This window comes from Phoenix dactylifera, chromosome 5 (genome assembly GCF_009389715.1).
Source record: "Phoenix dactylifera cultivar Barhee BC4 chromosome 5, palm_55x_up_171113_PBpolish2nd_filt_p, whole genome shotgun sequence".
NCBI classification, from domain to species: Eukaryota; Viridiplantae; Streptophyta; class Magnoliopsida; order Arecales; family Arecaceae; genus Phoenix; species Phoenix dactylifera.
This window is the reverse complement of record NC_052396.1, coordinates 1,031,887-1,155,900: the sequence shown is the minus strand read 5'-3', so window position 1 is coordinate 1,155,900 and position 124,014 is coordinate 1,031,887. Positions and strand designations below refer to the sequence as shown.

At 39.5% G+C, this 124,014-nt stretch overlaps 8 protein-coding genes and 1 pseudogene across 16 annotated transcripts; 4 read left to right on the top strand and 5 right to left on the bottom strand.

Annotated features, from left to right (window-relative positions):
- Window positions 1-15,296: 15,296 nt before the first annotated feature.
- On the bottom strand, window positions 15,297-19,568 carry LOC120110799. 2 transcript variants are annotated; one of them, XM_039126411.1, is made up of 4 exons: window positions 16,867-19,568; window positions 16,624-16,749; window positions 15,797-15,940; window positions 15,297-15,706 (listed from the first exon to the last, which is right to left on the bottom strand). In XM_039126411.1, exon 1 carries the CDS (start codon window positions 19,311-19,313, stop codon window positions 18,423-18,425), a length of 891 nt encoding a protein of 296 aa, XP_038982339.1. In that variant the 5' UTR covers window positions 19,314-19,568; the 3' UTR covers window positions 15,297-15,706; window positions 15,797-15,940; window positions 16,624-16,749; window positions 16,867-18,422. The 2 variants fall into 2 exon arrangements, with proteins under 2 accessions (XP_038982339.1, XP_038982337.1); XM_039126409.1 differs by having other exon boundaries at window positions 15,353-15,940.
- A 6,296-nt stretch (window positions 19,569-25,864) lies between these two features.
- LOC120110797 (pre-mRNA-processing factor 19-like) lies at window positions 25,865-37,663 on the top strand. Its single transcript, XM_039126406.1, has 18 exons — window positions 25,865-26,025; window positions 26,156-26,241; window positions 26,402-26,473; window positions 27,568-27,630; window positions 29,327-29,413; window positions 29,646-29,790; window positions 29,876-29,994; window positions 30,271-30,387; window positions 31,668-31,763; window positions 31,858-31,917; window positions 33,216-33,290; window positions 35,231-35,335; window positions 35,414-35,530; window positions 35,630-35,707; window positions 35,790-35,886; window positions 36,475-36,526; window positions 36,947-37,017; window positions 37,252-37,663. The coding sequence occupies exons 1-18, from the start codon at window positions 26,013-26,015 to the stop codon at window positions 37,377-37,379; spliced, it is 1,581 nt and encodes a 526-aa protein (XP_038982334.1). The 5' UTR covers window positions 25,865-26,012; the 3' UTR covers window positions 37,380-37,663.
- A 997-nt stretch (window positions 37,664-38,660) lies between these two features.
- Window positions 38,661-47,322, bottom strand: LOC120103700 (oxidation resistance protein 1-like). The gene is made up of 8 exons (XM_039126407.1): window positions 47,044-47,322; window positions 43,896-44,317; window positions 43,715-43,787; window positions 43,452-43,532; window positions 43,271-43,334; window positions 41,578-41,665; window positions 41,321-41,405; window positions 38,661-39,267 (listed from the first exon to the last, which is right to left on the bottom strand). The coding sequence occupies exons 1-8, from the start codon at window positions 47,155-47,157 to the stop codon at window positions 39,229-39,231; spliced, it is 966 nt and encodes a 321-aa protein (XP_038982335.1). The 5' UTR covers window positions 47,158-47,322; the 3' UTR covers window positions 38,661-39,228.
- Window positions 47,323-51,669: 4,347 nt separating this feature from the next.
- On the top strand, window positions 51,670-54,813 carry LOC120110798 (60S ribosomal protein L37-3-like). Its single transcript, XM_039126408.1, has 4 exons — window positions 51,670-51,793; window positions 51,886-52,021; window positions 54,004-54,105; window positions 54,461-54,813. Exons 1-4 carry the CDS (start codon window positions 51,791-51,793, stop codon window positions 54,508-54,510), a joined length of 291 nt encoding a protein of 96 aa, XP_038982336.1. The 5' UTR covers window positions 51,670-51,790; the 3' UTR covers window positions 54,511-54,813.
- A 9,813-nt stretch (window positions 54,814-64,626) lies between these two features.
- LOC120110796 (plasmodesmata-located protein 2-like) lies at window positions 64,627-66,499 on the bottom strand. Of its 2 annotated transcripts, none has more exons than XM_039126404.1 (3): window positions 65,471-66,499; window positions 65,177-65,279; window positions 64,627-65,044 (listed from the first exon to the last, which is right to left on the bottom strand). In XM_039126404.1, exons 1-3 carry the CDS (start codon window positions 66,240-66,242, stop codon window positions 65,017-65,019), a joined length of 903 nt encoding a protein of 300 aa, XP_038982332.1. In that variant the 5' UTR covers window positions 66,243-66,499; the 3' UTR covers window positions 64,627-65,016. The 2 variants fall into 2 exon arrangements, with proteins under 2 accessions (XP_038982332.1, XP_038982333.1); XM_039126405.1 differs by having other exon boundaries at window positions 65,177-65,284; window positions 65,471-66,495.
- Window positions 66,500-74,268: 7,769 nt separating this feature from the next.
- On the top strand, window positions 74,269-76,674 carry LOC103703891. Its single transcript, XM_008786931.4, has 3 exons — window positions 74,269-75,098; window positions 75,951-76,123; window positions 76,230-76,674. The coding sequence occupies exons 1-3, from the start codon at window positions 74,334-74,336 to the stop codon at window positions 76,372-76,374; spliced, it is 1,083 nt and encodes a 360-aa protein (XP_008785153.2). The 5' UTR covers window positions 74,269-74,333; the 3' UTR covers window positions 76,375-76,674.
- A 1,345-nt stretch (window positions 76,675-78,019) lies between these two features.
- Window positions 78,020-87,145, bottom strand: LOC120103688 (nuclear transport factor 2-like). 2 transcript variants are annotated; one of them, XM_039126402.1, is made up of 9 exons: window positions 86,867-87,145; window positions 86,634-86,768; window positions 85,441-85,750; window positions 82,092-82,354; window positions 81,833-82,016; window positions 81,241-81,362; window positions 81,078-81,143; window positions 80,044-80,122; window positions 78,020-78,707 (listed from the first exon to the last, which is right to left on the bottom strand). In XM_039126402.1, the coding sequence occupies exons 1-9, from the start codon at window positions 86,903-86,905 to the stop codon at window positions 78,487-78,489; spliced, it is 1,419 nt and encodes a 472-aa protein (XP_038982330.1). In that variant the 5' UTR covers window positions 86,906-87,145; the 3' UTR covers window positions 78,020-78,486. The 2 variants fall into 2 exon arrangements, with proteins under 2 accessions (XP_038982330.1, XP_038982331.1); XM_039126403.1 differs by having other exon boundaries at window positions 80,044-80,135; window positions 86,867-86,905.
- Window positions 87,146-90,269: 3,124 nt separating this feature from the next.
- Window positions 90,270-96,386, bottom strand: LOC103703889. Of its 6 annotated transcripts, none has more exons than XM_039126397.1 (8): window positions 96,199-96,386; window positions 95,972-96,113; window positions 95,813-95,856; window positions 93,455-93,565; window positions 92,935-93,027; window positions 92,694-92,836; window positions 91,745-91,857; window positions 90,270-90,681 (listed from the first exon to the last, which is right to left on the bottom strand). In XM_039126397.1, the coding sequence occupies exons 1-8, from the start codon at window positions 96,282-96,284 to the stop codon at window positions 90,595-90,597; spliced, it is 819 nt and encodes a 272-aa protein (XP_038982325.1). In that variant the 5' UTR covers window positions 96,285-96,386; the 3' UTR covers window positions 90,270-90,594. The 6 variants fall into 6 exon arrangements, with proteins under 6 accessions (XP_038982325.1, XP_038982326.1, XP_038982329.1 ...); XM_039126398.1 differs by having other exon boundaries at window positions 90,270-90,658; XM_039126401.1 differs by having other exon boundaries at window positions 90,270-90,636; window positions 96,199-96,383.
- A 14,320-nt stretch (window positions 96,387-110,706) lies between these two features.
- On the top strand, window positions 110,707-123,480 carry LOC120103865 (annotated as a pseudogene).
- The last annotated feature ends 534 nt before the right edge of the window (window positions 123,481-124,014 follow it).

Sequence of the window (124,014 nt, the reverse complement as noted above, 5' to 3'; positions counted from 1 at the left end):
CCACAGCGACTCGAACTTGGGACCATGAGGTTAGAATCCCCGCCCAGTACCACTAGGCTACCACCTTGGTGGCTTAATAAGATCTTTTCAAAATGAGAATTCAAACACTCACCATGCCTCTATTTTATTATATATAAAAAATATTGTATTTGTTTGGATATATTATTTTTGCCCTTTTCTTCTGACAGCGTACAGGAAGCTCCCTCTGCTATATGAACTTCGATGGTAGCGTGGCAATGGACGGAAGGTCCGGAGGTATCGGATTTGTGATCAGAGACCACTGCGGTAGACTGGTTGCAGTAGGGGGTCGTCGCACGCCGGAACTCACGGTGATCGGGGCAGAGCTTCGGGCGGCATGGAAGAGTATATCGTACGCGAGACGGGTGCTCGGTGCCGAGCGGATGCACATCTAGAGGGATTCCTCTATAGTGATTAATTGGATATGGGGGGCGGACAGGTATGGAGATGGCCATCCACTTATTCGGGAGACTCGTAGGTTGGTTATGGAGCTGGAGGAGTATCAGGCAGTACATATTTTTCGAAAGGCAAACATGATAGCAGACTGGGTCACCTCCTATGTTGCACGGCATTCTGGGAAGTTCATATGGATGTCCATAGTAGAGCTCCCGCCTCCATTATACTTTTTTACTTTCTTCGGACTTGGCAGAATGTACTCACGTTAGAGCTGTATGAATTGCTGCTTTTATCAAAAAAAAAAAAAAAAAAAAAAAAAAAAAAAAAAAAAAAAAAAAAAAAAAAAAAAAAAAAAAAAAAGAAGAAGAAGAAGAAGAAGAAAGAGGAGGAGAAAGAAAGAAGAGAGAATAAGAAGGAGAGGAGAAAGAAAGAAAGAGAAGAAAGAAAGAAAGAGAAGATTAGTTCAATTCATTGCACAAAGAACTGTGGGCATTATGCCACAGAAAAATGCACGGCCTGTACGGTCAACGTCCCATAAATATCGCAATTATCTATATGTAGACAAGTGCCCCGTGTCAATGTCCCAAAAACTTATCACGGTTGTCTATAGAGACTTCCACCATCGTACATAGACAAGCTTTGATTGAGGCTTGTTTGAGCGACGCGCCAGGCGGTGGGAATCAATCTAACTAGATGCATCCACTAATCAAAGCTCACCATTTTTCAAATCTTGCTGCTGAGCAAGTCCCGCCATTGATTAATCTAATTTTTTTCTAACAAATACATTATCCGATCCTAAAAAAATACAGAAGAGATTTATGGGATATGTTGTTTGTTGCCGTATCAACCAGTATATAACTCTAAACCATTTTTTGAAAGTAATGTATGCATTAGACATTAGAGAATTCTCCATCGGATTCGGATACATTCTGGTGAATGAACTTTTTTATTTTTCTCATTTCATGTCGGAGCCAGCATTGGAGCGCTGCCGAAAGCCATTTCTCCACCATCCAATATCGTCTCGTAGATACTCGATATCGAGATCGCTACCGATTAAGCTGAGCATCCAATGCCGTCTCGTAGATGCTCGATGTCGAGTTCACTACCGATCAAGTGCAACAACCACGAAAACATTGCTACAGAGGTATGTAGCAGCAACAAAGTTGAGACCTTCAATGATCCCCACTAATTTGGCATCTGCGTCAGGCCAGATCCCGGCAACACATCCAGAGTTAGGATATCGCCTGCTGCCGGTGCAGAGCTTCGTCAGTTCCTCCCACGTGCCTATTTTGCTGGATTCAGCACTTAATAACTCATTGTGCGTCCTTTCTCACTGTAGCTTGTAGTTTTGCGCCCACCGTCCACACCCCTATGGCCCTATGGTGCGTAAGATTTCTCCCGTAAGGCCGTAAATTCTAATTAGTGATGGGCCAAGAAAAATCAAAAAATAGAAAATAAGACAAGACTGCCGAAGGGGGCTGTTACGTTTCCTCAAGAACATCCTTGGAAAAGGTGTAAAAGATCCAAGATGTAATATGAGAGCATCAAGAATTAACCAGTATATTCACATACGCTGTTGCTGTTTGGCGGCCAGATTGGACATCAATCAATTAGATGCATGGTTGAAACTTGCTAATAATCTTCCAGTACGAATTCAATTAGGGCATTTTTGGGTACGTCAAAAACTCCATGATTTTATATATTTTAAAAATTATTGAATACAATTTGTGCAATATTACTATTTGGTATTTGATTGTGCAATAGAATTTAATGAAGTCTCCCTTCAAATCAGTTTTTTGGTCAACAAAATTTGCCGTATGCTGTTTAAAGAAACCGAAAAATTATCATTTGCTCAAGCTGCGTGATTTTTTTCAATTTTAGTTGTATAGATGCCATCGTCCGTAGAATGATGAAGCCTTTAAATCATGAACTTATTTTTTCATAAATATCAAAAAGTTCCCTTAAGAATAACCTATATAGAACAACACATGTTGCTCTAAACAAAAAAATAACCTATATGTTGTTCTATTAAGAAACACTAAAGCCAAAAGAATGGCCACTGCAGAGGGTACTTAGCATTAGAATCTCAGAGTCTGAGACTTTCTGGAATTTATAGAGGGAGAAAAAAAAGAAGATGGAAGAAGAACAGCATATATATATATACAGTAGCTAACAGCCTAAAACAGCCTTTGCCACCACATCATGAATGAAATGGCGAACCATGAGCTGATAAAAGACCGAGTGCTAATCGGGCTAAGCAAATCAAAGTCGCTCGCTTGAAAGGAACCGAGCGGGACGTAAAACAACATGATCCATGAAGTAGCCATCATCAAAGTTCTGAGAGTAGCTCTCAGGATCGTACCCAAACCGCACCGAACTCCTCCTCGACCTCAAGGCCAGCCTCCACCGTGACTTCAGCTTCCAAAACGCTTGTCTCATGGGCATTGGCCGCCGCACCTTCATAGGAGTAACTCCACTCTCTCCTTTGGCGGATCTCTTCGCCCAATTCACGGCATGAATCCTGTTCTTGCACCCGAGGATTAGGAGAATCATCTTTAGGCTCTCCTTGCCCCAACCCTCTCGTGAAGTTTTATAGGAGATCAGAAGTGATGAAGACAAAGGAAAACGCCATGGAGAACCTCGAGGACCACATCAAACCTGTATTCACCGGCAGAGAGGAGAAGGCATCCACAACAAATGGACAAGATGTGGCCTCCACTCAACATCACGCGAGTTGGGTGGGAGCACAGGGGAGGATATAATACTTTTTATGCAGTTGCGTTGGTGGTGGGGAGACGCATCTTTGAAATGGAGTTACGGAGCGGATGAGATTCTTTCCTCCACTGGTTATCAGACACTGGATTTGAAACCATTCTTTCTTTTTCTTACATCTATTTCTCTTCTCTTTTGACAATGTAACTCATTTCTGCTTCTCATCTCAGTTATAAATACGATTAATCTTCAATAAAAACTTAATGGCTCTTTTCTGCCTCCCCTTTACATCAAAAGAAAATGGAGTTAGAGTGTCGAATAAGATCAACTTTGTCAGCACAAAACTGAGTTGCAAGTGGTTGAAGTATCCCAGATATGGCTAGAGCCCAAGTCTCCTTCTTGGATTTGGGGTTGAATAAATTAGTTTCAAAGATTTGGGTAGAATTGAGATTTCCAATGTGAAGGTGCTCAACTGAATGAGATAAGAACCAAGCTCCCAACCCGACCCATTATGAACCCTCCTTTTGTCAGTGGTTTACGAGGTTTAATGCTTTGACCGCTCATATACCCTGCGGTTTTGCTACTTTCTTTCTTCGTAGATTTGCGTCATTTGCGCAAGCAAAAGGATAGATGGGAATCCACTGATATCCGGACAAGGACTCGTGAAGAACAAGGGCCTGACAAGGGTTGATTTTTTTCTTGTAGCAGTTTTAGCAGTTGCCAATGAACTATCCTCGAAGAATGTTGGGTACCAGTGGTAGAGATCGGATTGAATAGCCTTTGTAACCCTTACTTGGCTTTTAGTGATGAGTGGAGAGGCAAGAATGTGAACAAAGAATAGATTCACAATGTCATTAAATAGTCCAATCAAAAAGCAATTGTATAATATTTATTAGATATAAAGCTGGTAGAGAACATTCTACTAACTCAGCGCCTATTGAAGGTTGATTAAATGAAAGATTATTTTGTGATTAAAGCATCAATTCACTCTTTTTAAAAGTCAATGGTAGACAAAGGGACAAAACTGTCCTCCAACCTTTTTTTTTCTTATTTTTTTTTGTGTAAAAGGAAGCAAAAAAAAAGTCATCCGGCTTTTATTGAAGATTAATTGTATTTGCAACAGAGATGAGGAGTAGAGAGGAGTTACATTGTCCAGGAAGGAGAGAAACAAATATGAGAAAAAGAAGCTAAATAGCTCCAGATCAAGAGCCTGATAATTAGAACAGAAAATATTGATGCTCGTAAGAAAAAGTAATAGAAGAAAAAAATTTATTCAGACCAACAAGCAGGAATATCCATTGTCCGAAAATTTTTAAGCCAATATTTTCCTGTTATGTCGGATTTTTTTTTTTTTTTTGAACATAAAGAGCTCTATTTTGTTGGTCCAAAAATTTTCAGCATTTTTTTTTTCTTTTGATGCGAATTCCAGCACTCATCGTCCATGGCCGCCCTGCCCCTCCCTCGAGCTTCTCTGGATCTCCAAGCCTCACCCCAAGGCCCTCACCTGGGTCGCCGACGTCCTCCGGTCTCTCGCCCCTCGGGCCGCCCCTCCTCGTCCTCATCGACTGCCTCGCCGGCATCGATAGCAGGTTCACCATTGCCATCGCGACGACCCCCAGCATCACCTTCCTCGGCATCGGCCTTCTCGAGTCAACCGCATCTGGACATGGAAGATGATCCTCTCAACTGGGTTCGCACCGAACTCATAAGAGGATGTCGGTGCTCGACATGCAGGAAATGCTCGGCCTTGGCGCCGCTGAGGACGCTGAGGTGATTAAGAGCATGAAACGAGGGTATTCTCTTCTCCTCAACAAGCAACCCATTCGAGCAGGCCGCATCGAGGCTGGTGGAGCAGGAGTGGACACACAGAGAAGGCTTCTTTCACTTCTTTGGAGAATAAAAACTTCTACGGATTTCGTGATCCATTCGTTCGGAAGCACTGGATTTTGGTCCCAGGATGATCTCATGCGATCACGAGAGTCGTTCGGAGCATCAATGTATGGTTGGGAGGTACGACAGGGGCGCAGCCAATGACGTCGGCGGGGCAGCGGCGGTGGTGAGAGCAGCGGAGAGGAAGGAAGGTGGCGTCAAATCCTAGAGACAGAAAAAAGGCCTGTGTCTCCAATTAATTTAATCAGGTTCGTAATTCATTACGTTATCATCCAAATATATACGTTTCGTGACCAAGTAGGATGAACTCCGGCTCATCCGCATTTTACAACAAAAGTCAAAGGTAAAGCATTAACTAGATACAGCTACAGAATTCTGAAAATACATTCAAGAAATGTATTATTAGATTTACGGCTAATCTCAAACTCAGTATTTGCTTTTAGTTTTCAACTGTCGGGAACGTTTCCAGTTAATGTCGAGCAGAGTGCTGAAGCACCCATGCCCTTTACAAAATGCCAAAAGAGAATAAAGAGGATGTCGGACTAATAATAAGGAATAAGAACAGATTCCTCGTCTCAGATACGATAGAATGCAAAGCTTGCCGAAGCTTCTCCGAAGCTCAGATTCCTTTCGCCCTTACGAGTCCCAAATCTCAAAACCCAGAAGAACGGGGACAAAAAAGAGAAAAGAAGGGGCGAAATAAACAAAAAAAAAAAATTGAGAACAAAATAAAAGGGTCTCCCGACCTGCACAAGACAATGAGCAAAGATTAGAGAAAGAAATAGCTATATGAATACGGAAAAAGGAGAGACTAGTAGATGAAAGCTGAGTTTTTACCCCTGTTTATATGCTAAAGAGAGGAGAGAAGATTAGGATGGTGAAAAAGGGAGAGCTTTTTTGACGCGGCAGAGAGGATTTTCTCCCACTAGAGAAATGAAGAAGAAAACAGAGGAGAGGAAACGGGTATATATTGTTGAGAAAAAAAAAGATAAAAGAAGGCTGGTGGAGGAAAGACCACTTCTTTTCCCTGTATCTCCACTTCACGTAGAAAAGAAGTCCAAAACTAAGCGCATGAAAATGACATTGGTTCTTGGAAAACACGAGAAGGGAAGGAGACAAGAAAAAATAGGATATCGAGTAGAAGAAAGAGGCGCTCCTTTCTCCTGTTTCTCGACTATAGAGAGGAGACTCCAAAGTGGGATGCCAAAAAGGACTTCTTTTGGGAGAAAAAGGAAAGGGTTGTCCTCTAGAAGACACTCAAGTAAGAAGGAGACCCAGGAGAACAAACAGAGGAGGATAAGATGAACTGTAGAGTGGGGAGGAACAAACTGTAATCCTTTCAGCCACTATTACTCCCACCATTAACAACAGTAACCATGACTGTGGCGTTGTTGTGCACTAAAAATGTGTTGGTATGTATGATATGCACATTCAATCGGAACGAGCATTAAATTTGGAATATGGCGATTGTTTTTTTGCTACTTGCATTAATTCATGGAAGACCTGCCTGCAGAGGTTGTTCAAGAAATAATTAAATCGCATATTTTGTTTCCATGCAAACGACCATAGTGTAAATCATGCCTCGCTTGGAAATTGGAATTAATTTATTATCCTAAAGTTACACGATTGTATACTCCAAAGGGTCTCAAGCAATAAAATCTTTATCTTTTCCATCTTTACTGCTTGTCCTCTGGACTCCCGTATCCTAAGTTTTATGCCAAGGACATTTTATTGCTGCATCTAACTTCCTCATCATCCAGCCTTTCACGTGCCCGAGCCGGAGGAGTCTCTTGCATGGCTGTGCCGATAATTCAGATTCAGTGCGAAAGCATCAACTTACTTCATGCATGCAATTCAGCAGTTAATTCAAGATGTTGGCATCTTCAAACCAGAGAATGCTGCATGCATCCATTTGTGAATACCTCGACATAAATGAGAAACTCTGATTGTACTTTTTGTGACTTTAATGACTCATGGGATGAATCTTCAATTAAAATATATTATTATGTGATTTGCGCAACAAGACTAAAAGACATGGAGTTGGAATTAGCTTCGTTTGGAATGCTGCTCACCACCCCAAGTCTTTCATCTCTCCCCATTTGTAAGTGAGGGATTGGGTTAATTCCCATCCCTCCGGAATCGAAATGGGAGCAGGACTCCTCTTATCCAAATGACTGGAATATGAGTCACTTATTCAGTTTCCTATTCCAGAGTCTAACTGTCCCTAACTAAATATACTCTAAAGGTACTCTTGGAATGGAATACAATAACACCTAATTTTACCCATGGTGATCCGAGTTCCTTTGCTTCCCTTGGTTCTTAGATTTCATCTTCGAATAACTGGCCTTCCATTTGCTAGAAGTGACTTGTTTTCAATTTTCAATTTATGAGATACCCTGATCTTTTCTTTCTCCTTCCATTCTCTCAATAAAATAAGGATTGATGGGATCACTGTTACTCCTACAATCTAAAATGGTAGAGAGAGACAAAGGAGGAACACATGCCTAACAGAATGTCTTCTCTTCGGTTTTCAAAATTGGGCTTTTGGATGAGAACGAAGGTCCTGAAGCTGTGGTGTTAGAGGTTATTATTTGAGTTGTCCACTAAAACAGTAACTCATAGATTTCTAAGCTTGACACTTGACCTGTTCCATGAATCCGTTCCATTTTTAGGATCCACCAGCAGCACTCCAAGAACTATAGGCTACATTATATCATCGATTACTTAAACTCTTTGTTAGTCAAAGTCAAAACGATCAAACAGCCAATAAGAAGGCAAGAAAAATTATTAGTTGGATCGGGACTAGTCCAACCACAAACGAACATGGCCAAATATAGAGAAAGAAAAAAAAGGGACAAAAAAGCCGGGGTGCCTCTTCTCGATGTTGATTTATGGTTGGACAGATCCACCAGCTCAGTAGTAGGCAATAAACTGGAGATGACAGTTCTCTCTCTCTCTCTCTCTCTCTCTCTCTCTCTCTCTCTCTCTCTCTCTCTCTCTGTGCTTTTGTGGTCAATGGACTAAAGTCTAGCCTATGCATAAACCTGGTGGTAGTCTATTTTATAAACATTTTTAGTAGGTAACTTAAATGTATAGCTATTTAAATAAAAAATAAAGAACCATCACTTAAGACAATATATCTTCAAATTTCTGTTTAAAAGTACCCAACATTACTATAATCTTCCAGCATGCATGCATGACTGAATTGATGTAGAGGCAAATCTACCTCGGCTCAGGAAGTATGCATTCCTCTTCATCTAGGAGTCAGGAGAGGTCCGCCATTCAGACTCGGTGATGGCATCCTCTGATATTTTAACAAAGGGAAAAGATAAACTCATATCGACCATTTATTCAACCCACTTTGTTTAGAAGGTTGGCTTCTAAAAGCCCATGAAATATCCTTTGATCTTTTTCTACTAGTTGTTCGCTGTTTAATGAAGCATTCTAATCTTGTCTCCATAGAAAACTTTTCATTGCCTAATTAGAATACATTGTTATGGAGGTTGTAGCTATTAGTTTAATTATAAGCCTATAATCATATGTTATTTACGTTATCAAGAACAGAGAAAAAGTTCTATTGCTTGTGGAATTAATTTCTATATTTATTCAATATTTGTGCTCCATATAGTTTAATAAACAATTTCAAGTTGGCCGATATGATGATCCCATAGCATGAGTTAAATATATAGCATATAAAAATAATGTATACATAAAATTGGCACATATAAGAATATTTGCTATGCATATATTGAGTTCCTCAACTATCACAAAAATGATGCTTAATTGAAAATCCTTTAAATTTATTCATGCTTAAATTCTAAAATTATATAATAGACCATCAAATCCTTTATCATTGTATCGTGATAATGGCATATAATTGCATTTCCACTAAATTAGTTATCCCCTAGAATGCAAAACTGGCATAACATTGAGTAATTGTATTGAAATGACTACTAAAGTTAAGCGATAACATTTTTTACATTAATAATTATAGTTAAAAATATTTTCTGAACGCTGTGTTGTTTTATGCATTTTTTGAGGACTTACAATGGTTAGATAATATTTTAAGCATGTTACCAAGAAAACCCTATCTTGCTGAATCTATACCTTAGAACTAAAAAGAAAAATATTTTTAACTATCAAAAGTTATGTGTAAGTGTTAAACTAATTTGTCAAAATTATCTCTTATTAGCAAGATTTAAAAAATTCTTTAATTCATTTCTCCCCTTACTTTTATTTCTACAATTATCATATTACATTTTTAGCTAACTTCAAGTACATATGAACAAGCAATCCTAACTAGTAGTAAAATGAAATACACTAATATGGTGCACCAAATCAATTGTTTCTTTTAAGATAAAAACAACAAAAATGTAGTTAAAGGGAGAATATATTAATTGCACGATGCGATTTTTTTTTTTTTTTAAAAAAAAATCATCATCCTTGATCAAATAGAGTTGCAATTTTGGCCCCTACCCTTTTTCTTTTGAAAAATAATAAATTATGGCGTCCGTGCTTCTCTCACGCGTACCAATCGTGCGAAAAACTGGAGTCACGCCTTCATGGTCAGGAGGAGACAACCTAGGGAGCGGCTCCCGTGGCCGTTAATGGCACCCCGAGAAGGAAGAGAAGAACACCTCTCCTCCTTGTTCCCTCCGGTGCCGTCCTTCCAATTCCAAACCCTAGACACCCCTATCGCCACCTCTCTAGGGTTAGGGCTGGGGATTGGATTGGGGTTTCTCCTCTTCACCCGATCCCGATCCATCAAACCCCTCTCCACCGTCATCAAGGTCGCCGACAGCGCCATCAAGGGCGCCAAGGCCCTCCAGGATCTCCACTCCCCCTCCCCTAAAGCGATCCTCTTCGCCTCCAAGGCCTTGATCAAGGGCTACAAAGCTTCGAAGCGCTTCATTCCAGCCGGAACCAACCCCGAATTCCATCCCCTCACCGCCAAGAGGCTCAGAGCTTATTTGAGCGCCATCAATTTGGTCAGATTTGCAACCTCACCGCTTTACGCTGGTGGATTTCTGGGGTTGGACCTCCTGAAAGGTGGCTACAAGCTCTCCAAGAATTACTTAAAAGTTCTCGAAGGGTTTGTGGGCTTGCAATTGGATTCGGCTCTCAAGAATGGCGTCGATACCTTGGGTTTGCTGGTTAGGGTTGTGTTTGTTGCAAGAGAGCTCAAGCAATGGATTGGGATCGGATGGCCGAGAAGGAGGCGGCACGAGTGTGGCTTCGCGCGACGCATCAATACGAGGTATGGGGCTTGTTTGTGTTGTGAAAGAACGAATTTTGACAGTGATTGTAGATATGTGAGAGGTTTTCCTGTAGAGAATTCTCCTAAATTGGAGAGAGCAGTGATTAGTGAAATTCCTTCGGAGTTTTGTATTTCTGAACTGCTGTGCTTGTCTATTCCTATACATGAGGTGATTCCAATGAATTTACTGTAGTTATTGTAAAAATTCCTAGTTGTTTGCATGCATAGAAGCACAAAACTTATTGATGTTTGTAGTCTTATGGTCTAGTTTGTCAGTTGATTGTTGTATATAGCGAGGAAATGGCACTGTCAACGTTGTTGGTTGGGTTCATTATTTCCCATCACACCTAATCCTGAGTCATGCAATCGACATTGTTATTGAGCTCAGTAGAGGATGAAATTTATCAGCTCATCAACATAAGTATTTTTTAGGGTTCCAGGATATTGAATCTTTGTTACGGTCCAAATAGCTATAGGAGATCTTTAGTCATATCCACCAATTTGGAGAACTCATGCACTTCACCTTGTGATATGTAGTGGGCTCCAAGGTTTTAAATCCTATGAGATGAGAGTGTCCCAATTTCTCCATGGAATGGATTCCCCATTGTCCCGCCCTATCCCGACAGCAGTCCTGATCCGTCTCTCTCTCCTTCTTCTTTTCTTTTTTCCCCCCCTCACTTCCTTGATTTTTCTTCTACCTTCTTTCTTTCCTTTCCTTTTTCTTCTTTTTTCTCTTTCCTTTTTCCTTCCTTTTTGTCTCTTTCTTCTCCTCCTTTCTTTCTTTCGCTTTTCCTCTTCTTTTTTCCTTTCACCTTTTTTTTTTCTTCATCTTTGCTTTTGTTTTTTTTTTCCTTTCCTCTTTCTTCTTCTCTCCATGCATGGATGGGTTTCGGAGCCCTAATCCCATCCCGCGTTTTCTCGTAGGATGGGATGGGACGGCTAGGATGCCCCCCATCCCATTGAGACTTAAAATCTTGGTGGGCTCAAGTTTGATCATTTTTTTAAGATTAGCAAGTTAGCTAGTTTTCGAAGTTGAGTACTTAGATACTGAAAGAGATGTTGAGGATCATATACAAGCATCGTTGTTAGAATTGAGGTTGTTAAGGAGTATATTGTGGGAGGTATTTGCCTGAGGGAGAGACACATTGCATATGCATGCCAGAAGAAAGTAACTAGGTGAGTAGTATTCCTTCAATCAGAAGCTAACATTTTAAGGTCCAGATTATGCCAAAATCAATGCCAGAGGGAAAAAAAGAAAAATAAAATTGTTGTTATAAAAGTGTAATTGATCAAGCATTAGAAAGAAAGAGAGTAAAATTGAGGTCACATCATGTGACCAGGAAATATGATATTTTTTCACTAAAAGGATAAGAAAATTTTCATTAGAAGTGTGACTCTGCATGCCACCAGAATGAGGGAAAAAAATGAAACTGCTTTCATTATATTAGCATCGCTATTGCATCATCCATTCTTGTGGCTTTTGCTATCAGCAGTAGCATGTGCAGCATGGACATTGGAAATTGAGAAAAGGAGTAAGGGAGAAAAAAGTGTACGTATTTACTTTAAATTAGGTTAATTTTATGTCGGAAAATATGTTTGGGTGCTTATGCTACTTGCCTTTTTCTTTGTGAAAAAATATTAGAAGGGAATCACAAAGACTTGGGAATGGCCTTTAAAACTATTAGTCAGTAGATGCATAGGCATAGAATTTTGAGTGTATATATGGTCTAGGGAGAGGGACTTGCCCTGGTTCTCAACAGGTCTGGAATAATTGAGTTAACTAGATGTTGAAGTTTGATTTCTGCATATCTTACTCCAAGTATATTGGCAATTGGATCTAGATAAGGGTGGCAATAAGTTCAGTTGAGTTCGGGTCTTGTCAACTGTCAGCCAACTTTTGTCAGTATGTGTGAGGTTAACCTGAGTCGAACCTCAGTCATTTGCGAGTTGTTGGTGGTCTAATTTTTAACTGATAATAAGGGTGGCCCAGCATTGCTCAACTTGATCTGACCTAACTCATCTTACCAAGCAAAACAATTGTAACAACTTAGTTGTCTAATTCAATCCAATTTCCTTGAATTAAACCATAATTATTGAAGTTACTCTGTTTGAAATTTTATAAACCACCATTCAGATTAATTTTCAGAGATACACAATATTAAACAGAATCTAATCAGAGCTTTGAAATCAAGAAAAAAGCAAAAGATTATGAAAATACTGTAAAGTAGAGAAAGAAAAAGGGAGGATAGAATGGGAAAAGGGAGAGATTGGGACTTCTACTTTTAGGGTTTATATGTATAATCTATTTGGCGGTTCAATTTTTCATGATCCTATCTTGGCTATTTACTTGCAAGATAGGAAATCTAAAATCTCCTTGTAATGGGCCTTACTTCAAAACTTTTGTTTTTTAGGTTTAGCATGCTATATTACATCTACTTTGATTTATGACTGCCTGTCTAATTCTAACATAATAACCAAGGACAGGTTAAGACTTTGACCTGAAATGGACATGTTTCAGGAGGGCATGAACAAAGACCTAACCTAACTCAAATTTTCGGATGACCCACTTCTGACGGTCATCTAGTTAGGTTGATTCTTAGGTTGTGTTCAAAGTTGTCTCTCATGTCATGTTTGTCCAAGTCTTCTTTGAGATTTGAGGTCTCTCTCAAGAGTGGTGACTTCTCGATCTATTTTGCACCTTGCACCCTGCTTGTTTCAAGCATGAGGCTGGAAGAGGCTTGGAATGTGTCTTATTATTGCCAAATGGGTTTTGAAAACTGTAATGAGACGGAAAAGATGTCTCTAACAAAACTTGCTTATTCTTGGATAATACTTCTACGGACAGTTGGAATAAGACTTACTTGCATTTTAGCTGCCATCGTTGTTCCATAACCCTACCCTTGCTCTTTCTCCACCTCAGAGCCCTAGCCCTAACCGTAGCTCCTTCTATGCGTGACCCATTTAAAACTTCCTTGTGACAGTTATAGTTTTGATGTTCTTGATCTTGGCGGGAAATGTTAGATATACTCCACCTCCACCCTCCCTTCTGTCTTTATAAAAACTTTGGTTGAGGAAAAGTAATTAGTATGTCTCATCGGCTACTGGTTTCTATTCATAGAGGTGCTCTTTCATTTGCAAGTTCTTGGTTACAATTGCTAGAACCTTTCTTTATAAATTCTTTGGTTGAGGTGAAGATAATTTTTTTTAATCCAAGTGCCTGTTGATTTTTATACATAGGGGTGTTCTCTGATTTGTGATTTCTTGGTTACATTTTGTATAATGAGGAACAAAGAGGATTCTTTGAGGTATCAGATCATAATCCTTTCTACTGTAGCTGATGGTTCTTTGTTTGCATTATTATCAAATGAGACCAAGCAAAGAAGAAAAAAACTAGTAATATATAATGAAATCAAGCATGATTGGTGAACACTCTGTTGCTAACTCTGATGCTTCATGTTGATGAGAAAGTAAACATGTCATTTATCATATCTTACTTCAAGAATGTCTTATTCCAGCAATTCCGACCAAATAACACATTCGGTTAGTCTAACAAATGATTATTAGGGAGGAATTTCAGCCAAAGCAAAACAGGAACAGTTTGCAGGATAGCAATGCCAAAATCAATAATCCCTGTTCCTTCATTTTTATTCATTTATTTTCAAACCAAATGCAGCCTTACAGTGGTAACTGTTTTCTCTATAGTTTTCAGTAATTGGTCCATGCTTGATGCTTTCGCATTCTCTTTGTTACTCCTTCATGTCAAGAACTTATAGAATAAGATCGTGCTTTTATCCGAAAACAAGCCTTGCTTGAGAAAATGGGTTAATGTTTAGATTGAGAAGATGACCAGTGGGTCAAACTCATTTTGCTCAAATAATCAGCTAATTCTGATATCGGAGTAATGTAGAACTTTTTTCAAGTTATGATACCAAATTCAATGTGAAGGAAGAAAAGATAGGATTTAGAGAGGAAGAAAAACAGAGAGGGAAATAGGAGGAGGAGAAGGAAGTGGATATCCTCAAGTTCAAAATATGTTGAGCAAAAACTTAGCAAAAGCTAATATCTTCATTGCACTTGAACTCTATATTCCAGCCCTACCTTCAACAACCCGATACATGTCTACTAATATCAGAAAATTTGAACTCTAAAGGTGACAGATACTGTAGAGCTTTGCCCAGCTAGGTATCCACCCAGCGAGTATATTTGGCATCAGCTGTGCTACGTGACCTATCCTGTATAGCTTTGTCCATGGGTCAGCAGCACATTTCTAAGCCCATCAAGCTCATGAAGGCCATAATTTGACCCAAAGTTATTCTGATCTGTGTTGTAGGATTGATTCTCAACTTACATCAATTCAATTACTTCCAATATCTGAATTGGTTTCTGTGAATATGGCAAATGATCACACATAATGATCCTGCAGTTTTGAAGTCATCTTTTTCAGGATAACTACAATTATCCTGTGATCTTGCAGAAGGAATCTATTCATTTGGATTGTGGAGATTGACAAATGCCTAAAAATTGACAACTTTTCTTCTCAGGATCTGACCTGTTATGTATTTAAAATATCTTCAATATTGTCGGGTTTTTGCTATGCTATTTGCTAAATCTAATCCAACCTTCGTGCTTTGGCAAAATTTCGTGTCTATGGTTAAGGACAAGAATACAAACAGAAGTTTGCACCCATACCAAATCTTCATTATTCTGACTAAATCGTCACAAGGTCAAATATTCTTCCCATAACCACTGTATTGCATCCATCTTTCATTTCCTGACCTTTTCGTTTCATAAACTATAGATTGTTTGTGAAACACCTTCTGAATTTGCCGGCATATATTTGCCAAAATTTCAGAATCCTTCATCACTCATGATTACATGATCCATAATGAAGGATTTGGTTCTAAAACTTTCTCTTCTGGTTGATGGTACTATTGTTACTGTCAGTAATGTCCATGTGCTCTCAGGCAATAAAATGATGCTCCGGCACAACCTAAACAGGCCCTTGATCTGAGGTGGATAACAAGGTTTCTATTTAGGAGAAGGGGAATGACTCGAGCAGAACCACTGCATGAGTTAATGAAGCATTCCACAAAGCATAATTTATTTTATTGTGAAAAATAGTGCAAATAATAGGTGTTGTTCCCTCCCTGCATAAGAGCGACCAAAGAGGTCAACTTCATTGCTTACAATTAAGTCATTTATCAAGGTAACATTTACATATGTGCATGATAGTATACAATGTAAGCTAACATTTCATATACTGGACTTTTTTCTCTATAACTTCGGTCATTCTGACTGTTGTTATAGCTTTCTTTAGGGCATAAAGATTCCAGCTTTATTTTTTAGTGTGAAGTATGTATGGAATGCCCAGATACGGGTCTTCGACGTTGAAACAAGATAACAAGAGAATGGGAAGGAAATCTCTTCCTGTTTCTGCAATCATGCAAATTGTGTTATACAACACTACTGGAAAAAACAATCTCCATGCCATTCCTTTTATTTGAACGGGATGGCAGATTATACCCGCTGGTGAATGGCCACACATAGCAGTCATATGACTCATATCCAGGACTCCAGTGTGTAGTTGTATTTGAAGGAATTCACGCCACTGATGTGGGCAAGTATATCTGAGGAATCATGTATATCTTCTTCTTCCTTCGCCACCACCTGCAAATAGCACTAGCAATAATGTCATGAAAAAAGAAAAGAAAAACCTGTGCTTAATCCAAGGTAAAAAAAAAAAAAAGGTTTTCTTTCTTATTGAAATTAACAAAGATATTGAGATCCGCTGTAGCAAAGCATGTAGGTTTTATTGAGATCTGACAAGTAGCTCACTTCGATTTGGTGGTAGGAGTTTTAAATGGAGTTAAAAAAAGGATTAAAGCAAGAAGGAAAATATGTTAGTTTTACGTGTTTCTGACAAGTCAAGCTTAAAACTTAAAATCTTGGAAATGTAACCTATAGATGCTTTTACAGAATGGGTTTTTTAATAATCTGGTCTCAACAGGGTTATAATCTGGAGGCCTTTAATGTTTCATATTAGCGTTAGTTCTCATTTTTAAATATTTTGAACTGTTAACAATCAAATGAGGCAGGGTGGACCATTTCTGGCAACTGTGTTCCAATACTGATGAGGATTCAACGTAAGACAATTCAGAAAATGGATCGGTCCACCTTCGTACGATATCATAATTAAGTAATTTTTGAAATAAGTTAAGGTTGTGATATATTATGTTGTTCATAATCACCATTTCTTTTATATGCTTGCTAGTTTCTCCATTGCAAACTGCTGAGCTTTTCTGGACAATTAGCATGATGCATAGAAAAAATGAGATTACTATAAATCTTACTTCCTCCTCCTCATCAAATTCATGGTGGCTTGAGGTGGGTCTTGTTGCCTCTCCAAACTCATCGTTCTTTGCAAATCGCCCTCGGACACGGGGCCGGCTGTCTGCTAGAGTTTTCCTGCAGGCATACTGCATTTTTCCCCAATCAATTTGGACCATTAGCGAGCAGTAATATGCAAGAATACCAATCTCAAAATTAAAAGCTCATTATCTCAGATGGCCATGAGGCGAAAGTCTTCTGTCTACCTTGATCTTTTTGCTGAAGTTTCGTTCATTCCTCTTCTTCATGTATCTATGGATCTTCTCCTTCCTCTCTTCCGCAGAGAGGCGACCAACTTTGAAGGTGGACTCATCTAATGCTGAGATGTCTGATGCTGGTAATGGTGTTGGCCCTCCGCTGCACCCACCCATCAGATGCTGATTTCCTCCAATCACCTTAGAAAGGAACAAACTTGATGATGGTCAGTGCACCATTACAAAAATTTCATTTGTTGGTTGTAGGATGGTTAGCAAAGCCAGTCAACCATTCCAAAGAGTTCCTGGCCTATCGAGAGGTTTGATTCTTCATGCTGCCTTGTAGATGCACAATTATTGATGCACATGAAGGTCAAAAAGTTGTTGGCTTACTACATTCTGCAGTCAGATTGGATAGGGGTGGTTGTATGTTTCACGCGAAAGAATGATTCACCTTCTTTCGTGCGCATCATCATTAGATCGTGCAATAATTATTTTAAGATCTATGCAGACGGATGTCTCAAGGAGTTAAGAGTGTCTTGAGAGCTGTGCAAAGTGCCATCCAATGGTCGATGTCATGAAAAAAGATCAATCATTCTTTCATACAAGAGGTACAACCCGATTCCAGTCAGACTCAACAAAAAAGTGTGGTGCCCAACTCCATGATCTAGAGGAACTCAAGAAACTCTGGAAGTTGAGTGATATATCAACAATTCCAGGTGTCCAGGAACATTTCTCGCTGTTTGGAGCACTCTTGTTGGGCATGGCAGTGCAATTGGTGGGGCTGTAAGTTATATGTGTGGCTTGGCATATAAAACCCAAAGCCATCTAATCCATGACAAATGTCTGCGCAGCATCACCTTATGGAACGAGCTGTTGTTTAGTAGGTCTAGAGTGAACCAGATTCTTTCTGGTTGGCTTCCTATAATTAACTTCTAGATGAACCAGTGAATCGAGACAAAAAAAAAAACTTAGGTATGATTTGGATCTAGTAAGATTGGATCTTAATAGTACTATTTTCCCTACAACCAACCACTCTAAAAAGGTGTTCAAAGATTGAGATCTAACTTCTAGAATTCAGACAGGACCTAAACAGAGCTGATCAGTAGATGGAGTGAGTGAGTCTGGTATGGGTCCATATCTTAGACCAGTAGCCCTACAATTAAGTTAGGTTTAAAGTATGAAAGACAGGTCCCGACCCTTTTGCACGCTAATAAATGTATAGGTAGGCTTAAGATGCTGTTGTCTTGGTTAATTAGGCTAAAGATGCTGAACTAAGCCAATGTAAGCTGACCTTTATGCCATCAGATTACTCATTGTTTCAAAAGGATGACCAAGCTCCATTGTAGGAAAACCAAACAAAAACCTATGTTCAGAGTTCAGAGTCTTCGGATATGGCTCATCGAACACTCTGATCCAGCTAATTCTCCAGTTGAATCTAAGTAGATACTTATTTATATGAGAAGATGACCAGAGTCCTAGTCTATTTACTAGCCGTGTCGTCAAAATGTAACTGAAGCTTAACTTGATTTTTAATCAAACAAGTCGTTCATAAATTGAAATATTAATTAGTAAAAGAAGAAAAAGAGAATATAAGAGCAGAGACGTTCGAGTGCGAAGTTTGAAGTTGGCACCTGCTGCAGGTCGCCGGAGCTGTAGACCCGCTCCGGGCCGTAGATCCCCACGTTTCCCGCCCCCTCAACCAATGGCTGGTATTCCGCCACCTGCCCCCTGGGTCCCACCATCATCATCCCCGCATTAAAGAAGCCCTGCGGCCCTTCTCCTCCGACCATCCGCCCCTGATGGTACAACGCCCCGATGCCACCCCCATCCGGAAACGCGAACGACGGCGGCTGCACCGCCGCCTCCAACCCCACGAGCCCGCCCGCCATCGCCGCCAGGCACTCCTCCTCGTACGCCAACGCCTGCTGCTGCGCCGATGGGCCCCCTATGTGGATCGGCGCCACGGACTCGGGCGAGTAGGCGCCGTACCCGCCAACCGGGATCGGATCCGTTAGCCCGATCGGGGCGAAGGGGTCCATCATCTGGTGCTGGTGCTGGTCCCCGACGGACTGCGGTGGGACCGGGAACATCGAGGAGGGGTTGGTCGGGGACGGGTGATCGACCCCGGGGAGCGGCGGCCGCGGGGCGTCGAGGAGGGCGGAGAGGGTGGCGGCGTCGATGGAGAGGAAGGGGGAGCAGACGTTGGCGGCGGAGGGGCTAAAAGAGGCTTCGTTGGAGCAGCAGAGAGGTGCAGTGGTGGCTGAGACGGAGACGGAGGGGGCGGCATAGGAGGTGGAGACGTCGTCGGAGGAGCGGAGTAGTTGGGTATCGTAGTGGGGGAAGAGATCGCTGCCGTCGTCGTCGTAGAAGTCCAGGATCTGTGCCGCGATGGGGCTCTCCTGCACGCATGCGCTCACAATTTTTTCAAACCCAAGACGTGACCGATTGCACTCCATATGCGTCCACAAGGACGCGGCGTCAGCAATTAAACAAAACAGGTTCAAAACACAAAAAAAAATAAATCACAGATGCACCCAGAAGTGGAAACTGAAAGGGACCCAAGTTTATGGAAGTCCAGACTCGAGACGGACGATATATGTAAGGTGGTGACTAGTTCAATTACGGAGTCTCGATTTATATCCTTCTAGATGGTTCCTTTCTTTTCATAGCAATGAATGTATCCAACTTCGTCTAGATAAGGTCCACTCATGGACCGAAGGAGGTGACAGAAAAAGTCGATGTCTGGGTTGACCTAGCTGCCCACCAGAGGGGAGCGTAGGCCGGAAAGGTGCTTAACCAGCAATGATGGCACCATGTTCACTGTCCAATTATAGGAGTTTTAGAAGATAATGCATCTGTTTAAGAATTGATCTATACTTTGCAAATTTTTTTAGTTTTGCTACAGTAGATTTTTTTACTGTTTTCTAGGTTTATTTGGTTACAACTAACACATGCCGTAGGCTCTCTACTTTCTGTAACTCGTTTTTTCTGTAAATATCAATAAAGTTTTAGATAGCTTTTGCCTCTCTTAGTATAAAAAAAAAAGAGATATGGCCAAAGGGATAGAGTTGGAGTGTGGGAATGCAGTGATGGTTAGATGTGGCGATGGTTGCGATGGTTAGATGCACTTCAGATCCTAATATCAAATGTTTCTAAGTCAACTAACTCATTCTGTTCCTGCTTTGTGGGCCCTCACTACTTGACCCACATCATTGATGACACTTGGGTGCGATTATATGTTCAAGGTCATACTAATTAACAGCAAAATACATACAACCATTCTCTTGTTGTGCTACGTTAGCAGAATCAAGTTAGGTTTGGTTCACAATTTGCTGCCCTAAGCTCTCTAGAAATTCAAGAATAGTCAGAAATTTTCGGCCTAAGCTGAACTCAGCCCTATACCTAATAAATTCCTAAATATAATATCGTGCGCAAACTGTTTAAATATAGATATTTCTGGAGTATGAAACCCAAGGGTGAAAAAAAAAAAGGGAGTCGTCTCCTAAAAGAGAGAAAAAAAGGTTAATCTCAGACCATGTCGTTTATAAAGTATGTCCGGTCTTAGATGGGAAAGGAAATCCGAACTCCGCCACGTTTACCTTGGGAGTTAGCAAAGTCAAAGTGCAGAGATTCTATCCATTGTAGTGGTGCTTCAGTCTTTTCCACAAGGATATGGCTTTGGTCGCGTTACCGTACACCACTGAGCTTTCATGCGTCACCGTGTGCAGACAAAGGCTCCGAAGAATACTAATGAGTATATATCTATGATCTTGACCACCACCGGCAGTAAGAATACGGGTGCAAAAAAATCCACGTAAGGACATCGAAGAGAGAAATATTGACGAGCCATTTTGGGAATACAAGAACTAAAAATGGAGGCAATGTAAGGAGAAGACCTGTCTTATATTGCGTGCTGTTTGAGATTAAAACACGCAGGAAACGGAGATGGTTTGGATATAGGATTTGCAAACTCAGGTATAGATAGGAATTAAACATATACTTTTATTTGTTTGAACACAACAAACACCAAAAGCTGGAGATATAAAATGAATCTAAATTTGAAGGGAAAAGGGGGACATTTTGAGGATAAGTGGCGCATGCACTCTCATGAAATCTGTTATTCTTTCTTAAACTCGAAAAATGCTTTTTAATTTTTTTTTAAAAAAATGTAGCTTATATATTTGCTTGGCTTTAATGAATAAATTGAACTTTTTTTACTCCAAACAGGTACTGCTTTGAACCATGGGAACAGCGGCTTCATGCAGAACTATGAGGAAAATAAGATAAGACAGCATAAAGATTTTGTAGAACAACATGCAACGAAAAGAAATTAAAAGGAATTGTGTGCAAATGATAACATATATGCAAACCTTTAGAGAAGTTTCAACATTTAAAAAAGAAAAAAAAATCTAAACTAAGAGCAATACGGATGAGAGAATTACAATGGAGAGTGGCTCCGAGAAGGGATGGATCACGTCCTGCAACATCTCTCCTTCACGAGCTTCCGTACTCTTCTGAAAATAATAATAATAATAACAGGAATCCTGTCTCAATGCAAATGTCTCCTCTCCTTTTCTTCTCCTACTCCTAATCCAAAACCATCTATCCTTCCAAATAAAAAAAAAAAAGAAAAGGAAAGAAAGAAAGATGGAATACAAAAAATTCCTAAGCCAACACAGAGACCCCTTTCCGATATATAGGATGAGGTTTGGAGAGGGGGAAAGACAGAGAGAGATGGACCAGCCCGAGGATGGAGAAGCGGGACGCGGGTGTGTGTACTAAATATGGCGAGTTCGGAGACTACAAGATCGGAAGACTATGAGAGGACGGGGAGGACAAATAACGGCCGTTTTTCGTACGGTGACTCGCCGTCAGCGGTTAGGCCCCGAGGTTAACGGGGAACCACGAGACCCTCCCTGTGCCCGGCCCACGGGCCCCACGGCGGCCTGAAAGCATCGCCACGTAGGACTCAGCGGACGCGGCAGCGGCGACCTGGTGTCGCCCCACAATTCATTTTGGACTGGGCCACTTCATTCTTTCGTGCTGCCGTTCCCCCACAATTCACGGTCACCATCATGCTTACGAAGGAACACAGAACGGCAAATAGGGCCACTGATTGGGTTGCCTCATTTGCAGCTCATCACTCTGGTGGATTTGTCTGGTTGGACAGTGGGTCCGTGCCAGAGCCTTTATGTAGCCTTTTGTTTTCTGACTTTGTTGGTCGCATCTACACCCGCTATGTATGGCCGCCATTGTACCAAAATAAACAAAAAAAGAAACACAGAACCCAATGGAGGAGGCCACCTTTCACTTCGAAATATTTGGGCTATGATGAGTGATGATGTGGCCTTTCAAGCTAATCATATTTATAGAGAGGCAAACAGGACTGTGGACTGGGTGGCTTCGTATGTGGCCAGTCACTCCGGGGTACCCTATGGGTCGGAGAAGGAAAGTTGCCTAGAGTGCTCTAAAATTTATTGTTTTCTGACTTTATTGAATGTATCTGTACTAAAAAAAAATAATTGCAGAACCCTAACCAGGTAAATTTTTTATTGACCGTAGAGAATTTTGTGCTAATATTTGTGATCTTTCGGAATGCATCATGTGTCTTGACTAGCATGTGAAGAATCCATTGATGTTAGAGGGACTACTAATTGTAATTTAACAAGGCAGCATGGCATGTTCAGAATATTTATTCATGAAATGTAGAGTTTTATTCGCTCAAAAAAAAAAGCATAGAATTTTATTGAGTATGTGTTGATCATTACTAATCAATGCTATCCCCCTAACTAAACATTGTGTTTGTTTGCCTAACATCCCAATTCACCTGATAGCATTCCTATTTATAGGTGGCTTGCCATCCTGGCACCATGTCATTCACCTCTAACCGAGATTACCCGGGCATTAATAACCAGTTTTGTAACTGGGTTTGGTTTCCTATTTGGTGGTTATACTGAATTACCAATATCATGTTATTCTTAGTTATCTTTAGAGGAGTAAAGGAGACTTTCCCGGGGCAAACTTCCCCTTGTAGCGAGATACCTATACTGGCTTTTAGCCGTTGACTGTTTATCGTGTACCAGATATAGTTACAACTTTCCACCATTTAGGTGAACTCTTTGGAATTTTAACTAACGGAGGGATGCGGGTTCCTATAAGCAGTAACACGGCCAACCAAAAAGGATTAGATTCAACTCACCATTTTGAGTCGGAGAAGATTAGGTCCTAAGCGACCAAAATAGTGCATTGCAGTCATGTCCTCTAAAACCCCGGCTTAGGAAGTTACTCTATCTGGAGGGCTGTTATTGGTGGAACTTTAGTGAGTAATTAACTCAATTCTAGTTCTCATCAAACTTAGCCAGGTGTACATGGTTCAGATAGTGACTAAAAATTCTGAAAGAAATTTAGCCAGTTAAAAATGGCACAGACTCAAGCTAAAAGAAATTTCTACTTTAAATCCTACCACAATCAAAACCATCCACATATTCTGGTTGTAGGATTAATTTGTGCTACTGGAGTAATAGAGAATGCACTGAGACAGAGGCTTACTTCAGGTGGTGTTTCTTTTTTTTTCCGACAAAGTAGATGTGTCATACAGAACGGATACGAATACAGCCAAAAAAATCGAAAAATAATAAATTCCGGAGTACACCGAGCAACTCCCTCTTTCTAATCCAAAAGGTGTCACCGAAGTGGTTGGCCACATATAAGATCACCAAATCCGCTACCTCATTGGTCTCTCGGTACACATGCTTTGCATGAAGAATCATCCCATCACAGACCATAGCTTGGATATCTCTAAGCAATGGCTAGTAGTCCCCCACACCGTCCTCACTCTGCTGGATCTAGCCAATAACTGTTGCTGAATCACCCTCTAGCATAACAAATCTAGCCTGCAGAGCCCACCGAGCATAACCCAGGCCGGTCCAAGCCGCCCTCAACTCAACCTCCAGGCCCGAAGTGTTGAAGATCTGGCAACCACCAGTTACAATCACCCTTGAGTCTGGATCTCTGATGATAAAGTCGGTACCACGTCTTCTACCGCCATCCAGTACGTAGTGAGGAAACTCAGAGGTGAGGGCTCCCAGGTGAAGAACACCGTACGAGATGCTCAACGAGTAGAAGTAGAGCTCTAGATGTTCCGAGCTATCGAATCTCAGCCGCCTGGAGCCAAGCCCGCTCTCAGCTGTGCATGTGATGTTTTGAAGCCTTTTTTTTATTGAATACACCGAAAAGTTAAGCAGATTCTACTTGTAGCAGACCAAGGCGCATACGATATGTTTTCTTTTCTGATCATCTGGGAGAAACAACACTGAAAAATTCTAGACGGCAAGAACCGCAACTACTAGAACAATGAACACTCGAGACCATAATAAAGCAAGAAAACACATTATATGCCATGAAAAAGAACTCTAAGAAAGCAGCAAAAGTAAGGCAAGAGCTCCTGGAAAGCATCTCCAGAGAAACCAGTTGGAAATGTTTCGGTGTAATGTACTACTATCTAGTGTTGATATTCTGTGAAAGGGAGCTTTTTGGTCGTGTGGTTTTATGTATAAACTTCTGTCGCAGTGTGGCATGCTCTGATGTTCTAGTGAAAATTTGATTATTAACAAGGTATGTAATTCAAATTCTTTTGTTCTTTTTGAGAAACTTACAATTCAAATAAATCTTAAATGTAGTAAATATTGTGAGCTTTGGCATCCAGTAGGATCTGAACTATTGATAAATGACCAATAACTAGTTTCAGATTACAACCTAGTCAGCTTTATATACACACACACACACACACACATTTCAGATGAACATTGTATGTAAAAATTTATGCTATATGACACAAGTAATTGATTAATGGTGTCAAATCTGACAAAAGCAGCATGTTTTAATCCCGGTTTATAGTATAAACACCAAGAGACTTATCCAGAGAGCCAGATGAGGAGCTCCAAAACGTAGGTAAGATAAGCTCCTTTTGAAAGGAATGTAGGTAAGTTACGTTAAACACAAGGAGAACGCCTGTTCTTAATTTACTTGAGAAATATCTTATAGCAGAAGACCTCTTTGTCCTGCAATGCCTACCCCACAATTACAGGAAGATAGAAGCTAGCCGTCCACAGCTTAACCCAAATAATTTCGTTGGATAAATTTTGGATATTTATACAAGAATAAGGAATTCAAATAATACCTTTCGGCTAGCCATTTTAAGTGAGGTTCTGGGTTGTTACAGTAACCATGAGAGATGTATTGAAGAGAGGGCAACCTACTCATATGACCTCAAGAAAATAATATACACAGAGATATGTAGGAAGTTGCCTAATTACTTAACAGATGCACACATTTTGGTCTACCAAAGGAACATTTCTAAGAGATTTTAGAAAATTTTCAAAGGACTTTAGATGAGTACTGCATATTCTATAAGAAGCATCTCTTCCCTTCTTTTTTTTTTTTTTTTTTTTTTTTTTTTTTTTTAGCGGCAGAAATTTATTAACTACAGGGAAAGTCGCCAAGACAAATGAGTGGAAGAAGAATCAATGGAAGGGAAGGAGCAGGATGCACAAAATTGATCAGGAAAATAATCAGAACTAATAAATGCAATGTTCCCTCAGACCATTGGCAGGTAATATAACTCTCCACCATGATTAAAGGAAGGTTCGAATAGATTTATCTCTTTCCATAGCTACAGTATCACAAATCATAAGTGGAAGGGCTAATTAAGTATTTCTTGTTCTTTGAATGGGAGAGATAGTTCGCAAGCCAATCCTCAAAGTAATCATGTGATTATGAATGCCAAGATTATCGTAGCGAATGTATGAGCATTCATGCGGCTTGTGTTTAGTCCCATATTAATTATTCGACGAGTAGATCTTAACTACTTAACAAGTGCGCGAAAATGGGTTAGGCTCATGGGGGAGCACTTACCCCTATAGCCGCCAAACTTTTTTTTTTTTCCCCTCAAAATCACACGACGCTGTAGGATCCTCTTTTTGGTCAAGACACAAACCATAATATATATGCACTTGGCTTCGGACGAAAATTCCTCTTCTAACCCCGTCTCCTCCGCCCCGCTCTCTACCCTTTCCCGGTGTTCCCAAAAACCTACAGCCATCCTCCTCCGGCCATCAGGCCCCGACACGGGCTCGAAACCCTAGCTTGGCATCGCCATGATCTGTGCGAGTACGATCTCCTTCCTTCCCGTCTCCCTGCCACCCAAAACCCTAGGGTTTGCTCCGCTCACTTCTTGCAATTTTTCTCCTGAACTGACCCTTCTTCTCGTCCTCTTTCTCTGCCTTTCTCGCTCTTGTAGTCTCCGGCGAAGTGCCGGAGGAGCCGGTGCTCTCAAAAGAATCCGGGCTTCTGTTCGAGCGCCGGCTGATCGAGCGCCACATTGCGGTAGGTCTCCCTCGGTTCTCCTACTCTCTCGAATTGAAACCAATATTTTAGATCTCCAATCTGGTTGGTTTCTTGGTTTTATGTGCTTCCATTTCTTGGTGTTTCGGTCTGTTTTTTAGTCGAATTGATGCTTTCTTGTTTCTTTTGTTTGTCCGTCCAGGATTATGGGAAGTGTCCGGTTACCAAGGAGGAGCTAACGATGGACGATATCTTGCCCGTGAAGACAAACAAGGTGCATGTTCTCATTCTTGATGGTTCCCAATTTAGCTACTATCAGCATCCTTAATTAAAGAAGAAAAACAAAAAGGAATAAAACTGCGGAGAGATCACTAAGGCAGAAATCTACATGTAAAATGGTTAATTGGCTTTGACCAGTTGTTCTACCGCCATGCTAACAAAGATGGTAAGAATCTTGTTTATCCGGATGTTTGGATAATTGGTTTTGCACCATCTTGGGGGAAGCTATCCATACGATTTGGATTTTGATGGAGCTACTAGTTAGCCAACTCTAGGTTTAGGTCAATGGGGCCTCGACTATAGCGATATATACAGTGCTTTTGGCATGTTCTCTTGCATCACCGACACTGTCACAGGTGATTGTTCAAACCAAATATGTACATTCCAGTAGTCTTTCTGCTTTCTTTGTTATTGACGTTAGCATATTATATGATTCATCCAGGTGTCAATGAGTTGAATTTACGTGCTCTTTAGTTTTGGAGAAGCTGGCGCATTATTATAGTTCCCAGATGTGTGGGAAGAGTCGGAGTTAGTTTTGCATACTCTTGAGCTTGATTCTTTTTGATTCTAGCATGTGATGAAATTCTGGTTTGCAAGAGAAGCCCTAAACTTTCTGTTGGGATTGATTAACAAAATGAGTGGGAGTTGGGAAAAATCAATTTTGCTGTGCCTCTGTGATGGAGATTTGTTCTTAAGAACAAACTTGCATGAGTTATAGTAAAATACATTTTTGGATATTGAGTTTGCACCTAGCTGAAGTTATCGACGCAGGGTGTTTCGGCTGATTATTGAATCAACTTATTGTGTTTGCAAGTGATGCTATAATAGAATAATCATGTAAAAGGTCAGTACAGAAAGAGACTCATAAAAGGTGCTACATAATTTTTTTTTGACCCATGAGACGTAGAGTGAATGTAAAAGTATTCTGTTAAGTATTAAACGAATGCAAAAGAATATATTCTGGTACAATACAATGGTTCAGGTGCCTACTATGCAGCAGACAAGTATGCAGTAATAGTGATTGCTGAAGTCTTACTTTTCACTGCTAATACTGTAGGATAATATCGTAATATATCTTTTTTGTTGCAGGCAGCGAGGCCAAGATCCTTGCAAGCTGCGAGCATCCCCGGACTGCTTGGAATGTTCCAAAACGTAAGTGCCTTAAACTCTTTGGTTTTAACATGACCTGTTTTGTGTAATCATGTTTTAAAAGCATAGTGTGTGTCTGTATGGTTCGTATTCCAACTAAATACTAAGAAATTCTTGTTGTCCTAATTTGGAGTTCGTTAACGAGTCCATTTCCTGCTTCTAGAAGAAGATTTCTTATTCTGAATTCACAAATATTAGGGTGCTAGCTAGGTCCGATGTGGAGTACAAAATTTTTTTCTTGGGGTTGTGTGTATTTTTTCATGGGCTTTGAGATTTGTATTCGGAGTTCATGCCAATAGGACAGTTCATCGGGTCATTTATGGTGATTTTGTGTTTGCCACTAAATCATGATATTATAATTTGGCATGCTTTCTAAAATTAAAATTGTGGCTGTATAATATCAGAATTTGGTATTGTTACTGAAAATTCAGATAATCCCTAAGGTTGTGAATTGTATAGATTTTGGGATGGTTTCTCTATCGTTGGTATCTTATATTGTTCTGCTTTTAAACCTTCTTTTTTCTACAACCAAACTTCTCCTAAAAAGTTTCAACTCTCAAAATTCAAATAATTTAGATATGGCAAAAGATTGAAATCATGATTTCAAAGGTAAAGGCCTCCAAAGCTAGTCCTAGAATTGATCATATATCTGGAAGAAGATCTTGAAGTCTGCATATATCATGGTGAGCCCTGCAGTGGAGAATATGTTTCACCTGCTCAGCCAACCTAAGCTAAATCAGGTCTATGGTCAACACCAGCCGAGAAACTGCAGGTTAATGTTCTTTAGAACAATAGGGTATGAACTCATGATTTTGTTTGGATGGGTAGATGTTGCAAGGTATTAAGGAGGATAACCTACTGAAAGGAACTGAAACATTAGTAGCAACTAGCAAGCCTACAATATGGAGAGATTGAATCTTATTTACTGCCTCATAGTGACTTGATATGGAACCTCTTGCCACTGTCTTTCCACATATAGTGTGGAAGATTGGATCCATATGTGATTGACAAAGAGAGGCAAGCTTAAATCATGATATGGTGGGATATTTTTGAATGAGAGATCACTTGACATTTGACAATTCCTGGCTGAATGCAAGTAGTATGGTACTATGATTTAGAATATCTTCCTATTGGTTGAGTAAGAGGATTATCTTCTTATGTAATCAATTCTGCTTCTTTTATTTCTTTCTTCTTTCTAATTTCTGGGTTTTCTTAAAATGAGAAGGACATAGATCTCATCTTTTATGTATTTATCATCTTTGATGCAATAGCATACTCTCAGTTGAAAAAAGGCTTGCGAAGAAACATAGAGGACATGATCTTCAACCTAGTATGAGTTTAGAATGTATTTTTCCTTATGCTTCAATGGCAATTGAAGTACGGAAGATATCAAAGTCAATTTTCCCTCTGATATTGTGGAACCTGAAAGATTAAAGAGATTATTTTTCCAAAAGCTTATTGTTTAGGTATTAAAACTGTTGATCAAGGTAATCATGTTCAATAAGTATAATGGCATTCATAGTGCACTCTAAGTTGCTCACCATAACATCTGGAACTTTGAATATGCATATTATTTGCGGTAAGGTCGTATGCTTGTAAACAATTTAAACTTTTGGTCTGGTGATGCTAATTTAGCTACAAGTTGTCTAGATTTAACTCTATATTTTTCTGAACCTTTATTTTCATCTCTGGTTTGCAGGAGTGGGATGCTTTGATGCTGTCCAATTTTGCACTGGAACAGCAATTGCATACAGTAAGGCAAGAGCTAAGTCATGCCCTATACCAGGTAGTAATTAATTGTATTATTTTATTTTGCAATTAGTGGCATATTCTGGCATTGCATATGGGCATTCTGTGTTCTTTCTACTTGGTGGCAGCTGATGTTAGAGTAACTTTATCTTTGATATAAATATATCTAGTTTGAAGTCTTTTTTGTTCTGTAGTCTGATATATACATCTTTATGAAGCCTTTGGTTATCATGACTTATTTTAATTTTTCCTTTACATTTATTTGCCAGCATGATGCTGCATGCCGTGTTATAGCAAGATTAAAGAAGGAAAGGGATGAGGCGAGAATGCTCTTGGCTCAGGCTGAAAGACAGATTCCTTCATCAATGGCATATTCTGCTAACGCAAACAATATTGTCAGCAATGGGAAAAGAGGTTTCTGTTATTTTCTATGTTATTATTGAACTTTAATAGTCCAGCAGGAATTGGTTCCATATCTCAAGAATTTGCTTACTTGCAGCTGCAGAGGAGGAGTTGGGCCCTGATGGGAAAAGAATTCATCCAGGTATAAATCCTGGTATGATTGCAGAACTTACAGAGTGTAATGCTATGCTTTCAGGACAGCGGAAGAAGCGGCAGGTATTTATTCTTTTTGCTGTGCAACTATAGCAGCTTGTTTTTGTATCAATGTGAGCCAAAGCTTCCTAATGATTTGTGGAAGAAATGGTTGGAACCAAAATTTTATTAACAAAATGGAATACAAGGATATAAACACACACACACACGTGGCTAGCGTATGGAGAGAGAAGGGGGTCCTATTTTGTTATACCGGATGAAGAAAGTAAAGTGATGTCTAGGGCTTGACTTTTTACATTTGATTCTTAAATGATGTAAGGCATTTCTTGTGTTTGCTAGATTTCTCCTACATTGGCACCTATTGACGCACTGGAGAGGTACACACAGATTTCTAGTCATCCCCTTCACAAGACTAACAAGCCAGGCATACTATCTGTTGATATCCATCCTTCAAAGGTACATATTGATGATTTTCTGTGCTTCGACCTGCTATCATGCTTTTGTCTGTCTTAACAAAATATTTCTATGTATTCACCCACACCTGCATTGGCAACGCTTCCTGTGCATGGAGAGAAGATTATGCAACAGCCATGTGGATGAAATGTTGAAATATTATGACCTGATGACAGTTGGCTGACATGAGAGAAGGGTTTTCCAACTTCTGTCCTAGTCTAAAACCTATCAATTTATTTTTTGATAATCACTACAAATTTGCTTCTGGTGTTCAAATAAACGGAGCTGTTAGCGCAGGCTTGGCTTAGTAGCATGGTTCAATCAAGCTTGTTCAATAAGGAAATGGGCCATCTATAAAGGCATCCTTATAGATGAGAAATCGATCGTTCACGTAGTTATTCATAGCTCAAAATCAGTTAGACCTTGACTCACAGATAAGCCAAGACAACACTCTGGGCTTGCAAAAATAAATAGAAACTCAGCCTCTGCTTGATGACAGGCTTGTCCAAGTAACAGATGAGCCAAGTTTGAATAGTTGTTGCCAAAACTTGGGCTCAATTATATAACAAGCAGAGACTGGGCACCTTTGTACTTGGCCCAGCTCAGCTGGTTTGCACCCCAACTTGGGAGTGGCTGGAGCAATTTTGTATGAGCCGTTACCTTGCAGACATGACACTATGTATTTTTTAGGAAGTCTTTTTTAATACCTTATTGAAGAATAACCAGCATCAAATATGATGATAAAGCTTGGTGGGGTTGTATAGTTTGGTTATTTCATTTTTAAGAGATTGAATAATTTTTTAGCATGCTTTTACTTACTCACATTGCTAATGTTTGTTGAATATCAGAATATCCATGCATAGTGCAAGGGTAACAGATGACCATGTTTGTTATTTGTTATTTATTTATTACATACGTATATATATGTGTATGCATGTACATATGTATGTGTATGTACATATTTAACATATACATACACATGTATGTACCACTAAGAGATCTAAATCGAATGTTTAAGTACTCTTTTTAGTATTTTAATTGGGCAGACATGTATTGAGATGTCACCAGTGCATGTTATGCATATAGTCCATATGTAGTATTGCTGTGAATGATAGAAGAAATATGAAACCTGACAGAATAATTGTTTTTCCATTTCAGTTTTTTGTGTATAATGTTATTAATATAGTTGCCATTTTGAAAGAACAATTATTACATACATTTTTTTATTGGAATTTGAGAAATCTGCATGTCTTATTTGAAGCATGTTCATAAATGATTAACAGGATATAATTGCAACTGGAGGAATTGATACAAATGCAGTACTTTTTGATAGGTCAACAGGTCAGATCATATGTACACTCACTGGACACTCAAAGAAGGTTTTTGTCTTTTTCCTGTATTAGAGCGACCTTTCTTGATTTTCTCGGATTTTTTAAACCTTCTAATATCATTAGTATTTAACTGAAATTACAGGTTACAAGTGTGAAATTTGTTCCTCGGGATGAGCTTTTTGTTTCTGGCTCAGGAGACAAGGTTAGTCATTACCTAGGCATCTGTTACCCCATATATCACTGCTATAGTTTCATATTTAATTAGTTTGCCAAATGATCCACATTTTGTCTATAGGAAACTACTCTGTTTCATGGCTTATTTTGGACATCTTAAATATAAAATTATTTAGTTTCTTAAATAATAAATTCGAAAAATTAATAAATATGAGGAGAATCCTAAAAGCATGGATATAACCCAAGAGGTGCTAGGTAGGTGCCTAGAGGTCAAGGTGGCCCAAAATAATAAATTCGAAAAATTAATAAATATGAGGAGAATCCTAAAAGCATGGATATAACCCAAGAAATTAGATATAAGATGTTGCAAGCCAATGGAACTATCAAACAATATCAATATTGATTCGTAAATTGATTTCATCCTCCACATCAAAACATGACACAGAATGTTAAGGTGGAATTTTGCACAAACTATTATTCTAGTTTGTTCATTCAGCCAATTGATGGGAATTGGATGGTTGCCGTGAAGATAGCTGATATGCATACTATGGTTTCAAAAGAGGTAATGCAAGTGCAACGGATGCATGCTACATATATGCACTTTATAAGCTGAGAATTGCCTTCTGGAATTATTGATAAAATGGTAGTTGGATCAGTTCATCAGGAAAAAAGACAAATGAGAATGGGTATATACCTAGAACATGAAGCGAAAAATTGAAAAAGGGAAGCAGTACCATATCTTTTTTTAGAAGAAAATTGGTGCGCTGTGTGCCCAAATGTGTTTTGCTGGGGGTGGGCATGTTTCAATGAGGGGCTGGTAGGTGGGAATGTTGGTTTGTATTTTGTTTGCATTGGGGCATTAATGCCCTCTCTTAGGAGCATGCTTCCAAACATATGCACATGATGAAAGTCCTTTAAATTGGTATGCTTAATTACCTACTAGTTGGATCCTCTAAGATCTCAAAAGTTAAGCTGGCTGACTGATGAAAATTCCACCACTATTTTCCCTTGTTATTCATGAGGATATTTGAGAAGTAGAAAGTATGTTTAACTTACATTTGACCTTCCAAAATAGCCATATTTGGAGAATAATGTAAGTATAACCTGTGCTTCAGAAACGGTAAGCTGTAAAATACTAACTAAAATTTCAAAGTTCATTATCTGCCTTTGGATATATCACAAAAACTGGAAATTTGATATTGCATATATTTTTCAAAATCCAAAAACTGGAAATTTGATCTTGCATATAATTTTCAAAATATCTGTAAACACTGACTGTTGTTAATTTTACTTCACTGAGTCGATTCACTTTGCATTCTACTGCAGACTGTTCGTATTTGGCACGGGACTGAAGATGGGAATTATAATTGTCTACATATCTTGAAAGACCATAGTGCAGAGGTATGATCAGTCACTGAAACTTGCATCCGTAGCAAAATATTTGGGAGCTGCATGTTCCCTTTTTAGGACAAGTGGTTGATAAATGATAACCCCAATTCATGCAAGAAGTCTTTACTTTTTAAACATGATTGACACTTCAATTTTCAATTATTGTAATTCAGAAAGTTCTTATTAGCTAAAATCATATAATAATTTGGTAATTAATGGCTTGTTGCTTATATTTGAATCTAAGATTCTTGCCATTTTCCATTCATACCTGTATGCTGCTACCGTATACATATGAGAATGAATTATGTTGTAGTTTTCCTCAAAAAAAGAAAAACACTTTAATTGTAGTGTGGTAATCCCTATGTGTTGAGCTGTTTGGATTTGGCTATTGCCTTGTCGTGATTGCCAAAAAGTCTTGTTAACATTGAGCCTTAATGTGCTAGCTTGCAGCAAGATTTGCGTTGAAAATGATCTGAGATCGAGTTTCCACATGAATGATTATCTGTAATCTTTCAGACAGGTTAACACAGAGCGGAGGCAATTTGCTTCTGTTGCGCGGGCGTTACTATTTCCCTTCTATTTACTGCAATTCTTTATCTTTGAAAGCATTTCTATCAACCATTTAGAAGGCTGAAGATGAGAAAAACCAGTCAAAACATGTCTATATACACAATCTTGATATGCAAGTTATTTATTGCTATGCCACACAATGGGTGTTAATTATCCTCCTAAAAAAGATGTTTGTAGAAATAAGAATCAAACAAATTTCAGGAGTAATAGATGATTCAATAATCTGATCAAATAAACTCGGGATTTGAAATCACTGCTTATATATTTGGTATTGACCATAATTTACAAGAACATTCTATAGTGTTAGTAAGAGGAGGAAAGGAAGGATTTACCTGGTGTGAAATTTTTTTTTATCTCTAGGAGCCCTAGATGCTGTCTGAGTAAAGGATTGTCAACAAGGGCACAGATAGGGGTGGCAATCCTGTGTCGAGCTGGGTTTGGATCAAAAAAATCAACTAATACCCAACCTATTTATTATCAGGTTGGAAAATGTAAATGCATATCCAACCCATTTATTTTGCATAAAGCCATATTCACCCACCAACTCATTTAAGTTTTAACTCATCAAGCACACATAATTAAAAAAATAAAGTTAAATATGGTATTCAAAGATCACAGACGACAAAATGAAATCTAACTTCAAAACTAAATAAGGATAAAGTTAGGTAAAATGCAACCCCACATCCCAAAATTCCCTTTGCCTATCCTGCCCATCACTCTCTATAACCTTTTTTTTTCAACTGGACCAAACCCCATGAAAAAAAATTTTAGATAACTATCAACTATGTTGAATCTAGGAATTGGTTCCTGACCAGATCACTCCTGGTGATCCATCAGGTCTGGGGGCTCAAACTGAAACCCATGCATTTATAATCAGGTTGATTTTGAGTTGACCTGGAACCAACCTGACTTCAGGAAAAACCCCTCCAGGCCCATTTATTCCGGGTAGGGATTTGTGCGGGTTGGTGGGTAGATGTCAGATTTTGCATCCCCCAGGAGCATATCATTGACTAGTTTGCTTAATATAAATTGACACTCTTATTAAATGCTGTGACAACCTTTAGTTTTAGAGGCATGGTTATACAGAATTTGCTGAAAAATTTATGCGCACAGCACTCTTCTTACCATTTATGTTATCTATTGAAAGAGAATTGGTGGGAAAAAATAAACAATATGCACCCTGAATTTATGCTTAGCGCCACCATAGCTGCAAGATAGTTTTTCTGCTCCATTACCTGATATGATATTTTAATTCTTGTAGTGGTTCAAGAAATTGTATGGTAGCTTTCTTGATCTTTTTGGGTCTTGCATGTTACTTGGTAAGCTATTTTAGTTATACCTCTTATCAGTGATTTTAATTTATATTTCAACTTTTCAACCAGGTACAAGCAGTCACGGTCCATGCTTCGAGTAATTATTTTGTGAGTGCTTCCTTGGACAACACTTGGTGTTTCTATGATCTTGCTACTGGATCATGCCTCACTCAGGTTCTCTCTCTCTCTCATGCATAAGAACAATCTTGCAAACCCCAAGGATGTGAACTAATTGATAAGATGCATAGGCAGGTTGGTGAAGCTTCAGGAGAAGAGGGCTACACTTCAGCTGCCTTTCACCCTGATGGTCTTATCCTTGGAACAGGCACTTCTGAAGCGCTTGTTCGAATTTGGGATGTAAAATCGCAGGTAAAAGCGTGAAACATTTGAATTCACAATATTCTAATGGTTGAGTTGCGCCTATCCTTGAAAAATTTCAAGCTTTCCTGGACTTACGGTTATTTGCAGTCAAATGTTGCAAAATTTGATGGGCATGTGGGAGCAGTCACTTCCTTGTCTTTTTCTGAAAACGGTTATTTCCTTGCGGTATGTTCTCTCTAGTAAATGCTGAAACATCAAGGGAGAACTTTTTCGCCTTGTTCTAATGTGTTGCGTCTTCATTGACCAGACTGCAGCTCTTGATGGTGTTAAGCTGTGGGATCTTCGGAAGCTGAGGAACTTCAGATCCTTTACTCCCTATGACTCAGATAGTCCAACAAACTCTGGTAAAAAAAAAAATCTCCATGATATGGTGATGAAAATCCGAACGTTTTGTCTGATCTTGTTTGTTTCAGTTCTATATCCTAAAAGTCAATGGAAATTCATGTTTTTTTATTGCTTTATTTTCATACGATAGACCATTTATTATCTTGACATTACAATTATGTGACATTATTGATGGTCCAGAACATTTTCCCTGTACGCTCATGCTCATGTATCAGATCTTTAATTATCTTTGCCTTAACTAATAAACTTATATCACACTTCTAGGTAATGAGATGGTTCATATCTCATTACTCCAGAAGTGGTACTTCTATATAAATTTGTCTCCAACAACCTTGGTTGCTTCTTTGTCAGACCTGCTTGAAAGTTTAAATTCCAAGAAGCTAAGAGTAAAATTCTTTTGTGAGTTGTCTGTCTTCAATTACCGAACAATGCACTGTTGTTAAGCTATAAATTTTACAAATTATTATAATGGCGTTCTGAATTTATGGAGTTAATATACGTGTCTTAGTAGCGTGTTGCACTTTTGTATATATGATTGTTCCTGGACATTTTTCACTAATGCATAGAAACTATGCTGTTATTTGCAGTGGAATTCGACTTTAGTGGAAGCTATCTTGCAATTGCAGGATCTGATATAAGGTATGCTTCACCGAAAAATAGTCCTTTATAGAACAGCTAGTCTCAGATGTAGGTATAAAACTGGTATATTTAGGAAGCATCCGATCAGCATCCTTTGCATGAAAATTCAGCATGAAACCTCAGTTTTTAATTCTTGAAGCTTTCTAGAGTGGAAATTGCTGCATCCTTCAGTGTTAACCACCAGTTGGTGGGAGATTGTTTATCATCATCCACGGCTATTGTATTCTTGATGTGCTGTTGTTATTTAGACTGTTCATATATCAATTTGGGTAGTGCAGTGATTGTATGTTCCTACTGTTATAAATTCATGGAGTGTATTATCTGTTTGGATACAATGATTGAGACATACTTGCCAAAATCCTTTTCTGTCCAATTGTTTCAGGTCATTGATCAGGTTTATTTTCAAATTAATTGATGCAGGGTCTACCAAGTTGCAAATGTAAAGATCGAATGGAATCATATTAAGACTTTTGCTGATTTATCAGGCACAGGTTCGTACACTGTTATCCACTTGTTTATGATTGTAAATTTTCCCAATCATTTAAGATCCTACTACTCTAAACTTTTACGCTAGTCATGCTGAATTAGGTGAAATTTTTGAGTTAGATGTCTTTTTCCATAGTAGTCCAAGGAGTTGGTTTACTTTTGGGCATGCTATTTTTGTTTTGCTCTTTTTTGGACATCCTTCTCTGTGCCTTTTTTTATCTGTTGTCTTTTATGGCCAGGAAAAGTGACATGCATAAAGTTCGGAGCAGATGCAAAATACATGGCTGTTGGTTCCATGGACCGTAATCTTCGAATATTTGGTCTCCCAGGGAATGACTCGGAAGAACCCAAATCACCAGATCACTGATTTCGAATGACAAATTATCTGGGGCTACGTTATTTGATGATGCCGTCTGTTATTCAGGGAAGACGCCGCACGCCCCTGGTCTTAAGATCAGCAGTTGACCCCATGATGCCCACCTCGTATTTTAGGTGCAACCAAGAAGCGTCGAATGGATCTTTATATAGAAGTGTTGTCCTGTGAAACAATGACGTATTGTAGTTTTGAGTTGTCGATGTAAAAGCATAGAGTCATTTATTCTGGGAGGATTGTGATTTTGACGTCGTTCCTTGGTTCATATTCTAGTTTCATTTGTGAGGGCTTTGCAAAGTTCCCCAGAAAGAGAGGGAGAGTGGAAGGCTAAGGAGGCTCCACGATACAGAGGAAAAACATGCTGAGGCAGGCCTAGGTCGTTTCTTTGCTCAAATCTTTTCCAGGCAAGAATGGGCATTGTTAGATTTAAAAAAAAATAATAGTCAGAAAAGAATAAAAGAGAGCAAATGCTTGATTTATCTGGATGTCTCTGCATCCATCCTGTATCTGTATCGCTGTCCGACGAGGAAGCATGTTAAATTAAGCGGTGCGAATGGGTGATTGGAGGAGTGGTTTTCATGTATTTGCAGCATCCAAACTATGAAGTTTGTGTTCCATGTAGTGCAAATTGGTGAGGGAATAACAGAAGCCAAGTCACATATTGTCTTCTAAATCGTGCAAGACGGTGGTATCCTTGATACCGCACCATCAGTAAGGCAATATATGAGCCATGGAGCATAGGCTACAGGGTTATTTACAAACACAGCTTTCGAGAAAAAGTGATGTTTTGATTTTTGAAACACCAAGCGAGCAGCAATTGATAGATGGGAGAATAAGTTGAATCAGAGAGTACAGCCTGAGCCTATCGATGGGTTGGGCCATGACCTGACCAGACTTGAAACACACCTGAGACTCCGACCCGATTTTCAAGATTTAACCTGAATAAAAAGCCGAGAGGAGGAGCCGGTCAAAGAGGGTTGAAATTCAAGTAATCGAGGTCGGTCAGGCCCGACCAAATTGATGGACCACGGCCACCAGGAGGGGGAAGCATGGACTGATCCATCCAGATAAACGCGTGGTTGAATGCAAAATGGTTCTGGCATAATTGTAGGGGGGAAGGCAGATCAAAATGCCAATCAAGATGATGGTAGACTGGTTTCTGGAAATGTAACTGCACCTCCAGCAAACGCTTGCTGTGACTGCTCAGACTATGTTCCATGCTTCTTTGAGTTGTCAATATGGTACAAGGCCTAAATGTGCACATCAATCTGTCTATTTCAAGCAATAATTTGAATCTAAATTATAAAATCAAAAGTTACCTACAAATTGACAGTGGCCTAAAAATCACACTGGAGCAGCCACCGAAGATAGATCATCATATAGTTCACCACTGCCAGATAGATCATCATATCGTTCACCTCTATCTAGACAAGACCAACCAGCTGGAAAATACCTCCCGTGAATGTCAAGCATGGAACCATAGAAGCAACTGCAGATCTTTATTTAGATCTCTGGCATGATTCTTTATCCCCACAACCAATAAGACCATCAACGGATCCCGGGATGGCACTTGATTTTTTTTAATCTTTTTGTGCTTGTGATCATTCAACAGGCGGATCATAAAAAGGCTCAACATAACCACTCGAGAACAAAGAATTAGAGTACAACCTCTCCACAGACTTCGACAGGTTACCCAGAATTGAAGATGGCAACACATCAAATGACATCTAACTAAAGAAATTTTGCAACAAAAGCAATTCAAATGAGGATCCTTGCCCTAAAGAAACGTAGAAACCAACGAACAAAATGATATACAACAAAAGTAACGGCATCCTACCAACAGTTATGTGCGATATTGTGACAAATGAGCGAAACCCCATAGCTGCAAAGACAGAAGGCAAGAAACTGAGAGATGTCTCATGCAATACCTACATATTGAGCAACTGGTGCCCAATAAAGCTTTAAATAACACTGAAATTTATTAACGAATGCAGCATATCAAAACATTATCGTGCAACAACAGGCATTAAATGGATATAGCCGGTCTGCAGATTGGGTGCAGCAGCGGATGATCCAAAATGTCAGGGTGTCAGGTCTCTCAATCTTAATAGATCACAGACTCAATCTAGTGCAATTTCATTAAAATTAAATAAAAGACATATAACGTCAAATTTAGCATTTTGCTATTTTTGCATGAGATCAATTCATACGAGGGTCTAAAGCACATTCATATATCTGGAATTTACTAGTCTTGAAATAAAAGATCAATTAGCAATCGAGGACACATCATGAATTTATTTAGCTTTACTTTCTTTGGTATTGAAGTTTGAATTCAACTGACAGATCCCAATAAGCAAAGCATACTACACAAAATTTTAGATGCATCAACTGATCCTGAATATGCATTCTTATGTGACAAGTTGATTATACAACTGGTTTGTTATAGGCAGGGCTGGTTTGTGCATTCTCCCAAAAATTCGCATTATCAGACAGTGTATCCAGGGAGCTCCAGCAAAAGGAATAATGTTTCAGCTACACAAAAGTTTTGCAAAGATTTGCAGATATAGATTGGTTTTTATCTCATTTTGATCAGAGGCCTACTACTAGTACTATACATCATTGGTAGGCACCTACTAACATGGAAAACCAAGAAAAGAAAAGGTCTAGTTGCCAGATTCAGTGCACAGAAAAAATGCTTAACTGACTTGCATAGCACATGGATTTAGGGCTTAAAAAAATTTAATATACGAAAAAAGATTTTCAGTGAAGTTTTGCGAAGATGTATTCTAAAACCAAGCAACAATATATAATGCAAGAAACGAATTTTGCATGAGCTAGTAAAATATATAATAGTTAGTGATCACTTAGGAAAATGACAAATAACTAGTCACTCCTTATGCTAGGCCAAGGAACTAACAAGTAAATTTCCTCATAAAGTTTCAGGTGCCCTTGGCATTTGTGTACTTACTCCAAACTAGACATTATAGATGTATAAGCTCCATCATTACAAAAGGAATAGAAAATGGAAGGTTGTATATTAAGTTAGAATTGGGATGGAAAAGCACTATAAGCATATCATTCTACAGTTGGCCATAGCTATATGTACCTGGGGATTATATGTTGAGCCATAACCAATATAAAAACTCCTTAACCACCTAAGGGATGGATCTTCGAAGAAATATAACAGAAAGCACAGCTTGGGATCGAAATTGAGCATCATTCCTTTCTCTCCCTTATCACTTTATCTTTTATCTCATTCCCAAACTCCCAAACCGGTCAGTCCCCAAACTCCCTAACTGGTCAGCCCCCATCTAGGGGCGTTTTGATGGCCTTTTATATGTTCCTTTGTAACTTCCTTTCTTCTTCTTCTTCTAAACTTTCTTTCTTTTTCTAATTCCTCCAATCATCTTACTCATGAATATGTAAAACTAAGGACCAAAAGAACATGATTCAATCATAAGAAAAGGCAGCAATGCAAAATTATTTAGATGTTTCGTTCTACTAAATTTTCTTCGTTTTTCTAATTCCTCCAATCATCTTACTCATGAATATGTAAAATTAAGGACCAAAAGAACATGATTCAATCATAAGAAAAGGCAGCAATGTAAAATTATTTAGATGTTTTGTTCTAGTATTAAATCAAGCAAAGATTGCCCATGTGGTGACAAAGTGTTTATGTGATGCAAGAATGCAGCATGAATATGGTTTAGAAAATGGCATGCCTATGTGGATAATGGTTATCATTTGTGATTATCATTAACCTGTCAACTAGAAAGATAATATCATCCAAACTATCAAGATGCAACATGCCGGCACCACTTGAAAAGGGGAAAAAAAGGATAAAAACACCAAAAAAACACACCAATATAAACAATAAAGACTTCTAACAATGCTGAGGTACCATATCTACCTTCTGATAAGTTTACAAATATTACCTCAACATTCTTTAATTCAAATTCTTCGCTATGAGCCAAACATAAGTTCCCAAAGGTTTCGCACGGGCCACTCATTCCATGTAATCTTTTTGACAAGAAAGAAAAAGTTAGCAGAAAATAATTTATAAGCTGCAATTATGAGATCCATAAAAAAAATGCAAGGTCATACAAGTCTCTATTATTTGACGGATGCAGATGTCATTTGAATTTCAATCTCTAGAAATAGTGCATTATTGACAAAAAAATAGTTTACTTACAAATCTTCATCAAGGCGTAATGCAAAGTTCCCACCCCCACCAAATGCCAATAGATCATTCAAGCACAAGTAATAGTACCGATTTGAACCTGTGTAGTATCCCAATATTAGAGAGAGAAAGGGGAGGAAAGATGATTAAGAAGAATTTTTTCCACAGAAGAAATTTGGCAATGCTTGGGTTACATTAGCTGCTAGATACACATGTTCTGCTAAAAAATATTCCATTTGATGTCACTTGTGCACCATATAGATAGGCTAAGAGTTCTTATATCTGAAATTTCCATCACAGCCAAATCAACTTGATTACTACAGAAGGCATACACAGCAAAGTTATACCTGCTAAGAAATAACATGAATTTAATAAGTTGCAACAAAGTAAATAGATGTGTACGAAACAGACTTCTAGCAGAATCTGCAGAACATGTGCACTTAGATCATCTTTTCTTTTTCATCTCTCTCTTCAGAAATAGCAAACCTAGTAAAAAAAGTACCAACAAGCCTTTCCCATCCATCTGGGGTAAGGTTCATAATTTATGGTATCACCCATCAAAAGATAAACATATTCACTTCTTAGCAGGCTAATAGAATTTAAAGATCCAAAATATGAGATTGAATTTCAAATCAGATACATGTTTAGGCAAGACCATTAAACTATTTTCTTGACTGTGGGTGGTAGTCACGTGTAAATTTGGCAATGTGAAACGATCCTCTCTTAATGGGTCTCTTCACCATATTCAGGAGGGAAACAAAATGTCCTTGCCACGCTACCTAAATGCCATACTATGAATTGTTGTCAGGTTCCTTAGATACAATTTCTTCATGATACCGGTACATATAATTCGCTTGTGGTTCATTGATACATTTTTATGTGTATACTATAACATAAAAAATTATATGACAGTTAATGCCATCAGTGGTTTAGACTGATTTCCTCATACAATTGTAAGGCCTACCATTTTCCCTGCTCATATTCTCTGTTTTAACATTTATGTATTTGAAATTTTGAATATTTGATTCATCACCAGACACCACAAAATGTGCTAATATTATCGGTGCAAGTTTATTTTTCCATAAAACCCCCAGATATTTCTTCACAGTTAACAAGTATCATCGAAGAGCACATATATGACATTCGCTAAACTCGCATTCATGAGTGCAAGGAAATTAAGAGTGTAATGCAGAATAACCGGGCTTATAGAACTTTTGTCAATCTTCTTACAGATGACACCATGGAACCAAATAAGATTTTATGATAGCCACAAATATGAGAACATTGTGTGCTAATAGAATCTGACTGTTGAACCTTCAGTTAATATAAAAGGACACAAAATTCCAACCAACAGCAACTCACAAACAGTTGATGCTAATATTGTCCTGACATCTAAAGAGATAGTTGAGGTGTAAGAGTTTTCCGGTGAAAGATATACCATTTTTGCCATAGATTCTGGCAAAACTGAAGTTATAAAACCTCTTTCAGAAGCTCTCTTTTCCAAATACCAGTAAAACATGAATTTAATATATCTTTTTCTGAATTAGATCCTAATGCCACCATCCAACTCTACTGCAAAACTTCCTTTAAACATAAGGCACTGTGATGAGTTTGAGAAAGACATACTTTTATGAATTTTTGAATGCATAGAGGTCAACATGCAGCAAAGGAAAAAGAATGGATTATTTGATGGTAAGATGAATACCGGTTGCTCTGAAGAGTCTTGGCTCCCCATAAATGGTAGTAAATACAAATGTTTGGTTTGTCCCCTATCCAAAAACAATATGATGAATGTAAACTTCAAGACAGTGGAAAAGCAACATAAGCAAACAAAGGGATCATAACAAGATCAGATGATTGCAGTATGAAAAAATTTAGAGACTCACCTGGTATTTTCTTTTGGCTGTAGGTTTTAGAGGGCTATCCAACAGACCACCAAATATAGCACCTTTCATATCCCCTGCAATCTAGAAAGCACAAAAATATCTCAAAATAATTATTTAACAATATATGCATTTACGTGGATGTGCATGTGCACATGTCTGGCAGTACCACAAAACCAAAAGCTCCTAAGCACAGAAATAAAGAGCACTTAAAATTTAAGAGATAACCCGAAAAAAATCTTGTCTAGGAGCAAGAATACACTCACTAGTAAACATGGGCCCGGGAGATTAACACTCCTACGAAGAAGCGTGTGAAGTGATATCCCATGTCTCCACGTACTGCCCTTCATTTGCAGAGAGCAATAATAAATCAGGGAAAAGAAAAAATGAGAAAAAAAAAAAAAACTTTAAGTACCATTTGTAAATAATCTATTGACAACACATTACCTATACAACAAAACCCATTGGCACCCTTTCACAATATTAGGGAGGGATGACTGCAAAAACTCAAACAAATCTGCAGATATAAATGCAGACTTTTCTGAAAGATATGAAACATATTCTCCAGAATCATGTGAAGTTGATGCTTCTTCAGTTCCATTAGATCTGTTAATATTCCTTTCGGAGACATGGTCTAGCTTTTCTTTCAAAATCTCAACTGTTTCATCACTTTCATTTCTGGAGTCCTCACTACAATCCAATGGTGCAGGCAACAAGCAAGACGATAATGTTCTTCTACTGTGTCGACGAGCAGGTGAATTTGGCTTCTCTGCATCAATGTCAGATCTTGTAGGGAGAAGAGATAAAATGTATGAAGAGAAAGTAGATGTCTTGGAAGTGGTAAATTCCTCTGAAGAAAAGGACACTGCCTGCACAATGTGAAATGTTTATGCTGTATGATTTGAGTTTGGATAAGAAAATATAAAAATGAAGATGCAAATTTGATGGAACAGAGATCATTAATGCATTCTGCTTCATTCTGGAATCTGAATTTTTGTTAAGTGAAAATCAATCTTCAAGAGTAGAGTGGTATAACCCATGCTAGTAAGGATTAGTTATTACAATCAAATAAAGCATTGCAAGGAATCAAGTACAAACGAAAATTCACAGGAAAAGATAAGATGGATCTGTCAATAAAACCTTAGCACTTTAACATGCAAAGATAGGGTAATCGACTGATAATAAAATGTTAAACTAGAATAACACATGTCAAAAAAAAACAAGAAGCCAGACATTTGCATCCTCTAATTAAAACTTATTCACCCACTCGATCCTGGGATATGGAAATGGGTAATTTGGCATCATGCAGTCACTTCTTTGGAAATTAGTTGCTTAATTGCTTAATCAGGAAAGAGGTTCAGCTAAAGTGTCATATAGAACAAAGGAGTGGATTGAAGCAGTCATGACATGAGGGACACCAATCAGTCATCATAGCTAGGTTTTATATGGATAAAAGAATCAATCTTACATCTTCAGAAGAATTTTGCTCCATTTTTAACAATGATGACGACATACATATATAAATTATCAGCACAGGTAACAAAACAATGCTGCAAAGCCTTATCGTCATCTCATCTCATCAATAATTAAGAGGTTTTTCCCTCAAACTATATCTTTGTTAACTAGCAGGTCATCCAAATCTCATGTAGAAAGAAATGATCAAGACATTCAACATGATGGGCATGGAAAGCAAGAAAATATATTTGTTAAAAATCCAGGCAGGTTTCAAAAGAATGGAGATCAAGTTTTAATCCAAGTATGATCATTCAAGTCAAAGTTAACAATATTTTTCTAAGCAACATTGTTCAAAACAGAAGCAACCATAGGATTGTATATTATTGATCAAGTCGGATGAGAATTGTTTTAAAACTCAATTACGTAATTAAAAAAAAATCTATAGTTATTTCATATGCTGCAGAATACCCTACACTTCAAAAACTATATGACAAAGTAAAACTATAAACTACTTAAGGAACATGTCATTTTGAACATGGATGAAAATACACATTGAGGTTGTGTATACATTAAAATATAAACCTAAAAGTCAGAACAAAAGCAAAATTGGTGCTCGTCTGAGCATCCAAAACATTAAAACCTATTGCTGATCTGACTATCAAGAAACTAAAAATAAAGAAAAAAATAGAAAAAGGAGAAATGTTATCGTTAAGGTGATTCCCCAGTTATCACTAATGATGTGTCATGTTCTTATTCGTTAGTTAACTACAGTTAAATCGTACCATTTTAGACATCAACTACCTTTCTAAATTTGCTTCCCAATATTTCCTGAAATCTCTCCATCTCAGTTACCAACCCAACTGTTTTGTGCACTCTTTTTTTATTTTTTTTCTCGTCTTCATATAAATGGTTAAGATTCATTTTACTCAAGCATAACTGATGATTTTAAGTTGCTAATTCTCGGAAATAAAATTGTGAGTAATTTATAATGGAATATATACGCTTTCATGAAAAATTTGGGGTAACCTACACATCATTTAAGACAATAGTGGCATCATTCTTAGTTAGCACCTCATAGGATTAGCTAAACAAAAACCTGATTAAAACCTAAGCTAACATTAAGATTTTAACCACCACTTGAAAGCTTACATTGTTTATTTGACAAGTTAAAATTCTAAAAGAGCAACAAAAATCACCATGCTCCCTTACTCCCAATCCCTGACACTGAGCAGCGAGCACTTTCTAAAGCAAACTAGAAATGTTCATAGAAAAGTTCTATTTATAGATTTGTCATCTTTCAATTGACTTACTGCCTCCCCCACTCCCTTCCATTTGAAATTTCTTATACACTAGTATTCTCATACTGCATCAGAAATTTCCCTTTTTCTTCCATCAAAAAATCAAGTTGTGCCGCGTTCTCACATTTCAATGGCCCAACGATCTCTGGAAATTCCCTGTTGTTGAAATTTCCCCGTGCTAAGTTCTTGATCTGGAATCAGGACTCTCCAAGTTTTCTACCAGAAAGGGCTTCCTTCTCTTAACCTTCTATAAAAACTTTTGTTGATATGATATACCTGTCAAGCTCTCGTGATCAAAGATCAAGCCAAAATGTCCTGTAAATAAATCCCAAACCCTAATGTTGAGGCATCAAGTTGATCTTTTCTGAGAAAGTTACTTTAAAAGTCCACGGCATTATTGCTACTCGCGAAAAAGACAGAGAGCATCCACCCTTTCTATAAAGTATCGTTATACTAATTATTTAAAACAGACCAAAGAAAAAGGAGAGCCATAGATACTAAGGGCATCCCACGAACAGCTAATAGGTTCTCATTATAATAATTATATAAAAAAGAAAAAGCCAATTAAAATACCCAGATTAAAAATAAAGAATTGATGCCCCTCCAACAGCTAATAGGTCAATTCACAATATTCATCTGATGACACAGACGTCAAGAATACATCGATCAAAAGAAACACAAAAGTTATCTTGATTTCAACTTGAAATCCCTAAGATTAGAGAAATTGAATGCTACAAAAAGGAATGTACCATCGGATTCCGTGACCCATCACGCAAGAAGAGATGAAATATTTCCCACAAACAGAAAGCAATGTAAGGTAAGCATCGAGCGGGCGGCATTACCTGAGACTCGTCGCGAGCGATGGGGGAGTCGGCAGTCGGAGGGGAAGGCGAGGATGGCGAGTCCGCAAGAAGACGATAGAGCTTGTCCGCCACCTTCTCCCTCAATGAGAGCATCGTTACAGCAGAGAGATCGGAACCCTAGGCCTGGCCCCAGAAACCCTAGATCTCAGCTAGAATCGAGGAAGCGTACACGGAGGTGGCGAGGAGATACCGAGGTCCCTTCCCAGTTCCTCTGCCCTCCTCTTTCTCTCGCCGCGCTTCGGATGGGAATTCGTGTACGTACATACGGGGACGTGACGGTGGGAGGTGAGACGGATTTCCGAAGATACCCTCACAGAAAATGGGAAGCGGTCGGCGTTGACGCATTAGGCGCGTTTTTCTTGAAGCAGAGTTACGTTGCGTACGGTGCACGAGAAATTTTAAATGGACGGATGTGATTCTCTGAAACATTCTTACTGCTGATGAAATGAAGTCCCGATGTAATGTAGACCTAAGATTCAGCGGCACATTGACCCCGATTCAGCGCATCATCGGCTGAAATTTCGATTTTATCAGTCTTCCACGTGCCATCCCTGTTCTGATTGTCGTTATATTTCGTTTTCAAAATATTTTTTCCACTCCATCACGCAAGCTTTCAATCCTAGCCTTGGAACGTGCGCGATTAACGGATTAACGAGATGCTTCGTTTGAAACCAAGGCGGGTCGGATTTTGGACTTAGACACGGATAAATTCTTTGGTAGGTTGGGCTTTTTTTTCTTTCTTTTTTGTTTTTCTGGGTCCATGGCCAAATGGGCCCGACGTAAATCGAGCCCGAGCACACCCAATCCGAGCCCGGCGCAATAAAGATGGCAATGCCTTAATGGGGAACCGACAGGGGAAGAGGGAGGGACAAGCGGTCCCAAAACAAAAGTGTTTTGCAATAGTTGGGCTTAAAATTTAAATATATTTATATCAGTTTCTTGCTAATAATTTTGAAAAGCAAATACTAGAATCTTTGATTATTTTGATTGTACTAGCATAATTAACTAAAATATCCTCCATATAGTTTTTTTTATGATATCCTAACTTATAAAAAATGGATCATGACGAGTTATGTCAATTAAAATAATAATGCCATTTGTATCAAGACCTCGCTCAAAAAAATAGACAAAAAATATAAAATAATAATAATAATAATAATCATAATATAAGTTGTTTTTTTTTTGTTTGGTTGTAATTTTGAATAAATTTTGGCCAAAAATAATTTTGTTAATAAAATAAGGGCAAGCATGATTGATAGTTGTGTGCCATGATTAGCTTGTGATAGCTTTTTTTTTTGGCATAATCATCCATGACATGGGCAAGTTTGCTTGCTATAATTATTCTTTGCTTGCACTTATATTTTAATTATTATTTGGCATGCATCCATTTTTTACGCGCAAAGAGAAAGGGAGATTCTGCTTGTGCAAGCTCTCCATTTGCCATAGAGACATCCATTTAATAACATTATTAATAAAATTTTATATTTGGATATATTATCATCAATAAAAATTTATTAGCTCATTAAACTTTATTAAATATAAAAAATATATTATTAATAACTATGTTTGCTTAATGTATGATGATACTAGTAAAAAATACTTTCCATTAGTGTTGTACCCTACCCATATTCAATGTTTTGCTCAACTCTATTACATTTTTACAATCATGATCTTACTTAAAAATGAAGGTATGATCATTAATGGTCCCACTGTAATGTATTTAAATAACTCCTAAATGCAATACTTTTTTTTTTATGATATAAATGTTGGATCACGATCTTATTTTTTTATTATAATATATTATTTTACTATATTGATAGATATACATTCACTATTAGAATTTTGTATGGTATTATAATATCACAATATTAACATCAAAATTTATTTTAGAAAATAATTGGGCTCTTGTATCTATGGACTTTTATTCTATTTTTTGTTATCTATTCTATACTCCATTCAAGAATAGCTGAAAAAAGAAATAACTACATCCCATGCATTATACGGGTTATATCCGAATGACTATTATTGTGATTCAAATTTGGCCCGAGGGTGACTACGCTTGAGGAGTCGAGGGAGCCGTCGATGGTTGGAAGAAGAAGACGGGGGCCACCTCCTACGCGACGGCAGCGACGGACCTGCACAAAACCTCACCGGTGTTTTCGGTGAGGGCCATCCGATGATCAAGTTAGAGTGGATAAATTTGGCTCAACCAAATAGTCCCTTATAAGTTATCTGATCGGGCTATTTATAGTCCCGGTAAAGAAGCCCAAGTGGCAGAGGCACTGTCCGCCCTCATCATGAGAGGGGGCGTGGCTTTGAGCCGAATGGCGCGCAGCTAAGGCTGGTTAGTGAAGTGTGGAGATGTCCGTTCTCGAGAACGGTAAGGTGTTGACAATCACAGCCGGGTATGGTCGAAGTAGTCATAGTGCCGTCCTTTGACTGTCGAGGGTCAGCTATCGAAGCATGGCGCGATGGTGTTATAATGAACAGCCACGTAGGAGGGTGTGGGCACGCACATGGGTGCGGTTGTTGGCGAGGCCGAGCCCGTTGAGAGGTCGTGTCATGCGTTTGGCGAGGTCGGCTAGACGGGTGCGGAGGATAGCTAGACTCCCCGGATTCCAAGGTGTGCTCGGTGGAGTGCCCCGAGCTCGAGGATCGGGGCATACTACTGAAGTAGGCGCCCCGAGCTTAGTCGGGGCGGGTCGGCGAGTATTGGAGGCGCTCCAAACTTGGTCGGGGGAGACGGCGAATATCCGAAGCCGATGGAGCTTTTGGCGGAGTCCAAGGCCGAGCTGATTCTGGGCCGGACCAAGGATTCAAGCAATCGATGTTGGCGTTTATTGGGTCAAAACTGGGCGGCCTTTTAGCTGTGGGCTGGACGATCCATTTCACCCCCATCAACTATTATATCCCAAACTCGGTGTTGTAGAAAATCCAAAGCCTACTAAAAAAATTACCAAAGAATTTGATAATCAAATCCTAGTCGCACTGAGTAGAGGTGGTTTTATTTTGCAAAAAAATAACTCAGCCTCATGGTAGCTTCTCTTTTCATTGGGATCTTAAAGAGCTAGAGCAGGTTAAGTTAGTTTAAGCTTAATTTTAGCCAGATTTGGTAAAACTTCTTCACCGTCTCCCCTCCCCCGCGCCCTTCTTTTTTTTAATTTTGTTTTTCCAAACGCATTTTCAAGTTGCTGAGTCTAGCATGGCTCATCAACATCCTAATCATTTTTTTCTTCTTCCATTTGCACCAAATAGGTTGTCAAGCATAGTCAAGTTTGCATAATGTCGCATTCCGATAACTTATAATGTCACAATCCGATAACTTTATGATATACTTGAGGTTGGTGCTTCTTGCTTGGATGATAGAATCCTTGGATCTCATAACCCTCCCAATTTCCATTTTGTAAGAACATGAAGATTAATTACGCTATACGTGGTTGCATACACAACCTACAAAACATTTATACTAAAGTGAAATGCAATCAAAGAAATTAAATTTTACTTTGAATTTTTGTTCTGAATGTAGCTATTGTAGTTTTCTAATCATTTCTTTTTTTTAAGATTAGTGCAAGAACATCTGTAAATACAATCTATAAATATTTTTTGATATTTGTTAATGATTCAAAAGAATTTGATGGGATAAAACTGAAAAGAGATGAGATCAACTAAAAATATGCCTATAAAAATAATCAAATAATTGGACATGAATTTTATAATTTTTCATAATGATATGCAGATTAATTTTTTTCTTTTATTTCAAAAGAACAGAAACCATAAATACATGAGCTCCACTTCTTGTTTTTATTATATCACAGGTCAAATACAAAATGAATACTTGAGAATGCTCTTTATATCAACATATTGTAGACTCCATGCATTGATCAAGATCTTAGAACATCTTGTCTTCTTTTAAATGAGATCTAAGTTCATTCGATAATGATCATTCATCGAGATATTTATAATATAGTTTTGAACGATGATTATTGAAAATAGTTTTAGATTTTTTTCTTGTTGGCATTGGAAAGAGACTACCATATGACTCAGCTAAATATATGATATAATCCTTACAACTATAGGGAGAGTTTTCGAGGTATTTTCCACCTCCTAAAATCCATTATCAAACCACACTCATTCACACGCTATAGGAGTAAGTTCAAACAATAAGAAATATTTGATTGCCATTTTAGTACAATGGCCATTATATATTAACAGTGACGATCATTATGTAGCATTTTTGGCATTCATCCATATAAATTAATATTCATAATTTTAAATTTCTAAAGTAGCAAAGAAAATGATTTGTCACTCAATCAACAATCACAAAATATTTTTTATTGACCATTATGTTTTATTTTTTATTTTAGAGCATTATTCTTATAGCAGCATATTTTTTAATCTCAAACTATATTGGTACGAGTTTGATCAAACCTGGACTATTAACTGCCGTTATCACCCTTGCATGACGAACCTTGGTTCCTCCATGTACGGTTCAATTAACGGCTAGAATTTGCTTGTCCGTTGATCTCAAATCACGGCCATTGGATTTGACGAAGCCTTTCTGTAATTTTCCCAAAGATAGAGGGCAACAGTACAAGACAAAAGGCCATAAGATTCGCTGCTCCGAGTTGCCGGCTAGGGTTTTGGTGAGTGCGCGCTTCTTTCTCATTCTCGCGTCCGCCGCCGAGCCAATCTCAGAAGGTGCGACCGGGAAGAACGCCGTTCTAAAATGGTAAAGCCGATCCCATGGGGATTCCTCTCGGTGTTTCGCTAATCCTTGCTCTGAGCGGCGGCTTTTACTTTTTCTGTTTGGTTTGATGGCAGGGTAAGGGCACGGGGAGCTTCGGCAAGAGGAGGAACAAGACCCACACGCTCTGCGTGAGGTGCGGTCGCAGGAGCTTCCACCTCCAGAAGAGCCGTTGCGCCTCCTGTGGATACCCCTCTGCGCGAATCCGCAAGTGTAAGTGCTCTCACCGATCCAGTCGCAATCTTTTGATACTTTTCTTTTTTTGGCTCTTTTTATTTTTTTGAGTTTTTTAGTGGATTAAGATATTGTTTAGGGCATGTACTAGTTATGTTGATGTCTTATCAGCAACTCATGGATCTGATGGATTTGGTGAATTTTCTTTGTTGGAAAATCCACGAAATCGCAACACGAAATTCTGTTTTCTTCTTTAATGCAAAAATTTGGATAATTTCCGCAGACTGATGGGCGCTGTTTTATCTTTATAAAATTTGTGCGTAATTTCTCTGTAACTTTGCCTCGATTTAGTAAATCTAGCGCTTTCTTTGAAGGTGATATGAGTGTTTAAATCTCTCTAGCTGTTAATTTTTTCAATAAAGCGTTCTATCATTTAAAAGGAGCATTTAAAAGGGGCAAACTGTTTAAGCGGCGGCGGTTCTGGGCAATGGTCACAAGGGCATGAGATGTGCAACGCATGCTACTGCGTGAAGGGAATGAAATATTGGATGAAATGATTGTTGCCCCACGCTGGTTCAATTTTTTTTTTTTGGAAGTTAAAGTCCAGTCCATCCTTGGACTGGAATTTAACTTTTAGTCTCTATTGACCAGTTTTATAACAACCGGTTCAGAGGGCTTGTGATATATAATTTTTTAGAAAAATTAATTCCCCATCCTTTCGATGATTGTGGTATAACAGAAAGTACTTATTGATCGAAACTGCTATTTTTGGACCAAACATTCTTTTAATCCTAATTTTCGGTCCCTAATAGTGATTTTCATTTTTTTAAATTTCGAAGATGCCCCACAAACAAGATTTTAACGGTTGAAATGCGGCACAAAATTCCTGCTATCAAAGAAGACTCGATCAAAAGTAGTTTTTTATAGAAACTCATCCCGCTATCCCCTGGCCGATTGTCGAGGTCCTGCTATCCCCTGGCCGATTGTCGAGGTCCTGCTATCCCCTGGCCGACTTGCTTCTTATGTATTCTTCTCCAAGTTGATATACCGATTACCGAGATCCCAATATCCTGGCCGATTGCGATTCAAGAATTTTTGGCCAGTAGAGATTTTTTATGGAAGCTTATTTCGACAATTGAAGTGGGCAAATTCTCTTCTTCTATGTTTGCCAAATCTTTTCTTTCCCTTTTGGTTCTCTCTCTATAAAATATGAGGTAAAGAAGGTCCGTAAAGAGGAATCCTCTGCACTTTGTTGCTTTTGACCGAGTCTTCTTTGAATCGCAATCGGCTTGGGGATAGCAGGAATCCTATATCTGCATTTCAACCCTTAAAATCTTATTCTTGGGGCATCTTTGGAATTTTAAAAAATGAAAATCGCTATTAGGGACCGGGAATTAGGATTAGCGGTATGTTTGGACCGGAAATAGAAGTTCCGCTCAATAAGAACTTTCTATTATACCACAATCAACGGGAGGTTGGGGAATTAATTTCTCCTTTTTAAATTTTTTTTCCTTATTTTGTGTACGGATTAATATTTGTACTCCCACTTTTATTTCATTTTTTTTTTTGCTGAGATGTAATAGTTGTCTGTGAGGCATCTGAAAGCAATAAAGAAAAAGGTAGAATGAGTTAAAATTTGGGGCTAAATAAGAAAAAATCTAGGAAAAACGTAAATTGAGGACATGTTTAATCAATTATTGATGATCTGTTTTCGTGCAGAATATGTAGACCACTAGAATAATAATTTGTACTAAAATCGTGCAATAAAATAATGCAACAAAATACTCTGTCAATTGTTCCTATATTTTTCTGTCATGACATATTCTAGCCTACCTTTTGTTTCTTATTAAGGAGACACTGTGATGACTGATGCTTTGGCCCAAATCCATTGTGGCTTACTCCCAGCAATTTGTGGCAGTTTTAGTACTTTCAACTTCATTGATTGGATAACTTGGCACTTGACCTTGCCGTGAAGTGGTTTTTGTCAGTGACAAACATTCTATATATCTATCATGTAACAGATAATTGGAGTGTGAAGGCCATAAGAAGAAAGACAACAGGCACAGGAAGGATGAGGTATCTTCGTCACTTGCCTCGAAGGTTCAAGAGCAATTTCAGAGAAGGTATTGCCCCTTTGAATGAAGACATTCAGAAATATTTATGTATGCTGCAAAAGCTAGAATCAGATCATTGTGTTGATTTTTAGCATACAAGGCCTATATATGTCGATCAATTTTTGCTTGGCATTTATGGCTATATAACAAAGGGCCAGTGGCTTATTTATCTTTTATCTGTAAATTTCTTTTGGTCTTTTGCTCATTTTGGTCATTGTTCAACTCTTTCGTGATGGTTTCATATTAACCTTGTTTTATGTGGTCACTGGCTATAATTACTCGAAACTTTAATATCAACTGAAATATTTTGGTTTCAGTTTCTCTTATTGGTATTCTTATAAATCATGTGGATTTTCTCTTTTAGGAACTGAAGCAACTCCAAGGAGGAGGGCTACAGCAGCGACATCTTCTTAACGGGTTCAGAGAGCTGCTTCCATTTGGATGACAGTCACCAAGAAGCATTTTGATCAGTTCTGCTTGACCAGTTTTTTTTGTTTGTTTGATTCTCGTTGAGTTACATTTTAGCAAATTTTTATTACTGAGAATCGAAGGACATAATTGTTTACATGCTTAATTTGGTTAAAGGCAGTTTGGTTATCAGGATGAACCATTCATCTGTTATCATTGGCTGTGTACTTTAGAGTCAATTAAATGGATCTTACCGAGGAGCTGTATCTTCTTCGTGGTTTGAGTTCTCACATGCTGTTCTTCTTTAAATGAGTTTCTGGTTGGCTATCATAAATTTCTTTCGTTCATTTCTTCTACTCTCCTTGTTTAACCTGTTAGTGATATGATATGTCATCATGTAATCTTTTGGCGGTATGAACTTTTTTGTTGAAATTGTTTAGATATTTGTGGATTCTATCATCCTCCCAGTGCCCAACTCTTGTTAGGATGGAGGGTGAGAAACATCTGTTAACTTCATGTTTAGTGATCATTGAATTACTTGATCTGTCCTGCTGGCAACAGAATTGTACTCAGATCATTTCCTGTAGTTAATCGGCAAGTTTACCGCCGAGTTCAAGAAATGGTTCGGGTGCTCGGATGCATCAATCGTTATGAGAAAGGAGCAACAATATTCTTCGGGGGGAAGTGGTTCTTAAGCGTCTTCGTATTCTCGGCCAAAAGACCTTGTATCCTACCGGAGTTGAAACAGAAATGATGATTTTATAATTATATGAGAACATGGCGAATTGGCCTGGGTTTGATTGTTGTTTTGGTTTGGATATCACAGTTACTACATGATTACCTGAAATTATCGATACTTAAATTTTAGAAATTTTTTTTTTATGAATATCTTTATAAATATTAAATTTTGCATAAATATTTTTTAAAAATTAATATTTACATGTATATTTTTGTAAATATTTGTTTTGTTTTTCTATTTTTTTATTTTTATTTTGCATATTTATCCATCTATTTAAGAGCATTAAAAAAATTAACAGTTTCAAATTAAAATAATTAAAATATTTTTAATGGGTAGACGTGTAAATAAATTGCGATCCCAAAAAAAAACAATAGCATAATTATAAAATTTTATTTTGTTTTTGAGATATATATATATATATATTAATATCGTTAAAATAACTGTTATATGATGATCATTTGTACAATAATAGAGTTTTATGAAGGTTTATATATAAATATTATTTTGTAAGAATATTTATACAAAATTCGATATTTAGAAGAGTACTCATGTAAAAAACTCTAAATTTTATAACGTCTGATATAGAAAATGAAATCTATAAAAGAATTGGCCCTTTATTAAATAAAATAATTAGTGACTTTACTTTTGGGAATCCGACTTCACAATTCTGAAGTTCTTATTATGCATGAAGATGAGTTTGAGTTTTTCAACTAGGACTGGTCATAAAACAAAGGGTCAGTGTCGTATTTCTTGATGTCTCCTAGTATTCCAAATGAATGAGGAACACGCTCGGGTATGTAAAATTGCTGCGCAAAAAGCTTCATCTACCATTGGAGCAAACGGGAAAAAAACGAAAAATAATGAATGATGCTAGAGAGGTTGATGTGCTTTTATGTAAAATTACTGTGTAAAAAGCTTCATTTACCATTGGTGCAAATGGGACAATGATGAATGTTTGCTAGAGATGCTGATGTGCTTTTCTACTGAATGACAAATTCTAGGGTGGACCCAAAGGAGTCTGGTGCTTGAAACTGAAATATTGAAAAAGAATTGGTTTGGAGTAATGCAATTCATGATGCCTCTCAGTCAGTAACATAAAATCTAGGGCTCGTTTGGTTCGCGGGAAAATGAGAGAAAATGTGGTCAACGGAAAAGTAATGAGATGCCTCTTATTTGGTTGGAGTTTTTAAAGAAAAGAGAAGAGAAAGTTGTATTCTCATGGGAATATGATTCTCACATTTCATAAGAAAGTTTTTTCCATGAGTCAGGAATCACTCTATTTTTTTTCCCAAAAAGCCCTTCAGCATTAAAGAGGTATTAAATACCTAATTTTTATTAAGGGTATAATAGAAATTATATATAACTTTTTTTCAGAAAAGTGGATGGTCAAACAAACATAAGCACTCTAGAAATCTATTACTTTCCCATGGTTAACCAAACATGTCAAAGGTATTTTTCCGAGTATCCTCTTCCTAGAAATCTGCTTTTCAGAAATCAAATTTTTAAGAGGAAAAATGTTTCCGGCAAACCAAATGAGCCCCCAGTGTAATTGTGGAGAAAAGGAATTAGAGGGGATGTAGATCCTTTAATTGTCAGGTTTTTGAGATATTCCAAGTCATTTTTTAAAACCCCCCCAAAAAAAAATTGGATTGTTTGATCTCAAATGACAATGTGGTTGGAGACCCTTACTGCAACTCGATAAGCAAGCAAACGACTCTATATGATAATATGCACCGTCGGTTGCTGCGCTCCCTGCGGGTAATAGCAAGAGAGTGAAGAACGAACGATCCTCCAAAAAGTCAGCAGTGATTGAGTCCGACTCAAGTGAATGAGTGAAAGGCGTGGCAAGAGAGCGAGTTCGACTCGCGAACGATCCGCAAGTGAAGGACCGATCCTTTAACGCCAGTACTGTTGCGAGACTGGTACTTGGCGGCTCACGAGCAACATACCATTTCGCTCGCCGCTACTACGGGAATCGCTTTTGCTTTCTTTTCCTCTGGGGGTACTATTAATTGAATAATCGATTGAGTGATCGAATTGTATCAATCGTTTAAAGACCCTAAAGACCCTTATGCCCACGTCCTAATCGACCCCCCGGAGGAATATGTGTTTCTAAAAGATCTTTGATACTGTGTCCAATTCCGAAGTTAGTTCTATACATATGCCCAGCAACGAGAAAAATAAATGCAATAGCTAAATGATGATGAGCAATATCGGTCAACCATAAACTTTGTGTTTGTGGATGGAATCCCCCAAGAAGGGTTAGAATGGCAGTTCCGGCTCCTTGGGAAGTACCAAATAAATGACTGCTCGAATCAGGGTTTTGAGCATAAAGATTCCACTGACCCGTAAAAAGTGGTCCCAACCCTTGAGGATACGGTAATACGTCTAAGAAATTATTCCATCTGACGTACTCTCCCCTGGATCCGGGAATAGCGATATGAACTAAATGTCCTGCCCAAGCCAAGGAACTTACTCCGAAAAGTCCTGACAAATGATGATTGAGACGAGATTCGGCATTTTTGAACCACGAAACACTTGGTTTCCATCTGGGTTGTAGATGTAACCCCTAAATGTCTGTAGGGCTTGGGGCTCTTCCTGTACAACCACGTCAATATGAAAGCATCCTTTGGTGTCTACCTTGCGGGCTACATTTGGCGAGACAGGGTTAAAAATGAAAGGTTGGTCCGCAATGTCATCGATTCGGCTCATGCAACACCCAAGCCATGTCCAATTCGCTGGCTAGCTCCTTCCATTTAGAGCCCATCTCAATAAAAACCAGCCCAAAGTACTGGGCTGGTCTAGCCCAACATGCACCCCTGCTTCCACTATCCGGCATTTTCCCTCCCATATCCGGGAAATCCCGCTGATACCATATACCGAGGCCCTCACCAAGGGTTTTCCTCGCCACGCCGCCCTCTAAGCTTCCTCCTAATCGCCGTCTTGCGAAGCCACTTCTCTTCTCTCCCAGCCAACGATGTCTTCTTCCCAGGGCCGAAGGGGCTCTCTCCCAGGGACGAGCGACGACGGCAAGGGCGTTCTCTCTAGGTTTTCGAGCTCCATCTCCCAGTCGCTTATCGTGTCCCGCGGGAAGCGCACCGCCTCGGAGGCCGCCACTGTCGCCAAGAAGCTCCTCTGGAGCACTGGACGCGCCGCCTGGATCGCCGGCACCACCTTCCTCGTCCTGGTGGTGCCCCTGATCATCGAGATGGACCGGGAACAGCAGATGAACGAGCTCGAGATGCAGCAGGCCAGTCTTCTCGGTGCTCCCCCTCCCTCCATTGCCGCTCCCGCCGCTCCCAAGTGATCGTCGTTCAGGTCAGCAAGGTTCTCCCCACCTATGTTTGGTTTCCCTTATGATCAGGGTTCTTGATCTTGTAATAAGCTCAAGCGATGGGTTCCTTATGCGGTGCGGATTCATAAAGCTTTTGCCACTTGAAGCTGCTATAGCCTCTGGTTAATTAAAGTCATATCTCTATACCGAGTTTCTTGTTCTCATCTGACACTTTTGTAATTTTTTAGCAACTGATTATTTTGCTTTAGCGCTGGAATTAGATCTGTTTTGTTTATCCTTGGTGATTATATCAGATGGAATGTTTTCAAGGTGTTGTGTTTCTTTTGATTCTTGGTTGTATCCCTGAATCCATGTCTGAGTTATCTTGCATTGATCAAGAACTCGTTTCTGTTATGTTCTCTGAAACCCTAGAATTCAAGCATTAGGCCTTGCTCTCATAAAAACCGCTTCCTTCATCCACTTCTAGCAACAAAAGCGAAAAAGAAAAGGGAAAAAAACCCAGTTTGGTATTGTTTTTTTATCTTCTGTTTTCATTTTCAAAAATTCCAATAAGAAGATTGAACTAGACCGAAGGTGAGCTTGAGCTTTGGGTGATTCCATCTGAGTTCTTTTCTCAGCAGCAGCAGCAGCCAAGGCCAGGGCAAAACAGGGGTATGGGAAAGAGAGGATTCCGTCCGTTTTCCAGTGAGAAGTGGGACTAGATGATATGGCTTGGTGGCAGAGAGATTTGAGGGCCTTCTATAGCCAATTTTTTTGAGTGTTGTAGCTCTTATTCCTATTAACTGGGGTCTAAGAGATTTAAGATCAAGTTTAGTTGTCTGGAGAGAGCGAATGGGAGAAGCATTAAATGCTTGTTCTGTTTCAGCTTTGTGTAAGTTGGGTGGATGTTGCACATCAGCTGATATAAACCGTTCTGAATACCAAATGGACTTGGAATCAGGCTTTGACTGGATAAATATGTTGTGAGGATCAACTGGACTTGAACTGAGTTCTTTGCCAAGTTCTAAGCTCCGACAAGAGCCACTGACTGGCCTGAGTGCCCTAACTTTGACAGGCAATGTTTTCCTCTCCTTTCTTCTTCTTCGTGCAGATATGCCCATGCTTGTACAGAAAGCCAGTGACCTCTGAGTCAAGAATGTTAGTTTATGATAAGATCTGAGATAAATGTTACTTAACAACAAAATGGATTCAAGGGTGCAGGGCATAAGAAGGTTGATCTTCACTTCAGGTTAGTCTTTGTCCTATAGGAGGTGCTGTTTAGAATTACTTTCAAGATGCAACAAAGCATCATTAACAACCTGATTCAGCGCGAATCATCTAAATTTGATCCTTTTTTTGTTTTTTTTTCACCTAAACTTTGTGTCCTTATTCATTTGTTCTGATGTGCCCTTGTGAGACTTCCTTGCTGCCCATTAAGGTTCTTGATTAAGTTGAGAGTCTGAAGTGATAGTAACTTTGTTGATTTTCTGTTTATTGTTGAAATCCAACAGCCAAAGCTTTGTTTGTAGCCATCTCCTCTGCTATAACTGCAGTCATATTGATATTTGATTGTTCATCAATCTCTACTATTCAAAGCAGCCCTGATTGTAAGGATTTTAATTTCTACAGTGAAGCTTATATTCTTATACTACTGAAGATTTCTGCTTCAGTTTGAATGCCTCTCCTTGTCAGCTCTTCAACCTTGGCTTCGAGTTCTTCTGATTGAACGCTTAATTCGGCATTTCCATTTGTCTTAATGGTTGGTAGACAATGGATATATGTCTATTGAATGCTGTATTGGCCATTATGATGGTTCCATGTATGCAATAGATTAGTAACAGTAGCATATTGGTCATCTTACAAATGGTATGACCATGATAAATTTTCCTCTTATCATTTTCAATAGATTGCATGTGGCTTTATTGGAAACAACTTTTCATATGTAAAACATCCATATTATTGTCGTCAATTGTTGTACCAACTATTCCCTGTTACGGGTATTTGCTGGTAACAACAGCACGGAATAACAAAAAAAAGATTAGGTTTTCCTTATTTTTTTCTTTAAGCTAAATAATGCCCTGCTTCCAACCACTAAGCACGGTCTTCATGTAACGCTGTTTTGAGTACCAGGTATTTGAGGCGGATCGGAAGCGAACTTGATTTCCCATTGCAGCAGACGGAAACCACACCCACAGTTCCCGTAAGTAACACCCCAAGTGCAGTGTGGTAGAAAACCAAAAGCTGATCTACACCTAGTACACGTACGTCAGAGCTTAGTTTCAACTAACGTGACAGAGACGGCCCCAAGCCTGGTACCAAGAAGAAGAAGCGTTATGCGAAAAAAGGGGTCGGGGACCACCATTTAGGCTCTCGGCAGAATTCATGGTATGTCTAGTACGGAGCATCTTTTTTTTTAAAGAATATTTGGTCTTGAAGTTTTTCTTAAAATGTCATTTTTGCTTCGGAACATTTGGAGTTGTTCCGAGGATGGTGAAGGATGAAATAATCTTTCAAGTTAAGCATATATTCAGAGAGGCTAACAGAACCGCAGACTGGATGACTGCTTATATGGCTTGCCACTCCGAGAGCACCTTATGGGCCCAAGAGGAAGAGTTGCATAGGGCACTTCGTAATCTATTATTTTCTAATTTTATTGGATGTATCCATACTTGTAATGTATGAAATATCTATTGTAACAAAAAAAAAAAATTTTTGAGCCACAAAGTATTTTCTTAAAAAACAATATAAATTCTAATAGAAATAAAAAATAGAAGTGATTTCTCCTAGGAGGAACCAAGGAGAAATAGTCATGTCGCACCTTATTCTTATTTATGTTTGATGACAATGTGCGGAATTTCTTTTGGGTGAGGGTATTTTATCCATGGAAAAAGGAAGAAGAAATATATATGATAAGTTTATGACATCTTTTCCTTGGAATAATTATGTTTTTCTTAAACAAATTTAATCAGTATAATTGTCATTCATTATGCCTACTTCTTGAACATTTCTATGCAGGCGTAAGGCTTGTTCCAGCTCTTATGCCTTTAATTTTCTACTAAATGCGATCAAACATTCGTTTGATAAATATCATGTGTATTTTGAATTTCATGCTTACTTTATTCAGGAAGATAGGCTCTCATTGTCAAATAAAAAACATAGTCCATAATGAGAAAGATAACTTGGTGACACTTCCCATACATATATATATCTATCTAAATATACATACATACATTTGTATGTATTCAAATTTATAATTTTGTTGCTATAATTGGATCAATTTGTAATTTATCAAAGGAAATAATTTTATTTTTTACTTATCATATTGGTTAGCTTTATTTGCCTGGGAAAAATTTTGCCAATTAATACATATCATTAAACTAGTGATGACATCCCGTGTGCCGGATTCTGGCATTAAAATACATAAATAATAAAAGTGTTAAATTAGTATTATTATAGCTGTCATCTGATGCTATTATAATACGTATATGTTTATTTGTCGTGCTATCACATAAAGCCCAAACCATGCCACAAGGAGATGGGCTACTTTGATGAGTTGGACTATATACAGATCTGAGGACCTAGTAGAAATCAAATTCACAGGTACATTTTAATCTCATCAGCAGATCAAGTGGCCATGGGACCACAAAGATCATCCATCGGTCAGAACCCATCCTCTCTTCTCCAAGCTCGTGCACCAAAACGAAGAAGCAATGGTTTGGCTCCAATGAAAGCTGAGCACCGCCCATCCTCTACTGGGCACGAACTGCAACGCAAGCTGGCGGTGTCAGAGCTAGCTAATCTCCAGATTTCGCTCATTGCACCTTCCCTTTTATGTTGCATCATTGTCCATCTCAACGACGCCTTCCCTTTTATGTTGCATCATTGTCCATCCCAATTATAGATGCACTCGAGCGGTGGTGTTACTACAATGAAGAGAGAGAGAGAGAGTATTTATAATATTCTTTTAGGTTACTCATGTTTATCGCGAGACGAACAGACCTGCTGATTAAGTCGCCTTCCATGCTGTTCATCATTCTGGCGAGTTTTTTTTGAACTCAGAGCTCTAGTATTTTTTCTTCTTTGCTTCTTCTTCTCCTCCTCCTCCTCCTCCTCCTCCTCCTCCTCCTCCTCCTTCTTCTTCTTCTTCTTTTTTTTTTTTTTTTTTTTTTTTGGACATGGCGCAGCTAGTGTGAACATGAACCAAAAGGAAAAGAAAAAAAAAATCCAAGATGGGAAAGGGACGTGGCTGCGGTTTCCAATATGACAAGCACACATGAGCTCGCTTTAGTATTAAAGGGACTCCATTACTTCCGAAGGTGGGATGGCGATTTTTCTTCTTTTTCTTTTTTTCGTAATCTATGGTGTCCTTTTTCAGGTGTGCAAGGTGCAGTGGTTTAGACAGTTCAGGCATCGAGGGACTCGGATGCTTAATCGTTCAGTCGATATGATGACACGTTATATGATCTCAAGAGAATCTGTCTATTTTCGATATGAAGCCTGAACTCTCTAATCGCTTTCTGTCGGTGAGTTCCTGCATCATTAATTTTTATATATCTTTTTTAAAAAAATATTATAGTTATTAACATATTAATAATTTGATTTTTAATTTAAAAAAGTGAGATAAGAGAAGCACACCAACTTCAAAGCGTTCTTCAACGATATCAGCGACAAAGTTTCAAGTCAAATTTGACGAAGACAACCAGTATACTCTCTTTCATGTACACTATACATGCCAAAGTCCGATTTGTTATAATGCAAACTAGTGGATACGATCCACAGACGTGTGGCAACTATCCTCACTTTTCTCCACTGTTCCTCGAATATAAATTAACCGTCTATCATCCTAACCAGCCATGGAGCAAGAAGACCATCCCCGCATATCCAATGCTATGAGGAGTAAATTCTGGCAATAAATCCACACTTGCATGCAGATCAAAATCATCCACAAACACCCAAACTTTTGAATTGCACGAGACAAACATTCTTGCCATGGTATGCGATACTAGTCAAGTTTGAATCAGAACTGACTCTTGTTGCGTTTAACCGACGACCAGCCCGGCAAGTTCGAAACACATGGAAGCTACATCATAAGTTCGTCCATTGCTTTCACACCCATATAGTTGTCACGTTAGAACTTAAATAAGAACAATTTATGAGGGCAAAAGTACTCAGAACACCTCGAGTAATCACTCAAGATCACTTGCCTGACTGGCAGATGAAGCCTATGAAATATAACAAACGCATGATTTTTTTTTTATTATTTACGGAAAACTTTAAGATATTTAGAGATCAGATATTTTTTTTCATTTTTTAAAAGAATATTAGCAGAAAAGACATTCACCAGCAACCAGTCGAGCACTTTGTCAAGGTCTAACATTCTTGGGGATTTCTTCCATCAACAATTTCATAAGCTCAGACTAGACCCAACAAGAACGGCTTTAAACTTTGAATTTTGTTGGCCAGGTCAAGCTTCTAAACACCCTATCGTCACCTTAGCTATAACCGATATTCAATGGAGACCTGATCAAAAAGTACAAATAACGTTCATCCAATCCATTTGCAGCCCCAACAACCAATAACACTGCATTTCAGGAAATATATTGCTACCATTCACCTCAGAGTGGAGATTCGGTTAATCTAAAAATTTTAAGTAGCCTATGCGTCTCAAATCAGCAAGACAAGTTTCAAAGCAAATATTAAAATTTTGAACAGACCTGCCTCGGAGTAGCGGCCTTTGTTCCAAGAGAGAAGTACGATTGAAGCCCACCACGTTTCATTATAAAGAAACAAAATTCTCACAAAGATTTTGGAGAAATTATTGCCTAAGTTGCATGCATCAGTGTGGTCCTGGATCAATACCAAAATACATGCTCCATGAATAGGGTCCACAAAAACCAGCTGTTGTTATCAACTCTGGGCGCGGCCACATGGTTCAGCAACGTAGGCAATAATTTCTTTCCCTCATATTTGAAAAGGAAACCGAATCAAGTAAATCATTAAAAGGACATTTAGTTGAAAAACTATCCAAGCCCCCCGCCCCCCCCCCCCCCCCCCCCCCAAAAAAAAAAACAAAAGAAGACGAAATTAATACATCAAAACAACTAGAATGAAACAAAAATTTATCCCGATGGATTAATTATTTGGAAAAAAAACCCATGATTGTGTGCACTCCTAGCATCTCTATATAGAGACAGAGATATACATGATGGAAATGAGACAAGGAGCATCTTCGAACAGAGCCAAAGATTGGATCAATACCACCACCCCAACCCAAACCCAACCTCCGCGCTCCCACAGACACACACATTATTCTCTTCTCAATTCTCACCCTCCTTTGCCCCGCTCCTCTCACAAGCTGGATCCCAAGGAAAACGCCAAAAACCCCCCTCTGTATCCCACATCCCCCCTCGGCAGGAAAAACGACCATTCCCACGTTTCACCACACCCTCCTCCCCCTAAAATTTTCTTTTCTCCTCCTCTACAACTCCTCCCGTACGTCTCACCCATCACCACCAACCTTCAAAAGTCTGCAACTCAGAAACGAGAAGAAAAACAAACAAAAAGAAATTAAACACACAAACAACAAAACCCAATTTCGCAACACATCGCTATCACAGAAGAGTTTAATGGGGTTTGTTTGCTAGGAAATAAGTGCTCACCGTCTTTTTTCTTCATTAGACTCCGGGCAAACAGCAAGCAGATTACCAGAAAACCCAGCGCCGCTGCCCCTCCCACCACTATCGCCACCGTCTTCGCTGTTTGCTGCCCTAATCCCCAATTACCGACCCAAAATTATAATAGAGAAAATTTCTACAAAACTATAATAATAAAATAAGGAACTGAGATCAAGAAGAAAGGAAACAAAAAGGAGTTGATATGAGGGGTTTTTTTTTTTTTCTTTTTTGTTCTCTATGGAATCAATAGAAAATAGGAAGGGAGGAAAGATTAGGGACCTCCGCCGCCGTGGGGGATGCCGTGGGGGTAGTAGGAGTAGCTAATGTAGCATTTATCGAGGTAGACCTGGCCGGAGGGGGCGCCGCCGCACTCCACCTCGGACTTCTGGACGGCCTGGGACACGCACTCGGCGCAGTCGCTGGTGGAGAGGTCGCCCTCGCACTGCGCTAGCGCGTACACGGACGCGTAGCTCGTCGCGTAGAACTCCGCCCCGCCGGCGACCCCGCTCTGGAGCTGGGCAAAGGCGGTGTCGCGCTTCAGCTCGAAGTCCCCTCTGCCGCCGCCGGATCCGCAGGTCTTGAAGAGCATCTGGGTGCCGGAGACCTGGGGGAAGCCGGAGACCTGGTAGAGGGCGTAGCAGCCAGTGAGCTGGACGCGGGCGGCGACCGCGGGGCCGCACAGGGAGCTCCACATGGGGAGGACGCGGCCGACGCAGGCGGAGCAGTCGGAGGCGCTGAGGTCGCCGCGGCATTGGAAGAGACCGAACATCGCCTGGCCTCCAGCGGATGAGGAGGTGGTGGTCTTGTAGAACTTGGCGGTGGTGGCCTGGGCGGTGAGCGAGGATGTAAGGGCGGCGAGGGCTTGCTGGGAGGCGCCGCCGCCGGCAGTCTGATTTGCGCAGCCCTTGTAGATCAGGGCGTAGAGATCGGCCGCAGCGGATGGAGAGATGGATGAGACGACGCTGGCGAGAACGAGGGTTAGGATTGGGAACAGAGACGGTGTTGGTGGAGAGGAGATTGGGCGAGGAGGATGGGCCTTAGGAATGCCCATCTATCTAGGGTTTCTCACTCACTCTCTCTCTCTCTCTCTCTCTTCTTCTTCTCTATCTCTCTTTCTTTCCCTTCTTTTTTTTTCCCTTAAACCCCCACTTCCATTCCATGTGATGACAGTGGAAAGGAGGGGAGATATGGCATTCTCTCCTCTTTTTCGTGTTTTTAACTTTGTTGATGTGAGGGATTTGGCCTTTTCGGTGGGGCAGGGGAAGGAATTAGGAACAGGCAGCGGTGGGGGAGGGCCTCTCTCTCTCCCTCTCTCTCTCTCTCTCTCTCCCCCTCCCTCCTGAGGGGTACTTATGGTTGGGACCAGGGCGATCTGCTTTAAAATAAAGTTTCAAACTCAGTGGTTTTATGACCAACTTTTTGTTGCGAGATGGGAATGATAGAGCCACTATGGTGATGAAATGGGCGAATGGGAACAGTGAAGAGTAAGTAGTTTTATTACTCATTAAATTTTATGAGATGTCAATAATGTGGAGAAAGAGAAGTGAAAAATGGAGTGGGCATGGTGATGGGCTTAGTAAGATTGGGCTTCTGTAACGTTAGAATGCAAAGAGAGAATCTAATTTGGTAGGGAGTGGAGGTGAAGACACGTATCAGAAAATTGGACAACATGAGAGTTTGACTATTGGAAATATTTTTGAATTTTATGGGGCCACCGAGTCTTTTGTTTGTTTTAATACCTTGCAAAATAATTTTATTTAGACAATGTTGATATTTATCCTTCATCACATTTAAAATCTAGCTTACGTGTCTTTAAAATTGCAAGCACTACTCTTTATTAATTGTATCTTTGTTTCTTGTATTTGGAGGAAAGGTCTTTGAAGTTTAGGGGGTCCAAGGCTTGGGACTCAGGCAAAAACGTGATTGCGGATTTGGATGAAGAATTTGGTAGAGGAACACCGGGTGTGCTATGAGCTTGTGTGTTTTAGTACAGAAAAAAAAGTATTGTTTGCGATGCTTCACATTGTGCCTCCTCAACTTTAAATTTGATGCAATTATGTTTCTTTACATTCGCCCATCATTTAGCTTAGCAAGCAGGGCCATTGCTACCTTTGCTACTAGCTAAATCGTTTTCCCCAGAGAAGAAATAGCCTCCAAGGTTCATGTGGCAGCTGCCATTCGCACAGCCAATGTGACCTACAGGCTACATCAATATTCGCATCGAAATCAAAATGCTGGTGCTGCCATTCGGACTAATAAACGCATAGCCTATAAACCTTGCTCATCTAAATGAAAACAATTTAGATACTTTCTTAGATGATGCTTGTTCAAATAATCATGAGTAATGCTATAGGTGCCAGTTTCATTCATTAGAAATTCCTCCTGCCATGTAATTGTGTCCTACAGAAACTAGTAGAATAAACCAGGAACGGTTAAATATGGAGTTATCGAGCCAACATTAATTGGTCTAAGTAACTTTCAGTGTGCACAAAGCTTAGGATAGAAGAAAGTCTGATCAGAGTCCGGGGCAAAGATAAGATCGAATCCAAGCCACGAGCATCCAATGGGATTTTATTAACTCAACCAAGCCAACCCTCAATATGTTGAAACTAGCAGGCTTACAATGCCTTTTTCAAAAGATGTTCCCTGAAATCATCTATCCTTTATCTCCTTATTGCACTTCATCTTACACTGCATGAGTTGGCATCGCAGGCTTTTGCTAAATTGGCCAATGACTCACTGCTTCAGGCCATTCTTCCTAAACTCCATCACAAGCACAACCCAGCCTCTGCTTGCTTGGGGAGTTTGGATGGCTTCATGTTCACCTCCCAAGAAACAAGAAAAAAGAAAAGAAAAGAGATGAGTATCATCAACCATTCCCAGGAATGATGGAATGTCTATATTTGTTTAAAACTAGAGAACGGCCTTCCATAGGTTCAAACACAGTCTCCATCCAATCAAAGTGGAGTATAACCACTAACTATACAATGGATCAAGGGCTCATAGTTCTTGGGCAAGGAATTCTTAGTCCCTTACAATGTGGCCAATTTCTTCATTGTAAACTGTCATAGTACAACTATTAAAAGGTGCACTGCTCATAGAAAAAAAAATTGAAATTAGTCTAATTTAATCAAATGTATCTTCAAGGGTTGACGTATAAAAATCACGTTGATTCTTGTTATGTATTTGAATTTGCATGACCAGGCCACTGCTTAAGATATTTAGGTTAAGAGAGCATGGAACCAAGTATGTAATACATGCCCTGCATGAAGATGAAGGTTAGGAGAGGATAGGATGGTCCTAAATATTGAAACGGGCATTAAAGATTCAAGGGTAATCTGCTAATGGATTTGAGTCCAGTCTTATGGTACAAAAATAAGTACGTAAGTAAATATAATTATTGGTAACTAAAATAATAGGTACTATGGATCAAACCTGTGCCACGAATATCAAAAATTTAATGTGTTCACAAAGTTTCAACCCATGCATCAAGCGATTACAGATGTATATTTTAAATAAAATTCAATAACAAAATGTACAATTAGTGAGACAGACTAAGAGTTCTAGTGTCAATCATGATTCATAGCCTTAAAATAAATCAACCGAAATTTACAGAGCTCGGAAAATTACAAGGTATTTGTTTGGAACATGAGCATTGTTACATGCAAACCAAGCACCTTTGAGCTAATCACCATCATGAATCATAATATTATGGCTGCAATTTGAGTAAAAAAATCAATAACAATTGATTAAACATCACAAAGACGAACCATAACATTGCAAGCGAAAAGACAAAAGCATGTACCACCCCCACCACCATCACCACCTCCAAGAAGAGCCTCACGAAATTATAGGGAGAATCATCAAGAAGAGCCATGCACACCAGTACCATAATGAAGACCACAAAAATGATTCTAGAAGTTGCTGGAGGAAATGGCCTTGACATATATAAGCTTATAAGCTGTTGACATCTAAATAATTATAATATCAGAAAACAAGGAAAAGAACATCAAGGCTGAAATGGAAAAGCTGTGTTGAGTTTGGGAGGAGGGGATGCCAATTTTTCCCATTTATCAGACATTTTATAGGTTTTTAATATGCTGCAACGACTGTTTGCAGAAGAGTAGACTACCAAAATTACAAATGATAGACTATATTCTATTACCTACTCTCCTTTCCGCTTAATTAACAAATAATGCTGCATCAGAACAGAATCTTAAATTAAAAAAATAAGAATGGCTGTTGTTCAAAATAGCCATGAAGAATATCATTACTCGGTTATGTTTCCAACAAGTTGGGGCCCTAGGAGGGATGAACTCCTTTAGCCTTTTTTTACACAAAGTAGCTGGTCCAGGACTAGAACCTATGCTATTGCACTTGTTAGCCCAAGCCTTTAACATTGCACCAAGATGAGCCCTAGCCATGAAGAATATGTAGCAAATAATTACTCCCATGGATAGCTTCCTGTTGAAAAGCAAGAAGAAAGAATACTTCGCCAATGGAGAGGCAGGGAAAAGTGTGAGTCATCAAATTCAAACAGGTCTTTGGTATTCTAGCCCTTGATCCACCTCTAGACTGTAGAGGCAGGGGATATGGTTAGGCCGTTCTGGTGTCAAACCATAAAAAATATATGAGCCAGCAAATCGTCATGGCCTCTGCAGAGACAATTAGGAAGATTGAGAGAAGTAGAAGCATATAAAAGCAACAGCAGAATATGCAGGTCAGAGGCATCATCAGGACATCAAGGGAGCAGAGTCAGAGACCAACCACTATGAATCATCCTTATTGTATTTGTCTGTCAATCTATAACTTTCCTAGTAAACTCCAAGGTATTTCCTGGATTCTCAAATTTATAATTATAATAAATTTGATTAGACAGTGTTGCTGCTGAAAATCAGTCCGACTAAGACACTGAGCTGGCTAAGCTACTGGATTGCTCGGACGGTTGGCCGAAGGTCACAATTCATCTTCGAGGTGGTGGTTTGGTAGCTACTACGCTCAGATGATGATGATGACTACGATGCCAGTCACCTTCAAGGCGATGTTAGATGGTGGAGATCATGCTCTGATCCATATTTTGACGCCCGATGACTTGAAACAGTAAAGACAGAGAAATTTTTTTGCCAGAGAGTGCCCGACAATAAATCCTTAGATGCTTAAGTTAGACGAACTCTCAAAAACCAGTAATAGTGTTGTGAGAGTGGCAGCATAAAGAAATAAAAGAACTCAAAAGCACTTACTTGGAGGATCTTCCGAGGGTGGTTTATATAGACTAGAGTGGACACTCATTGCCGAAGAAATCAGGTAATCGGCTCGGTTATTTTTAGTAACCAATCGTGCATCCCAAAGATTACGTACGGGTATTTTGCTCATTTATCGTATGGTTATAAAAATTGTTCGCGATCATGGTTGAGCTATCGCCGGCAACGAGGAGGGTTTGATGTTTGAGAAACTTCCGTGCGCCTCTGGTGTCAAACACGTGACGGGTTTTGACTGATTAGGTAGAGGCTTCATGATGAGCTCTTATTAACCGCCTATCACATCGGTTGTGGGCCGATGCATCTCAGACAGTATAGAATAAATCTTTCCAATTTAAAGCCTCTATGGTTGATGATGTCCTTTTATATCTCCTCTGCATGAAAGTAGCGCCCTGAGGTTGCTTCTTGATATCAAAAGCAGTAGCAAGCTTTAGGAAGTACAGCATCTTTCTTATTCTTTTATGTCAAGGTTGCATCCAGATTTCATGTTCCACCAAGATTTCTTTGTTAGTTCCCGTGGCTTCAAAAAATTTGGTATGAACCAGGATGCTTTATGTTTGAACTCAGAAATGCGTCGCTGAATTGTGGGCTAAAATAATGACAGAACTTGGATTAAGATAGGAACAATGATGGATAGATGCGACTAGTTCTGACGGATAAACCACGGAAAATTAAGTATTGCATTGTGGAAGAGCATCTGTCAAAGGATTGAAATGGTTCATTGTTTCAACTTTCAAGACCACAGATATAGGTAGTCAGAGATGCTTGGACGATCAATATACCGTCAAAAACCTTGCTTTGTTTAAGCTGGGATGGAAGAGGAGTTTCAGAGTGTCAAGGATTTGATGAATTCAGAAAACATACAGACAAAAAGCGATACTACAGTAGTTATTCCATCACGACTTACAGAAAATATCGCATTCTCTCATGAGTTATGACAAATTGAGGAGGTGCAATTTTATTTTACTCAGAGGAAAGTAAATTGCATGATAGAGCATAGATAAAAATAGCATGTTTGGAGAGATAAGTGGTGGAAGAAATATTGCAATTAAAGCACGTCACACTGAATCAAGTAATAAATCAGTATACTATCATATATAAAGGGGTGGCCCGATGACCCTTATGTAAGCTTATTTTTGGAGACAATTCGTTACAAATTTTTTTTTTCCTTCCACACTGTTACTCTACTATTTTAACTTAACCATTGGAGGGTCTTAAGTAGACTTCTTGCATGTTAGCCTTGAAGATAACCAGATCTTCCTCACCTCAATTTTATCCGACCTCATTCAGCTTAGTTCTCACCAACCTCAAGGAGAGCTGAGCGCACCATCCCAGCCTCGGTTTAGAATTTAGCAGCAACCATAAATTTCCTCAAGAACTATTGTGGTCTGCACTCAAGAAGAGGTCACTCGTTAATGCGGTATTCGTTTCTAGCAACCTTTATAGAACCTTGCAATCGACCTTGACTTTTCAAATGGAGAGTGAAGAAATTTGACTAATGTGACCAATTAACGGAACATTTTTCCATCTCAAATTTTGGCTAAAGTGAGTAGCAGACAAACTTAGGCCCGTATTTCAATTATAGCTATGACGTGTATCATGCTGATAGGTATCTCATGGTTCCTATAAAAAATGCATGCATGGTGGCATTTGTTAGTTTTCTTTGATAGGAGTGAACTCCAAGCTAGTCTAAATAAGCTCGAAGTTATACTGCCCTCGGAGATCTTTTAATTAGATTGGATGGAGAATTAGCATGTGATTGCAAATTGCGAGAACTTCCTAAATTGAAAACCAAATTCGTTTTCATTAAGCAAGGATTTTGTAGTATTGGATGCTATCAGTTATCAGTCCAAATGAAAAAGAACTTATTTAAACCAAGAAAAAGCTAATCCATCTTATTCAACAATTGAAGTCACCAGAAATATCCAGTTTTACGTTTCTAACAACAAAATTTGCCCACGCTAGCATACCGAGTATCAGGTCAACAAATCCCACAACCATCCAGCCTTTTATGTTTCAAAAATATTTTAATAGCTCAAAACTGTCTCTCAGCTGGCGTGGAGACATTGTTCTTGTGAAGTGTGCCACTTAATGAAGTGGAAACAATGGTACAGGACACAAGTTTGTCCCTTTTGAACGATTCTTCCGAGTTAACCGTGGGCTTAGACCTTTTGTACGATCAGAAAAGGCAAAGCCAGTCCAAAACAAGGCAAATTATATCCTAAATCACGTGTGCCATTTTTATGCCCACAAGTTGTCGAATTAAATTGATTGCATGTGCCTTCTAAGTATGCTCTAGATTTTTTTTTTCTTCTCAAAAAATGATTAGCTCATTCCTTTATTCATCATTGAATTGAAAGTTGCAGAATCATCTATATATGATGCTCGTTTCAGTTCTTAATTCAGAGCTAGAGCTCATTTTTCAACCAAAAGAAATCTCAAACTACATCTGATACTTTCTTCCCTTGTTTCAGTTCTTAATCCAGAGCTAGAGTCCATTTTTCAACAGCACAAAAACTGGTTTAAGAAGAGAAATCTTAAACTACATCTGATACCTTCTTCCCTTGGTTTGAAAGGTAGATTATGTAGGCTTACAACTGTTCATCTTTTATTTTCTTGTAGGTTGTTCGGTCGCAAATAGCTATACCATGCCAATTAGCTTGTCTTCTTTCTTTAGACCAATGATCTAGATAAGTATATGATGAACAAAACTCATAGGAAGAAAATTAAGTGATTGGTGTGGTGCGCAGCTATATGGTGCATACGGTGGTGCATGATATAATTTCTTCCACCTAAGATGAAGTCAGATACAGTACCTAATCAATCCCCATAAATATAACGAATCCATTCCACACGTGTAAACTGAGACCCAACCACCAGCGACCTAACTTGGAGACGTCACGAGCCCGCATGGAGGAGAGGCAGAACCAGCTAAAGCGAGGAGGAGAAACACAAACCGACCACGTTCACGACTTCGACTACGAGCCTTCCCCTTCTTCCCCTTCTTCCCCTCGTGAGAGTCGAGCTGGATATTTCTCGCCATACACCCAAAAGATTCCAGCTGGAGATAAAAGAGAGTGAAAAGGACAGCCGCCTGCGCGCTCGCCACAAGAGGAAGAAGCGCGCGTGCGGTGGGGCTCACTAGTCACCATATGTCGGCTTCCTCCGACCAATCTCCACCGTCGAACCAAACCAATCACGCTGACCACTACACTCCCTCCCCCTTTGGAAGTATTCGGTTCCTTCCACGACCTCAAATAAAGATCTCCTTCCTCTTTTCTTCTGCTGTTAAAGAGTTCCGCTCTCCTTTCTCTTCTCTCCTCTACTCGTCTAGTTTTGTCTCTTTTTGAAAGAATTTTTACCTAGATTCTCTTATTTGTACTCTTAGCTTGATATATAATTCAGACACGCATATTATGTGGTTAACTGTGATTTAGCACCTGATTCAAACTCACGTCTCGTGAACATAGGAGCCCCAAGAATAGCACAGTTTATTTGGGTTGGGCCGGAATCGTCGGATCTAATCCAAGTTCTATAAAAATTTCATGAACATAGCTAACTAGGTTTGCTTGAAGAATTTTTTGCTTAATTAAATTTTTTTGGTCGTACTCGCACACGTTTTGTGCGAGAAGCGGTTAAAAAAATATTAAAAATTATTAAATAACAATGAAAATTTCGTGAAAATAATATTTTCTTGGTAAAAGAAATATTCATTTCCAGTTGTCTAAAACAGCGAGGACAAAAATTGTTCACGTGCATACATCTCCCCTGGCAAAAAAACAAACATCGCTCTCTGCGTTGCTGAGGAGAGAAAGATCCCAATAAAGATCCAGGCCTCACATAGAGAAAGAAGAGAGGAGAGAAAAACGGGAGTTGAAGAAGAGATGTTGCTGAGGAGTTCTTCCACCCCAATCCTGGGATCTCTCCCCCCGTCCTCCCCTTTCTTCTCTGAAAGCCCAACCAATAAAAGCAGCCACCACCATAGCTTGGAGAGAACCTCCTCTGCCTCCTCCTCCCTCCCTCATGCCATCGCCCACCACCCCAATCCCACCCTCCACTTGCACTTCTCCTCCCTCTCCGACTCCTCCGACCGCGACCCCTCCTCCCTCGGCTTCCGAAGAGCCCTCTCCGAAGGCAACCTCAATTGCCTCCTCTCCGGCGACTCCCACCACCTGCCAATCAAAGCCCCTTCCTCCGGCCGCCGAGCCAGCCATGTTCTGGAGCCCATCCCCTCGTTCTCCATATACAATTCCAAAGAAGAAGAAGAAGAAGAAGAAGAACCGCAGGAGGAGGAGGAAGAGGGCGGCGGTGGGCTCAAAAGATCGGTCACGGTCGGAGATACTATCCTCGGAGAATTCGGCTCCTCAGGCGAGAATCAAAGTGTCGGCTTGGACAATGATTCTCGGGAAAGTGGGGACGTTGATGGGAATGCGGCGCTGCCGCTGTTTCTGGCCAGAGGGCTGGGGATCGATCGGCTGGGCTCCGGAATCTTGAATGCTGGTAGTGGTAGTGGTGGCAGCGGCAGGTGTACCGTTCTGACCGGCGATGGAGGAGAGCAATCCGACATGGAGGCTTACTATAAGCGGATGGTTGACGAGAACCCGGGCAATGCTCTGTTCCTGAGAAACTATGCTCGGTTTCTCTACCAGGTGATCCATTTCGCATTCTTTACTCCTTAATCTGTACTGTTCTCATTTATTTCTCCATGATTTGGAATTTTGATAACGTGCTCCTGCATTCTATCTATAAAGTGGTCTCTAGTTTGATCATTTTATGTGTATTTGAAGTTCTATATCCGAATTGTCTCTGTTGTAGTTGTTAATTGCTAAGAAATGCTCAGAGTTGCCCGGATTTAGGTGGATAGCCTCGACGTTGAGAGATGTTAGATTTTGATGAAGCAATATTTGTTATTATTTGTATCTCTGATGCAGTGGAACTGTGGAAGAAAAGCCTTGGAATTTCCATATCTTGCTCTTAATGCAATTCTATCAGAAGAGATCTGTTCCCTCTGTGAGGTTTATTAGGAGAAAAGTCATGGTTTTGAAATTTATAAATTCCTTCAGAACTTGCAGCTGGAAATTTTTAATTAAGCATTACTTCTGAACCTGGCGACATATGTATATCAAAAAAATCATTTTTGTAAATTTCTAATAGTGAAACTTAACCATTCCTAATGTCCCGGCATAAGTCTTTGGGTCTAAATAGCTTTTTCCTTCTCAGCTTCTAAATGACAGTGCTTTTCATTCATTCACACCGAAGAAGACATTAAATTACTGGATAATTGCATTGTAAATAGAAGTTGATCTACTGGTTTCTCCTTGATAGTCTATTTTAGCGAATTGTATTTCATGTTCAGGTCTAAGATACAGTTCATTGAGAATCAAAGGATTCACTTCTATTTTCTTTACTAGTCTTCAAAGTACCCGTATATCAAATTTGCATCCATTCCTTCAGTATATTCATTTCCTCTCATCTGATGCAATTCTATTCTCTTGTATTAGGCCAAGGGAGATCCTCAAAGAGCTGAGGAGTACTACTCTCGTGCTATACTTGCAGACCCGGGCGATGGAGAGATCCTGTCACAGTATGCTAAACTAGTGTGGGAGCTGCACCATGATGAGGAACGAGCTTCTAGTTATTTTGAACAGGCAGTTCGGGCCGCTCCTCATGATAGGTATAACACATACACGTAGTCTCATCATCTTCATGAGCGTTTTGATTCTGAAAGAAAAAATTCTCTCAGATTCTGATGTTTTTTTATAACCAATCGTTCCTCGCAGCCATGTCCTTGCAGCATTTGCTGAGTTCCTGTGGGAAACGGAGGACGATGATGGAGTAGAAGGTGGAGAAGGTGGTCATTCACGAGATTATGCTGGAGCATCCATTCATCATGGAGCATTGGCATCTGCAGCTGCTTCATCATAAAGGCGTGGTGCAAGTTTGAACCAACAGTTGTATTGCTGAAAAACTAGCATGCTCCGTGATGTGCTAAGGGATATCTTGGAGATGAAGAGTTTGGAACATAGACTAGCTTGTGGGCTCGTTGAACATCTGAAGGGCTCGTCCTATGGTAGTGGAAAGTGGAAGAAATGCTTTTGTCTGGAGACGTTAGAGAACATAATAAAAGCAATTTGTTATGTTGTGTAGGAGGACTGGGCGTGTGTTTATTAGTGATCTTAAGATAATTTATTCAGAAAAAGGCCCAAGCTTCATCTTGATGTTGCTATGTTGCTACGAACCACAAAGGAAAATTCTGTGATGTAGTACTGATTCAGTAGAGCAGATTTAGTCATAAAGGGTTGGCCGATCCAGACAGCCTTCATCTTGTTGTCATTAACTCCTCTTCTCGTTGAATAATATCACAGGCACTAAATAGAATTCGATTATGAAGCATTTGAAGTAGTTGCGCTCCTCCGCTAAATTTCCACCATCCCATGCCACTAGATTTCCGCCTGCACTCATGGGAGGGAAGCTTGCTTTTGGTTCACGGATAGTGGCTAACGAGGTAGCCGTGGATCTGGAGGTTGAAGATGAGGGCCCAAAAGGAGTTAGATCTATTCATTGTCCTTTATAGGAAGATTCTCTGGATGATGATTGGTCTCTACCATCTTCAAGTTTTACAGCTCATGTATCTGTTAGTGCCATCCGTGCAGCACCGGAGCTCAAGCAGGCTGATACCAAAACTCATCAAGTTGCTAATTCGAGGCACTGGGTTATCTTGGGTGCTATCAGGTGACTTCAATGGTGCTATCAGCTATGACTCCTCTGGGTCCAAGAATTGGTTTGAAACGGTGGAAGTAAGAGTGCTGTAACCTGCCTCCAAGTCCATACCACAATGTTTCTGTCCTTTATAAAGAGTTGGGAGCAGCATGGCAAGCCCTCACCACTGCTATCCAACTTTACGCACCAAATCATGATTCTTCTTGCTTATGCTAACGGTTTTGGTTGTACTTTCTATAGAATTGAACGAGTAAGGCCTGCCTCCCATCAACCAGAAATTAAGAAATATAAATCTTGAATCATGGGCATCTAGAGTGAAGGGTTCATCCATTCAATATACACAAACGGGAGACACAGCAACACCCAGACAGGAAGCGGGAAATCTGGCAATCAAAGTGATCCCACCGAGGCCTCATGACAGCTTTGGGTCACCAGAAAATAAAACCAGCCTACACTGATGAAGGTTGCCGCAGCATCTCCTGGAACAAATCCATAACTTTCATACATTCCCAAATATTCATTCAAACATATTCACGGATGGAGGTTCTTTAAGCACCACACACTGGAGACAGATGATTGCCGACAATACTCATTTATACCTGCTTGCTTTAATGAAGACCGTGGATAATAAATAAATCATGCCAGGAGAGTTCCAAATTCCAATCCTCCTGGCCAGCCATAAGAGCAAAGATTAGAGCATCCTGATTTCCTTCGCATGGATCCAGCAGCTAAACAACAGGCACTGCCATGCACGCAGCTGTCTCCACATTTATATTCATCCACTTATAACCAAGAACCTAAAATATAGCAAGCTTCAAATGCCATGAGCTGTGATTTTGTCTTGCACTAATTTAACCAAGAGTCAGCATTCCAAAGATTAAACATGTTATAATGGCCAACCCACCAGAGACTGGCTCCAGCAATGTAAGATACAAGAAATCTGCAACATTACATCTGATGCTATACCATTTATGATCAAGAGAGCCATGAAATGAGAAACGCTCAAGATGGATATTTCGCATCAGAGCGATCTGAAATTGAATAGCAACTCAAATACTACCTCAGAACTCATTAAATCTCCAATTCCCTTTGAACTCCCGTAACTGCAAAAGTCCTACCCTCCTGAAATGAGGGATGAAAAAGAGAACAGAAAAATGGGAAGCGCACCCAAAAACACCAGTGCAGCCTCTCAATACCAGCTAACCAAATGACACTCCACAGAAACAGTAACCACATATGCTGTAAAAGGGCAAAAAGAAGACATCCAGAATATTGCTGGAACTCAGACAATGAAACCTTCATCCATATACCGAATATCTAAGATGAAGCTTCAAAAGGGTTAGACCCATTCCCCAGAGCTTGATTCCCCAAGATGCCCCTCTCTTGGCGAGGGCCTCGCTGAAGGTATCCGTTTCCTCTCAGCCGATTATTGTAGTCCCTGTCGCTATTGTCTTGCCCGCTACCTCTACTGAAGTTTCGACCACCAAAACGCCCCCTTGAAGCCTCTGTCTGGTAGCCACCCCGTCCTCTGCCCCTTCCTGCAGATAAAAGACAAAAATCCCAGGTTTATCAAAAATTATAAAAAATTCCACATGAACTGATTTCCAAAGATAAGCAAAGACGAACCCGTTGTGTTGTAATTTTTTAAGAAAAAAAGGAGTGGGAATCCGAAAAGTTAGGTTGCATTGCTAACAAATATCTAAAATAAAATCTCAGGTAGATATTAGGTAGAAGCCTGTCAACCAAAACAGTCTAGAAAAGAGCATATCCAAATAAGAGTATATCCAAAAAAGTAGTGCCTGAAAGTTAAAGGTAGAAACAGGAGGGAAGGGTTGATTGGATCCAACGAACCACATCATGAACCAAAAAGCAACCACATATGATCTAGAGCCTACTAGCAGGTAGTCTGCAACAAATAAGAAAATCAGCCCATGACACAACCCAACATGGATGAGTAACCTATTCACTCAAAGGCAAATTAAGCAATATCCCATTGAATTTCATTGATCAAATAGTGTTAATAGAACCATCTGTTGATAAATGCGAGTTATTCCCAATAATTAGCCATCTTTCAAGTGGTTGACAAAAAATGGAGCGGCAATCAGATGGTTGCAATCATTAAAATAAAGCAACCGCACAATATGCTTGATTTCCCTCGCAGAAGTAAATACAAAGTAGCATATAGAGCTAAGCTTCAGAATTGACTCAGACTAATAATATCCTGAAACATTAATTACATTTCAAGCATTAAAATAAATGCAACCGCACAATATGCTTGATTTCCCTCGCAAAATCAAGATATTATGCATGGATCAGATATATTATGGCCAATTCCTCAAAAGATTCTTCCACAATGGACTCTGATAAGTAAGATTTTGAGTAAGTGTTTACAGAATCTTCTTCTGTCCGAAGAAAAGATTCATCGAAATAATGAGTCACCCATTCCATAAATACAAAGTAGCATATAGAGCTAAGCTTCAGAATTGATTCAGACTAATAATATCCTGAAACATTAATCACACAAATCAAAAGAAATAAGAACACTATGGCTAATGAAGAAAGATGGATAAGTTCAAATCATAGGACAGTACTTGCAAGACAATGTTGTGTAAATTCAACTTCATCACACATAAATATACAAAAATTCCAAAAAAGGAAGACAATATAAAAACCATTCATTAACTTTAATGTAATTTAGTTTTTATCATGATGTAGGCTTGCCACTGTATAAAGATTTTTACCCAAATGGGTGTATATTTTTACTGCACAATTCAAAGGTTCCAGAAATAGAACATATGAAAAAGTGCTAATCCATCCAGTTGAATAAAATTATAGACCAGCAGAAAATGTAGTACACAATGAAAAATTACTTACTTCCACCTCGAAAAGCACCGCTATTAGGTCTTCTCCCCTCCACATGAATTAGCCGTCCATTCAACTGTATTGGTGATGCCTGTAGAAAGACACTGTTCAAAATGAATACAAAAATGACAGAATTGGTTCAATAATTACATACATATGCATGTATGTATGTACAACACTCAACAAGAGAAGAACAATTAACTATCAGAAATATTTCAATGCCCCTGTTCAGTTGCATAAAATGAATACCTACCATCCCTAAATATCAGACTGCTAACTAACATTACCAGGAGAAAAATTCAGAAAACCTTATAAACGATTCAAATTGTTTTGCATTACTCTTTTAGGATGACATGGGGAGATGGAGTAAACCCACTTCCAGCCTTCGCCAAACCGGGCCGAACTGCCGATCCAAAACGGCATCAACTTGGGACGGTTCAGTTTAGATGGTTCGAATCTTCGAGAGGGCTCTCTTGCTCACTCTCTCTGCTAGAACACTCGCTAGTTCAACCCCCCCCCCCCCCCTGCGGCTTCGATGGTTGAGTCTTCGAGAGGGCTCTCTTGCTCACTCTTCAAATGCTCGCTAGCTTCCCCCGCATGGCTTTGATGGTTCAACTCTTCAAGAGGGCTCTCTCCGCTCAAACGTTCTGCCTCCGCCCCCCCCCCCCCCCCCCTCTTTGATGGTTCGAGTCTTCATGAAGGCTCTCTCGCTCACTCTCTCCGCTCGAACACTCGCTAGCGCACCCCCCTTCCCTCTCTCTCCCCCTCTTCCTCCCTCTCTCCCCCTCCCTTCCTCCTCTCTCTTCTCCTCCCTCTCTCTCCTTATGGTTCGGTATGCTCTGGGTCTGTGCAGTACATACCCAGTACCGTATGGAACCAATCATCAACCTATACAAGCCCCATCACTGGTCCCTGGTCTAGCAAACCTTGTATGAGGGCATATATAAAGTAAGAAAAATAAGACAAACTTGCATAGATTTTTGGAAAGAGCATATCATTTTCAAAAATCACTCAAAAAAAATAATCAGTTTCTGAACTACACAAACCTTAAGTGCATTCTGCACGCCAACAGCATCTTCAAATTCAACAAATGCATAAAAAACACCAGCCTCCTGTATATTCACAAGAATGCACGTTTATTAAGCAACAGATGTATAACAGATTCCAGGAAAGTAAGATAAAAAAATAAACAAACTGTAACAAAGTAACCTTGCGACTCCTAACAGTAACACCATCAGGCCTAATTCTGCCGAAGTTCTTAAACTCTTGCTCAAGGTCAGATGCAGTAATAAATGAAGGAAGGTTTCCCACATAAACAGATCGTGATTCACCTAAGACAAAAGAATACAGAAATCAAAAATTTTAATATTCAACTAAACTCAGAGAGAAGCAGTGAAAAAGGCTGCAGACAGATTAAATAAAGTATGATAGTCAGAAAAAAATAGAATATAACATTGCTGAACAATGAAAAGGTAAAGAAAGATAAAGATTTACAATATAGACTGCTATAAATAATTTAAATTAACATGAAGAGCAATAATTCATTCACACAACAAAAAGACGGACCACAAACGATAGAAAAATAGAAAGACAAATGTTGCATCGACAAAAAATAACACAAACCAAAAGTTTTTAAGAAATATATATAGCAAAACTAAGTCGAAACAACTAATCAGAAACTTGTTCAAAGAACCCCTTCCAAAAAAAACAACTTTTCTAAAGTGTCAAAATGTGCTCTCACAAGTCCCAAAAACCCTCTCAATTCCACATCAGATACACTAACAGATAATGGAAGAACTACCTTCATATTCAAATGTTGCACTTTCCTCCAATGCCTCTGAGCTGGACTTCTCGGGCACAACAGCAGGCTGTGACAGTTGCACGGCTGACTGTGGAGCATGCTGCCGGTCTGAGGCCACCTGAGTGGTCTTGTTTAAAGATGCTGGGTAAGGTGCAGAATGTCCCGATTGTCCTTTAGATCGTAGCTGCAAAGAAAAAGGGCAAAATTTAGGCTTCTCAAAGATAACTAAAAGTGATAAGCAAGTAGTACAAAAACATACAATGGAAGCATAAGTTTGCTTTGGAGGCTCCCCAACAGGCTCCTCTGCAGGGGCAGGAGGTGGCTCTCTCATGGTGGTCATCACATTTGGATATGAAACAGTGGGCTCTTCTGCTGAAGTTTCATCTATCCTTTCATCAGACTCCAGAACTTGCTGTTGTGGCTCAGGGATGCTATATTTCTCAACTATGTCGTTTTCCTCTTCATGGACGGCAGTATCAAACTCCGTAGCCTGTATTTCTTCACCCATCATGTAGTTGGAAACTACCAAATTAACCAACAAGGTCAAAGTTAAAACAAAGACAGGATGCCATGGGCAAATCTTACTCGCCTCCAGAAATCAAATTATTTTCTTTGCATTATTCAAGAAATCTATACAAAGTAGCTCGGAGTAGAATTTCAATAAAATCAAAACTGATAAACTGGAGAATAGATGGAAATTAATCCCAAGTTTGCTTTATTATTAAAAAAACTAATAGGCAACCACAAAAGTCTTGCATGGAGTTCTCTGAAACAGTATCAACAAACTAAAACTTACAAAAACAGAAAAGTAACACTCGTATTCTTCACTAAGAATGACAAATGGCAGATCATGCTCAGAGTTGGATGTCATTCCTACGACTAAATATTGTTCAGACATAACAATGGCGTCAAGCAACTACATCTTCAAGATGATTCCCTCGTTATCACAACTATTGGGCTAGAGAGGATGCACCATCATATCCGGAAGAACTGACAACAGATCCCACCTCATTTGTTCTAATAACAAATTAGTGCATTCGTCTCTAATGCTTAAATCATCGTATGCCATGAGCCAAAATAAAACATAAACCAAACAAGATATTGTGAAACTTCAAAGATAAAAAGGTCAAAATCTAGCAAGTTGTACATGGGAAATGATGAAGGCAGCATGCAAAGCAAACTGACCCCATCTTGGGGGAATGATTGTGTTGCAGAAAACTAATAATATAGTCAGGTCTAAATTTTCCAGACATCCAAAAGAACTTCACTCCCACAATCCTATAGAAATATTTGCAAAACAATACGTAGATTCTTTTCAGTTGTACTCCGATGTAGCTTTTCTACACTCCAAAAAAGAACAAGAAGAAAAGGTGAAATATGTTTTCCTTTTATTTTATTCTTGCTATATCCTAAAACTCTGAGAACCACATTATACCTTTCTGAGTAAACTACTTTTATTTTTTCTTCTATTTTTCAGCAGATTTTCTCGCATCCAAAAAGACCATGGTTGGTTTCCCAACTTTATATAAAACATCATTGAATGAAAACAATTTGGAATGCGCAATATAACTGAGAGAAAGATAGACGGGGTAGGTAAGTTAATTAGCTTCAAAAATTATTTAGGCCATATTTTCATCACATAATATCATGTCAAATATCATACCATGTTTAACGCAAAAAATGTCAATTTATATCAAACTTATTATTCAATGTGAACAAGATATTTTCTTTTACAAATGTACATACAGACATATAGCCATAATCATTTTCCTTGCTTTAAGCATTTCTATAACACTGAAGAACATTGAGTTAAACAGGAAATTGAGAGGTTTTGAAAATATGTTAATTATTATCGGCATATCATGCATCATTCAACATGGGAATATTAGCACCAAAAAGTGGACTATAAATGATTTATCGTAGATAACTTCTGCAAGTATGCAAAAAATGTTGATTTATATCAAACTTATTGTTCAATGTGAACAAGATATATTCTTTTACAAATGTACATACAGACATATGGCCATAATCATTTTCCTTCCTTTAGGCATTTCTATAACATTGAAGAACATTGAGTTAAAAAAAAAATTGAGAGGTTCTGAAAATATGTTAATTACCATCAGCAAATCATGCATCATTCAACATGGGAATATTAGCACCAAAAAGTGGACTATAAATGATTTATCGTAGATAACTTCTGAAAGATCTGAACTTTGAACGACCTAGCCCCCAAATTTTATAACTATAAAAAATTACAAAACAAAAGGAGCTATTACATATATGGATAAAAAAGCAACTACAAAATTCAAATCCAATCAGGTAAAAAGCATTTCAAATCTTATCCTAATAAACATTGAAACATGTAACTCATACTGACTTATATTCACAAACATAACAAACTTCCATTGTCTATGGACTTGATTTGTTCTCAATCTCCATAAGTATGTCAAAATAACTGAGACTCCATGACCACCAAAAGTTTGTTCTCCCTGAATCCACCAGCCTCGCGATTTCTTCGTATCACATATTTATCAGGCATGCCTAATTTCATTGTGTTATGCCAGTTGCCTCCACCATCGATGTATATCGACTAGTGAGCCTAAATTGCATGTAGAGGAGAATGCTTACAGTTAGTAGAAGAGGCACTAGGTTTTGAAAAAAGGCATGTAAAATGCCAGAGAGTATCTAAAGTGCAAACCCACCTAACCTACAGTTTTGCTATAATACGAGGCGCACACCAAATACACTAAGAAGGAAATTCCCATGCCTCTCTCTGTCTCTCCAACTCCACTTTCAAGGAGTGAGCAATCCTGCTCTTCCAATGTTATCCCAAACGTTTCTTTCTAAAATTTTACCCTTCATTTAAAAGGTGGGGAGTAGGGCACAAGCTCATCTGTTTGTCTTAACCTATCCTTTTACTTTATGTATCTCACTTAATAATGGTTTATGAGTGACATAAATTAAATATCTTTCAGAATGAATCATAAATAAAGCCTATGAAATGGTGTGGATCATAAGCATCCATAGATTCACAAGCCACCAAGCTCACATAAATTCAAAACAATGATGATAGAAATAGAAGCACAAATGCTCATCGAATTCTCCTTTTAGTTAGCAATAACTTGGGGATGCCATTATATCCATGCATATAATCAGTCAGATACATTATTCATGCCAAATGCTGGCTAAAATTTTTCTTCAAAAATCTTGCTTATGTTTGTTCACACTTCAAATCTCTTAAAATTCCTGCCATAAAATAAACTTTACATACAATTACTTCAAGAAAAAGCATAAGCAATAGACAAAACATGTATCCTGTCAAGCAGTATTTAACATGGACATGAGGATGTCACTTCTGATGATATTCGCATACTAGGCATAGCTAGTTAATGGACTGAGGACATGAAATTACAGAAACAGAGATATCAATGTACATGTACTCAACCTAATTACAGTGTATCCACATTGTACTTTTAGTGTAATATAGATGAGTTGCCAACTTATCCAAAATTTCAAGTAGTAAAATAGGAAAGGTGCACCAATGATTAGCATCATCTGTGTTATAAAGGAATATATTGACTTCTATTAATTTTCAAAGTGGATAATACCTGGCTCCGGTATAGGACTGGATGCATTTAACTTGGTTTCAAAATTGTTATGGGAGGCTAATACAGTTGTTGGGTGCTGATTAATATGTTCCTCTTCGATGAAGTGAAAGATGTCGTTCAAAACAAAATATCCTTTTTCCTGGGGTGCAAGGAAGAAGGTCTGCACGAATTGCCTCCTGACACTGTAGTCTTTCAGTTGCACATAACCACAAACCATCACCAAAACACCTCCACTCCAAGATTCCAAAGAGTGTGCATTTTTTATCTCAATCCCATTAAAATTCAGGCACATTACAAGATTGTGAATTTGCTGCAAAGTTTTACAAGAAACTACATCAGCAACATATAATAGAGCCATTAAAAGATCAGTAAGCAATGGGATAAAAAGGATGATAAAATGAGAGAAAGTTATATATTAATCCCTGGCTTCAATGAAAAAGATTTGCACATCATGACTGACAAAGTAAACAAACAGAAAATGAGCCCTCAGCAACAGATATTTTTTTAAAAAAAATATTAATATCTACATGTAAGATGTGATACTTAAAATTATTGACATGGCAATGATCTGATGTTTTTCGAAGCTGGGATATCAGCCATCTAGTGGCTGACCACAACCAATATGAACCAAGATCTGATTCTATCTCAGTTGAGATAGAAAGTGGAGGAATCTGGAAACCCGAGAACTTCCAAGATCTTGGCTGATATTTCAAGATCGAGATATCAGAATGCCAGCCAATATAGTACATCCAGGAATAGCAATTATTGAAAGGCCTTGATATATTGATGTTGTATCAGCCAATGTCCTGGGACTTATCGCTTTACATTGGCCCAGACTAACTATTTAGTAGTTAAAATTAAACGCTGTCTAGCATCATTTCATCACTATAACTTTAACAAGAAAGAGAAAACTTAATTTGAGAAGCGAAATAGTTTAAAAGCAACAACAGTAGAGGAGTGGAAAAGAGTTCGGTCATATCCGTAGCTTTTACCTTATAAAGTTTATAGTTATACCGTCGTTTTTCCATTATAAACCAATATATAGTACAAGAAAAATCTTTGTTAAACAAAATCTTCGTAAGAAAATATGTTTCGAAAACAAAAAAGTTACCCATTACGCCGCCCCCCGCCCCCCAAAAATAAAATAAAATAAAATAAAATAAAATAAAATATAAAAAAGGAAAGAAAGTTACCAGCATCCCCGTAGCGGACTCAGTCGTGGTCCCATCGAATCGCTTCATGGTGCTCGCATTCGTATAAAACTGATGAACTAATTCAGGCTGCTGTTGAAGAATATGATAGTATTGCCCCACAAAATAACTCCCCACCTAAACCATTAAACAACGACCAGAAAGCTCGGATTAAAACCCAAAAAACATTAAAAATCCAAAATTAATAAGAAAAAAAAACCGTTCTATTCGATTACCTGAACGGCAGTGACATGACCTGGGAACGAAGACGCCATAGTCGCCTTAGACGCACAAGCACCGAGATCGATCACAAAACCCTAACCCCCCGAAAGTTCCACTCCAAGCCCTAAACCGAAGGACGCCCAGCACCGCAACGGAGATCGAAGCACTCGCGATCGACAGATCCGACTAGATTCCGCGTTCGACCCGAGCGATTTTATAGAAATTGAGGCAGAAAGTTAGAGAAGAAGTGCCCTTGGATCCTTCCAAAGATCCACTACGTCTTCCCTTTCTGATCGCCGAGGCCTTTAATGGCCTTCTCTATTTATCCCCTCCCCTTCCCCATCTTTCCCTTGATCTTATATATGTTTTCTTCCTTTTATTCGCTTCACTTAGCTTATGGTTTAATTATACGGTCGATACGTATTCCTAGAAGGCGATATTAGCCGTTGGATCGACAGGGAGCTCGTGATTTGCGCCAGCGTCGCGGCTAACGTGCGCTCGACAGATCCTGGGAAAACATAAGCTAAATCTAACATGCGCCGATATTGGTTGCGGCGATTGGAGAAACTCGATCCGAGCCGCCCGATCCTATTTTGATGCGGACCATAGACGCGAAGAATATTTGACACAGCACGTGCCATGCACGTGTTCAGGTCAAGAAACGTATATGGACTGTTTGCCAGCTGTTTCGTATTTTTATTTAGACATTCTTTTTTTGGTAAAATATTGAGAATTTCTTTGATTGATCATGCTTTAAGACAAAAAAACGAAATAAAAATCTCCATTTAATGAGAGTGTCAAGCAGCATACAAGCTCAATCAGGATCCATTTTCAAATAAAGCTGCTCTTATGAGTAGAGCTATTAAGGAGCCGAGCTGAGGTCGAGCCTGGGAGAGCTCGGCTCGGCTCGTTTCACAGAAGATCGGGCTCGGGCTTGCTTGACAAAGCAAAGGCTCGGGCTTAAACTCGTAAAGCTCGTTTCAATTACGAGCTCCAGAACGCCCCGAGCTCGAGCTCGATAACAGGCTATTTTTCTCTATATGGTCAGATTTTTATAAATTATAGTGCTGAAATAAGATCTTTCAGCAGGAGACTAGAGCTCGTTTGAGCTCGTGAGCTGCTCGAGCTCGAGCTCGAGCTTGGGCTCAGGTGTAAAGGAGCCTCATATTGGGCTCGGGCTCGGGCTCGGGCTCGTTTGACTAAGGAGCCGAGCTCGAGCAGCTCAGCTCATTAATAGCCCTCCTTAGGAGCTGTTAAATGGGTTTACGATCGATATTATCAAAACTAGGGCATTTGGCTAATTTTATCCATTTATCTAATGTTAGTTTTTTTATCGATAATTTTGTATAAATGATGAGAGTTAACCTTTGTACAATGTTAGAGTTGCTCCATGACTGTTATTTTATTGTCATAATCTATATATCTTAAATTTATTAGATTTTGATAATTATGGTATATGCTATTAAAACTGTTTATTTTGAAACTAATTTGATAATTAGTTAGAGATCACAATAATATATTAATTTTAATTTCTAAATAATTTTTACAATGTGAAATATATTCAACAATTTTGGTCTTTACTTAGGATGATGTATTCTTGATTTTAAATCATAAAATATGTAGTTCAAAGTAGATAATAATAAATATTTCTTGAAAATAATTAAAAGGTCCATGGCTAATATATCCCATTTTCTTCGCCGCTTTCATCACAACATAGCTCACCATCGCAGTGGCTCACATCTGCGACTCCATCCTCTTTTTGCCCTTCAACCAAAGCATTGCGCACCGTCTGCACGGTGCTTTCCATTCTTCTACATTCTCTTTTCTAGCGCAATTGCGTGAAACAGAAGTACGCAAGTGAGAGAATTATAAGCACAATGAAAAAAAATGAATGCGTAACAAATGTTTGAATAAATTACTTTGATATTATGTGTCACTCTAAGAGCACTAAACCATTTTTTTATTATTTTTTACAATCGTATTAGAAGGGTTCAAGTGGTCTAAATTGATTTATAGACCATGTAATAAGTTCTTCCCTTTTCGCCCTTTTTTTATGATTTGGAGCGCGGGGGGGGGGGGGCGGGGGGTAATTGACGTTTAGGTTTAGGGTTTTGGAATATACCTTTTGATTTTAAAAAAATTCAATTCATGGAACTCCGAACATCATTCCTATTCCTTAGCTTACAAATTTGTACAATTCCACAGAATGAATTTTCCCCTTCTTTTTAAATATTATGCTGTTGATAATGGAACAGTGATGGCAATGGATCATCATTTAGCGATCTTTACTGGATGATATCAGCATTTCTGTGGTGATTTTCTAGCTTCACTTTCATATTCTTCAAGTAAAAATATTTTCCGTTGCATTCTTTAAAAGTTGTGTTCTTCATAATCCAACCTCCAATTGGTTGCAGCAGCGTATGGAATTGAAGTTTAGTTGTTATACCCAATTCCTCTTCCTGTTTTCTCCCTTCGAAGATTAAAAGAAAAAAACAAATAAGTTTTTCTCCTAATCCACCTTTTTAATCTATGCAAAGCAGTGAGCTTTGGTAAAATCTCCTTTCTTCTCGCTTTTCTTCTCGTGTCCGAGGTTCTCTCTCATCACTTTCTCTTTTTTTTTCTTTTTTTTTTCATTTCCTCCTCTATCGAGTGCGTATCCAAACATAGCAGAGTCAAAATGTGGGCTTCTCGAGTATTAGGGCCGCATTTGGTTCATAGAGAAAAACATATAGTCAACACAAAAATTAAAAAAATATATTTTATATTTGATTAAAAGTAAAAAAAATAGAAAAATAGTTTTTTGTAAAAATAATATTTTTATATTTTATAAAAAATAAAAATTTATATGAGACATAAAGTCCAATTTTTACCGGACAAAAATTGAATTATTTTTTTAAGTACCCTTACAGTTTTAATAGAATGGGTAAGATATTTTCATTTATTATGGACATAACATATATTTTACATAACTTTTTCAGAAACTAAGCATAAGTCATTTAGAAATGTACTAATATTATCTTTCTATAATAAATATTTCGGCGAGAAAAAATTCTTCATGCAAACTAAACGTGAAAGTTTGGAACCCTGAAAATTGTTGTTATATATATGTAAAGTAATTTATTTTGGTGGAAATATATATGTAGAGTAATTGAGAGCAATAGGTAATATTGTATACTTGAATTAACGCAAACACAGATTTTGTCTAGTTGTCAACATGGTGAAGTTGAAAGATGTGGTGGCCCTCCGGCCCATTAGACCACTATTCTGCTTATTGTTCCAGCAACCTTTTTTCAGTTTTTCCAGTAGTCTTTCTATTCTCTTCTTTTGAGCTTTTGTGTAGCATCTTTCTTCACTTGTTAAAGCTTCATTTTTTGTCATTTTGGTAGGGCATTTATGTCTCTTGTAAATACTTTGTAATTTTACAAAAATAGTAAAATTAGACTGTACTTTAATTAAAAAAATTACGTAAAAATCTCGTGTTCTTATTTTGCTTATAATTTTCATAGTTGATTCATACTTGTGGGACCATTTTTCCCAACAATAAAGACAACCCGTTCGACTTCACCGTCAAGTCCCCCATCAGGGTTCGCCATGTGTACGAGATTTCGAAGGTGAAGCAGCCCGATCCCTTGTGCCGGCAGGCCATGTACAAGTCCATCATCGGTACAACCAATTCCATGGGCATATCCACGTTGTTAAAGATCTTTGGTTGCTGCTCTCATCATCCAAAGAGATCCTCAAGTCATCGTAATCCGTGGGTTCGCTGAGTAGTTCTTCTTGCCATCTGCGATAGTTGAGCGAGTGCTCTTTGTTGAAGAGAGAGAAATGGCTTAAGAACAACAGCAAGCGTTATTAGTTTAGTATGGCTTCTAAGAATTCTTTCCACTTTGATATAAGTTGTCTTTGCCACTCCGTTTATGCATAATATGAGCTGAATCTTCAGTGTGAAATTTCAAGTTTTGTTCTATCTGTAGCTTTCTTTTTAATCAAAAACATTACTTGATATTATATGCATTCATTTTTAGAATGGAAATGTGGAATGATCTTAATCAATTTGACAATTCTATTCAAAATTTGAAGTATGTAATTTATGATGCAACAATTGCTTGGTTTTAATCTTTAATGAGAAAATTTTAATTTCAGAATTTGTGAGGTTCAAATTATGATTTCATAATAGATGCATGCTTAATTATTACTTTCTACTTTTCATTTATAGTGTCCATTGGCATACAGTGGATGAGTGGAAGAGAGAGAGAGAGAGACCACTCCTTATTTCGAATGAGATACCATTCGAAATAAGGATGATTTTCCTGATTTTTGGTTAATTTTCTTGGCTTCCACTTTCAGAAATACTTGTTAATTGGTTTAAGAGTCCTACAAGACCTACAAAACTATTTTTTATTATCTTTATTAATTTTAAAAAAACTATATTCATATGAAAATAGAATGCTTATGAGTGTTAGGAGCCCCACCTTAAAAATATCCTCCATGTCCTCTATTTTGATAATTGAAAAATTAATAAAACTTATTTTATTCTAAGTGTATTGTAATGTTTTCTTTTTACATGGTAGATTCTGGAGATCGATAGTAGTTGGTGAAATTTTTAGTTTTGGAATGTCTCAATAGCATTAGTTGATAAAATCTTTGGTGAGATCAAGACCCTCTTGGTAGCTAGGTAAAGATCCTTTGCCTTTGAATTTAATAATTACTTCAAAATTCTAAACAAGTTTTATTTTAATTGCACATGCTTGCACCTTCAACCTATTTTAATTGAAAGCAAAATATCACATTACCTACCACAAAGAAGAAAACCTGCGAGATTTCTTAACAACTATGATCATAAAATGTAAGCTTTTATCTTATGAAATTTCTTGATTCTGTTGTTCAACAACCTCTTCCAATGCCAGATGCTGAAGCGCTATGGAATATTTGGCAATTCTCGTGCCCTCTTGCCTGTTGCCTGAAATACAACTATTCTTCAAAATATACGAACCCGAGCCATCACCTATAATAAGAAAAGAGGGAAAAAAACATCTCAGTTCAGCAGAATAATCTGTTTACTTGATCAAGTAAATACAACATCTATTCTTAAACCGAGAAGGAAGTGGCATCAGCAGGGTGGCATAAAATGGCCGAGAACCATCTCCAATCTAGTGGGATGGTTATTTTCAGTGTTTGCAACTGAATGACGAACAGTAGGCAGCAATACCATGAGGTGGTAATATAGTTCAAGCAAGCTATAAATATATAATGCAATTAGGGCCATACAATTTAAAAGATTGGTTAAGACTATGAAGAATTTGATGAGCGAATGATTTTTTTTGTTTGTTTGTTTTTTGTAACCTCAGAATCTAACATGACAAAACTAGAGGGTTTATTTCCTTCCTGGTAAGGGTGCGAGAAAATATTTTTTGCAAGTCTATAAAGGGCATAACAGAAGATTATTCATTTACAATTTTTTTCATCATAATGAAAAAAAAGAAGGCCATGAAAGCAGGTAGGTTAATAGTTGAGCCAGAATAGTAGAACTGCAAACTTGTCAACAGTGATGCTTTGGAATTGCGTAATGCCAATCATCAAAATTGACTATAAAATGCAAATACAAATCTGGAAAACATCATAAGCACTCCAGTTGATATGCATATTGTTTTCAGAAGACAGGTGAGTGCCCGGCTGATATTCAGGGTGAGCAGGTTTAAACCAAGGTTTCTTGTATATAAGCAATAGACTTTATCAACTCAAACCAGTTGGGCACTCTCTAGGTAATATGTATATCTTATTCAGAAGGTGAATCAATCTGACTATTACTGTTATCATCAAACCAGGGAATAAACAATGTACCTTGAATTGTGAAGATGCACTGAATCCATCTCTTGTAAATGAATAACAGTCTTGGACTGTCTCCTTGGTGTGTATCAGCAACCAGAAGACTGCAAGATGCCTTGGGTTGCAATTTTTTGCTACAAATAAAGTGAACGAAGACACTTTGGAAAATTTACTTAGACTAAATAAATGCTGAAAGATTTCCCCAAAATTTTCTTATAATCATCAGATAGAATTAGGAGTTCGTTCCATTTCTTACTTTGCGTGTGCTATAGCATCCCAGCATAGAGCCAGAGTGCGAACCATGGCTAGATCTCTACCCCTTGCATTGTTATATCTCTGTTGGCAATTCCTGCAAGAGCTTCAGCATAGTTATGACATACTCATGCAGATAACAGACACAGTTAAACATATTGGTATTTTGTTGCTTTAGGCTTCAGAAGCAGAAAAGGCAAAGGCTGTTGTTGTTCAGAAGTTTATTCAAATCAAATTGAGTCAAAATATAACCTCTAAGAAGTTTGGATGCACATATGCTAAACAAGGCGATACATGGGTAACTAGACAATATTCAACAATATGTTTTATCGCATATCTGCATACTGCTCATGGATTTGTTGCTTTGGATCATCTATTCATTAAAATTTCCCAATCATAATTTGCTGGTACCCATAGTTTTAATGAGTCTTTTCTTTCCAGATAATAGCAGATCCAGTGCAGAAAAAAAAAGGAGCTTGGCTTTTGCTTTCACCATCAACAAAGATAACATTCAAGAAATTTACTTGTCGCTGAAGAAATCTCCAAAATCATCAATGATAACTGCTACTGGAAAGCTTTCATGCAGGTGAAATGATGCAAAGAATTTTTTGATTCCTTCATCGTCTTCAACATACCTACAAGAAGATGAGAAAATAAGCTCTTCGGTTACTATCAGACAGAAACTAATTCTGTTATAGTCTTATCTGTAAGACAAGCTATCAAGTTGCAGAACCATTGTTCTGCCATTTAGAGCATGGTGCCTGTAAACTCCCCTGAGATATATGTTAAAGTCAGATTTCGGAAATGTAATATTAGTATCCAAGTTGAATAAAATGCCGCTCATTATTCTTGCTTATATGCTAAAGGCAGTTTTAAACAGAAAAAGGAAGTCAGATCATGTTTTCTGTTCCAGGAAGCTGCAAAAGAAGAGGTGGCTCTATTTTAGGCCTTTAATTATCTTTGCATTTGTCTAGGCGCCCCTGATATCTAACTTGATTGAATTAGGCTGCTTTTTGAGAAAAGATAGGACTATTTCTATAAGAATTAGGGTTTGATGTGATTTAACATATTTTAGCATCCATACGTATAAGAGAATCACTGTCACAAGAATAAAGTAACATTTTGGTTTAGTTATTTTTTACATTCGTTGGATGATTCCAAGTTGTCCCCTTCTCTCATCCTTCCATCTCCCTCTAACCTTTTTTGTTTTCATCCACTACCATATTTGGCCTGTTATCTTTAGTAGCACCTCTTTTGGGACTGGGTTATATCCTTGAACAATGTAACAGTAACCACGGAGATGAAAGGGACTTGTTCTTCTAAATTTATCGCTCATTGTGAGTTCAAAATTCACTGATTTTGTACTGAAAACAAGATTTTATTATGTTATGGTACAGGTAACATTGTTGTTAGGCAGCAAGTTATAAGCATATATATAACTGAAGTGATGATAAGTTCAGGTGCCAATTTGATAAGCTACATGTTGAATTTTTTGCTTTTTGGAAATAACATTTGGGCACCACCAACTTGAGGATTACCCAGGGCAAACACTTGGGCAAATACCTCTCCAGGTTTGAACCTGGAGCCTCCTCCATAGAGAGGACAACCACTAGCTGTACCACTATAGCCCGGTTTGTGCATGTTAATCGCCTTTCATTCCCTCCTGCCTCGAGAAAAGAAAGGGAACTTATAAGATCTGTTAGCACTGCTTCTTTCATTCATATCACTGCTTGTTGTCTTAAAAAATAAAAGAAGTTATAGGAGGGCAGCATTCTTCCTTATAGAACAGAGACAATCAGATCGAGGAAGGTGCAAGAATTGCTGAGGAAAACCTCTTATCCCTCTCAGCAATTCAACTTCATTTCAAGAGAGGATTCTCCACTTCATAAGCAAAAGGAAGGATGTCACTACCTAATTGATGATATCTCTTAGAGAAGCACAATGAAAGTATCATCAGCATCTTTGATGCCAAGATAAACATAAAAATGCAACAACGCATAACAATTAAATTTCAGATTCTAGTAAACAGATAATCATCAGAAAATATGAAAGAATAAGGGCAAGCTACAATAAAAAAAGGTTGTTGGGGGGGTGGGGGGGAGGAGGGTCACCGTGTAGAATACCTTTGCTATCCATGAACTTACTAATTGTCAGTCAGCATGATACAATCACGCAAATCAGGTAGGTTCTAGATTTTAAATTATTATTTGTTCCAGTTGCAGGTGTCCAAAGCATACGTCCTTCTTCTGTTCAAGAATAGCAACCATAACAGAGAGCAACACATGCAACCACAGAGATACTGCTTAAGAAGAAAATTCTGAGCTTTTGAAAATATGACAAGAATATCATTTCTTTCATCAAGATATAGCCTAATACCCATAGCTCATTAATTGAATGAAATTAAAAGGGGTGAATAAAATTAAAAGGGGTAAATAAAAAGCATTTCTTATGAATTCTATCATCCAAGATATATCAAACTAAGGCTTAAATTGTTTGAAGCATTGGTTACTATTAATATCGAATGATTGAATTCAGTATGTGTGCTGACCAGGATCCCAATAATAAAAATCTTGAAATATATTAATCAATATTTAAAATCATGATAAAAAATTGTGTGGAATATTTTAATTAACAGAAAAGAAACAAAGCCATTCATAATTATGTCCAAGCTACCTCCACATGTTTGAAGCATGCCAATCGATTGAGAATTGGAATACGCAGACCATGTTAAGATCTTGATTCTGATCTGCAGATATCTGCAGCCTCTTAAACATGGGCCCACGCTAATTACTCCAATTCAGAGGCCTGATCCTTGACAATCTTAAAACTCATGGTGGAATGGCAACAAGAATAGCAACGAATAAGAAGCGTAGTTTTCTTACTTGATTTGTATATGTTGAAGCGCATCTGAAGCCGGATCAACACCCTGGAAATATATCCAGAAGTTCGAAGGACAATTTATCCAATTATTTTTCAAAAAAAAAAGAAACTAAACAAGTTTCCTTGTCTAGAAATCAGGGAAGCAAAAGCAGGAGAGATACATGAGATAAAAAGGGAGGCTTATTCTCTAGTCTCCTCTTGTTACAGATGAAGACCACATCGCCGAAACTCTCCGATGTGCAATTGATCGCAAATTGGAACAGAAGAGAAGTCTTCCCGCTGTCTCCGAAAAATAAAAAATATCTGTAAAATTTCTAAAGGCACCCTGGAAGTAATATAAAAGAGAAAGCTTGGAAACGAATAAATGGGAGATGGTATGGAGAGATACCTGCAAGGAGGCCCAGAGAGGAGCGTCATGGGTTGTATGGAATCCGGACCGCCTATTTGCCTCGTGGAGAAGAACCTCTCCACCATCGGGAAAAGAACCAATCGTGCTGATCAGCTGCTTCAAGAAATGTCCATACGATGGCAGGTGGGTCTCCCGTTGCTTCCTTCCTGGTCTTTGGTCCCAGTAGAGGCTTTTTAAGTTTTAGATGGCGGGAGAGCTGGGTCGGAGCCTTGGCGGGCACCGGCATAGGGTTTTGTTTCCTTCCCTCCTCTTCTTTTTTTTATTATTATTATTATTATAATTTTTTTTATTTTTTACAATGATAATTCATATCAGTTTAGCATAAACACTAATCTCAGCATCAAGAGAAAGAAGACGGCATAAAGAAAAAAAAACAGAATCGAGTTCAGTCCAAAGAACCTCCCCTAAATGGTGAGCAGTAAAGGAGGCGACCCAATCTACAGTCCTATTTAAAAGATTTGACGAGCACGCTCCTTTTATTTATTTGACACATATTATACATCAGTTATAATGAGCCATGTTGGGGGGAAAAATGGATCACCCCATAAATACAATTAAAGCACCCAAATCTGACAGCAAGGCCGAGCTCATCCAGGCTAAGCTCATGCAAGCTGCCAAGCTCAGAAGGTCGAGCTCAGAAGGCCGAGACCAGAAGGCCGAGCTCAAAAGGCTGCCGAGCTCATTCAGGCCGAGCTCCGAAGACCGAGCTCATGCAGACCGAGCCGAGCTCAGAAGGCCGAGCTCGTCATCCACATGCTGCAGCCACGACCTGTCGCAGTCTCATGCAGGCCGAGCTCGTCATCCACATGCTGCAGCCACGACCTACAGCAGTCTCATTCAGGCCGAGCTCATGCACGCTGCCAAGCTCAGAAGGCCGAGACCAAAAGACCGATACCAGAAGGTCGAGCACAGAAGGCTGCCTAGCTCAGAAGGCCGAGCACAGAAGGCTGCCGAGCTCATGCAGGCTGCTGAGCTCAGAAGGCCGAGCTGACCTCAGAAGGCCGACCTTGTCGTCCACATGCTGCGGCCATGCCCTGCAGCAGCCTCACCGCACCATGCTTTACTTGCCGGCCACGCCACGACATATCAACCAGGGACCATACCCTGCTACGACTGTCAACGCCTCACCATTCCCAAGAATGGGCTGCATTGCGCGCCACAAGCAAGCTCTGGCTGAATACCATCTCCTCTCATGATGGGAACGGGCCATCCACGGCAACTCATTACTTCCACGCCCACGTCGAATCGTGACGGTAACCCATTAATTCGCCCAGTCACATCACAGGTAACCCTGACACTCCCCCTATAAAAGGAGAGCTTCTCCCTCTAAAAAGGGGCTTCTTCCTCCTAAGGGAGGGCTTCGGACTTCTACATACAGTTCCTCTCCTTCTCCAAAATTATGCCCCCTCTGACTTAAGCATCGGAGGGTCGGCGCCGGAAACCCCGGCCACCGGCATTTTGCAGGTCTCCCGGAGGACGCCGCTCGTCGACGGACCGCCGTCCGCCATTCTCGTGCCGGAGTTCCTCCTCCTTAGCCGACGGCCGCCCCCGGGTCAAATTTCCAACAACAAGCCATATAAGGCCCCATAGTTTGTGCCCAGTAGTGATATGATTTCCTTTTTAATACATTTTAGGAACATAAAAAAAAAAAAAAAAAGGTTGTGATGATCCTTGCACTGAGCAAAAATGCAAAGCATGCAGTATAGGAAGACTATACAAGAGCTCTCCATTTTCTAGATAAGTGATATAATAGCAACACGAACATGTGTAACTCTCTATAGTGCAAAAGATACATTGCAGATGATCCGAAATCCTCTATCTCAGTCAACAAAAGATGATAAATAATAGCAGTATTAACCCGATTGATCACTATAGAGGAATTATCGTCGGGCATACATTTGTGGGGTGAAGAAGCTTAATAAAATCAAAACTTTCCATCATGATCTTAACTCCGCAAGAAGAACCAAAGATGCTAGCCGAAACAAGTTGAAACCAATAAAGTTTGGATGCATGCTTTTCAATTTATCATACTTTCATTGAGATTTAGAGATTAGGGATATTCAAAAATTATGATTTATGGCATATGGCTTAAGGATATATATTTTTCTTTTTTAAAGGACGGCTAAAGATCTAGTTTGACCTATAGATCCAAACAATATTGATGGATCGGGTTTGGCCAATATTGATATCCAAACACAAAATATATGCAATAGATCCAAACTCATACATATTTTGTCACGCCCCGGATCCGGTTCCGTGACACGGCCGTGCTATTGCCGACTATCGCCCACAGTAGCACGCAGCCTCATACAGGGTAACAGGTAGCCAAAAGGATTTATCCTTATATATATATATTAAAAGTTTGCAGTACAACCTTCAAGTTTGAAAACCAAAAATACAGAACTTCTAGGCTATTCATATGTACAGAAGTATATAAGCTTCTCCAAAAATACGAAGCTCTGTAACAAAATAAAAACATGTCTGATGGCGATCACTGGTGAGGATCTGAAAGAAAACGAAACATAAACAGATGTGAGCTACACGGCTCAGTAAGTAATCCTGCATAATCCTACCGGATCAACCAGTAGACTAAACATGTAAATCAGGGTTTTGAGAAGCTGACATGCATGTTTATCTAAAAATCATCCTGGCATAATAAGTATGCAATTTAAACAAAGCAGTAGTGCAAATCGCAAAATTTTTTCATAAAATATGCATATGAAACCGTGCCCCGGCATGCCGTGGTCCTTTTTCTCTCGGATGCTACTGCGAAGTCAGACTCGACCACTGGCGGGGCCAGCTCAGTTACTATTCAGCCACTGGCGGGGCAGCTCAGTTACTATTCAGCCACTGGCGGGGCAGGCCCAATTCCAATTCAGCCACTGGCGGGGCAGGCTCAGTTACTATTCAGCCACTGGCGGGGCAGCTCAGTTACTATTCAGCCACTGGCGGCTCAGTCATTCTCAGTAGCATCTTTGAGCCCATTATAGTGCCTCTGGGGCTAGCTAAGACTTTATAAACTTACATGCATGATTAAAATATCAATATCATCAGGTTGCATACATAGCCATAGCTTCTGGGATCATGCAAGTTACTTATGCATTGTAACATATCATGCATGAAACATATGTACTTAAAATAAATGCTTAGGAAAACATTAATAACATGACATGATCTATAATAGGATTAGAACAGGTTACTTACAGTGATTCGCCTTTCTCCTAGGTCTCCTGCGTCCTGGTGACGTGTCCTAAGTCACCTACAATCATGTCATAATAACAATACATTATTTCCTTTTCTATCTGAAATTTAGCCCAAGCCTAATTCCTCTGTATTGGGGTCTTGGCTGGGCTCATAAGTCTTAATTGGCCTTCCGATTGGCCACTAAGCTTAATTTCCAGCTTAATTGGGTTTAATTTCGGGTTTAGGGTCACTGTGACCCGTTTGGGCCTGAGTCAGGGTCAATCCGGGATCAATTTGGCCCCCAAATTAATTACATTGGCTTAAATTGGGCTTTAATTTTGGTTTAATTTATAGTCTGGCTTGTCCAGACTTAGCCCAATTTGATTGGGCTCGGGTTTAGTCAAATTTGGCTAAACCCTTTCCCCTTTTTTTTTTTCTTTTTCTTTTTCTTTTTCTTTTTCTTTTTCTTTTTCTTTTTCTTTTTCTTTGGGCTTAACGGGTTGCGGGTTCGGATTCGGATCCGACCCGCGAACCCGTTATCGGGTTCTTTCTCCCCCCTTCCAGAGGCTTCCGCCTCTTCACCTTCCCGACCCCCTCTCCCTCATCCGGCCGCTCTCTCTCTCTCTCTTTTCTCTCCGTCGTCTCCACCGAAACCATACCTCCGGCCGGCCCTCTGGCTCCCCTTCTTCTCCTCCGGCCAGATCTGTGGCCTTCCCCCTCTCGGTCACTCCCTCTCTTTCCCTCTTCTCTTCTTTGTCTCTACCGAAGCCCATGCTTCCGGCCCTCTTCTCCGGCTCCCCTTCTTCTCCTCCGGCCAGATCTGTGGCCTTCTTCTTCTCCTCCGGCCGGATCTGCCGCCTCCTCCTCCTTCCGACCTTCACCGAACCCTCCCCGGCCAGATCTATCAGCCCGGAGTGGTGCTTCCCCTTCGGGGCGGCGACGGTGGGAGGCCGGCCCTTTCCCTCTCCTTCGAAGTGATGCCGGAGGAGAGGAGAAGAGCCGGGAGGTGGGATCGAGGCCGATCTCCTCCGGGAGAACTTCTCCGGCTCCGACCACGGCGAGGTAAGGCCGTGGTCCGCGGTAAGTGCCCCCTCTCTTTTTTTTTTTCTTTACTTTGTTCTTCTTCCTCTTCCGTTTTCTTCTTCTTTTTTTTTTTTTTTTTTTTTTTTTTTTTTTTTTTGTGGGAGTCTCGCCACCACCTCTCGGCCGGCGGAGAGGTGGGGCTCGGCTGAGGCTGGCGGCCTTGAGGCCGCGTTGGTCGCCGGCACGGCAGACCCGGCGGCCCTTGGCTGCCCCTCAGCCCTAGGGCAGCCACGGCCGGGGCCTGTCACCCGCAGGCCGAGTCCGGCTGGGCTCGGCCGGGGTGGCGTGGGCTCGGCTTGGGCCGTTCTCAGGCCGGCCCGCGGCCTGTTGGTCCGGCCCGCAGCCTGTGGGTCCGGCCCACGGCCCTCCTCCTGTTCTTCTCTCCCGTGCCGGTCTCCTTCTCTCTCTCTGTGCCAGTCTCCTCCCCTCTGTTTCATCAGTGAAACAGAGGGGAGAATACCCTACAGAGGGGTATCTCCACTCCCTAAAACTTTATTATTTAACCTAAGGGCCACTTACCTGGATTTTTGCTGGTTACCGTTGGGCCGTTCCTCCCCCTCGTAGTCCCTCCTTCCTCTTGGAGCTTCAGGGCTCTTCCGCCTTAGGCTCCAGGGCTTCGGCTCTCTCTCTTTCAGTGTTCTTGGGGGCCTCCGACTTAGGGTTGCCGGCAGGGACTTAAATAGTGGTTTAGAAGATGAGACCCCCCTCTCTGAGAGGTCCCATCCGCTCCATGCCTCCCCTCTCCGGGAATGGCCGCCGCCCCCTCTGTCTCCGGTGCGCCGGCATCGACTGCCAGCAGGGGTGGGGGTCACCCTTCCCTGTCGGTCTTATCCCTTCGTACTGGCTACAGTATGATTTTTTTTTTTATAATAATCATTATACTGGCTACAGTAAAATTTGGGCCCAACCCTTAACTGGGCCTATTTTTCTATTGGGCCTAGTAGGTTGTGGGCCCGGACATTACATTCTTCCCCCCTTAAATAAATTTCGTCCTCGAAATTAAACATACCTTGGTTCTCGAAGAGCTGAGGGTAGCGTTGTCGCATCTCTTCCTCCAATTCCCAGGTAGCTTCCCTTTCAGTGTGGTTGGTCCACTGGACTTTAACGTAGGGAATGGTGCGCCTTCGGAGGATTTGCTCTTTTCTGTCTATGATGCACAGGGGAGCCTCCTCATAGGTTAAATCTTTATTTAATTGCAGAGGTTCATGTGGTACCACATGGCTGGGATCCGGGACGTACCTCCGTAACAAGGAGACGTGAAAGACGTTGTGTACGCCTGATAGCTCTGAAGGTAGGGCCAATTTGTAGGCAACTTTGCCTATTCTAGCAAGAACCTCAAATGGGCCAATGTAGCGAGGACTTAATTTGCCGTGTCTTCCGAATCGGGTAATACCCTTTGATGGTGAAATTTTTAGGAAGACAAAGTTCCCCTCCAAAAATTCCGAGGCCCTTCTTCCTCTGTCAGCCCATCTTTTCTGTTTATCCTGGGCAGCCTGAAGCCTTTGCTTAATTAGTAGTACCTTGTCTCTGGTGTGCTGGACCAGTTCAGGTCCTAGCATTTTCCGCTCCCCGACATCATCCCAGTGTAAGGGGGATCGGCATCTTCTCCCATAGAGAGCTTCGTATGGGGCCATCTGGATACTGGAATGGTAGCTATTGTTATAAGCAAATTCCACCAGTGGTATGTGACTATCCCAGTTTCCACCTAGGTCCACAGTGCAAGCCCTCAGCATGTCTTCCAGAGTTTGGATTGTCCGCTCTGACTGGCCGTCAGTCTGGGGGTGGTATGCTGTACTGAGCCTCAGTCCGGTACCCATGGCCTTCTGAAAGCTTTCCCAGAATCTGGACACGAATCGGGGGTCACGATCAGAAATGATGCTCACTGGTACTCCGTGCAGGCGTACAATCTCATCGATGTATAATTGGGCCAGCTTGTCTAAAGGAGTACCAATTCTGAATGGCAGAAAATGAGCTGATTTTGTAAGGCGATCAACAATCACCCACACTGCATCATTCTTTCTCACCGTTTTGGGGAGTCCTGTAACAAAGTCCATCGTGATGTGCTCCCACTTCCATTCAGGAATTTCTATTGGTTCCAGCAACCCTGCTGGCCTCTGGTGCTCTGCTTTTACTAGCTGACAGGTCAAGCATCGGGCCACAAACTCAGCTATTTCTCTCTTCATCCCCTTCCACCAATAATGTTCCCGAAGGTCCCGGTACATTTTAGTACTGCCTGGATGAATAGAGAAACGGGATTGGTGGGCTTCTTCCATGATTTCCCTTTTTAGGTCAACATTTGCCGGTACACACAGTCGGTGGCCAAACCTTAGAGTGCCATCTGGGTGCATTTGGAGTTCGGGTCGCAACCCTTTCTCCACTTCATCCTTGAGCTGACAAATGTGCTCATCAGACTGCTGGGCAACCTTTATTCTATCAATCAAGGTTGGTTGTATACTCAAGGCGGCCAGCAAAATTTTTGTAGTTTGGGTAACCACCTCAACCTGCATTTCATCGAGATCCTTCTGAATCTGTGGTTGAGTGGTGAGTAAAGCGGCGGAGCTTATAACTGACTTTCTGCTTAGGGCATCCGCCACCACGTTGGCCTTTTCTGGGTGGTATTTAATACTCAGGTCATAATCCTTCAAGAGTTCCAACCACCTTCTTTGCCTCATATTCAATTCCTTCTGGGTGAATATATACTTCAGGCTCTTGTGGTCGGTGTACACATCACAGTGTTCGCCATACAAATAATGTCTCCAAAGTTTCAAGGCGAACACTACTGCGGCCAACTCTAGGTCGTGTGTCGGGTAATTCTGTTCATAGGGTTTCAGCTGTCTCGAGGCATAGGCTACCACCTTGCCATCTTGCATCAGCACACAGCCTAGCCCGTTCTTGGAAGCATCACTGTAGATGGTAAATTCTCCAGTTAAGGACAGTAATGTCAAAATTGGGGCAGAAACTAACCTTTGTTTAAGCTCCTGGAAGCTCCTCTCACACTTGCCGTCCCAGATAAACTTGGCCCGTTTCTTAGTCAACTGGGTCAAGGGGGTAGCTATTTTGGAGAACCCTTCCACAAATCGCCGGTAATACCCGGCTAATCCCAAAAAGCTTCTTATTTCCTTGGCGTTGGTGGGACGAGGCCAATCCACCACCGCTTCTATCTTCTTGGGGTCCACTGACACTCCTTCCTTGGAGATTATATGGCCGAGGAACGCCACACTGTCCAGCCAGAACTCACATTTGTTCAGCTTGGCGTACAGCCTCTTCTCTCGAAGGATTCGTAGCACTATCCTCAAATGGTCTTCATGTTCCTTCCGGCTCTTTGAGTATATCAAAATGTCATCGATAAAAACTATCACGAACTGATCCAAATATTGTTTAAAGACTCTGTTCATCAAGTCCATAAATGCAGCCGGGGCATTGGTCAGTCCAAAAGGCATAACCAGAAATTCATAATGCCCATACCTGGTTCGAAATGCAGTTTTTGGCACATCCTCAGATTTGATCTTCAGCTGATGGTAGCCTGACCTCAAATCTATCTTGGAGAAGACCTGGGCGCCTTGCAGCTGATCAAACAGGTCATCGATCCGTGGTAGGGGATATTTGTTCTTTATGGTTATCTTGTTCAATTCCCGGTAATCGATGCATAGTCGCATACTCCCGTCTTTCTTTTTCACAAATAGGACAGGAGCTCCCCATGGCGACGCACTGGGCTGGATGAACTTTTTATCCAGGAGTTCTTGTAGTTGTACCTTCAATTCCCTTAACTCAGCAGGGGCCATCCGGTAAGGAGCCTTGGAGACTGGCCCCTCTCCTGGTGCGAGGTCGATTGTGAATTCGATCTCTCGGTCTGGGGGTAATCCTGGTAATTCCTCCGGGAAGACATCCGGATATTTTCTGACTACTGGAATATCTTCCAGTTTGGTCTCTTTCTGGGTATCCATTACACAGGCCAGATAGGCCATACACCCTTTTCTCACAGCCTTTCCAGCTTTCAAGGCAGAAATAAAGTGTAGTGTAGGAGCATCTTGAAGGGGTATATCGCCCTGAAAGAAAAATTCTTGCTCCCCAGGTATCCGAAATACCACCCTCTTGTGGTAACAATCAATGTGGGCGTGATACTGTGACATCCAGTCCATGCCCAAGATAATATCAAAGTCTTGCATGTCAAGCTGTAAAAGATTTGTCTCTAATTCTTTTTCCCCTATCTGAATTATGCAATCTTTATATTTAATGTCAACAATTGCGGTTTTCTGAAGGGGTGTAGCAACATGCCATGGTTCCACTAATTTCTCAGATGTGCTATGTAATTGTCTGGAAAAGCTAACCGACACGAAAGAATGCGTAGAACCAGAATCAAATAGAATGAGGGCAGGAATCAAGTTGACCAGAAGTGTACCTGTCACCACTTGATCGCTAGCACTGGCATCCTGTCGAGTCAGTGCGAAAACCCGAGGGTTACCCCTCGATCTCTGGTCCTCTGGTGCAGTATGTCGGGGCTCGTCCTTCTTTCGGCTAGGGCAGTTGCGGGCGATGTGTCCTGTCTGCCCGCAAGAATAACAAGCTCCGGTCTTCTTCATGCAGGTACCCCTGTGGTTTCCGCCACAGGTGGGGCAGCCTCTGCTCTGTCTCTTCTTGGGCACAGCCCCCTTGCTGCCTCCAGCCCCACTACTCGGTGCTCCTGATGACCGGGTCCTCTTCAGGTCCTCCCTCTCTCTCCCGGACCGTATCAAGTCAGCCTCAACCTTCAAGGCTCGGTCCAGTACATCTTTGTAGCTTGAGAATAAATGGGAGGATATTCGGGACCGAATCCCGTACCTCAATCCCTGCTCAAACCGGTTCACCTTACTTCTCTCATCCTCCATGAATTGGGGGCAAAATCGTCCCAGTTCGTTAAATTTATTGGCGTACTCCAGAACGGACATCTGGTCAGTCTGGGTTAGTGTCAAAAACTCATTCTGCTTCGCCAGGTGCACTGAGTCCGGAAAGTATTGATTGTAAAACATCCCCTTAAAGTCCCTCCAGCTGAGTCTGTCAACGGCATAAGCCGTCTCCATGGCCGTCCACCAGTATTCGGCGTTTCCTGTCAGCATAGAGGTCGCCAGCCGGACTGTCACCTCATCAGGAAAGTGGAGGGCTCGGAACATCTTTTCTATCTCCCGGATCCATGTTTCAGCCGCCATAGGGTCAGACCCACCCTCAAAGGTCGGGGGGTTCAGTCGGCGGAACCTCTCATAGCAGGAGTCTGCTGATGGCATAGCGGCCAACTGCATCATCTGCTGCTGTTGCAGCACTTGCGCCATAAGCTGATACACTCCGGCTAGGCCTGCCTGACCTGCTGCAGACCGTGGAGTATCCGGGGAAACTGACCGCTCGCTGGGCTCCGGGGAGGGTGGTCTCCGGTCGTCATCCATATTTTCCTAATGATCACCTAGCAGTCAATTTTTTTTTAAAGTGAGGTTATGATAACTAGCATATTATAACATTTTCTATAACGGTGACATTCTTAACTACCCTTTTCCTTAGGCATTTTATGGTTATTCTATTGTTTAACCTAAGGCTCTGATACCACTAGATGTCACGCCCCGGATCCGGTTCCGTGACACGGCCGTGCTATTGCCGACTATCGCCCACAGTAGCACGCAGCCTCATACAGGGTAACAGGTAGCCAAAAGGATTTATCCTTATATATATATATTAAAAGTTTGCAGTACAACCTTCAAGTTTGAAAACCAAAAATACAGAACTTCTAGGCTATTCATATGTACAGAAGTATATAAGCTTCTCCAAAAATATGAAGCTCTGTAACAAAATAAAAACATGTCTGATGGCGATCACTGGTGAGGATCTGAAAGAAAACGAAACATAAACAGATGTGAGCTACACGGCTCAGTAAGTAATCCTGCATAATCCTACCGGATCAACCAGTAGACTAAACATGTAAATCAGGGTTTTGAGAAGCTGACATGCATGTTTATCTAAAAATCATCCTGGCATAATAAGTATGCAATTTAAACAAAGCAGTAGTGCAAATCGCAAAATTTTTTCATAAAATATGCATATGAAACCGTGCCCCGGCATGCCGTGGTCCTTTTTCTCTCGGATGCTACTGCGAAGTCAGACTCGACCACTGGCGGGGCCAGCTCAGTTACTATTCAGCCACTGGCGGGGCAGCTCAGTTACTATTCAGCCACTGGCGGGGCAGGCCCAATTCCAATTCAGCCACTGGCGGGGCAGGCTCAGTTACTATTCAGCCACTGGCGGGGCAGCTCAGTTACTATTCAGCCACTGGCGGCTCAGTCATTCTCAGTAGCATCTTTGAGCCCATTATAGTGCCTCTGGGGCTAGCTAAGACTTTATAAACTTACATGCATGATTAAAATATCAATATCATCAGGTTGCATACATAGCCATAGCTTCTGGGATCATGCAAGTTACTTATGCATTGTAACATATCATGCATGAAACATATGTACTTAAAATAAATGCTTAGGAAAACATTAATAACATGACATGATCTATAATAGGATTAGAACAGGTTACTTACAGTGATTCGCCTTTCTCCTAGGTCTCCTGCGTCCTGGTGACGTGTCCTAAGTCACCTACAATCATGTCATAATAACAATACATTATTTCCTTTTCTATCTGAAATTTAGCCCAAGCCTAATTCCTCTGTATTGGGGTCTTGGCTGGGCTCATAAGTCTTAATTGGCCTTCCGATTGGCCACTAAGCTTAATTCCCAGCTTAATTGGGTTTAATTTCGGGTTTAGGGTCACTGTGACCCGTTTGGGCCTGAGTCAGGGTCAATCCGGGATCAATTTGGCCCCCAAATTAATTACATTGGCTTAAATTGGGCTTTAATTTTGGTTTAATTTATAGTCTGGCTTGTCCAGACTTAGCCCAATTTGATTGGGCTCGGGTTTAGTCAAATTTGGCTAAACCCTTTCCCCTTTTTTTTTTTCTTTTTCTTTTTCTTTTTCTTTTTCTTTTTCTTTTTCTTTGGGCTTAACGGGTTGCGGGTTCGGATTCGGATCCGACCCGCGAACCCGTTATCGGGTTCTTTCTCCCCCCTTCCAGAGGCTTCCGCCTCTTCACCTTCCCGACCCCCTCTCCCTCATCCGGCCGCTCTCTCTCTCTCTCTTTTCTCTCCGTCGTCTCCACCGAAACCATACCTCCGGCCGGCCCTCCGGCTCCCCTTCTTCTCCTCCGGCCAGATCTGTGGCCTTCCCCCTCTCGGTCACTCCCTCTCTTTCCCTCTTCTCTTCTTTGTCTCTACCGAAGCCCATGCTTCCGGCCCTCTTCTCCGGCTCCCCTTCTTCTCCTCCGGCCAGATCTGTGGCCTTCTTCTTCTCCTCCGGCCGGATCTGCCGCCTCCTCCTCCTTCCGACCTTCACCGAACCCTCCCCGGCCAGATCTATCAGCCCGGAGTGGTGCTTCCCCTTCGGGGCGGCGACGGTGGGAGGCCGGCCCTTTCCCTCTCCTTCGAAGTGATGCCGGAGGAGAGGAGAAGAGCCGGGAGGTGGGATCGAGGCCGATCTCCTCCGGGAGAACTTCTCCGGCTCCGACCACGGCGAGGTAAGGCCGTGGTCCGCGGTAAGTGCCCCCTCTCTTTTTTTTTTTTTCTTTACTTTGTTCTTCTTCCTCTTCCGTTTTCTTCTTCTTTTTTTTTTTTTTTTTTTTTTTTTTTGTGGGAGTCTCGCCACCACCTCTCGGCCGGCGAAGAGGTGGGGCTCGGCTGAGGCTGGCGGCCTTGAGGCCGCGTTGGTCGCCGGCACGGCAGACCCGGCGGCCCTTGGCTGCCCCTCAGCCCTAGGGCAGCCACGGCCGGGGCCTGTCACCCGCAGGCCGAGTCCGGCTGGGCTCGGCCGGGGTGGCGTGGGCTCGGCTTGGGCCGTTCTCAGGCCGGCCCGCGGCCTGTTGGTCCGGCCCGCAGCCTGTGGGTCCGGCCCACGGCCCTCCTCCTGTTCTTCTCTCCCGTGCCGGTCTCCTTCTCTCTCTCTGTGCCAGTCTCCTCCCCTCTGTTTCATCAGTGAAACAGAGGGGAGAATACCCTACAGAGGGGTATCTCCACTCCCTAAAACTTTATTATTTAACCTAAGGGCCACTTACCTGGATTTTTGCTGGTTACCGTTGGGCCGTTCCTCCCCCTCGTAGTCCCTCCTTCCTCTTGGAGCTTCAGGGCTCTTCCGCCTTAGGCTCCAGGGCTTCGGCTCTCTCTCTTTCAGTGTTCTTGGGGGCCTCCGACTTAGGGTTGCCGGCAGGGACTTAAATAGTGGTTTAGAAGATGAGACCCCCCTCTCTGAGAGGTCCCATCCGCTCCATGCCTCCCCTCTCCGGGAATGGCCGCCGCCCCCTCTGTCTCCGGTGCGCCGGCATCGACTGCCAGCAGGGGTGGGGGTCACCCTTCCCTGTCGGTCTTATCCCTTCGTACTGGCTACAGTATGATTTTTTTTTTTTATAATAATCATTATACTGGCTACAGTAAAATTTGGGCCCAACCCTTAACTGGGCCTATTTTTCTATTGGGCCTAGTAGGTTGTGGGCCCGGACATTACATATTTAACATGGATAGATAACTAACATCTCATTAGCTAAGATCCATGTATATTTGCTTTTGTTTATAGCAAATTTTATCTAGTCAATGTTTCACATGACAAGATGAGTGTTTATTGTAGGACTAAAACTTTGGAGGGAAAAAAAAAAGAAAAATCACCATTTACACTAGAGGTTTTAAAGTTTGGTTCATTGAACTTCATCATTAAATTATATTAGTTTGTTAGCTATAACTACTAAAACTTCATATATTCAATTTATCAAGGGATTATATTTAGCAAAATTTTCTTGCTATATTTTTAAAAGTAGTTTATTGATTGCAAAATAATAAATAAAATTTGAAGAATATTTATTATGCATTTCTCACCGCAAGTTTTGAAAAACACCCAAATTCAACTGTAAATATAGAAGGATCAATATTATTTTTTTTCTTTGTAGGAAAGACATCATCTCAAATATAAAAATATGGGTTTCATTCAGAGACCGTCACGTAGAAAATGGTTTTATGCATGAAGTTTTGGATGGAAGATGAATAAAGAGACCCACGAGTCGGATAATTTTGAACCATATATTTATTTAACAATGATACGACAAATTGAAAGTCAGTGTTCCAATTAATATTTCATGTTGTTAACATTTGTAGGGCAAATAACAAGCACAAGAAAATATTGGATGTGATGTTAATCAAAACCTTCTAACAAATGCATCGCATAAATGTGAATCAAAACTACTTTTTTCGTATGAAGAGAGATGCTATCTAAGTTATATTTGGCCAACGAATTAGCCGGAGCCTTTCATTTCATTTTTCTTCTAAACATTTTTCATACTCCAAACGTGAGATTTGTTGGTTTGTTTTTTTTGGTAATAACACAGTGCAAGGCACGTGGGGCCGTGAGGCTTACTTCTACTTATTCTATTTTTTTTTTTCTTGTTTTTTTTTTTTATTGAAAACGGCAATTTATATAACTCTAACGTGGGAACATCCTGCCAAATCAGAAGAAAACAAAAAATACAAATGGGACGGAAGTTCTACTGTGGATGTCTAGTAGAACTCCTTGGAATGCTATGCAACATAGGAGGCGACCCAGTCTATTGCCCTATTCGCCTTTCGAAAAAACGTGTATTGCCTAAAACTCATCAATCTCCATAGCCAACCTGTGGGTCTCACCAATAAGTGGGTGACCATCTCCATATCTGTCCGTACCCCGGATCCAATCTACAACTATAGAGAAATCCTCCTCAAGGTGCACCCCCCGGCCTCAAGCACCCGCCTCATATAGGATATGCCCGCCCAGGCTGCCTACAGCTATGCTCCAGCAACAGTGAGTCCTAGCATGCCCCGGCCACCTGTTGCAACCAAACTCCCAAGATGATCTCTGTTAATAAATCCAACCCCTCTTGACCTCCCATCCATTGTCACACCACCATCGAAATTCACTTTTAAATAACCAAGGAGTGAGGGCATCCAAGAAAAAACCGCAAATCTGGGTGCTGAAACAGCACTACGGATACCTAGATGTCCCTGGTCATCCCAAATGAAAACAAGGCCCCGCAAGTGGGGCTTACTTTCGATTTCAATCAGGGCCGCACATCAAATACAAACTTCTCTTCGAATCAGGCACATGCACCGCACGTGTCGATTGCTGGTCCCTAATGCCCTAACCGGCTAGCCCTACTTCCCTCCCACGGACACCACAACACCCCTCTCCGGTCTCCTCTCTGTCTCTCTCGATTCCCTCCTTCAGCACCGCTGTTCTGCGCCTGCTTGCCGCTCTCTCGGCCGGCGCCACCGGAACCCCCTCTCCCCACCGCGCCGGTGCCCGCGTCTTCCCCTCGTATGCCCTCTCTCTCTCTCCCCCTCCCCCTCCCCGCTCAGGGTTCTGTAGTGTAGAAATCTTGTTGTTTGGAAGTTTTGACAGAAAATTTGACTCTATGTTTTCTGCTTATCTAGGGTTAGGGTTTATGTTATCTATTCTCTATCTGTTTTAAATAAATTACTTGGATACATTTGTGATTAAGGTTAGTACGGTAAGGTTTATGATGATAGATCCGGGTTTTTTCGCTCCGGGGATTCAAGGGCTGTTTCATTGTTTCTCTGTTTCGTGGGTCGGATCTTCAGTTTTATTTTTCTGGTTTTTATCTTTCTTGTTTCGATTTTTTGTTGGTTTCGAGCCTGTTGCTGTTCTTGGCTGAATTCGTCCCAAGATCAAGCAACCTACATGTTTTGTACCGGTGATAATGCTACTTTTAATGGATTCGAAAATAATTCTCATAAAAGCTTGATATTCATATGTTATTGAAAGCCAATCCAGTCCGAGCAATAATGTCCTTTAGAATTCTTGTTGGAGATCATTGAAAGACAAAGTTACAGATTTGTCAAGAAAAGAGATAAAGGAGTTCAACTAACAAAAGAAAAACCCTTTCCTTATGTACGATTGTGTGGTTATCTGGAATCACAGTGCTCTAGTTTCAATGTCTCATAATATTTCGAAACCCTAATTGTGGTAAAATTTTCAAATTAAGACGCTTAGTTTACTATTCCTGATTGGAGCATTGAAATCCTTATATTGACGGCAAAAAAACACCCTTTTTTCTAGCTTTCTAAATCTTTTTAATGCCGAAATCACTGAATAGTGCTGTCATTTTTCTTACCTCCACTGCAAATTAATACCTAGGTCCATGGCCCCCTTTGATCATTATATATTTTCACCTTTAAATTGGTATGAATAGTGTTTTGGGCTAATTTGGTTACTCAAGCTGTCCTTCTTGCTTGGAATTTGCATACTTGTGAACCAATTAATCAACTTTGTTTTTTTCCATAGTCATTTCCCTCTTTATCATGACATATTAGACTGTTTATGTGTTGCAGCATTTACCTGTGAATCTCTTTGGTTGGTTTGGCTGCTGAAAGTAGGATGGAAGATAGTCAGTCAGTGGTCTCTCAAGCATCCAATGCTGCAGACTATGTATCTACAGGTCATGTTCCTGCTGAGTACCCCATGACAGATTCAGCTGCTCTTTCAGGTGGTGAAAACCTTGTTTCTTCTGCACCTACTGCAGCTACAGATTGTGCTTTGTCAGATGGTACTAATCCTGACGACAGGAATATGTACAGTCAGGATCCCAATTCTGTTGCACAGAGTGCTACATATGGCATCACATATGAATCTAAGCCTGATGGTGGGGCTGCTGTAGCTAGTGAAAATGCCATTGGCCATGAAACAGTTGCAAGTATCTCTACTCATACAACTGGTTATGATTCCATGAATGGAGGTGCTGGTGAAATGGCCAGTTATCAACCTACAGGAGTTATTGAGAATGGAGATTTATCAAATGCTGTGGGTGGTACTGTTGTTCAACAACCATATGAAGATGGTATCAAAATTTTCTATTCCATTTTGACATGTGAAGTTCTTTTAGATATTGGTTGTTCTGAATCATTTTTGCTGCTTTTGTTCTTATTTGTTTAAAAGATCATCTGGGTTTTTGTATTTGTTTATTTGCACAGTTCTCACTGACATTAGTGACCTTTTTATTTAAATCTTCCTTTTCTATAGTGGTGTATACTGCTGAGGAGGAAAGATTATGGAATATGGTGAGAGATAATTGTTTAGACTTCAATTCTTGGACAGCCCTCATCGATGAAACAGAGAAGGTTGCAGAGGTATCACTGGACTTTGTTTATTTTTTGGAATATGCTGTTAAATCAGTGGTTTTCAGTTATCTGAACTCAGTTTCCAGTGTTATAGTCACAAACAATGTTTTAGCATGTTGGACATATGAAGTTTGATTTATCATCAGTTATTTAGCTACTGTAGAGGTGAAGTTGGTTCTTATTTCATGTCATGTGTAGGGTGAAGTAAATCTTCAGGCAGAAACAGCTCTATCATATCCCACTGAACTAACTACTTGATTTTTCACCCACTTCTTGTTCCTATATTTTTGATGTTTTGTTAAGAATTCTTGTTAGACTCTAGCTATTAGGGTAAACTAGCTGTGCTCTTTTAACGAGTTACATTTCCCTAACTGGTTGTTTACATAATGTAGCAATTATCACTCCATGAAGAACTTAGAATGCTATAGTCAAGCATAATATGTCATTAGTACTATTTATATTATCTGTTAATGATATTTGCATAGGCAATCCATATATTGAGCTTGACTAAGTGAATGGATTTTGATGGATGCTACATGGGTAGCTTGAAAAGCAATGCAACTGGACCAACTTTATAAAGTTCTATTCTCATCAGGCATATTTTGAGGGTAAAAACAACATATAAGAATAAAATTCTGTTTCTCATATGAGGCATATAACCCAGAATAGATAAAGAAAAAGCCAGAATAAGAAGCATGGTTTGTCTGATTATTCAGGGATCTAATACATCACCATCATTTTTACTGCCCTGATTACAGCTACCATCTTCACAAGTTAATCCCACATATGAACATGCAGTACTTTCTACAACAACCAAACAGCCAGAAATCAGGCCAAGGAAGAAAACAAGTTGCCAAATTTTTTAAAAGCCACATTCTATCAGATACCTAACTCACCACATTGGCAAATTCCTTTTTTTGCCTATATGTATATATTTTAAGGAATGTTTAGTTTAGCCTTATATGCTGTTCAAAACCATTCATGTTTTGTGCTTTGATGACTATTTTGCCTGCAATATTATTGAAATTTTTCATATTTAATCGGAAAGAGAGGTATTAAGCTTTATGCAATATTAATGTTCCATATCATTTTTGGGCTCGTTTGGTTCGCGGAAAAAGAAGGGGGGAAAGTATGGTCAACAGGAAAGTAATGAGATGCCTCTTGTTTGGTTGGAGTTTTCAAAGGAGAGAGATAGAAAAGTTGTATTTCCATGGGAATATGATTCCCACATTTCATGGTAAAGTCTTTTCCATGAGGGGGGAATCACTTCATTTTTATTTTTTTCCCAAAAAAGCCCTTCAGCATTAAAGAGGCATTAAAGACCTAATTTTTATTAAGGGTATAATAGGAATTACACATAACTTTTTCAAGAAAGTGGATGGTCAACCAAACATAAGCACTCTGGAAATCTGTCACTTTCCCATGTTTAACCAAACATGTCAAAAGTACATTCTCAAGCATTCTCTTCCTAGGAATCTTCTTCCCAGAAATCATATTTATAGGAGGAAAAATGCTTTCCGCGAACCAAACGAGCCCTTTAAGTAAAGAACATCCTTTGAACTTGTTGACATTGATCTAGAAATATAGTTTTATGTTAAAGTGTATGATGGAATGAGCAAAAATCACGTTGATAATTAACGAGCAAAGTTATTGCACTTCTGGTAACTTTTTCCCATAATACCTCTTCCTATTTAGTGTTATAAGTGCAATAAGGATAATCCTTCACCTACTACTTGTTATGGAACTGAGCTGTTGTTCATACACCTGTGGTGACAACCAATGGGAAAAAGGACATAATAGTGCTGATTGTATGTGTACCATATAGCTAATATTGATTACTAACACATCCAACACATAGTAGTTATAAACCCTCCTTGTCCTAATGTCAAGCAAAAAGAGAAAGGTAATGGTAGACCACGATATGAAATACCAACTAGGAAGGAGTAATACAGAATGTCCACCTAATAACATGCCAATCGAACAAGTTGCAACATTTATTAAGTGCGAGGTTCCGAACCCAATATCTTGCCATTATATGATGAATGAAGCTAAGATAAATCAAGGTTTTACCTACTGTTTTGGTAACTAGCTGGTACACCCTGTACTGAGTGTTGGTATGATACATGCCTTGGGTCCGACACTTGGTATGGAGGGTGTACTAGATAATGGTTCCCTACCAGCTGATATGGCTTGGTATAGAAAACCTTGTGATAAATCTCCAGAAAACCTGTGAGGTTATGTTATCTGTGCTTCCCATAAATCAACATTATTCAGTATATTTGATTGCACAAAAAATGCTTATGGTGTTAATTTGAACATTATTGTGCAATCTATGAAAGATCTTACAACACTTTTTTTTTAAAAAAAATCTGGCTTGTCTTTGTGCAGCTAATGACAGCCACGACTTGTCTATTATTTAGCTAGGCCTGAATATCATAGCTCTTGTAATGTGTCCTCATGCCTTGAGATGGTGTCTTCCTAGCTGGGTTAGAGGATTTGGATCTAGTTGGTCCACATGCAACTGATAGTCATATGCCAAAAATAACAAAATATATGAAAAGAAGACTATTTTTTGGTTTCAGATGCATTCAAAATAGACTGTGAACAAATGTATTGTTGTTTACTACTTTCTAACTTTTTATTGTATTTATTTGGCACTTGCAGTACTTAAATTGTATTGAGGTTACTCATTTTATGCCTGCAAAATTTGAATTGAACTGACATATATTTTCTTACTTATATTTTGTAGAATGACATTATAAAAATTCGGAAAGTTTATGATGCATTCTTGGCCGAATTTCCTTTGTGTTATGGATACTGGAAAAAATATGCTGATCATGAGGGACGTCTGGACAGTGTCGACAAAGTTGTGGAGGTGTATGAACGGGCTGTCCTGGCAGTGACATATTCTGTGGAAATTTGGTTGCATTACTGTACGTTTGCAATATCAACATATGAAGATTTGGATACTATTCGAAGGTAATAGTCAAACAATCTTCCCCTCTAGTGTATTATATACATTTTTTTTTCTTGGTGGGACTTTTCATTGTGATTGGATACTAGTCATGGGTTTTTTGTGTTCTTACAAACTTATGGCATGAAATAGTGATAGCCACATGCATGGAGGAAAGGTTTGCTGCGGATGCACTTTAGAAACTCTTTTCTAATGTGCCAACCGTTGACTTAAGTCTTCTTGGTCTAACTCTTTTCATTTTAGTAGTCAGTACTTGCATCGCTATGCCTTCTTGTCCCTCCTCCCTGTATTTTATTCCGAAGGTCACTATAGTGGCAATGTAGTTCAAGAATTACTGCTTCTTTAAATTTGACACTCTTGAGGCTATCATTTGGTGCACTACTATTCAAGTGGTGCTCGGAAGATCATGCTCAGTTTTGGGCTAAGATGGCCCTTATGATCCCCTCCATTTATGGGCATGATATGAATATTTCAGGAAGGTAAATACAGTGTATTTGTGCCAACTTCGGAAGTGCCATCTGCTTTTGAAAAAAATCCATGCTATTAAAAATCTAAATCTCCTATTCATGCATGGACATGAATGCTTACTATAACTTCTTTGCATGTTTTTTTTGTTTTTCAGGCTGTTTGAACGTGGATTGGCATATGTTGGAACAGATTATGGGTCGCACATTTTGTGGGACGAGTACATCAGATATGAAGAGTCTCATCAAGCATGGAGTCATCTGGCCATGATTTATACAAGAATACTTGAGCATCCTATACAACAACTGGATCGTTATTATTATTGGTCATTACTCTTTTCATTGAACTGTTTTCATTTTCTACTTTGATATGCAAATTAAATAATGTGGCAATCTTGGTTGAGCTTAAGCTTTTTCTATAAGATTCGCTTATACATTGTTGTCTACACCTGTATTATTGATACTAAAATGGCTGCTGCTATGTTATTGCAGAAACCTTTCTTTATGTTTGTGTAAGATATTTGCTTTGTCCCAAATGACTTATTATGTTTGAAAAGGTTGAATGTTCCATTTTTATGTTCTTGTGAACGGTGTCACTTCTATAAACCTTGATAGTCATGCAATATTCAATATGCACTTTCATGTTGTGCTGCAATGAATTTAATAATACTGTCATAAATATAATAATATGGTATCAAGTTTTTGGTAAAATATGTGAATATTGATGATTGAACATAAAAGAAAGATGGAAAGAGTAGCAGTTAATTACAAGGAGGTCCATTCATAACTTTGTAAGAATGCATGTATCAGAAAGTTAAACCTCAAATGATCAAACTTATGAAGACATATTATTGAGTGGTGCAGTTTGTACTTTGGGGATGAATTTGGCCTCTATATGAGGTAAGATTACACTCGTGAGTGACATTAGGTGATGGATTTTAATGACTTAATCATTTGATGAGCACGCCTATTCTTGTTCCCATCTGTTAAACCGCATCCATGTTCCTATGTCTGACATGGTTGGGTTATGATGTACCAAAGGTTTGCCTGTAGGTATAAGTGATAGATGTTGATAAAACACTGATGTAATAGTTTTGAGAATAAATGTATAACTAACAAATTTCTGAGTGGAAAAAACACATGCTCTTTTAAAGGACCAGCAAATTTCTCAATGAATCAACTCCCAGGATGTTGCCAGTGATCTGTCATGATGTTGATGAGTTTGGGCAAATGGTTCTTTTGTTTAATGATGTTATTATCCTCTCATCGATTGTGCTAATGCCCTATTATCTGGTTGATGTGGCTCTATATCCTTAATGTGCTCTACTTATCTACAATGAGATGCATATTTACTTTGCTTCAAAAGTAAACACAATCATTGCTATGTTGATGCCATGGTTGCATACTGAAACATCCTCAAACTGCTGAGATGTGATACTTGAGGAAACATCTTGATGTGAATTTTGGAGTCAGTAGGAGAAAAAAGGAGGGAAGCATGAAATTCCTCATCCAAGAAAAGGTATAAAGGTATCTGACTAGCGAAATACCCCTCCTATATGTCTGGAAAATATAAAAATAATAGTAAAAAATAAGTAAGATAGTTAACAGTAAAAAGTGATTTGACAGAGTTAGATTTAACCTTATTTGCACCAAATGGATTTTTAAATTTGACAACAAATTGTTTAAGAAAGTAGGCTTAGCCTTTTAAACTTAGAGCAGACTTGGACACATTTCAAACTTAAACATACCTTTGCTTTGACTAGTAAGATATGAATAAAAATCTCAACCTCAAAGTTAGTTTTGGGTTGTACTAGGTCAAGAAAGAATTGAACATGACCTAACCATCTTAAAGGCCTACATTGGATTTAAATATACTATATTTTAGATTAACCATCTTGACCCATCCTCATGTGTGCAATTTTTAGTAGGTTTGACCACTATATGAACCATTTCTTGAAATCATTTTTTTGAAAATGTGGTAGTTGTTTGGAACCTTCTAATCTGCAGTCTGTTGCTATTGGCATTTCAGTTTTAAGGAGTTGGCTGCTAGTCGACATTTATCTGAAATACGGACTCCTGAAGAAGCTGCTATGGCAGCTGCCACTGCTGAGACTGGTGGCCAGAGTCTTGAGGGTGAGGTTCGTCCTGATGGTGTAGAGCAATCTCCAAAGCCTGTAAGTGCAGGTTTAACTGAGGCAGAGGAGTTGGAGAAGTATATTGCAAATTAGGGAAGAGATGTATAAGAAAGCTAAAGAGTTCGAAACTAAGATCATTGGTTTTGAAACAGCTATTAGAAGGCCATACTTCCATGTCAGGCCTCTTGATGATCCAGAGCTTGAAAAACTGGCACACCTATCTGGATTTTATCGAGAGAGGAGATGACTTTAACAAGGTACAAAACTGTTTCTGTTTTGAGTTTTGATTTGTAATTTTCAAACTTGTTAATTTTTGTATACTTCTGCTTCGAATGGTTATGAACTTACAGTTCAGTCATATTGGCTGCATTGTATGCTTTAATGGCTAGTATGTTCGATGAAGCTTTTAAAATGGGATAGTGAACTGAGGATAAAGCGTGGGCTTGTTGTTTGGTTTCTATGAGGCTAAGTACTTCAAACCCTCATTTGTCAGTCGACGTTCTGGGTTCATGATACATGTTGCACAATATTTGTTTTTTTAAAATTCGAATCTCATATATGCAGGTGTTTGCTTATTGCTTACCCACTTAACCATCTATCTATCAGGCAAGGATGGTCCCTTCTTTCATATTGAGGGCCTCCCTTATCAGCTAATGGAGTACTCCTTGTTCACTTCTCTTTGTTGCAATAACATTTTCCTCTTAAGTTGAATTGATTTTTTTCCTTTTATTTCCTTCTTTTTCTTTGATACCGTCTGTATGCTATTTCAGGTTGTTAAGTTGTATGAAAGGTGTCTAATTGCTTGTGCCAATTATCCGGAGTTCTGGATCCGTTATGTGTTATGCATGGAAGCGAGTGGAAGCATGGAGCTTGCAAATAATGCTCTTGCTCGGGCTACTCAAGTCTTTGTGAAAGTATGATTCAGTTTTTCGTGGTTCTGTTCTTCTTCCATGTTTGTTTTTTTGAATTAACCACAGTATGTACATATCTGTGGTGAATGATATATGTTAAGTATGACTTTCCGCCCATGATTTATAATTCGCTTTGCTTGTAACAATATGTGATTGCAATAACAAAAAGTTAGTTCTTCTCAGATAAACTTTTGCTGAATTTTGCAATTTAAAACATCCATGTCCTTTGTGACAGACTCCTCAAAATACCCCGGTTATTTTCTAAATTTTGTTATGGGCTACCTATCTGACACTACTGATTTCTGCTTTATATGATGCTGTGTTTTAAACATGAACATGCTATGATGGCAAAATTATGTTAATAAGTATGTAGATTAGCATGAATCTGTCTTTTGTAATGTTTCCGGAATCTTTGATTATACTATTTTCATACATATTCTTGCCATTGCATGAAGATATAATCAATAATAGGTTTGCTATACTATTTTCAGCGATGGTCAACATTGAGTTTCTACGGGATGTATTTTCTATGATCAAGAATATTGGGCATTTTTGTTTAGTTAATATAAGTATTGGTGAATTTTGGTATCAAGTTTAGCATTTAAACTTCTCCTATGCTCATTAATCAACTGTATATGTTCTATAAGCTAATTACACCATATTCATTTATTACTTGTGTAAAATGATGTGAGGCTTATTCCTTATCATTGGTGTAAGCCCACATTTGAAAATATTTTTGTCACCTATTACTACTCCTAACTCTTGACATTGCTCCAGGACACGTCTCAATGATATCAATATACCGTTTATGCACATCTTTCCTTCTTAAAGCCTACCAGGATTCATTTCATATTGGGTTTCTCTTTAACATTTGATTGTCAACCCACATTAACCCTGCACCTTTTTCATGGCTTGGAGACCCACTTTTGCGCTGTTCAAATACGTAATTCATCTGAAGTTGCTGACATTTAGAACCACTTACATGTCTACTAGGCATAATACCATCTTTGTACAATACTGTAAATTATGATTATCTAGCATAATCCTAAATTTCAATTGCAGTATCGAATATTACTTCCTAGAAAGTGTGGGTAAGATTTTTAAAGTTAATATCCATAATATCTTAAATTGGCAAGTTCAGATAAAAAAATATGACAATGAGGATGGTAGTTTACCTTTTTTTTTTTAAAAAAAAAATTAACTGGCAAATACTAATATTTGTCATTTTGTTTTCCTTCCATAATGCTTACCAGTCATCAAATTTATTTTTAACAGAAGCAACCAGAGATTCACCTTTTTGCTGCTAGATTTATGGAACTAAGTGGAGATGTTATGGGAGCTCGTACAGAGTTTCAGCTTCTGTATTCTGAAATTTCACCTGGTCTGTTGGAAGCCGTTGTTAAACATGCAAACATGGAAAATCGACTGGTACTTATCACAATGGCCTTCAAAACGTATACTGATTATACATGGACCCAAGATATTTGGCTAAGTTTCTCATGATTCTGCAGGGAGACAAGGATGCTGCATTCTCTATATATGAGAAGGGCTATCGCTGCCGAACGGGAAAAAGAGCAGTCTCAAAATATTGCCAAATGTTGCTCTGCACAGCATTCGCGATTTGCATATCTGGTAAGATTCTCGCTGTCAAAATCTGTGGTTGTTTAGACATTAGGACATTCATAAACTAATGTAAAGTTTAGAGCTAACCTTGGTTATTCTTTTCAAACCTATAGGAAAATGGGTATCTTTATGCACGCTAGAAAAAACTAAATTTGTATAGCTTTGCCTCAATGTTCGCTTACAGTGGTTTTTAAAATATTATCCAAGTTAAGACATCTGCCTAAAATATTCTATATCTTTCAAAAAATATTGCTGCTGAATGTGCTTGCAAATTTTAGCCAATCTTTTTGTCAGTGTATGACTGCAGCACTTGAATGTAATCCGTTAGTCATTTAATAGTTAACCATTAAATGATGCAAAGGTTAATAAATAACTTGGAATTGACCATTTTGATATTATCCATTTTCATGATATACCCGATAAATCTATTCTGCTCTATGAGTTCATGAAGTCTCCATACATGGCTCCATGCTGTTATTTTTGAATTTTCTTGTAGGTTGTTGGTAATGCAGAAAAGGCTTGGGAAATTTTAGCTGGATCTCTTGAGCATATTCAACCATCCAAACCTCTTCTCGAGGTTTGTCTCCCTCAACTTTCTGCTATGCATTTATCCAGCTGACAAATTTCTTAATATATATTTTCATAGTTTACGAATGTTGAGGATTTTCATCTGACTTGTGCAGGTTATCATCCATCTGGAGTCGATCCAGCCATCTCCACAAAGCATGTTGATTATTTGGATTCATTGGTGGAGAAGTTCATTATGCCCAATCCTGAAAATCCCTACCATGGCTAGCACCACTGACAGAGAAGAGATATCTAGCATATTTTTGGAGGTAGTTTATTGAAACAGTTAAGTTTTGCTATTATCATGATAGACCCAGTATCAATAGCTTCAAAATGGTAAAGAGTTAAATTTCTGATGGCTGATTTAGTGTTCTTGGCAGATTATGGAAGTTCCCATGTATTTGTTGCTTCCACAGGTTAGAGTATATGTTACAAGTTGAGTTATAATTGTCTATAGTCCACATGTACTGACTAAAAAAAGATTCATAGCTGCAACTTTTCCCTTGGCGAGGGTTGTCTTGGGCTCCGATGCCTGTCCGTCATATAAATGGTGATACAGGCCTCTAGGCAACCACCGTAACTACTACATTGATTAGAAGTGGGTTTATCACCATAATGATTAAGTTACATGTTGTAGTTTGATTGTTGGCATACTGTCCTTGGGGTCTTGATGAATGTAAACAGTACTCAGAATAGATGTCAAAAGATATTATTGATCTTTAGTAAGACTCTGAGAATGACCTATAAATTACTATTTTTCTTGGTTTCATCTTCCATGTTCTATGCTGTGAGTTGATTCAACATTCCTTTTTCCTGCTACTACCATTTCTCTTTTGCAGTTATCGGAGATGGATTTGTTTTGACTGCTAGGAAGAATCTTTTCTGGGAGATTTATACTTGTTGGTTATATCTATTTAATTTTGTCCTGCATATTACATTGGATTAATTATTTGTATTTTTTGTTTTAGTTTTTGGATCTCTTTGGAGATGCGCAGTCGATTAAAAGGGCTGAAATAGGCATGCTATGCTGTTCTACGTCAGAAGAGCATGTTGACATCAAAACACGAAATGCTGAAGATTTCCTTCCTCAGACAAGGCTAAAATAGAAAGACTTATCCAGACAGGTCAATCAGTTATGGGAGCATACCCAAATGCACAGATTCAGTGGCCCTGCTGGTTATGGACAAAAAGCTCCAGCATGGCCCAGACTTCTCAGTCACAGGGCAGCAGTGGAATCCTGGATTGCACCACAGGTAGATTATAATTAATCCTGTAAATCTCTTAAGAATTTTGGTGAACTAATTTTATCATGTAATACCTCTTTGGCTAGTGGAGATGGATGCTGCTATGGTGGACAATAAAGTCCTTATCACTTATTATCTTTTAATTCTTGCCCTCATTTGGACCTCCGCATACTTTGAGCATTTGTGGATTCATTTCATGCATATATCACACCTTTTATTGAATAGCAATTTTATATTTTTAATGATTTCTGAAGTAGCCCTTTATTTTATTCTTGTTCAATGAAGATCTGTAAAGCAGATCCTGAATAGTTGGGACAAGGCTTGTTGTTTACGGTTATATATATCTCTGAGTATGATAATGGCACCAGAAGCCATAGTCTTGGGATTGAAGTCAAATTGATAGTGTTTGGCCATATTGTTATTCTTTATGTTTTTAATTAACTTTAATCATATTTTATTGTTAATATAGCTAATTTATGTTAATGGTACATAATTTCTATTTGGCCTTTGCTAAGTGCATTAACATGCATATTGTCTTGGATATGCTGTTTTATAATCTGCATTTTCTTGCTCTTTTTGTCTTTGTTAGCCTGGGTATGCTGCTTATGGAGGTTATGCTAATTATGGCCAACCACAAATGCCCACATCAGCTCCTCAGAATGCTTCTTATGGTGCATATCCTTCCCCATATGCAGTCCAGGTACAGAGGCTTTTCAATTTTTTTATGAAAAATGTGTTTGGGAACATCTTACATCCATCTAAATTTGATTTTGTTAGCTCTATCTTTGGTTGCTGTTGTAACTCAGTCATGTTTACAACCTATGGAGCAATCTAATCGTTACAGATACCTAAAGATTCTTCACATTAATATTGGTTCTGTGATTTATATTCTTGAGTATATCTTTTCCTGTAACAGAATGTTGACCTTTGGTGCACATATTACTTTGGTCTCAGATTGGGTCTTTTCTCATGTTTCATTCATCTATACAGAGTTCGCAGATGCTGTTATTCTTTTGTGGTTGGCAGCTGGCTCATGTTATAAATAAAATTTAAAAACACCTGGCAGATAGTAATTTTGTTGATATATTTGCTTACTCCCAGCCACATGCTCACTAAGGACTTATTGTTGGTTTAATTTCTAGTATGAAGCCAGAATATGCTTAAGAATAGCGGATTTCAAAAACATGATATATTTGTTCTGTTTAGAGTCTTTAGACTGATTTTATCTCCTCTCTTTTTTTCCTGTAATATAGTGCCTAGGAGTATAGTAAGGATTAATTTTCTGCATTTATCAGAATTGTTGCCTTTTCTTCCATTTTTCCTAGCAAGGTATCTTAAACCTTGATAGTGTATATTGTTAGGGACATTGTAATTGGAGAAAGAACATCTTCAATCTAGTCAC

Bases quoted from the DNA above. Each gene is read 5' to 3' on its own strand.
- LOC120110796 (XM_039126404.1), bottom strand. From the start codon at position 66,242: ATGGGCATTCCTAAGGCCCATCCTCCTCGCCCAATCTCCTCTCCACCA. The intron at 65,280-65,470 runs GTCCCTAATCTT...GGATTAGGGCAG, and splicing joins CATCCCCCACGGCGGCGGAG to CAAACAGCGAAGACGGTGGC. The intron at 65,045-65,176 runs GTGAGCACTTAT...TCTGAGTTGCAG, and splicing joins TCTAATGAAGAAAAAAGACG to ACTTTTGAAGGTTGGTGGTG.
- LOC120110799 (XM_039126411.1), bottom strand. From the start codon at position 19,313: ATGGAGTGCAATCGGTCACGTCTTGGGTTTGAAAAAATTGTGAGCGCA.
- LOC120103700 (XM_039126407.1), bottom strand. From the start codon at position 47,157: ATGCTCTCATTGAGGGAGAAGGTGGCGGACAAGCTCTATCGTCTTCTT. The intron at 41,666-43,270 runs GTATTCATCTTA...GATACTACACAG, and splicing joins AAGACTCTTCAGAGCAACCG to GTTCAAATCGGTACTATTAC. The intron at 39,268-41,320 runs GTAATATTTGTA...CTGTCTTTGCAG, and splicing joins TTGAATTAAAGAATGTTGAG to CTATGGGGTTTCGCTCATTT.
- LOC103703889 (XM_039126397.1), bottom strand. From the start codon at position 96,284: ATGGTGGAGAGGTTCTTCTCCACGAGGCAAATAGGCGGTCCGGATTCC. The intron at 93,028-93,454 runs GTAAATTTCTTG...AAGCTCTTGCAG, and splicing joins GGAGATTTCTTCAGCGACAA to GAATTGCCAACAGAGATATA. The intron at 92,837-92,934 runs GTAAGAAATGGA...AATTTTCCAAAG, and splicing joins GATGCTATAGCACACGCAAA to TGTCTTCGTTCACTTTATTT.
- LOC120103688 (XM_039126402.1), bottom strand. From the start codon at position 86,905: ATGGCGTCTTCGTTCCCAGGTCATGTCACTGCCGTTCAG. The intron at 82,355-85,440 runs GTATTATCCACT...TTAATTTGGTAG, and splicing joins CAGTCCTATACCGGAGCCAG to TTTCCAACTACATGATGGGT. The intron at 81,363-81,832 runs GTAGTTCTTCCA...CTTTTGTCTTAG, and splicing joins TGCAACATTTGAATATGAAG to GTGAATCACGATCTGTTTAT.
- LOC120110797 (XM_039126406.1), top strand. The intron at 29,995-30,270 runs GTATTTATTCTT...TGTGTTTGCTAG, and splicing joins GACAGCGGAAGAAGCGGCAG to ATTTCTCCTACATTGGCACC. The intron at 35,887-36,474 runs GTAAAAAAAAAA...TGTTATTTGCAG, and splicing joins AGATAGTCCAACAAACTCTG to TGGAATTCGACTTTAGTGGA.
- LOC120110798 (XM_039126408.1), top strand. The intron at 52,022-54,003 runs GTAAGTGCTCTC...ATCATGTAACAG, and splicing joins CTCTGCGCGAATCCGCAAGT to ATAATTGGAGTGTGAAGGCC. The intron at 54,106-54,460 runs GTATTGCCCCTT...TTTCTCTTTTAG, and splicing joins CAAGAGCAATTTCAGAGAAG to GAACTGAAGCAACTCCAAGG.
- LOC103703891 (XM_008786931.4), top strand. From the start codon at position 74,334: ATGTTGCTGAGGAGTTCTTCCACCCCAATCCTGGGATCTCTCCCCCCG. The intron at 75,099-75,950 runs GTGATCCATTTC...CTCTTGTATTAG, and splicing joins ATGCTCGGTTTCTCTACCAG to GCCAAGGGAGATCCTCAAAG. The intron at 76,124-76,229 runs GTATAACACATA...CGTTCCTCGCAG, and splicing joins CGGGCCGCTCCTCATGATAG to CCATGTCCTTGCAGCATTTG.